This window comes from Zonotrichia leucophrys, chromosome 3 (genome assembly GCF_028769735.1).
Source record: "Zonotrichia leucophrys gambelii isolate GWCS_2022_RI chromosome 3, RI_Zleu_2.0, whole genome shotgun sequence".
Taxonomy (NCBI): domain Eukaryota; kingdom Metazoa; phylum Chordata; class Aves; order Passeriformes; family Passerellidae; genus Zonotrichia; species Zonotrichia leucophrys.
Window position 1 is genome coordinate 54,729,460 of NC_088172.1, and position 144,179 is coordinate 54,873,638.

Consider the following 144,179-nt stretch of genomic DNA (forward strand, 5'->3'; position numbering starts at 1 on the left):
TCACATCATCATGATGTCTCAAGTTCTGCAATATCTTTTTCAAAACTAACACCTCCAGGTATTTTGGAAGATGGAGCATTACTCGGGGTTTAGCAAAAGCCAGAAAAACCTTCCCAGAAGCCCTTGACAAATCAAAATTTTAACTCTAGAATCATTTCAGTCTTGCAATCCAATCCACAAATTTATCAAAATGTCTTAAAATAAATGCTTCATCATTAACACCTTAAGAAAGCCATTCTGTACCCATGGTTAGTATTTTTTCAATAAATAAGATTTGCATCATCTCAGTAGCCCTTCTTTGCATCTCGTACTGGTAATGGTCAGAATCAAACTAGGAAGTGACAATGTACTTTTTGTACCGATACAACCCCATCCAATGCATACTAAACGCACATTATGAACAACATTTTTTCTGCTTCCAGTATCCTAATTTTTATTAAAAAACACCGTCTTGTTAGAATCTAAGTGAATTGTGTTTGCAGTTTCAGTGAATGTTGTGTTTTCAGTTTCACTCCATTCTAATCCCTCAGTTAAAATCACAGGATTTTCCCAGTTCTCTACAGGTCTTGTAACCCTTCCCAACTTCATCTCATCCACAAATTACATCTGACTTAGATGGTGACCTCAACCTAAGTCACTGATACAGGATGAAACAGGATGTGTCCCTAAGCTGATCTTCCTCCATTTCCATTCTGAAAATAATATAGAATTTATGCAATCTCTTTTTCCACCAGCTTTAATCTGGCTTTCAACTCCCATCTTAATCTATTTTCTATTCAAGTATTTTTAGAGTCTTATGTCAAGCATGATTTCATTTTAAGTAAATTAAATTAATTGCATTCATTTTCTAAAAACTCCAAGTCCCAAACCACTTGGGATGAGGGGAAGAATGAAGGGGCAAGGAGGAAATATACTATATGCTACCATACCCATATTTGTACTTCCAAGGCTTTTGTTCACCCTCTGAAGTAATCTCTTGCTTAGTTTTGTGGTTAGAATAGCAGGTCTAAAGTCGATCACAGCTTTTTTTTTTTTTTTTTTAATACAATTGTCTAATTCTATTCAAGATTCTTATTTTTACTGCATTTATACTTATTTCAGTATTGTAGAAGGAGGTTAATTTGGACCTCTGACAAATTCAGTATTTTAAGATTTGCATTAGATGCTACTACTTTATTTATTCCTGTCATTTACAACTACAATGCTTCTATATCTCAAATCTTCTAATTTCTGCCCATTGTTCCCTAAATTATCCTAACAAGTTTTTTTCTGTTGCTTCATGTAGTGGGTTGACCTTGGCAGGACATCAGGTGTCCACCAAGCTACTTTATCACTACCCTTCCCAGTGGGACAGGGGAGAGAAAAGAAGATGGAAAACAACTAGTGGGTCAAGATAAGGCAAAAAAAACCAAAAAACCCAACACAGAACAAAACAACAGCAACAAAAAAAAAAAAAAAAAACAAACCAAAAACCAAACCAAGCAAAACAAAAAACCCAAAAACCAAACCAAACCAAACCCAAAAAAACCAACCAAAAATCACCTTCTCTGCCTCACCTACAAATTCTATTTATTTGGGGAACTTATAATGATCAGCCCTTGTCCTCTCATTACTTGTCAGAATTACAAAAATCCTGCCTATATTAATAAGTGTTAAATCTAAATAATCCCATTTTATAGATGGGCTAATTGAGGCAAAGGAAAGTTTACAATTGCATCAACTACTTAGCTGGAGATCTCCAAACTTCTACAGATTACTTTGTTGGGCACTGACTTGTGAAATAGCTCTGAGTAGTTAATTTCCATATATCCTTCTTTAGATGTTGTAGTCATACCGTGCCAAAGAGACTCTAAAGCTCTTCAAAGAATGGAAGTACAATGACTACCTCTTTCTTTACAGCACATACCAGCTAAAACCCAGACCAGATAATCTTTGCAAATTACCCAAGAATGCCTAAACATGCAGGCTATCACTCAGACTTAGCATTGTATTAAACTACAGCAAACTCAGCATTGTATTAAACTACAGCAACCTCCTCCCAGCTATGGGAACACCACAGATTGAACACAGACACTGAAAATGGGGAGGCAAATCAAAACAGGAAGGAAAGCACAAAATCAGTAGATAGCATTTTAAGGCAAACAGACCTCTGTAGTTTTTTGCAGATACTAGGCAATAACTTATGCAATCTCCCAAGTTCTCCAAAAGGGCAAAAAAGTCAATTTTAATTACTTAATAAATATGCTATATTTAATAAGCCTAGATTCTTAGGATGAGAGGATCTACTCTACATTTTCAGAATGCTGTCAACTTGCATTTTTGTGGCTTCCCTTTTATAGCTTAACATTCTGCTATTTTGTCAACTAGGTTAACTTCCTCCTATGCTGTAACTCACATTTGCTCCAGACTGCATTAAAAAAAAGTTATGTTTTTTTTCCCCTGTCATTCTAGTGCTCCTTTCCACCTCTTCTATCCCCCTGTAATCTTCTGCCTTGAGAGACAGCATTTTTTCTCCTCACTTTCAAGGTTCTAAAGAAATCAGACAACTTCATTTCAGTCATTGTCCTGTTCCCATTTCATGTGGGATTTTAAGTATCTCTTCTGCAATCACTTCTGTGCCTGCTCTCATTCTGGAGAATGCGATTCCTTTTTCTCCACTGGCCTATGCCTTCCGTCTTTCAAGTTTGTTTTCAATGCTCTTACAAATAAGTTTCCTATTCTGAGATCATTTAGGGCATTACAGCAGTGTCTATAATCAGACTGTTCCAATACTCTTGTAAGCCAAGGAGAGCTCTGCTGGCAGCACTAAATACTCTTTTCTTGATTGATAGTGAAATATCTAATGGAAATTCATGTTTTGTCCAGTTCTCTTGTTACCACAGCTGTGCACTGAAAGGTGATGATGCAGTAAGAAAAAAGTATTGCTCCTTTTCCCAACAAACTTGGTTAAAATTCTAATGTTTAAAATTAGATACTGAGGTGATTGTGAAAAACGGTTGCTGTCAGTACCAGGATGCTTTGGTGGTTTAGAAACTTGGCATAAAAATCTAGGTTTTCCTAGCCCAGATATCCTGGCTCAGGCTCTAATTCCATAAACCGCACGACAAAGGATATTGTAAAAGTACGCAAGAATTACACTTTATATAAGCATGGGCACTTTCCAATCTCAACCAAAACATTAGCACAAAGACTTTACAATAACAGAAATGACATTTGATCGTTTGTAAATTTAACTTCCTCTGAATTTGTGTTCTCATTCTTTTTGTATTGGGCTTGTATTTTACAGTTGACACGAAAAAGAAGAAAACTGAAGATCATTCATTGGGAATACCACATAATTAAATGCTAACTTTTGGCCCTATGCTAGTACATCTAAAACCTCACATTAAGAACAAAATTTGTCAGCAGTATCTACATATTTGTATCTGACATTTTCCCAATACTTAAAAACATGGTAATGATTGTTTTTTTGAAAGACATTCCTGTAGCTCACCATTGAATTTACATGGATTATATTGTACATGCACTGATATGTCTGCACACAAACCACCTCCAACCCCCAATTCTGCTTCAGGCAAGAAGTTTCTCTGCTGTTAGTTTCTCATAGGTCAGTATTATACAGTCTCAAATATTACTGTTACAATCACATTCTGGAATGTGATCATACTTAAGCTTGTGCTTCCTAAACTTCACTTACAAAGGACATTGCTGAATATTCCACCTGAAATTACTTCAAAAATTTGAGAACACTGCTTCCAGTATTAGCAAATCCGACTAATTTGAAAAAATCTTCACTGTTTCATAAAGGATGACCTCCTCTGCAATGCACTTTTTAAATACTTCTGTAGGAATCCTGAAGTATAATATGGAACTTTCCCTGGAGAGAAATGAAAATACAAAGAACTGCAAAAACATAAAGCCTTTTAAGTAACAAACACTGAACAGAGGTTGACTAAAATTCTAGCTTACATAAGTAGCAAAACTGAACATGGTATACCTGATAAAAATCTGACAGAGGCCTCCTCCTCCCTGAGAACTCACAATACAAAGAATGGCCAACAAGTATGTAGGTGGCAGTCAGACTGAAAAGGAGAGCTGTTAACTGCAGCATGGAACAAAATCAGTACTCTATTCAATGCTGTACTTGTGTGGGGAAGCAGTTGAGAGAAGCTGTGTTGATACTTTATCACTCAGAATGCCTGTAAAATGAATCGGTCAACACTTAAAAACTCACACAACATTTAACAATGGGGCCATAAATTTCAGTGCCTGACACAAATTCCAATATGGAATAGTTATAGCCTATGTACCTACATTCTCCTGACATTTTCAAATATGTACACTGTTTGAACTGTTCTGCAACAGTGGTTTGTATTTTTGGGCTATCTCCTGTATTTAAAGCAGTCCCAGAGGCTATACTTAATGGAATGGAAATGCTTTGCTATAATTTACTTTAGGCATCAGTTTAGATGATAAATATTCAGTCTGTTACACCAAAAATTAGCAGCTTAAAGATGGGGTTTAAAACATGGTTTTATGAGCTGTTACAAAACTTCTCAATTAAGAATAAATTATTACAGCAAAATCATTTTATGGAAAATAAATTCAATAGGTCATGTCAGGTATTGTGGTCTGAAGGTTGGTATTAGGATATGTTCCATTTTACATGAAATTTTATATAGTAAATCTTTTAACACTAATTTATTTTCAGAAAGAAAGTCTTGCTAGCTTTTCTAAGAAATTCTTAAACTTTGTACTACTATTTTCATCTCCATTCCCCTCAGAAACATTTACTTTAATTTCTTTCTAGGTGGAAGAAAGATAGCAAATGTGCAAAGGATTATTCAAACAAATTGCTCGATTCAAACTAATTGTTTGATTATTCAAACAAATTGCTTTTACATTGCTTATCACTTTTTTACTGATGATTCCCTGGTTTCATAGAGGAACCAAAACGTACAATATAATCATGGCCAACAGAAAATATTTTATACACTTTAAGAAATGCTTAATTTTTCACTTTCAAGCATAGTTACATATTCCATTTCAGATCACTCAGTTACAAAAAACCCCAATAACTTTAATTCAAAAGCCTCAAATCAATACATTGTATCATAGCTTATGCAACTTATTTTTGCATGTAATACAAAAGCCCCAAAGTTCTTTTTATTATTTTATAAATAGAAATAGGAAAACTGATTTTTTTTTTCCTACAACTTCTGGGGACTGAAGCCAGTTTTAAAAACTAGTAGTATGATCCTGAAATGAAAGAAACTACTGACTATTTTATAGCAATGCTACAGTGTAAACCAACAACTATATATGCAGAAGACTTGGCAGTAATTCAGTTTGATACTGAAGTGAGAGATCTATCTTGCATGAAACACTGTACAAAATAGTCTTACTGCTCAGATCTGTACAGCATTATTGTCAAAAGTTTCAGATAGTTTCATTCTAAATTTCCCCAAATGATTAAAATCTAACCCAAGTCACTGTCCAGATTAGCATGCTATACCATATCAGAAAGCAACACAAAATACACCACACTTTATCTTTTAAGTCTCAGTCAACTAAAGTGCTTAAGCATACATTTTTAAGTTTCATATTACCCATGTGAAATCTGCTGTCAAAGACACTACACACTTTAAGGAATTCCACCAGCTAAATTTTAATGCATGCTTATGTTTAATTTTCCTTTCTTTTTGCTTTGAATATAAGACTCATTTTAGTCACTCCAAAGCAGTGCAGCTATAAATAACATGGATTTGATTCAGCAGCTTGGAAACACAGAGAGATCAGATAAAATGTCATTAAAATTATTACATATATCAGACATGCTTTACGGTGTACTCAATTATTATGTCATGTCAGTTAAAAGACTGTGTATTCTTTCCTTTAAACAGCATGAGGGATTTTTAACAATCAAGAGCTCTAAAATTGCAGTGGCAGACCTCATAAAGACTCAAAATTCAGTTTCCAAGATATTTTAATTAAATCCCAAGTCCAAAAGTCTTCACAACAAAGCAGACAGGAAAAATATTAGTTGGAAATACAAAGCTGTATGACACTAATACAAGAGACAAACCTATGAGCTTTTTCCCAGCCTCTTAAAAAGATGAACAGTTTTGTTCTTTCAGTAAGTCTTCCTGAAAGTTCAAACTATTTAGAATCTCTGCCTCCAGTGTTGGGATCCTTGTTGATAAACGTTAGTATTTTTGCTTAATTACCCATACAGATATATGAAATTTTAAGTGTTCACACCGAAGGAGCAAGAACCAATAATCAAGAATACATGTAGTAGTCCATACACCTGTGGGGGATTAAATTGGAACACCATCAAAATTACTCCCTCTGAAGTATTGAGAGATGTTTTTTCCAGAACATTTTCAAATGAAATACAAATGTCCTCAAGACTCCCTCAACTTAGACTTAAGTCTCAGATAATACAAATAGTGAAATAATTTACGTATCAAAAAGTCCTTCCCAGTGTGGACCTGTCAGCCTTCTCACATTCAGCCTCTCATTTCAGGAGGAAAGCACTAATCTTAGTTATCATTTTAAAGCTATTATACCCATTAAATAATTGTTTGCAATAATAAAACAGGTGTAAGAATTTTAACAAAACATCCTAATTCTCAAGTTTTTTACAGTGAGCATTTTCCAATTCTGATAATCCAAATATTGCAAAAGGAATTCTAACTCGAGTGCTGTTCATAGTACTTTCGTTAATATTTTGCATACATCAAGCCACTGCATTCATGTTTCAAGCTCCACTGTCTTTAAACTGAAAACAGAGATTCCTACTGTACCACTAATTGCTAATCTGACACTGAAACAGTGGTTTCATAGTCATGAGTGATGGGATTGAGAATTTCTGTGTAACTCCACTTCCCTATAGGTACAGTAATAAACTGTTAGTTCTTTAGGCGAAAGACATGAATCTGTTGGATTAAAGCTTCATTCTCTGCCTGTAATGAGTAACTTGAGGGCCTTCTGTAGATTTTGCACAGCAGTGCTCACATCTTCATACTGCAATGCACTGCCGGCATATTTGCAATATTTTTGAGCTCTGGCAAAGTCCTCTGGAGTCAAGCGGACTTCTCCTGCAAAGACATAAGTATTACAAAGTTACTACAAAGGAAATGTGACTTAAACTTCCTTTCTTATAATTTTTGTGTTTTACTGGTGTTTGTGGTAATATTATGAAAACCAGGCTAATATTTGTGATAGTATTATAAAGACCAAGCTACAATACAATATTTCTTCTGTTCTGTTCTCTTTTCTTTCCATTCATATAAAGGTTGACTTCTTTGCTATTGAAAAATGCGAGGACCTTTCTAAACACTGGTATTTGCATGACCCAGTGCCTTTCAAAAGTAAGCCAATACCTTTGAGAAAGAGCTGCTCTTCATTTAAGACAGCAAAGGAGAGCTTTTATATGACATTAAGTTAGCTGTAATCATGTTACAACCTGCAAGAAACAAGGACAGTGCTTTTTGTGTTTACAGCATAATTACTCTGCTTTCTTCAGAAATAATACATAGTTAGAAACTGTTCCTTCTCAACTGGAATAACTTTTCAGAATGTAGAAGCATTTCTCACTGGCATGCTTTCACATATTCTATGTTTCTGTTTTTCCAAATAATTTTTGTTTCCAATTTTATGTAAGATGACTGAAAACAAGATTGATGTCATGAAATGTGCCCATTTTTGTAACATTGGAGAACACTAGCAAAAAATATTCCCATAATATAGTATAAACCATAGTATGTTAGTTATTAATCAGAGTTCTCTTGAAGTAAGTTAAAACTTCAGGAATTCTGTTGTGCTCAAACACATGCATTCAGTCTTGGAGAATACACAGCAGGGACTTAAGCCCTAAATGGCAGAAGATTTTATATGTGAGTAGTATCACTGATGTGGGTGTAAAACAAAGCATAACTGTGTTACTGTACCTCCTTCCACCCACAAATTCACTGTGAGTTTTAAGGCTAATCCCATGCCACTACAATAATGGGCACATTTACATATATCCAAATACGGACAAATTATAAAATCTTTACTCAGGTTCTTTCAAAACAAATTGTAAATAATAGATTTTTATGGGCACAGATAAATAATAATATAAACCACTAAATATTATGCATATATTTAAAACCTTTCCACACAGTATGGTATAAGCACTGAATAGATTTCACAGATTAAGAGAGAATGTGCTTTTAAATGCATCATACATTTTACATAAAGTTTAGTTAAACAAAGATTTAGCCCTCCAAGTACATTTTTCACTTAAGCAACTACATGAACATACTTTAAAGCCATTTTTATGGCGCAACTTCCATTAGCTGAATCCTCTCCTTCAAAATAGAACTGTTGTTAGCAATACTGTGAGAATGTTTACTAAAGAATCTCTGTTCTTATCAAAAAATGTCTATTATATTTGCTTTTCCTCCCCCCAATCTTACTATTTAAGTACAGCTTTTGAACAAATAAAACAGAAAACCTGAGAACATTAAAAATTAGACTGGTCTGCTGATTTTTAAACAACCCTACCCAAATAAAATCTGAAAGGTAAGCACACTGAAGATTAATTTTATCAATTTTTAAAATACACTCTAGAACTCCGCTTATTTCCCTTTCAATAAATAAATATAACCATTGAGGGACATAAAAATGTGGTGGGCTCATTATGATTGCAATGTATATTAATTTCACGCTTAGTAAGGGAAGTCACATTAAATCTCTTAAAATACATACACATGGGAGTAAATCTTTGCGAGGGAGTGCATAAACACAGGCACACATCTCAGGTATTCTGTAACCTCAGGAAAGTCACAGACTAAAAAGCAGCTGGGGTCAATCTGCAACCACATTTCTGAAGATCTTTAAGAAATTAAAAAGACCAAGTTTCCCTCAAAGTAGCTTTATGCTATGATGCCAAAAGAAACTACAAATCATTTTTTAAAAACTGGCCAGGGCATCAGTCCAGTATTCAAATAATTTATTGGAAGCAAGCCTAAATTCACCCGTCTAATCTTATTTTTACAGTATGAGCTCTATTAATGTTTTGCTGGCATAAAGCCTTATTTATTATGAAATCTACCTCAGATGCTATTATGACACAACTTGAGGAAAAAAAATTAATAGTTTTAAATTTATAAACCAAAGTTTATAGAGTAAGAGGGTTGGTCTTTTGATGTGCTCAGTAGCTTGAGCTCCTATTGAAGTCGACACCTCACAATGGAAAAGCAAAATAGAAACAAACCACTCTGTGTTCTGAAGTTTTACAAATAATGTAAAACTTAACTGCAATGACTGTACTTACATCAAAGGTATAACCACAAAAGTTAGTAACCTACTTCAATTTACATATTCCAGCAGTTTTGGAGGAAATGCCCTGGGTGTCGTGGTGGACACAGATCTGCCCATGAGCCAATGATCCACCCTTGTGCTGGAGAGTGACAATGGCATCCTGTCCTGCATTAGGAAGAGCACTGCAAGTAGGTGAATGGAAGTGATCCTGCCCCTTTCATCCACATCCTGAGTGCCGTGTCCAGTTCTGGGCTCCTCAGCACAAGAGAGACTGACATCCTGGAGACAGTCCAGCAAAGGGCAATAAAGATGACTAAGGGAATGGAGCATGAGAAGTGCCCAAGAAAGCTGGGATTGTTCAGCCTAGAGAAGAGAGAGCTCAGGAGGATCTTATATCAAGTACATAAACACCTGAAGGGAGAATATTAAAAGCATAGAGACAGGCTTTTTTAGTGATGCCCAGTGACAAGACCAGAGGCTGAAACACAGGAGGGTCCTATCTGAACATCAGGAAACAGTTTTTACTCTGAGGGTGACCAAGGTCTGGGACAGGCTGCCCAGAGAGGTTGTGCTGTCTGTCTCTGGAGAGATTCAAAACCTATTTTTAGAACTAGCAGTGACATTTTTTCTCAAACTTCTTCAGTGCAGGAAATTAAACCAGAGGGAGGGTGCATGAGCAGGGGGAGACAAAAAGGACATGGTCCTGAGTGACTGGTTTTACATGACCTGTGGGAACCCAGGGCACCGGGAATATCTCCCTGTCTGCTCTGGGGTGCCCTGACCCCCAGGAGAACACTGACTTTGACCCTCATTCATGGAGAAAGTTCCTATTCTCCAGAATAGACCAGAATCCACTAGAGCGTGAAATACATTATAGAGAGTAGTGTAGATGTATCATTTAGGTGGGAATTTAGGTTTTGGGATTTTTAGTATGTAGTGGATGTAAGCAATATGGAGGGCACAGAGTGTCATCCTGGGCTTCTTCTTCATGCTTCTTCCTCCTTCTTCATGGGTTTGGGTGGCATTTTGTAATTGGGTGGAAAAGTTTGCATTGCGGGCTTTTGGGGATCAGTTATTGGGTTAAAAGAGAAATAATCTAGGTGTTCTTAATTGGATAGTTTAGTTTTAAAAGACCTTGTCACGATAGATTGTAGCCATTTTTGCAGTGCTTGTCCAGTGCACTGAGCCTTGTACGGACAGCGTGCAAAACTCTAGATAAGATGACAATAAACAAGAACCTGAAGATAAATAAGATAAACTCAAGACTGAAAAGATCCAGTGTGCCTCTCTTTCCTGACACAAGATGACTCCAGGAGGGTCTCCCCTGACAGGGGAATCCCCTGGGAGGGCCCAGCCAGAGTCCCAGAGGTTGGGGAATCGGTAACAGGTACCCCGACAATGACCCTTCCTTGAGCAGAAGGGCTGGACCAAACCACCTCCTGAAGTCCTTTCCAACTTCACGTATCCAGTGATTTTTGGCTCTAAAAAAGCCCAACAACACTGAGATACAAAAGGTATACTGCATTTATTCTGAAACAAACTTGCTTCCTGTGTTAATCTGAAATGATTAGGACTGTAGTTATATTACTGAAACATGACAGGAATATGGAATCTGTAACAACAAGCATGATTCTCTTAGTTTAAGAGAAACACAAAGTGAAACTGATTTGACTAGAGCTGCTGAAATCATTTTGGGAAAAAAAGTTTTAGAATGAAAGTAATGTGCATTTTACATAAATACATCTGTTTCTCCCTGGTATCCTTTTCTATGCTTCAGATGTTTTTCCTTTTTATGACGCCCAAATATAAGGCAGATGATTTAAGAACATTTCAATCATACAAACTGGTACATAAAAACAGTGATGGAAAAGGTAACAAGTGGTTTTTGAAACAAGATACTCTTTTTTCCCATTAAATCACTTGAAATATTTGAAATATAAGTACTCAAGGATTTCTTTTTAAGATCATGAAAACACATTCAATGTCAAATTATTATTTCTACTTTGTGTGTAGAATATCAAACATTATACACCCAACTACAATGGACAAATGCCTTCTTTATACTATGCCACCTGTGGAAGGGACCATATGGCAACATAAGAAGATCTTACAAAATCTGTGTAGCACAACTATGAATGCCTTTAGTGTTAGTAAAATCTAGGGGTAATAAATTTTTCAAGACAACTACACCAAAGAAGTGCACACACACATACACAAAGTTGCTGCATAATTCTAAATTCTGACGTCAGACACCTTAACCCAGGCTTAAATGAAAACGCTTTGACACTTTCAAAAGTCAGTGTTAAACTCTGAAACTTCTTCCCACAGGACAGGACAACAACTGAAAGATTTATGCTAAGTAAAAATCAAAGAACACTATGCCTTTAACTTAATCTTTCTTTGATAAAATATTCTACTCCGCTCCACCAAAAGTTTTTCTCCCGTAACAGCTTTAATCAAATGACTTCTCCCATGTTACAGAAAGCAAAGAAAATATATAATTCATCTTTAAAATATACATTTGATCTTATTACAAGAAAGAGTCTTGCAGGAATATGTGGAATATCCTGTTTGGCTATGCCTGTACTACCACATTCAACACTGCCAAGGAAGGTGTCTCAGCACTCAAACTTGACTGTCTGCAGCATCAAACTGCTGGAACAGATTCCAGTATGGTTTTGGCCCATGAAAACTAGCGCTTTCCCAAACAATTCCTGGGCATGACTTGTGGTCAGAGCAAGCTACAGATCATTCAATATGAGCAGTCTTAACAAGCTACCTTGTTTAGGTTTAAAAGTTTAATAATATGGATGTGAGAGGTTCTGTGCCAGCTGCTCTCCATGCCAAATATCTGCAAGCCTGTGTAATTTGTTAGCATGGACATCGTGTCAAAGTCATGGAACAAATGTACCTTGCACTGTGCTAGCTCTGTGGGTCTGTTGGATGGAGGGCAACACTGATCCCTCCTTCTCATGCAAAGGAAGCCTCAGTTCCACAGCAATGGTACACACCTCAATATGCAGCAAGGATCTAGCCCAGATATGGTATATTGCAGCTCAGGAAGTGCACTCATGGGTCCCACAGTTTTGTACATCCATTAACACATACAGGCATATCTCAATCTACTGATGGGTTAGAGAACTAGACCACTGTTGGCATAGAAAGGACTCCTCAGCAGCATGAGAAGAATGCACAAGACAATGACAGGCAAGGACAAACACTTTCCATTCCTCTCAAGCTTCTTAACTCCACATATGCAAAGAAAACTATCAGTGTACCCCTGCTGACACATCCCTTATGCTCTCTGAGACTCCTGCATATATGACAGTGTGTTTTCTCAGCTTTCAAACCAAGAACCTGTATGACCTTTATAATTTCTTTCATTTCTTGCCTGCACTTTTGTAGCACTCCCTCATAAGAATGTGAGACTTTGAGCTGTTACAAGACCCAAACTTGTAGTGACACCACAGAGATGTGCAGAGGAGGAACACAGGCATGCAAATACACAGGTTAGATCAAGTTAAGGGATTTATCATGGTGCTTAGCAGGGGTCTTAATCTTTGAATTACACAATATTACTAATTACGCATTCTCATAAACACACTTAATTCCTTCTTATTTATGTACTTATTAAACCAGGTTATCTCAGGTAGGTGGTAAAAGGGAGCAATGCAATCATACCATTCAGATATGAGTAATGGAAAGTCTTCAACTTAATTTAAAAAATTATGTTTCAATCAAAATGGACATTTTTGACAACCAGAAACAAACATTCAAACCAAGAAACAATGATGACTAAAATTTTTAGAGTAGTTACCAAAAAACCTGGTACAATGACTGTCTAGAAGATCATGATAAGTTAGTTAAACATGAAAGCTTTGCTTCCAAACATCACAAAATTTTCCTTCCAGCTAGCAGTCACTATAGCAAGCCTTAAGTAAAGCTTTGAGCCATTTCAGTTGAAGGGCTACCAAAATTCCCACAGCAGTCCCCAAAAGTCAAAAACTATCACCAAGTTTAAATGTTACAGCTACAGGTCTGAGGTGTTGTTTTCAGTGAAATGAGTTACTGCCACATGAGCTCTCAGCTGGCCAGAGCATGGTGCTAATAATGCCAAGGTTGTGGGTTTGAGCCTTGTATAGGCCATTCACTTCAGAGTTGGACTCAATCCTTCTGGGCCCCTTCCAGCTCAGACTAACCTGTGATTCTGTGATTACAGCAATATGTCAGAAAAACTGTGGCACCTACAGTACCTTTTGCTCTTCAGGAGAATACTAAAGATTAGTATGTCTCTATCAAATTTTGCTATTTTTATTTCTTCTGTAAAAATGGCTTTCTAATATATTAGAATGGAAATACCCTTAAGCACTCTTTATGCCAGCAGATTAAAAACAAGTTGAACAATGAATTCCTACTATAGCATTTGATTGAAGCAAAAATGCTTTTTCTGAACAGCTATTTTAACACAGTCTTCAATGGCATAATAAAGTAATTAAATATCTCTAAGTTATAAAATACAAGAACATACCTATCTAAACTTTGTAGTCATAACAGGCAATGTTTTACTGTGGGTAGTACTAGAACTTAACATAGCAATGACATATAATATTGTATACTAATGAGAGTATATCCTGATGAGGATAAACTGTAGGCCTCCTAGCCCTCCTCCTCATTCAACATCCACATTATCTTGCCAAAAAAATCTGATTATTACAAACAGATGCAATTTATGGAGGTTTTTTACACTCTTCTCTTTTCCATGGACAGAAAAATTCTTAGAAAAGAATTTAACACAGTTAACTCTGTGTCCATGTGTACTCATGTACCATATGTACATGAGTGTTCAACTGAAAATCTAGGATCATTCCAGCTTCATTGTCAGTTACTACCTTTCCACAAGCCATGATTTCCCCAGGGTTAGCCCTTATGTGTACACTTCAAAGCATGGGATATGCAAGCAGACATAAAATACATATGATATAGGTTATCAGTGATCACCAAAGACAAATGACATCCTGGAAGATAAAAGTCTTGATTAAATGGTACATCAAAATAACATCATTAGGAGTACCTTACAAATCAATTGTTTCATTTAGCACAAGTGCTACTTCCAGTCAGGAAGCCCACACTATTCTGCACAAAACTGCAATTTGAATGTTTTATGAATTATTTTGTGAAATTTATAAGTAACTTACATGCTGACCCTGTAGAATAAATTTCAAGTAAAGGGACTGTATATTAATTACAAAAAATACAATTTGGCAAGGCTATCAGGAATATAGGCTTTGCAAAGTATATTAGAACCTCACCTGAGAAGCAACATAAATAATAAAAAACCTTAGGCAATGCTAGCTCATTAGTTCAAAGCAGTCAGACAGCAACACTATTTTGTAGCAGCTTTCAGAAACTACTAAAATCTTAGCAACACAATGCTTAGAAGCTGTCCACTCTTTTCAAGATTCTGGAATAGCGTTCAGGTAATAGTGACAATATTTCTCAAACTTCTTCCTTCAGTGCAGGGGAGACACAGAGGACACGTACAACAATACAAATGCCACAAGCTTACCTGCAGACTGAGCACTGTAAAGGGAAGGATCAACCAGAGGAATATTCTGGGGAGCAGGCTGAATGGTGTTACTTGTCACTCCTGCAAATCAATGCAAAAAAAGAACTCTGCTTATTTTTACTTGTTGACTTTAAAAGTAAGCAAAAAATCAGAACAGATGAAGCGCTCTTGTACCTGCGTTCCCATTTTAGGTACACTCATTTGTTTTGATCGAAAACTGTATTTTTGCAATATGTCCAGAACATACCAGACTAGCATAAAGTTATTTCTGCAACATCTGCCGTCTAGGAACATACATATATTCTGTAAAAGTGCTCCAAACTATGATATACATATTTCAAGAAAACATTAAAAAATATTTCCAATGGCATTTTTACGATTTTAGCTTATGAAGATGCTTTTGCCACACAATAATGTGTTATTTTACTTTCTATGTAATGGACTAGAATTTGGGAAAAAATTCATCTCCCACTGAAGGCATGGATTTCTCAGGTGTGATTTGGAGATACCTGTGTTATGCGGTACTTCAGCTGGAGTGTTGGCAGGTGCATGGGCACCTGGTGGTATATGTATGCCAGTGTAATTACTAGTTGGTATGTTGTTAGCTTCATATGTAGATGATGATGATGACGGAGCTGTTCCACTATGGACAGAAGACGACCCCGCTTCTTCCCTTTCAGCATCTGCTAAAACGATACAAAATAGGAATTACTGCAACTACTATATATACTATATACTTGAAAACTTTGGCTTTCCTCAACACCTTCTTTCAAATTTTTATTGCTAAAACGTTGCCACCACAGTGTGACATAAAATATCAACCCAAACCACAGAGGGTTCATCTGAAAAGGTAAAAAGTGACATACCATACAAAAAAGATCTAAACACTCACATACTTTCAAAGATCTCTTCTGTTCAACTTAAAGAATCATTTCCTTACTTGTCTGAATATAAGCTATCTGTCTCATTAGAACAATTTGTTATACCTTTGTGTCCTGCATCCAGAAGTGGAACAAGTTATTACGCATAGGCAGTAATCTACATTTTAACATATACATGAACCAGAATATGGAAAAATGTATTTGCCTTACAAACTCTTCATAAAAGGCTAGACAGTGCCAATTCTTTTACCCAAATCAAACCACAAATAAATAAGAACTAAGAGAAACTTTGGGAAAGTAATACCAAACAAGAAACTAAATGCAGCTTAGCCAAGTCATAATTGCATCTAGAACAGTTAGAATACATAACGATCTCTAAGAATAAGGTTCAATATATCCCACAGCATGTACAAAGAACATATATATTTTTCAATATAATCATGTTCTTAAGGTTCTCATTTACATTATTTAATACTGCTTTAAAGGCTAAGGATCCAGTCAATTCAGAATAAATGGTTGATTCCTGCTCCTTCATTTGAATTAAGTTCAATTTAAAAAAACTGATTTTCATTTACTGTGTATGCATTCACCTGTATCAATAAGGTCAAATGGAACAGGCAGTTTTGGGAATTGCTTATTTAACAGCCAGTGCTTGAAAGGAAACAAAGAAATAAGGGAGGACAAAACTTGTATGTGTGTAGAGCTAGCAAAAGAGATCCACTTCAGCTACACAAGACTATGAGTTATGCAAACACTTCTGCTGCTTAATAATTAAATGGTCTGCTATTAAAAACATTACTATTATAAATATCTGAATTGTTTCCTATGTAAGTCCTTCTACCTCCCAGAAAAAAATTCACATGCTATCTTTAGGAAAAATGTTTAAATACCTTCTAATTTACAATACAATTTACTAATAAAAAGGCTATAGAGCAGAGTAAAATCAAGTATTGTTATTAGAGCATTTTTAGTGGACTTCAATAAATATACTCTGGTTTATGGCACAATTTCTAACACATGCAAATGAACACCTGACAAGTTTCTGGAAGACAAAAAATATCTTAAGGTGCCAGATTTTTTTTTTGTTGTATTTTTTGTTAGTAACTCATAGTGCAATACTGTGTGCCTAACGAGTGGAAATAAAATTAAATGTCTGAAACTAGCAAAAAGAAGAGGAGATTGAAGAGTAAACATTGCATATGCTATCTTTTAAATAACAATGTAATGACAGGAAACTATTGTTTGAATGCTGTATTTTTCACTGGTTTTGGTGTCAACTAAAAAAAATACAAAACAGTTTCACCAAAAATAATGAACAAAACCAGAGGCTTACTTTACATAAAATGAATGAAATAGTTACACACAACACTCACCAGGCCGTCTGAAGGTGAGGCTGCCAAACATTACTTGCAACACTGTTACCAATTATTTACAGCTTGGGCAAATTGTACCCATAAAGTTGGAGTTTCCAAGCTGAGTGTCCGCTTGAAGCTGTGATTTTGGGAAAGCTGTTGTAAAAACTACTAAGCAACTGCTGAGCATGAGGCAGTGAGAGAAAACGTGTTTCCACTGTGCTTACTATCTCAGCCATGAGAAATTACTTGTAAATTCATGCCCATATTTAAGCTGCAAATGCATTTATTCCTTTATTCTGCCCCTTGCAGCTTCCTGTTGCCCTAATCTGGTTCTCAAGGCACATTCTGATTTCCTGCTCTGTACTAGGATTACATAGCCCATATCTGCAACCCTTTGTGACATACTTGTGTCCCTCTTGCAGTGCCCCAATTTTCTCTCCAAGCCATTCCCAGTTTCAGCTTCCAACTTCCTCACTGCACAGTTCAGGGTCTCTACTCACTCCTGAAACAGTGCAATGCTGTGGCCAACACTGGCCACAGCGGACATGAACTCAAAGGGTTAAAGTCTGGCAATGTTAAAAACCAAAAAAAGTGTTAGAAGTGCTAACCACCAGTAATAACAGTGCCTTCAAGAGGCAAATTCACAAATGAGCAACCCACTTTTTAACCAGGTTTATGCATCAAAAGATTAAGCTCAACTGTTTGATTTACTCATTGTGCAACTGGATAATGTTAAAACTGTATTAAACATAAAAGTAGTTTTGTTTAAGTTAACTCTCCTTAGTCTTTAAAGTGCCCAAATATCATAAAAGCATTTCAGCAAAGCAAATATTTAAAATATTCTTCATCAAAGGCTAAACTATTAGAAACATTTTAAGATATCCACTCTCTGTATTTGTGGATCGTTTTTAACAGTAGTGCCAGATAGAAGTATTTCAGGTTGCTATAAAAGAACATTTAAGTCAACAGAGGTTTTAAATTGTATGGTTAGAATGTTCAAAACATAATTGAAAAAAAAAACTTTTCCAGGGAATGAGAAAGAATGCTGCAAAATTAGAAAATTCTTTCCTCATGCAGCAGTAATAACCTAGAATTCAAAGTTCCTTACAATTAAAAAAATTCCTTAAAAATGCTGAAACTAGGCTGTTAAACAGTGACACAATTGTTTTACATTTCATTTCAGCTCCAGGTGAGTTTTTTGTCTTGGAACCTCATCAGCTTTTGTGCTAGAATCCCAGCATAAAGAATTCACAAGCTCTTTAAATTTTCTGCAGAGCTACAGTATACCCAGACCACCTGTCTGTGTTTTTTAAAATTATTTATTTACTGAAGGCAAGATTTTGTGAAATCATCAGTGCAGCCCCACAACAGCCATATAAAGATACTTTTCCATAAACAGAGGATTCTCAAGGCTTAATGGCATTCCCTTTTCTAGTGTAAGCAAGCATCAAGCATGACTTAATTTCAGCAGCTCAGTGCACTAAATATAAAATTAGCAAAATTTTTTTTAAGGAGTCCAAATTCCTCCAGTTCTCTGGACTCCTGTTTTTCATGAGTTCAGAGAATTATAATAAATATAAATTTTTTTCTTTGTCTCATTCTGCTGAGTTGTTTCTCTTTTGCTTGAGATGTTGCCAAAAGATTCACAATGTAAGGTTCTATTTGAACTGCTTTTAAAAAACGAACCAATCATGTATTTTTTTCCACAACATTGAGAAAATAACTCAAAAATCCATCAACTTTTCCCACACTGCTCTTTTTACTAGCTGGAACTATTGCAGTTTTCTGAAATTCTGAAATGGAAATGTAGCCTACATATTATATTGCAATAAAGGTGATTAAATGGAATGTATTTACTATGGCTATAGTATGGCTCTTTAGGAACTTTTTTCTATTTCCATTTTTTTTTCCATTAGTGTAAAACCTTGCTCGATGACCTAGGGGTAATGCTAAGTAACCTTTATGTGTATTCTAGGACTTGTATTCCAACTGCATTAATAAATTAAGCATGTCTTTTAAGGTTTCCATGGTTGCATCCTGACAAAAGCATCTGCAAATCCAACAGCAGAACTGCATAAAGCATGCCTATGTACTGTAAAAACATCTCCAAGAGTTACAGTATGGTTTTCAAGAATCACAAAAAAAAAAAAAAAAACACTTTGGAAAAAAATGGTAATTTGTCAAGCTACAGAGACCTAGTTTCACTCTGTTTAAACAGACTTTTTCCACATGCAAGGGGAGGAAGAAAATGAGCAAGCAGAAAGGAATGGGGAAGGTCCAGTCATACACTCAAACAATACTGCTTTTCTTCTTATAATGCACAAAGAGGAACTGAAACTCTTTTGTACTGATTCTTCTCATAAAAATTAATTTGCATAACATTTTTGTCTTGATTATGTGAGACATTATGGACACCTACATCATGGAGCTAACCATAAAAAATAAACACTAATATGTATTTTTCATTTAATTTCTTAGAAAATTAGGAATGGGAGAAATAATCTCTCTACATGAAATACAATTCAACAACAAAATAAACAAACAAAAACCATATTGTCAAGTTACAGATCTTGCAGGCTCCCTGTCAAAAAGGATGTTAAAATTTTGATTTGCTCAGCATTTGTGTCCATTTAACATGCATGTAGACATAACCTAGCAATGAAAGCAAAAGTCTTCACCAATTCCCATCACCACCTGTAATGAACTGCAACATATACCAAGGATTTGAGGAAAACCTGAATTCTGCTTTCCTTCCTACAAAAGTTTCTTTTGTAGCCTTGAGCAAGTCAGTTACTTCTGTGCATTAATAAAAATTAAGAAAGAGCCTATTTGTTACTCTATTGAGAAATAATTAGCTTCTACAAGTTGCACACATGGATTTTCAGCAAAAGGTTTGTAATGTTTACTTAGAAATTCTATTTTTGCACTTGTTTAAAATTCATAGTTCACTTCACATACTCAGGTCAGCTCTACCACACTACGAGCCAGACCACTAAAAGAGCACTTATTTAAAGCTGAAAATATTTAACTGAACTATTCATTACATTTAATATAACAAGAGATTTTTCTCTCACATGTTGCATTCTCCAGTAAGTCATTACTCTGCTGTAATTTGACAAAGATGAAGTGATGTTTGCAGTTGAAGTTGCATCATAAGTATCTCTGGCTACAGATGCATGGACAGCTAAGGAAACTGCCTTGGAAAAGATTGTATGTTGAAGAAGAAATGAGTTTGCTAATGCTTCACTTCAAATACAGCTGTGCCTACACTGGAGCACATTTCAGTGGGTAAGATACCCATGCCAGTGTTTAAGTCTGTAGGGTGCCTTTAGGTTAGGAAAACATAGTAACCAGAACAAACAAGTAGCTTGGATATAAAATGATCATACTCAGTATTTGTTCACAAATATTTGAGTTTACTTATGTTGCAGTGTTCCTGGAGCACTAATATATAAATAGTATTTTATCCAGGAAATTGCAAATAAATTATATTTGGCACCCCAGCTCTTAGACATTATAAAGATAATAACAAACTGAAATAGATGTTTGGTACACATTCTCCTTAAAAAAAATAATCATGATCATATCCTTTTTTTTTTTTTTTTTAATGCAACACTGTCTGGGACATATAAATGACAATGGGGAGATGCATCAAAATGTGAGATTATATGATGAAAAGATTGAGAACCAGAGAAGAAACTAGTTTTCTAATGTTTTGACATGTTTAAAACAAAGTACTAAGTAGAAAATTACAAGCTTACTCATAACTTATTAAAAGCAATATTTATATTACTTTATATTAATTTATATTTCATATGTGTGCACAAGTATAAGTACACTGGTCATCTATATTTATATACACAATCAGAAAGCTTTATGTAGCCACCCCTATAAGGTGGCTCTACAGGTCAGATAGATACTCTACAAGGTAGATCTTTCCCTTTCACACTGTAGATTTGTTTATTGACTCATTTAATTTGGAAAAATTTGTATTACTAAATCTAAGCTTAAGAGACAAATTAGCATCAACTTAATTGACAAGCCATAAAGTCTCACGTGCTAGCTCAGAAGAAAATTACAAACTATTTGATGGTCTCAGTTGCTCCACTAGATATGTGAAGAATGATATACAGAGGTTGTCATTGTGCAGAATTAGTCTGTTTTAATTTGCATAGTGAAAATATCCATTCCAATTCATCTTATCTCATAAAAGATCACCCTCTGAGATTTGTATTCAATCTGCATTGAGGAGAAAAGTAAAGAAACTGATCACTATCTAAAGCAAAACAACTTGTTCTGACACACATTCAGTTTGGTTAAGTGGATGTCCTTGGAAATCATCTTCTTAACTGTTAGATAAAGTGGGAACCTCAAGGAATCCTGTACAGGGAGCTCAGGTAGCCAGGGGAAGCAAGGAAAAGGAGGATGAGTGAGAAAGAGGCAGAAATCCAAGTCAGTAAGAGTAGACCATAAACCTGTTTTGAAACTGACATTATTACACAGGGAGGAAGGAGTTATCTCACAAGCAGGTCTTTGCTTTGAAGTTGAATTCACTTGCCATCAGTCCACTTTTAACTTCTACTTAACTTCTGAGAGGGGATAAACTGGCAAAGGGATCACAACTTTACAGAACAGATTTAAAAGAGGAACTGTGGTTAATGTTAAAGAAATGTATGGTTCTGGCCCGAAGCTGACAATACCTTCTTAGAGAGTAGCTGTATTCAAAATAATAATCTCCACAACAAGGAAAAGAATATTTTATTAAATAAGTCAATCACACAGTAAGGTCCAATAAAAATAACAGCAGGAGAAGCTGAAAAGAAGGCAGCTCACTGTGAATGGAACATCAAGCTGGGAAGCTGTGCTTCCTGAGGGGTGCTCCCTGAAGAACTGTGCATACCACCACTTCACCTGAGCACAGCTTTCCTCTCTCTTAAAAAGAAAAGGGAAACACGTACCAAAACTCTCTCCCTCCATTCCAATGGGGCCAGGCTGAGGAGTCTCTCCATTCTTTAAGCAGTTATGAATGTAGGCTGCCTTCCACCTGGCGTACTTCCTGTGCTGGGCGTTCTGGGGGAGGGAAAAGGCCAGCCATTTTAACCACTCACTTCTGTAAATTAATGCATTCAAAACAGAAATACAAACATCTTTTCCACTTTCTCTGCTGTCATTTGATACCCTTTTAAAGATAAACGTGTAAAATTAATAGGTGAATTACAAAAAATAATTAAAATAACAGCTCTAACAAGATCTCAGCATGAAAGGAAAATGTGGAGAACTTCAATTAGCACAGCATATCAGGAAAAGGAAATAAATGATACCAAGAAAAACTAGTATGAAAGACATAGCACTGTGTAGTAATTACTAACATGAAATAATGAAGAAAGTTTCCTATCTCCATAAACTTTGATGATTATTTACTTTAGATTTAAATACTTGAAACTTTAAATGCTACCACTGAGTATCAGAAATATGGACTTTCTTCTAATTATATTATTTAAAAATTTAAAATTTAATGTAAAAGCATGAACACAAAAAGGCTGATGTAACTGCAGATTAATGTGATTTGTTTGCAATATTCTCTGACATTAAGATTTTCCATTTTGTTTTTTAAAATATACTTCACTGTTCCTAAGTACAACTTTAAGCATGTCAAAACATGAAAGGAAGGTTGGCCACTTTGTATCTCCTGGGCAGTTATAATAGTGTTTAATCCAGGAAGAGCTGTCAATTGATGCAAGAAATATTAAACTGATTATGCAAATCAACTGTTTTGCCAACAGTTGCATGGGAAACAACCAGTTCTGACAGTTATGAGGTAACATAAATCAAGGATCAAGGCTGAATATAAACATTAGAAATGTGAAAGGATGAGTGGAATAATTTGCCCAAATGAACAATGCAGGCTGGGAAACCACAGTTCACACCAACCCCAAAAATTTAAAAATTAAATTTTATTTTAAAAAATTAAAAATTGATTTGAAAATTAAATCCAAAGTTTCTAAGAAATCAATAAACTGAAATTCAATACTGTACTTCACAAAGCCTACTGCACTGTCATCTAGAACAGGGTAGAGAGACACAATACAAAAGGTATCTCCAGCAAGCTCCCTTGCTCATATTTAATACAATGTATCACCCAGCGTGCTCACACAATCCAAGAGAAAGATCTGGTCTTCATTTTTGAAAACAACATGTTCTCCAGCAAAAAGGCCTATTCTGATGACATATTTATTAAAATGCATTCAGGCTACCTCAAAAAGGTAAACTGGAATTGGAAAACATGGCTTTCTGTTAAACTTTGTTTTAATAATAATTTCTGGTCAGTCAGTGTTACAGATTAAATTCCTTCATTTTTAACAAACACTCTAGAAGCCTCAAAATGCAGAAAACACATACCCAGAGTATGCTACTTTTAGGAAAGATTAGTATGCAATATGTAAGAGCCTGTACATCTCCCCCCTATTCTAATATGGTGATTATTTATTGACAAAGTGTGAAGATGCAGCTGTACCGGGTGTCCATCCCAGGCGCTGGCAACTCAGCACGGCAGGCGGGGTGTCTGTGAGGACAGGCCAGGGCTGCCCCATGCTGGATAAAAAGCCCCAGTGAAGCCACCTTGGGGCACAGCGGAGGCCCTGGTGGTGCCCTTGGGAGAGCATACTGAAGGACAGCCCAAGCACCCCCAACCCTGGCACCAAGATGATGGATGGAGAGAGGAGAATGGAACAAAGTGTTTGATGTCTGTCCTGCATCCCGACTGCAAAGCTTATTGTTCCAGAACTGAGAAGTGAAATGCTGTTGGTTTGGTCTGTTTTTAACATGCACTGCTGTCCCCTTCCAGAAGCCTGCCCCATTGAATGAATGCTACTCCTGAGGTAAATGAAAAGAATGCTGCTATTGCAGAGCTTCCTACCACTCTTATCTAAGCTGTGTCTTGTAAAACCAAGCCTTCCAGAAAATCCTTCTGCCTAGTTCTAACATGGAGATACAGAACAACCACTCTTCATCTGTGACACAATCCATTCATATTACCCAATAATCAATCACTTTCCATTTAAAAACATACATATTATGCTCAACACCCATTTTCTGATTCTAGGTGTTGAATATCTGCTTTCTGTGCCTTATGCTATTGCTTTAAAAGCCTTTTAATAGTTGACAGTCCACATATGAAGGCAATTTCAGCTATCCATTGAAAAGACAGGCCGGCGGTCTGAATATACATGTCATTCTCTATAAGCAGGTGTCAGGCTGAATTTTACTTAGGCTGAAAAAAACTTCTGCAATAGTCTAAGACAGTCAAGCCATACTTCTCCCATCATCCCATTACATGAGAATGGATAAATAAACTGTTGAAATGTAATGATACTATACAGAGGAGCATATATTTTCTATATTTCTTGTACACTCTCTTTTACCATCGGTATTTACCAATTAAACAAAATGAGAGAATTCTGCTTCTTTCCAATTACAAAGCATTTCTGTCCTTTCAGCATCAACAACAAAAAACCCCAAGACACAACAGAAAATGTACCACTGCTAGCATTCTGCACTGACATTTGTAACAATTTCTTCCATCTTCAAAGCAGGATTGCTTCAGGTACTCTGAGGAGTCAACTGATCAGTGCACTGTCCTGTGCACTGGATTCCTACAGACTAAGATGCTTTTTTTCAGTCCAATTCAATGTGCAAATATGCATTCACTCTCTGGCTCTAGGAAATGTTATTACTGGATCTAGTAAAGGATGTCAGGGTGCAGAGCAGACAGTTTTAAGAGAACACATCAAAAAAACAAACTTATTTGTGCCTTTCAATAAGATGAAAATTTTGGATTGGTCTCAGGCTATGGAAGATGGAAAATCTTGCAAAACCCTTCACCAAACACTTCTCTTGGGTAAGACCTATCTTTAGTATCTATACTTACATCCTACAGTATTCCAGAGGTGCAACACTATTAAGACAATGCTTTACCTTCTTTCCAATATTTACAAACGCAAGTAGCCACAACAACTGCATTTTAAACTGAGCAAGTACAACTGCACTTTAGGCACACTTACCAGATTGGGGATTTACATGCAGGATGCAAAGCCTGTGAATTTCAAGCAGGACATGGAAAAAAGTGAAGGTGGACAAAGCTAGGAGCCTTGCACCATTTTTCTCCCATAAGCATTCCCACTTGCTCAATGTAAAAATCAGACTTTGAGTTTCTAATTGATACTTGTCATGAAGCATCTTCTAACAGATGTCTAGTATTTCTATGTAAATCTACAATTTATTTGAAATACTTTGCATGATTCTTTATGGCTTTCTAACAAGTATTTGGCTGCACTGTTCTTTGAAATTCATATTCACGACATATAAAAGCAAAGTCTGTGCTTGGAAAAGCAATCAGATAATACACTCATACGCCTGACACTTACCTCTTCAGAGAGCTCCCCAAATACTGTTAGAACATCTATCAGGAGACTTGCAGTATAAAAGGACTTTATCATGTTTCTGCAAAAAAGAAAGCATTTTGCTAACTTGGCAATGTCACTCTCTCAGAATCACATTTTACACGTTGTAATCTTAGATCACACTGGCTTATTTCAAGCCAAACATTGTTTTTTTTTCTCTTTTAATCTGATGTTACAGAAGCTGCTTCACAGCATTTAAATCTACCAATACTGATTAGTCTCCTAACTACTATGCAGAAAATATTCAGCATTTTTTTAAAACTGGTTACATGTTCTGAACTTAGTTTCTAGCTTGGAATTTGTAGGACACCAGAAATCCTGTATTAGCTTAGAAAAATACATGAACATGCCATAGTAATTGCTGTAAACCAAAACACATAATGGATCATCACAACTATTCTACTATCACTGGTCAATAGAAACTATAACATGCTTGATAAAATAAAGCACAATATTAGCCTGTGGTTTTGGAAGGCATGCCAGTAGGTAAGCAACTCCTAAAGGAGCTTAAGGAGGAGGATACCAGTTAATGTGTGATGCTAGAGACCTATAAGTAGTAACAAAGTGAGTTTTCCAGTAGAGAAAAGAATGTACTAAATCTCAATTCTTGCTTCCACTCAAATTAAAGAGTTTGGATATTGACATTCCCTGACCAGTATCTTCAGATAAGACAAAAAAAGATTTTCACCTACTTATGAAATTGCCCAGCTCTGTCTTCATTGTCTGCATACAAAAACATTTTCAAGGCATAATTCTCCACATGAGCAGAGCCAACAATTTCCTGAGTAATTGCTTCATTATCACCAAATTGCTTTTTCATCTGAAAAATGTTGGAAAAATACATTAATTACTTTATTAGAATATAGCAATTCTGCAAACACAAAAAGAACCTGCCGATTTACACAAAGTCAAGTATAATTTAAAAAGAAACAACTTACACTTTGTTTTACAAATCTGCAGCTTCTAACATAACAAATGCTAAAAGCAGCGTGTGAAAGAGAACGCACACGCTTGGGGAGAGAGAAATATTATGAATAAGTAGCTCTGAATCTTCGGTCACAAAATGCTTAGAAAAACCATCAACACCCCAACTTCTTCTCCACCAAGGTTAAAAATAAACACAGCTACAATGCTGTGAAGGAACAGCAACAGATATTTTTCCCCTCAGCATCTTAAAAACCCAGCACTGAAGCTTGTGTCAAGATTAAACACAGTTCAACTGGTAAAGTAATGCATGCTTTATAAAGGTGCTGTAGATCAGTCATCATGTATCTCTCCTCTTGTGAGGTTATTTCACTGCAGTTCATTACATCTTTCAAAGTGTCTGAGCCCTACCTTGACCTGCCTGGTGACCTATGGATTTACTGGAATTTTCAGTGTAAGCACCGTATTTCAATTGAAAGAACTCTTTTCAAAGATGTTAGAGTACCAGAATCCTCAGGTTTCCTTATAAAAATCAGTAAAGCAAACAACCCTCTAACAGTTACAACAGGTGGATTTACAGCTTCTGAATAGGCTTACTGTTTGCACATAAGGAAATCTCAGGTTATCCTTAGAGAACAAAAACAGGAACACTGCATGATACTAACCTGCAGCCTTTATTTTGCCAAAAGATTTAAAAACAATCTCTGAATGGAAGTTATTTTTCACTGTGCGTGCGAAGAAAATTTTAATCATGCAGGCAGTATTTCCATATTTTTTAGATTGCTGCCAACTTTCTAAGACATAGAATACTGCCAGAAATGTTACTTCATTTCAGTAGTTAAATATAAGCTTTCCAAACAGAATTTTAAATTTAAAGGCTTTAATCTAACTACTCTATGTAGTTTTCAAAAAGTATTTGCTTTACAAAGTGTAATTTTCTTGTGAAAGTACCAGAATTCGTGTGTTCAAATGAAACATTCAAGACACTGAAGCTAACTCAGAAGAAAACTGTTTGTATATACATATATTTCCCTAACCTATCTGTATACCTCGCCCTCAGAAAAGAACTAATTACTACACTTGATCTGATGCTCAATTACTTCAAACACACAACTGACACTTACATACACTTCTAAAAGTATTAAAATTAACCAAGCTGTTTACTGTTGAAATTATGCTTCACACAATTTACCATTCAATATAGCAGTACTGGTGTTTTAAACATAGATACAAAATTTTAACCTAAAACTCAATGCATTTAGGCTTAATCTTCAAAAAAATTAAACCGCACCCCTCTACGCCCCCTGGTGGTTATGGGCAGACTCAAAACAGCAGTTCCTAAATTACAGCAGGAGCTTTTCCATAAACTTTTCCATAAACCCCAATTTCCTAGCCCCAAAACTACTCTATTAGACTTGACCAGGAGTGCTCTCTCCATCCTTCACCCACCTGGATACATAGAAGAATATTCAATACCTTTGCATAAGTTGTCATCCAGATAATCTTACCAGTAACCAAAACTATAGATTTTTGATGCTTTTTTACTCTTTTCAATTTTGAAACAGAAGGGGTAACTGAATGCTGCAGATAAACTGCTGCAGTACCACAAGTAACCCAGGAAATGAACAGCAAAATCCTTTTGAGTGTTAATCTCACTTCTGCTATCTCTTTCTCCCTTTGAACACAAACCCCAGTCCTATTAAAGACGCCAAAATCTGATTAAATAACACACCAAGAAATCACTGTACACTGAATTTTCCATTGCCAAAAATCAGTGATAAAAAAGCAAAAAGTACAAGTTATGAAAAAAAAGACAAATGGCTCATGTTTTCATTTTTTCTGAAAAATCACAGAATGGTTTGGATTGGAAAGGACCTGAAGGGTCATCTAGTTCCAACTCCCCTGCTGTGAGCAGGGATGCCACTCACTAGAAGAGGTTGCTCAGGACCTATCCAACCTGGCCTTGAATACTTCTGTGGGCAAGCAATCCATCTTTCATAAGTGAAGGCTGTTATACTAGTTCCACACAATCTCTTCAGGCACTGCTAGACTTTGGATGGAATCACCAGTACTGAACAAAAAAAGAACTGCTGCTTCATTTTTCAACACTACTTTTTGCTTCCAAATGAACACTTAGACCTCAGAATGAACAAACTTCTTCCTTTGAGAACACTGAAAACTACAGGGTATGAACATAAACAACTCCTGGAACTTGAACTGACCATCTGTACCACAACTTTACCTTTCTTAAACTCTCTTCTACTTAAGGCTTTCAATTAGTATCAGGTCCACTTAGAAGAGCCTGGCATGGCTATCCCTTACCCACACAGAATAGACTTGTGTTTACAAGATTTAAAAAAAAAAAATCTCCAATCTCTAACATAGGATATAATCAGAAGTATCTTTATCTTTTAAATAGTATTTTTAAAAACTCCCTGGATACAGTATTTTAGGTTAGAGATTTCAAAAGCATCCCAGGACTAGGCTATAAAGTCCTACAGCAGTGAAAATAATTGTACAGACTTCAAGGAATCAAAGGTAAATGAATTTTAAAACGTCTTCTAGAACACCTGCATTACTTTCCTAATGAAGTAAGATTTGTCATGAGAATATATATAATAAATCATTTTAATTTATGCTGTCTACACAAAATCTTATGGCAAAATTTCAATTACATTTGTGCATGCATGCGCACATAGAGCTTTATCTCCTTCCAATCCTTCTGCAATTTATTACACACAACTGAAGTTCATGCAGTATGCTTGCATGCAGAACAGCTGCAGAGAAAAGACTGTATTTCCAGAAATTTAAATAAAAATTAATTAATATTATCATAATTTTTGAGGAAAGCAAGAAATTCTACTTACAGCTTCCAACTGATCCATAAGTTTGGATAAAAATTTACGGCATTCTGGCGTTTTACTGTCAATCTTCATCCCTGTCTGCATTGCATACAAACGACCTTGAAATGATACAAAACACACAAAGAAAGCTGCAAGTCATTATCTGAAGCAGAACTCTTAAGCAAACAAAGCAATGGCCCCCAACATACATGAAAGTCAAGCTCATCATTTAACCATATACTGACTCCAGTAGGAGTGAGCAGTGACAGCAAAATGTAAGGTTTGGCCTTGCAGAGATACTAGGAATAGTTTGGGGAGATTTACACTTTATTTTCCCCCAATGAATATTCCTACTCATTTTAAACTGATGTTTGTACCGCTGTTATGCAATATCAAGTGCTTTTATAAACTACCACAACCTCACTTGCAACTCACCCAAATAGGAACTTTGAAGTGATTTGAGAGAGTGTATGGATATAAATGGAATTTCATGTAGCAGGAGCCAGTTATCCTTAAAAGCCTTGAGCAAATGGTACTAAGCATCTACTAACTCCATGTATACGCATACAATACACAAACCTGATCTTTACATCAGGCAAGACAGACTTTATCAAACTTCTCCTCCAAGCAGAGTTGACAGTTTTTAGTAAGATCTTGAACATGAATCATTAATATCTTCTGATTAATAATTATCTTTTTACTACCAAAAAACTGTGAGTTTTAGATTTGCACATGGCAGAACTTTATAGGCTTCATAAAACTGTGAGCTAACACGAGTAAGCATTATTTGCTACAATTAACACACACGGAGAAGGGAAAATAGCCAGAAACATTCAGTAATCAAATGCAGAACATTTCCCACAAAAAAAAATATTTCTCTCTCACTTCTGACTCTTAAGGGAGTCCTACAAAACACTTTCAAATGCAGAGTTTAAGAATCAAAAGCTGTAACTCCACCAAATACTGTCATGAGGTAGTTATTACGGAATACCCCATGTCCCTCTTGCAAGCAATCCTAACTTGCCTCACAGCTTTAGCATCTTACTCCTCCCAAGCACCTCTTCATACAGTAGAGAGAATCTCTTCCCTTCAAATTACGTCAGTAAACATGAATATAACACAACTGCTATCACATAGCACTTATCCTGATGTTTGCTGCAGAAGACAAGCTTGTCTGCCTTTTCCATCTATTAGCAATTTATCTAATAAAATTCAATCTCTTTCTACAAAACTTAGATTCTGATGGTGAGTGCCATAATTTAACTAAGTTTTCTTAGATTTTTAAAGTAGTATTTCCTATTTTATATACAACTGAGTGTTCAAACCAGACTAAGCATATATTCCTTATTTGGGACTGCAAAGCTCATTTATTTTTCAATGATAAAGCTGTTGGGTTGCCTATTCATTTAAAGACACTCTCCCTGAATAATAAAATACTTGTGCTCCCCAGTGCCTTTCTGCTTTTACATTACAATGTATAGAAGGATCTACCATCTTTGTATTCAAATTTTCAGTAAAGAAAAACCAAGCGAAAATCTTGAACAAAACTAAAGAAATTACTGAAAACTTAAGAACTGCAATACTTGAACATAACAAATGGAAGAATTTCTATGTGGGTTTCATCAAGTGGCAACATTACTATTAAGCTAATTACTGATAAGGGTACTCTTAAGCCCACCTAATTTATTTTCAGGATGCTGATGTGCTAATGTTAAACATTACAAAACTAGCACATGTAAGGTTGAAATTAGATTTCAAAGACAGTAAAACATACAGAGAGAAAGAATTGCATCTAAGGCACTAAAATTAATATTAAAAGCAGTCATCAATTAAAATACCATCATCACATGACAAGGAGCTAATTTGCAGTCTTCAATTAAATTGATTTTTAAGTACCTACTCAATTGTAAGCTCCTCTGAACCCATTTCATGGTATAATTTAACAATATAAAACTTAAAATTAATGTAAGGTTGCTAAACCTATGAACCATCTAGATCAGTTATTTCTTTTTGATGAATGCCAAGATCAGACATTTTCAGAGGCAAATAATTTTAGACTGATACGCATTAGAGTGACAAATTCAAAATACATTTGTTCATTACAGGATATAGATTTACCTTACTTGCTGAAGCATTCATCTTCAGATCTCGTCCATAATTCATTTACATAAAAAGAACTCTGTTTCCATATAAATGGATCTTGAAAATGTCTTTAGCCTTGATCAGTTTAAAAATTAAAAGATCTTCCACATTGTAACTGTTACTCTTGTGTTACCTGTATGTAGGTTTTTCCACTCTTCTTCCAAATACATCCATTTAAATTGTGAAAGCCAGATAATTTTTCCTTCACTAATATCCCAAGAGTTGTTTTTACTTGACTGAGACATCTGTATGCTCTGTATAAAGTCCTGAAAAACCAGCCTTCTCCCCTCTTAGGATTTCAACAGCTGAGAAGGACTTTAAGATTCCTTCAGGCACTCCAATGAACAAATGCAGAACAGCTCTTGAACACACTAAAATAACATGTCAGAGAACAATAATTACAGAAAAAAGAAAAACGTTTTTCTTGTCCCTATATAAGTTTACACTGTGGGTGACACCAAGCAATCTTCCCCACCAACACCTTCCTCCTAACAAGATTCTAGGACCAAGGTACCCAAGGTTCCTAGGTTGTTAAAAATCAAAGTACTATTATCCAAAGCACAGACTGTCAAGAAAGAGTGAAGGTGCTCCTGCAGCAGCAGCTCTAAGATGACAGGAACAGAGACATCCTAGAGACAGACTATTGATGTCACCTGAGATAAGATTAAATGTGTTCACCTGTCACAGCAATTACACTTCTGTGCCACACAACTGACCACAGTAGAAAGTTACCACATGCAGCCATCAAGTCCCAATTTGTACCATTGCCTATAGAAATTAAGATTTCCTGAAAGATCTCATGAACTAGCAAAAGGTCAAAGCACACTTAAGTTACCCTAACAAGAGAGTATACTGTGATCTTTAAAAGCTTTTGAAGTCTGGAATTTTTGCATACTCACTTTTTCACATAGATTTATATGTTTGAAAGAAGGACTAACCTGTCCACAGACAGGCCTCTGATGAGGCCATCATTGAGATAAAGGCAAAAGCTATTCCTTTTTTGTCAAGCAAGTAGTGAGCAGGATGTCTGTGAAAACAACTATTGACAGAGCATCACTACCTAGTAGCATGCAGAGCCAGAAGGAATTCTTGGCTTGATGCTATTAATAAAACACTGACAAAACCTGATTGCAATGAAAGATGACACAACCTTCACATCACGAAATGCAAAACAGATACAACCAGTGAAAATCTCCACAAATATCAGTTTCAGTTGATGAACTGAAGAAACAGAAGTAAAGTACACTCTACCAGTTTGAATCTCATCAGTGACACACAGAATGTTGATAAGCATGTTTAGGGACACTTACTGCTTTACTCAGTGCTGCTCTAGTCAAAAATAAAACTTTGGGATTGAAAACCTCTACCATTAAACTTACCAAACAAACAGACGGTGAAATAGTTGAAAAACTGAATGAACTAGAAATTTCTAGGAAAAAAAAACCAAAATAGGAAGAGGAGGAAATAAATTTGTATTTATCTTGAAAGACAATACTGAAATAAATATAATAACCTTTCAATGTTTAAAATTTTAGTTTTGAAATTATCTGTATGAAAAGCAATATGGGAGTCAATCTGAAAGCAGTAAGCAATCCTTCGCCTTACTGCTGACAACAGGAAAAAGCATCTACTAGTTATACTTTTTCCATTTTTGAGTATTACTATATCATATTCATAAGGAAAAGATATTAATTTATTTCCAAATGCAAGTTTTTCCACATCTGTGTCTTCTGTTGTCCTCTCTGCTCCAATTTTGAAATGTCCCATGTATTTTACAGGAAGGCTATCTGTAAGACTGTGCTGGCTTAGACACTACTACCTTTGCCAGTTAAGGTGCTCTCTTGCATATCTTTTGTGTGTGCTTGATCACACAAGTATTACTTATTGTAAAAACACATGTTTTTACAACTGAAAAATATGTTTTCACCTAGTGAAGTAAATCTATTAATGTCGTTTTCCTGCCTAACTTGCAGTAAACAGACAAATGCATCTCATTACTAAATTTTCAGCAGCAAGAGCAAAACATACCTTTCCTTTGTTAATATAATCAGACAAATTTTAAACTAGCAATTAATGGTCAAAGAACTCTCCTCCATATTTACACTGACAAGTAATCTCAGTAGCAAGTAACTCATGAGTGAGAGGTCAAAAGTTTACCACCTCCAGGATCTCCACTAAGAAAAGTCAACAGTGACATGAGTTCAGCTGCCCCTTTCCCCACATCCAAAAGAAAACAAATTATTTACATTCCATTAAATACAGCTGTTCTGATTTCTGTAACATTGCAAAAGCAATGGACAGTATTATTACTATGTTTGCTAAGTCACAAAACTTTTGCTTCAATGGAAGTGGTTCAATTTCTATTATGTGGAAAGTAATCTCCTGAACAGTATAATGCCACAAAAGAAATCCTCACCGTGTTATGTAGTACAAATGCATTGTTTTACCTTATAGAATACGACACTTGAAAGGCCATTTTACATCAAAATCATTTTGGTTTTCTCTTCAGAACTTCTCTAAAATTGAACAAAATGTTTAAAGTTCATGTCCCTAATGACCAGTGACACACTCTTAAAACTAAAGAACTTGACTTAGAGGAGGCATTTGTTTAGGAACTTCTAATAAAAGAAAATCCTCTGTGAACAGCAAAGCTTCTAAAAATGTTGATATAAATGAAAACTAAAACCATACAATGTAGCTGCAAAAATTTTAAAGTTTCAAAGCCTAAATGTATATGAAGAATGTAGACAATCTTGGAATTAAGTGACCTGCATGTTTTATTTCTCTTCACTATTTATGATTAAGATCTGGAATATCTGGGATCAAACAGATGAATGAACTTATTCCTCCTCTTTGTTTTATGCACTCGGTTTTATAACAGATACAACTGTTTTCTGCCACTCTCTATTCAAACTAAGTAGCAAAAAAGACTTTTTGTGGCCAACAAAGTAGTACTGTATGTGCAGAAATTAAAGTACTAAGGAGGTAAAGGAGGCTAGAGAGAACTAATGTTTAAATATTAAATAACATCAGAAGTAGAGCTAAAGTCACTTGTAATTTCACACACAAAGACACAACTGTTTTGCCAATTATTAACTAAGAGAGTTTGCTCAGAGTTTGCAGACAGGACATTTATCTTCAAATTCATAAAGACTTGGCAAGTAATCATTCTCACAAAAATGTTTTGCCAAGACAACTACAAAATATACATCTTGATTTGCTGCCCTTAATCTTTGTTCAGTAAATACTAAGTGTGGGTGTGCTGGCAGGAATTATACAGTGAGCTTTACAGAAACTTCTCTGCCTTTATTTATGTCACGTAATACCATGTTATTTTTCCTTTACTAATACACAGCACAATTTCAGAGCAAGTATTTTGTCTCTAGTATGTGCCAGACATTCATTCCTCATACACAGTAAATTACTCCAGATTTATGTTTGGATAACAACTGAAACTCCCCTCACTCCCATTTTAAACTAAATTTGTGCCAAGTAAAAAATACTGGAGAACAAAAGTTCCAGCCAGCCAGCAAGCACAATAGGTTTATTCTCTATCTTCTAAATTCTGTCCTACTACCCATCTTTCTTCTTCCTGGCCTAACAGGATCAAAAGATTATACTTCTTTTTTCCTGTGTGTATTTAATTCTCTAGCACAGAAAATAAATTATTAGCAACTGAAGTAGTTTTGACATTTGATAGTAAGAAACGGACATAAAATAGTAACAAATAACACTGCAATAAATTTTAGTGATATTTTGATTCTGATTAAGGGATGAAAGCTTTACCAGGCCGTAATTTATTTCTCATTCATATTCTACATCCCTTAGTCAAACCACTGACAAAAAAATGTTTGTTAAATGCTTGGTACAGGAATCCAACAGCTGGAATACAAATGTGGGAAGCCAAGGGCACAAAGACATTAAATCGGATTCTACTCAAATCCAAAACTACTGGAAACATTTTCATATAAAAATGCTCTTGTTCTCATAAACATTAGTGTGTCATATTTCAATCATGCAATTTCTGCATGCAGGTAATAAATATATTTCTACATGGCTAAGTCCAAGCTGTCTGCATTCAAGGACTTTTAGAAATAGATTTAACATAGTGACAAACAAACTTGGAAGGTCTTGCACTGTCTCTTCATTACATGATGCCAAAGGAAACTTGGAAAAGACATTAGGCGAGCAGCATCAACTGAAAATCTAAAACATTCCAGAGAAACCAAGTTACTTTCAGATACTTATTTTCAAGTAAAATTAACTTAGGAAAACCTGTAAGAAAAAAAAAAATATATAATGCAAAAGTGGAGGAAATGAAGACTAAAAAAAATATAATTAAGAAACTCAAAAGAAGATAGTATCATGACCCTCTTGCCTCCCAGATTCTTTTACAATATTCTAAATCTTACTGAAGAAAATGAGTGGGTAACAGTATAGTATGTTACATGCCAGACAAATTTTATTAAGTCAAAATGATCTCAAATGCCTCTTAAAACTCCTGAAATTAAGGACTCAAGTAAGTCTCCTTATAATTAATTTTAATAATAATAGAATATTATAGACAAGCTAAATAGGCAAAACAAAATTTCCAATGACAAACGTGACTGGTAACTATTAAGGTTAGATGACAAAACAAATAACATAGCAATACCTACTATGAATCTCAGGAAATAATTGTATTCCACATTACCACACTTCTGTCTGGTTTAAGGACTTATTTTGGTCTTGTAAAATTTGAGTAAGAGTTATATGTACAATTCATAAGCTTCTTAGCTTTCCTACAATATTTAAACTACGCATATTTTTAAAAGCTGGTCTCTACAGTTAAATAAAGAAAATAAAGCAATTCCAAATAAAACAGAAAAGCTACATTAAACATAGGCTTTATAGCAATGGAGACCTCTAGAATGCAAAAAGAGTAGGAGGCAGCTACTCTGGATTAGTTGTGGTCAAGTCACGAGGATAAAACAGCTTTTAGTGATTAGAGCACAAATCTGAAACACCATTTTGTTGAGTTTAAACTGGAAGAAGCCAATGTCATGTGTTTAAACTACTCCGTGAGGTGAACCAAAGCACCCTAGATGACCAGGAGATAAGCTTCCAAAGCGCACTCCTCACCTTATTGGCCACCAGCACCCACAGCTGAATCAGGAGAAGTGCTGCCAGCAGGCTGAGACGAGTGATCTTTCCATTCTACTCAGCACTGGTGTGCCACACCTGCAGCCCTGGGCTCCCAGTAGGAGACATGGGAAGGCTGCAAGGCTGATGAAAGGCTAGGGATGTGTCACACCAGGAGAGGCAGAGCTCACATTGTGTAACTCTTGAAAAGCAAAGAGGGTCTTATCACTGTGTCTAAATACCTGACGAGAGAGGAGGGGATCAGTGGGGAGTGAAGACAAAGCCAGACACTTCTCAGTGGTATGAGAGGCAATGGGCTCAAAATGAAATACAAGAAATCCCATTTAAACATAAGAAAAATCTTCTACTGTCTGGGTTATCATACACTGGAACAGGTTGCTCCCAACAGTAGAGTCACCATCCCTGGGGATGCTCAAAAACTGCCCACAGAGAGTCCTGACCAACCTGCCCCAGTGCTTATGCTCTGAGCAGGGCATTGCACAAAGCGATGTACAAAGGCCTCCAACCCCAACAGTTTTGTGATTCTGCAAATCAGAATGTTGATGTTGATGCATCCCTCCTTCAAAGGCAGCAGCATACCTCAGGCAGGAAAAGACAGTTGTTAATTCTACTTCCAGAGAAGTAAAAAAAGGTATATATATGTAAAAAAAATTGAATTATATGACGGAAAAATGCAGCTTAGTATATTTACACTATACAAGTGAAGTTTAGGAGTTTAACACAAATACATGTAGCTCAGAAAAGGTTTCAATCTCTGAAGCACACTTGTTCTATACGTTCTCATTCTCTGTTAGAACAGATTGTTTAAACATATTACCTACGTAATCAAAGCAAAGCCCAGAATACTACACAACAGTTAATATCATCCTAATTTTTGCCACTACCCACAGTCAGCTTTAAGGATTGTGGAGTTTATACAATTATCTTTGTTATTGCCACCACTTTTTTAGTTTTTCTGTCTCCGCAGACAAAGCAGTTTTAAAAGCACAGTCTTCCCCAGTTACAGATCTTTGAAATAATCAGAGCAAACAAACAGACTGAAAACAGAAAAAAAATAGAAAGCAAAGGGAAAAGTTTAAATTGAGAAAAATTTTTAGCTTCTACTCCTAGCAGAATCAAGACTCACAGTACACTACGAAACTGGTATTTACTTAAATATCTGACTTACACATACTAGCTTACCCTGAGTAACGAACAGATTAAATCTACTTTTCTGTATGCCAGCTCTAATAAAAGACTTTAAAACATTTGTTGCATTAGTAGCCCACAAAACAGTTCTTTGCCACCAGCAATATGAGAATATGGAAAATGTACTTTTACAAATGGACTAAATCTGAATATTTAAACTGGAAAGCTCAGGGATTTGATCATATTAGATACAGAATTCTACAAGCACATTTTTTTATGCATTTGAATTCCACAATGTCCCAGTAGAAATGAGGTTACTAAGCATATGCTGAATCTCTCCAAATACAGCAAATACCACTTACTTTTAATTTTATTAAGACTTCCTAATTACATGCATCTTCTAAATTAATCATTCAGAATGCACCAAGATACAATAAAAAGTTGAATAATTTAAAAGCTCAATTAAAATATTTGACCATTATTAGTAATTCCTATTAAGAAGGACTAATTGGATAGGTAAAGGATAAGAATTGGTAAAAAAATAATGGTATTTCAGTTGCAAAATTGCCCAGTAACTATATTTCCCAAATTCTTAGTCTGGCCATGAACTTCACAGTCCTTTTTTTGTAATAGTAATACTAAAAATCTCTTATAATTTGTATGCAGAGAGAAGCTTGTTTAACAGGTGTCTGACTACACTTGAAAGTGACAAGTCAGTCACATTTAACAGATGGACATTTCTGTTAAAAGCTGAATGACTTTTGGTTCAAGAGGTTGGCAACTAGTTGTGGAATAAAAGTTGTCTCTTGCTTTTCTCTCTTGCTTGATCTCACAAAATCACAATTATTAATACAAGAGTCTGGAAGCATTTCTCTGATGCTTTTCCATCTCAAGAATTAAAAACTGAAGATTTTTCATGCCTCTTTTATATAGATCATATCTACTGATCTTACATTATTTTCTTCTGATGTTTAGTAGACTGTAAAGCAAAAATCACCACACTTTGCTTTTTGCAAGTTACTAGAAACATAATTTCTCACATGAATTCATTGATTATCCAAAAACTGTTCATGAAACATCAGTCCTTTTCTGGCAACTCACTGGCATTCTCTCAAGACTTTAGAATTAGAACATTAATGTTCAGTAAATACAGACTACCACATATTTCTGCAAAGAGATTAACAATGGAAGGCTGAAACAACAGCCATTAATGAAAATCTTGCTTTTAACTCCAAACTTTAAGTTTTTGAAAGATACAGTTACCTCTAAAACCTTGCAATTGCAAAAAAACCTGACAAAACAACTCATCAGTCCAACTGCTTATGCCACAGTTGGAGACAAGATTTTTTCAGTTATTACAGGCCAGAAATTTTTTTATCAGAGCCTGCCTCCTTGTGTCTGCAAAATAACATCTCAAAGTAGTCAAATAGTTACACTCAAGTAAGTTTTTAACATAAAAAGTTATTTTATTGACTACCAATTACATATGTGCCCTTTGCTAGGCAACCAGTGTAGCATACTTTTCAGGTATTCCACTATACCTGCTTAATAAACTGACCTTTACTGAACCTGAAATAGCTACATACTTAATGACAATGATTAACAAATAACACAAAAATGAAAAAAGTATCATATGTGGAGGAAACCATTTTAAAAAAAGGTGGTAGATTACCAGAGTGCTGGACACTTACGTTAACCATTAAGTGTCTAATCTCTTTAAAAGGAGAATTATTTTGTGAGATCATGTCCTACTAAAAATTTCTAAAGAACAAAACTGGTTTCTTTATTTCCCTACAGCCTGTGTTCAAGGTAGAAGAAATGTTACAACCATGTAAATTTATGGTGCACACTGGCAGGAAAAAAAATTAATTACTTCAATCAATTACATCCATCTACTAATAACAGATAGGGCTAAAAAGGTAATGGTATACACACCGCATATAAAGCTACAGATCATATTCTGCTTTGAATCTGAATATCTAAAAAAAGAAGATTAAGAATGAGGGTTTTGTAAGGATTACACAGGATTACCAGCAACAAACCAGTTTTTAAATTTTTGCAACGTGGAAGTACCACAACAAGAAGTGTTGTGTTAGAGTGTACAAGAACATCAATGTTCATTTTACTTTTCATGTGGAAAATTATGTGATAGTTGAGAAAGACAAATAATCCCTGCTGTAGCTATTTATATTGTGTAAAACAGATTAATGTTAATTAAATTACAGTTTCTATAAATCAACATATGTCAGCAATACCAAAAAAGCAGGAGTCCTGCCTTTGCCCCCAGCCAGTGTGTCTTGTTCTTTTTCTTTGTCTATGTGGGAACACAGCTGTTTAGGCAGCAGTGAATTGGCCTGGCTGAAAAATAGCTTATTATTGTCTTTCATAATACAATTACACCAACATTTGCTTCTAAAGCAGTCCAGGGTTGGGAATGAGAAGCTAAAGAAAGACTACAGCATTTTCTTTAGTTGGCATTCTGATTTATGCTAGCTTAATGCTCAAAATGCACTACAACACAAGAGAAAAAAAAAGTCAAATAAATTATGTAATTGTCACATAAATTTTCAGCTTTAAGAGTGCACCTACAGCACCTATGATGAGAGACAAAAACATTAACAAGAGCAGCAAGTAGTTTCTCGGAAACATTTCCTGCTAAGCTATAGAAAGCAATATTTTATGTTGCAGACACATCTTGCTAGAGTCCACTTGCATCCTATCCTCAAATTAATTTGCATTATTATTGTTAATAACACATTATACAGCATATAAAAATGCAATTTAACTAAAATTAACATAAATTAAAATCTAGCATACATATGCCCATACTTCAAACTACTGTGCCATGGCAACATCAATAATATTGTGACTGAAGCTTTTTTCTGGGTATAACCCACTTATGGCAACATTCCAAAGCTACAAACACATCACTGTTCAGACTGATGGTTACATCCACTAGCTAACCAATGATCCCGCTCACAGAGCGGCTGCGTAAGCAGCTCTGTGATGGAACACGGCCTTTCAACAACACAGGGAGCGCTCTGCTGTGCCTCACCAGCCCCCGCTCCTGGGGCACACAGGGTGCCAGGCACAGGCCACAGCAGCTCCTGGGACACACAGGGTGCCAGGCACAGGCCACAGCAGCTCCTGGGACATGCAGGGTGCCAGGCACAGGCCACAGCAGCTCCTGGGACACACAGGGTGCCAGGCATGGGACACAGCACTCCTGGGACACGCAGGGTGCCAGGCACAGGCCACAGCAGCTCCTGGGACACACAGGGTGCCAGGCATGGGACACAGCGGCTCCTGGGGGACACAGGGTGCCAGGCATGGGACACAGCAGCTCCTGGGACACACAGGGTGTGCCAGGCACAGGCCACAGCAGCTCCTGGGACACACAGGGTGTGCCAGGCACAGGCCACAGCAGCTCCTGGGACACACAGGGTGTGCCAGGCACAGGCCACAGCAGCTCCTGGGACACACAGGGTGCCAGGCACAGGCCACAGCAGCTCCTGGGACATGCAGGGTGCCACGCATGTGCCTGCAGATGAGGCTGGTGTAGCGAGAACACCACACACATCTAGCACACACAGAGTTTTCCTCACTCTATTCCTTGCACACAATACGTTACATAAAATGTAGAGAGCTCCTCTGAAACCCATTTCAAAGGCTCCACAATGAGATGCTAACTTTTTCCAGTGAAGTATCTAACGAGAAGTCTTACTTTAACCCCACATAAATCTGCATGCCTTTCAAAACATTATTTGAAAGGAATCCTGAAATCTTTCTGTATCCCCTGCTCTACACTTCTAAAAATCTATCTTTTTAGCAAGGCTTTTACCAGTCATAGTATGCTAGGAGTATATACAGTACATTTTTTTGACAGTAGCAATATTAATAATTAATACTTTGGGATTCCATGTAATTATGCCAAGCCCCTGATGTTAAAAATTAATGTTTCATAAATCTTACTTTTGCTTCAAAGCCAGAACTAAATGAAGAAAAAAAACCCACAACTATGGGGCACGAGTACTGCCTTTTCTGCAATCCAGACAAACTCATCTACCATGGGAGGAAGTGTCATCAGTGGAACACTGGTGAAAACACATTCTTCTCCTTCGTGTATTTAAAAAAACAAAGGATCTGAGCGAGACCTAACTTGAAAAAGAGGTCTCAGTGCTTTTTACTTTACGTAATACTGCAATGAAACAGATACCTCTAGAATACAGTCTTTGCTACATTCAGTAATGAACCAGATGTGTTGAAGTACTCATATGAAAAAAATAAAATTTTCAGACTACTTAGGACAGACAAGGCAAATGATTTACAGAAAATGCTAATTATCCAACACAGGCTTTTTTCCCCTCTACATTAAGATGTAAGTTTCAGAATGCAAAACACAAAGAAAAGTAGAGATTGTATACTAAAACATTTCTGGTTTAAAATAGACTTTTATTTTATCACCTACACTAATGCACGTCTTTTTCTTGTACAGCCAGACAGTGTGCTACATTTTTCTGGCAGAAAAATCCAAAGAAATAAAGAAAAACAAACAAAAAAGCTCCTCAGTGCAACTTGACGTAGCTGCTGCTTCCTGCCACACACAGTGTCACTTGTCCTGTGCCTTTCCAGCAAGAGTGAATACTAGTGAGAACATCCAGTGTTCTAGTATGTGGCCACTTCACCTTCCTGGTTGCACACTATTCCTGTGTAACACAGAAAAGGCAAAATTATTCTTCTGTCACTCAGACGATAGTTTTTTCAGAGCTATCTGAAACGTGAATTTCACTACCTCTTCTTCTAAATTAAGATCACCTTACAAAGAAAAACTACCAGTCCTACATCTATTTTTTATTTAATTTTTCTTGAAGACAGGCCAAGTAAACCCCTCGAATGACCTCCTATCTCAATAAACTCCTATAAACGTCCTAAACGACCTCCTATCTCAATAACACTGTGATGACCTATCTTCCTTCCCTTTAAGGGTGGCTTGTCAACAACATAAACATATATTTCTGGTGATCTGCTAGTGTTTACCAGTGTGGCTTAACTGTAACAGGAATTTAAGACTAACAGCATGCTTGTATTTCCTAATTCACTATACAAAGTCTTTTAGGAAGACTCACAGTTCATGCTGACAACCACTAGCTTAGAAGCCATATCAGCTTGAAAAATCTACATATTAACTTGCAAGTTTTACAGTAAGGTTTTGCTGTGCTCATTTCAGCGAAAGAAGCAGAAAAAGAGCAAACCTCCCTTTCAGAACTCCGAGAAGCGACAAAGCCTCACAGAAGAGAAAATGAAAACTTCTATCAGCACTAAAGATTCTCAAACTCAAAATACTTATTCAGAGTTACACAGGACCGAAGGGAAGTTTTTTCAGAAGAACAAAAACTCTGAAAACTTCTTGAACATCAGTTTTTGGTTTCTACCGTCCTTATTAGGACTGTCCCATCAGGACCGCTTTACACGGTGTCGCACAAGCCTGCGGCGGGGCTGCCGGGACGCGCTCCGGCCGCCGAGGGGCTGGAGCTCCGCAAGCACGGAGCGGGGCAGAGGCGGGCGCGGCTGCCGCGACCACCCCGCACCGCCCAGAGGTGGGGCTTCCCCCCGGCCCCGCGTCTCCGCGCATCCCGCGGGCCTCCCGCCCGCCCGGGCAGGGGAGGAGCGCTCCGCCCGGTGCAGCGGCGGCCGGGCCGGGCCGGGCCCGGCGGGACGGTGCCGCGGTCGCCTCCTCACTCACAGTAGTACGCCACCACGGGCTCGCGCTTGTCCAGCTCCTGCGCGGTCCGCAGATGGTGCTGGATGCTCTTGAGCTGCGGCGGCAGCGGGGGCAGCGCCGGGGCCGCCATGGCGCGGGGGGCGGCGGCGGCGGCGGCGCTCGGCTCTCGCTCCCGGGGCTGGCGCGCGCCGCTTCCGCTTCCGGCTCGGGCGCCGTGGGCGGGCGGGCGGCGGCGCGCGGGGAGCGCCCCCTGCGGGCCAGGAGGGGGTGGGCGGGGCTGTCCGTCCGTCTGTCCGTCCGTCCACCACTCCACTCATTCATCCACTACTCCACCCGTTCATTCGTCCGTCCTTCCGCCTGTGGGGCCCTACAGCGTCAAACGCCCCCTGCGTGGCCCGGAGACCTGGGGGCGGTCGGGGCTGCTCCCTGGCGCAGCCGGCCTGGCTCCGGCTGCCCAGGGCTGAGCAGTGACGCCCTCCCCGTCCCTTCTGCCTCCCTCCCTTTGGCAGGCCAGCTCAGAGAGCTGTGCCCACCTGGCCTGTGCAGGTGCACCTGCAAGTAAAATCCTTTCTCAGACTGAAACTTCTCCTCCTTGGGCTGTCCCAAGGCTTGCTAAGGTCCGTGAGGCCCTTGGGGGCTGAGGCGTGCCTGTTCTTCTGGGCCTCTCCCCTTCATCCCCAAAAACTGTTGTCTGCAAAAATCGGATTAGTTACTCGGTATGCAACAAGCCAATAAATACACATTCGAGAGAGATATTGATTATTCATTTCAGAGTTGGGCGAGCCTGGGTGTTTGGGGGTATTCCAGAAATCAAGCACCCCAACTATCAGCACTTTACTATTTATACATACTAGCAAACAAAGGCTGCTTTGTTTTTCAATAAGAGAACAATAGTTCTCTTATTAGTTTTCTGTATTCTGTTAGTTAATTATTCTCTTGTTTCTTCTGCTAATTGATGACCATGTTTAGTCTTTCTTGTTTGAGTCGCTGAGTTTCTTGGGTCACTTGTCCATGAGCTGGTGGTGAGGATTTCCCCCTGCCAGAATTGCCTTTTACCCAGTTGGAGCTGATTGCAGCACAGTAACTGAGTGGCCTTATTAGTTTCTTCCTTATTTTGTGGGTTCTGCCAAATGGCCCTGTGGCCTGTAAATTCTACATTCTTGTGTTCTTCTTTCCAAGCTTTGTTAACCTGCCCCAGGGTCTGAGATGGATGAAGGATGTCAAGCTCTAAACCTGGCAAACAATGTAAACCTGGTAAACAAGGCATTTCTACTACCAAGTGATTTGTTTTTCTAACACTTGGAGATCAGTTAGAGCTTGCTTGTTAGCTGCTGTCTGTTTTCACAGATTAAATCTCCCTTTTTGATTAAGCTTGAAAGTATTCAAAGATTAAACATCAAAGAAAATCCTTCCTTAAGAAAATTTAACATGTTCCCCATTTTGTAATACTACCATGGCCTGGCTAATAGGACTGGGCTGCTTCTTGGTGGCTATCAGAAAGTCTGTCAGCTCTGGAGCATGAATCTCAGGGGATCATCACTTCCCAGATAACTTTTTCTCAGAAGAACTGCCAGGGATTTCTAGTTTTGCAGAGAGGGGGTAAGAACAGGATGAGAAATGTGAACTGTTGAAGCAAAATGGTTTTAAATGAATCTCACAAGTTATTGCAATATAAATTTAGTGTCTATATACCTCATTCTGATGGCATAGTTAAAACTATTTTTACATTTCTTTTAGGTAGCCCTTTTGCCAACCCTCGATCTCAAAGTGTCTGTTTGCAAAGGAAGGGAATGTCAGTGCTCCAGGGCATGAAGAAGGGTGCTTGCTGGAGGGAGGCACAGGGTAGGAGAGGTGGTTGTGTTGTCTCATTGCTGGCATGGGAGTGTGCCAGAAAGGGAACAGAAGGGAAATGATGTCTGAACAGAAGAGAGGAATCCATGAAAGCAGAGAACAAGGAGTGGTTACAGGACTGGGATGCTGTGGTGTTATACTAGAGGCTGGCTGGCCCAGAGCAGCTATATATATATAGCTATGTAAATGCAATCACGTCACAATTACGGTTCTTTGTTAAGTGAGAACTGAAATGGTCATGATGTCTGACTAGAGACAAAACTGATTGCAAACACATGAGCTGGGGATTGCTTTGAGTGCTATCTGTGAAAATTAGGTGGCTAGAGTATGGTGGAAAACAATGAAAAAGTCAAAGAAGCACTTACAGTGTGAACCTGATGTAAGCAACAAAAATGCTTCCTCAGTGTTCTGGGAGACAGGACTTCATGTTCACTGTGTAAAGAAATAGAATTGAATCAAAGAATCCCCAGCTGTATTATAAATTCCTTTCTTAATGGCAAAAGCGGAAAAAAAGCCTTCATGATTGTCTCAAATACTTGCTAAGCCTTTGAGCAAAAATCAGCTCAATACTGAGAAATGCATGAAGGCATATCAATCTCAGAGGGAGTAAGGGTGGAAGGAAGCTGATAGAAAACATTGTAAATGAGAATGAAAGTGGTGGGAGTTTGGAAGACTAAGCAAAAGAAAAGTTTATAGACACTTGAGAATACAATGAGTGCCAGGAAAACAAATGGCAAATATAGGAAAGAGAAGTGTTGATATCCATGGGGAAATGATTTCTTTACATGAATATAATATCTCCATCAATGTGTTCCAGAAACTAATGGCAGAATGAGGCACAGAAAAACATTTACACTAAAAGGCAATAATGCACTTTTTTTTTTAAATTAAGGACTGAGGAATTTGACAATTTTAATTCCACAGGAAATGCAGAAAAAAAAAATCGGTGTATCTGATTTGGAAGAAGGGAAATTTTTAATATGTTCCAGAATGTGACCAGAAAGAAAAGGCCATGGTGGTCAGTAACACAGCTCCTAAATCACTCTAGGCATCCTCAGACAGTCCCATGCTAGTACTTGTTCTTCAAGGCTCTTGATGGTAACAAGGACTTAAAAAACTCCTGAGGGCTTGGGGGTTTTGGCACTCTTCTGACCCTTCTGAAGTGTTTGGAAATTTACAGAAGAACAACAAGCAATGACATATTGAACACCAGGGAAAATACTGACGAGGTTGTGATTAAGTTATTTTATTATTATACAAATAACTGATGAAGTGGGATTCCAAGTGTACCGTTGGTAACAACTGTTCCTAGCACATGAAAGTACATTCTTTTTCTTAGTAGTTCTATATACTGTATGTTTTTCTAAATATTTTTTTTTACTTGAGATTACAATTTTCAATTGGAAAGAATAATTCCAGATGGATATTGACATATACAGTGAAAAATTAGACATGTATCAACCAAAGAACATGGCATATTATGTAAACAAGAAGTTACCACAGTGATTTTTATTTCACTTGCAATGCTTGCAAATATCAAATAACTAATTTAATATTGCATAAATCTGATAGCTTTGACTGGACATTTCTTTAAGACAACATAAAACTTATTTCCATAGGGAAAAATAATATTAATGCTTTAATATAGCACATGTATTGAGATATGTAGTTTTGTTCTTGATCAGCATATTTAAAAAACTACACATCTAATTGTAGCCCACTTTGTTTCAGACGACTCAGATTCAATCAAATCCAAGACACCTAAAACTTGCTATTCCATTTATTTAGCAGGTTTACTTTTGTGGGTGAGAATTACAAGGCTATGATAATTCAGCTGTGCTGAATCATATTTGGACTAATTAACTAACAATTGGTGGTAAAACAATTGGTAAGATTTTTTCCAGAATTTTCTAAATATTTCTGAAATTACCCAGATTCTCTTATCAGGATCTCAGTTTTTTTATGTTTGAAAAACAGATGGAAAATTGTTGATTGTTGTAATAGCTATTTGTAGATATTTTATACAGGAAACTACCTCCTCCTTTCTTTCTGATTCTGAAATCTGTTTTCTTTCCTTTATCTCACTTCAGCACAAGGAAATCACTTCTAAATTTATTATGTTTATTAAAACTTAAGAAGAAGCTGTTGCACACAAAAACAACTGATGCCTATAAAAAGTTTAAGACCTAACCTAACCCAATACACTTACTGCATAGAATAATTTTAATATGCAGAGTTCTTTTTCACTGTTATTCTAGCAGCCTTAGTCAGAGCAAGAAAAAGTTAGATCTGACACAAACATCAGAAAATTCTGTGGGCCCAATTCTGCAGTCACACACAAGCAAAACACATTGAAATCAAATCATGATTGGGCCTAGGAAAGGCTTTTCTCTAAGATTTTATTTTGACACTTTGAAGCCGCTTATGCAAAATTGTTAAAAAGCCCTTTTCCTCCTTCAAAATGTGATCATACTATATTGGTAAAAAATCTTCTTTATGGTAGGCTAAAACGTAATGAGGCATTGCAGTCAGCACAAAGAATACCATGCTACTCTTTCACTTTTAAAAGGAGATTCTGAGCCAGCAGGTGACAGTAGCTGAGCCTCTGCAAAGTAAGCTGGTATCCATGGATATGTTGTCACCACAGTCTAACCAGGAGCCTCTGCCCCTGGGGGCTGAGTTGCAGGTTACATCTCAGTGGCACTTCTTGGGAAGATGTTGGAGTTCTTTCTGGTACACGGAGAACATCCACTATTATTGTTCAATTCTCAAGCCATAAGAACATGTAAAAAGTTTGCAATAATTTTTCCTAGAAGGGCAATGGCCTTATTAACTCAGATAGCATGTGTTCAGAAAAGCTGTGAATAGAAGTGTGTTTATAAATAACCATCTCCTCACACACAAGCACTCCTCTGGGGGCAGAACTATCATAGGTAGCAGGTCATGAAAATACATTGCTCTTGGAGATCTTAGTGCCTTTGACCTTGACTTGGAAACAAAGATTGTTCTCATAGTGTGCAAGTTTTTAGAAGAGAATTTTATGTCAAGTGACCATTCTGCCTCAGTAATCATGAGAGTGGTTCTCTTCTGCAGCACTGCATAGAGGACAGGAGATGTTTTTCTGCTGTGGTTTGAAACCATTGTTACAAAACTGCAGGTGGACTGAGCAGTAAATGAATGCAAGTTGACATCACTGAGTTTTTAAGATACCTAGCCTTCTACATGAGATTTCAAAAATTTCAGCAACACACAAGATCACTGTAATCACAGTAAATGTGTACATTGCAATAAGAAAGATTGTCTTTTCAAAGTGCTCTGGCACCATGCACCGGGTAATGTTAAACTTTTTATCAAGTGCTCCCACATCACACATGTAGATTGCGTTCACTTTGAAACCAAAGAGCTGAATCTGAAGCCAAAAAGCCACAACTTCAAGGACAATCCTTAAGAAAACAGAGAAGATATAAAAACCAGTGTATGATGACTTTTGGAGAATATCTTCCTGTTTGATGCTCTTACAAGCAGCATAAAGGTGAAAAAAGGCTCCAGGTACCAGTACAATCACCAGCTGTAATGCCCAGAATACCTAAAATGCAGCAGAAATGTACCTGTCAGATCACTTACAACTGCTTTGGAACAGCTAAAACACATGCATATTGGAACATTTTGCAAGTCTGTTTTTAATATATATATCGAATGTAGAAAAGCTTAGATGACAATAAAGGTAAAAAGCAGTTATGTTTTGGTTTGAAAAGTTTAGTTGGGTTCTGAAACATTAGTATTATTTTGAAGGACAGGAAACACAGCTCCATATTTAGTTACAGCTAAAGGGATAGTAAGAGGAAAATATTAATGAAAAAAGCTAGTGATAATTAGCCTAGTCAGTTAGTACTTATATGGAAAAATCATGCTTTAATTTTTGCAGCTAATTTGCTTTACATTGGATTTTTACCATGAAAAAAAAATAACAGAAAAAGATAATTACCTGAGGAGTTATAGGTCTGAACTGGTTGTAACAGAAAAGATTAACCTCTCTCTTGTCTGGGTCACAGCTGAAATGCAAGGCCTCATTTCCATAAACAGCAAAGCCCAAAACACCAAGGAAAAACATTCGAATTGAGCCAAAAAAAAGAGTGTGGAATTGTCCAATTACTGTTGGCGGCCTGAGCTGCAAATCAGAGGGTTCATTGAACATAAAAAACAAAAATGAACAGTGTTATTGTTGGAAGTCTAGTTGCTCTTTTTCATTATCCAGAATATTTATTTTATTCTACTTGTTTTAAAGGAGACAGTTTGCCTATGAAGGGTGCAGTAGCTCTCTAACAGAATAATGTTCTTACAACACTTTATTGTTCCTTCTAACTTTATATAAACGTTAATTTGTCTAGCACTTGCCAGTTCATTTGTTTCACTGCCTTTATCTGTATTCCGCTGCTGCAGAAGGCGCCAGACGGAGCTGAGCGCTTCGACCCAAAGGCTATTCGTTTTGCTGTTGTACTGATTCATTCACATGATGTCAGGTGATGGCAAAGCACGGACCGCCGTGCCACCATCAAACCTAACCATGCTTGGAACCATCCTTATTCCCGCAAATTAAAGTTCACTCTCCCCAAAGGGGCGATTGTCAGCCCGCTCCGGCCGCCTGCCCCGCCGAGCCCGGGCCGGGAGCGCAGGCGGGCGGGCGGCCCCTCTGGCCCGTGCGCGCTTTGGGGCCGGACCCCGGCTCCGGTGGGGCCAGGGGCGCGCCCCGCGTACTCACACATCCCTCCGAGAAGCTCCGGATGTAGTTGGGGGACATGGCTGGGGAAGGTGCCCTGTGTGGGCGGTGGCGGCCGGAGCCGGAGCCCGCCCTGCCCCTGGCCGCGACCCCTGCCCCGGCCCCGGCTCGCTCCGCCCTTTGTCCCCGGTCGGGCCCCCGCGTTCGGGCCGGCAGCGGGCGCAGCAAAAGCGGGGCCGGCCGGCGCCCGCCGATAATCCCCGGGCAGCACCGTCAGCAGCGCCGGCCGCCACCGCCGCCCGCCGCGCACCTGCCCCTGCCCCTGCCCCTGCCGCTGCTCCTGTCCCTGCCCCTGCCCCTGCCGCTGCTCCTGCTCCTGTCGCTGCTCCTGCCCCTGCCGCTGCTCCTGCCCCTGCCCCTGCCGCTGCTCCTGCTCCTGTCGCTGCCCCTGCCGCTGCTCCTGCTCCTGTCGCTGCTCCTGCCCCTGCCGCTGCTCCTGCCCCTGCCGCTGCTCCTGCCCCTGCCCCTGCCGCTGCTCCTGCTCCTGTCGCTGCTCCTGCCCCTGCCGCTGCTCCTGCCCCTGCCCCTGCTCCTGCTCCTGTCGCTGCTTCTGCCCCTGCCCCTGCCGCTGCTCCTGCCCCTGTCCCTTTCCCTGTCCCTGCCCCTGCCCCTGCTCCTGCCCCTGCCGCTGCTCCTGCCCCTGCCCCTGCCGCTGCTCCTGCCCCTGTCCCTGTCCCCATCCCTGCCCCTGCCCTGCCGGCTTTTCACCGCCGCGCCGGGGTACCCGCTGTAGCGACCATCACCTCCGCCCGGCCCCGGAGCCGCTCCCTGCCCCGGCCTCCATCCTCGTTCCGGCTGCCGCCGGCGGGAAGAGCCGGGACTCTGCTAGCCGGAGCATCTAGAGCTTATCAACTTTATGACTAAATCCAACAGAAAAGGATGCCTCAGGACTTGGAAGGTGCCGATCCACGATTCTGAATTCAAAGAACCAGAAATTGAATGAAAACAAATAGTATTACCCACTTCAAAGTTGCTACAAACAACTTAATGGCAATAATTGCTACTAATAGTTTGCCAGCGTACTCAGTATGTGGAGTTGGAGCAGCTCCAGAAGAGCTGTGCACGCGAGTCCGTGCATGAGCCAGACACTCCTGCTGGTAATCTGCCGCAAGGAAGTACTTCAACTCAGTAGTTTGAACCCAGTGGGAGTTCTGTGGGAAGATGGAGAGCGGAAGGATGGAGATGGGAAACCAGTAAAGGGGAAATGCTAATTTGTCATTCACTCAGTGGTATGCAGTAGTTTATTTGGCGTGCGTAGGAAAGTGAAATCAGGTCACCAAATCCAGAGAGAGGCAGTTGCTCTTTTGCCTCTAAACTCAAAAGAGAGCTTCCCTTGTAACTGGCTGCAGCATGACTTCCAGATGATGTATCAAAAAGCATTGTTGCCTCCGTCATGTATGCTCATAGGCATGGAAACATAGGCGGAAGAGGGGAAGTGATGGAAATTGGTGTTTATTGTATTTATGGACTGAGCTCTTGCGTCTCTAAGAGGTGCCTCAATGACTGTGTTAACGATATGGTGTCAATAACTGTTGTAAGACATCAGAACGCCTTTTGTAAAGGGAACCCGCCCTGCATCTACTGAAAGAAGGTGAAAAGTGCTCCAATAAGTACATGTTATTTCTGTCTCACGGAGTACTGTAGAGGTACTGTATCGGTAGCACCCAGACTGGGTTTCCAAACGTTTTTAATGCAATCTGCTGCTCTGCTGCATAGAGAGAAGGCTGAGGTTTGTGTATGTCAAATGAACTAAAAGCAATAATGTCTCTCAGTGGTGTGTGATCTGCAGTAAAGTACTGTGATTCTCAGCGTGGTGACTGACCTTGACCAAAATGCAGTGATTTTGGTTACAGTGAATAGTTTTTCAATACATATGGAACTTAATTATCGTCCAAATGCAATTCTAGTGCTCCCACAATACTATGAAATGACTAAATTAGTTCAGCATGTTTAATGTTAGTAATATTTCAGTAATTTAATTATTTTAAAATGTGAAATGCCTATTGAAAATCTGCTGTTGAATGTACCTCAAAAAGTAGTTGTGTTTGTGTTTAGTAGGATTTCTTAAAATAGAAATGTTGAAAAACACCATCGAAAAACTTAACAACTCCTAGTTTCTAAATGGAGATAGATCTTTCAAAGCTTTTTGTCATGCTTGGTAGAGTAGTGATTATTTGCACATTAATTGATTAATGTGAACCCATAAAGTTTGGCCAGCATTTTATTCCACTATAAATAGAAACCATATTTCAGAACACCATTTAGGTAAAAATCAGCACAATACAAATGTTACTTTGTATCTTTTTTATTTTTAGGTGAGAATCATATGATTACTTACCTGACTGGATTGTCTAATACAAGACAATCAACAATCAACCTCAGTAACAATATAGAAACTTGAATCTCTGTCATGTGATAAAGCTGCTGAAAGAAGGCTTAGCTGGCCATGCTCTGATTTTTTTTTATAGGAACACATAAGGAATGCAGCTGCACTGAAATATAAAAAACAAATTAATTCTGGAGAGGTTGTCAGATAAACCCAATACAAACCCCATGGGTGTCTGCAGTAAAACCCCGCTGAGTGTGATGAATGGGCCCCCCATAAAATTGTCACTTTCTTTGAAGTGTCTCCAGTGTCATGTGAGCTCAAGCACAGGAATCCCATTATCTTCGCACTAGGAGGAACTAATAGCAATGTTTTTCTTTTGTCATGTGTGTTCAATAACGTGCTTCTTAACACCACATTAGGAAGATAACTAGAGATGAAAGTAGAGTAAGCTGGCATTGTGCAGTCCTTTTGAGTGCAGAGGGAACTCAAGCCATTCCTTGATACTTCCTTGACAGAAAATCATTATTTGTTTTGAACGTGTAGGAGCAGCTGTCTGTTAGTTGTCTATCATGGACAAATGGGATGGAAGATATTGATATCACATTTGTTTCTGAGCGAGTCTGAAGCCTGGATCTTGACTCCAGTTGGGAGCTCAGCGATGTGCTCTTTAACCTTTTAATGAATTGAAGTTCTACTGAATGAATACAGTAAAATAAATGGAATGTAAATACATGCATAAAGCTACAGTTGTGCTTAGAGGGATGACCTGTGTGTTTAACATGAAGCACCCAATTTATTCCTTTATTAATGTGGTTAAAGGTAATGGCACCTGTTACCCTCATGCCATAAATAAAACCAGCACCATGAAAATGGTACAAAAAATTGAATTGATATCAACGAGATAAGGTTTTGTTTCCCAAAAGAGAACTTGCATGACTATTGGAGAAAGCCACTTCTGCTAGCTTTCCAGCTTTGTCTAGCGCTGCAAGCACCTGAATTTCTATTTTGGTTTGCAGAGTTCCCCCCATCAAAATAAGAAAGCTTCTATTGAAATAATAAGAAAAAAACCTGTGAGTTACTTTAGGTTATTGTACTTTTGACTGCCTGGAAGAAGTTGCTGTCTGCTACAATGCATGCCCACTTCCCAGCTGTATCTACTGTTGTAATGAGTGATATTACAAAATTTATTGAAGGTTTAGTTCCTAATGCTCATTATTTAAATTCAGGTAGTATTTGTTCCTTGGTTGTTGCTTTGTTTCTTTTTAAAATTTGACTGACAATCAGGCCTTCAAACATGATCACTTCCAGGGCTCCATTTGAACCCGGTTTTCATTTAATGTGCAAGTACACATACTTATTTAAGGGCTACTTACTGCAGGTAGTTTTGGTGGCAGATATGCTTGGCTCTTCATGGGACTACACATGTTGTGATGTGCAAATCTGGAATTATCCCTGGAATTATCAAGTACCTTGAGCTGCATAAACGTGTGAAAAGAGTGTTTTTTCCTGTCAGACCCACTTCTCGGTAGAGGGCGTTTGTGAGATGTGTGGAGCTCCTCATTCCTACATGAACTGATTATGAATTCCTACACTTGGGAATTACTGATGAAGTTTTCCCTCTCACATTTCCAAGTTGTTGTGGTTTCTCCCCTGTGGTGTTGCACTCCATCTGTGGTGATGTGATTCTGATTGTGCCTGTGCAGTTTCTTTCCCACTGGGGAGATTCACCTGTGGCACTCTCTCCCTCACTCTTGTGCCAAGTACTGTGTCAGAGCTCCACAATTAAATTGTCTCTAGGCTGTAATCTGAAATGGCATCTAGGCATGGGTGGACTCTTGTTTGAAAAGAGAATGATGAACAGTTTGTATATGGAGATCTGAATTCTGACTGGTTTATGTCAGGGTCTGTGGATCTTCCCCACCCACGCCTTTTTGCCTCTGCAGGAAATCATATTCATACTGGTTGAATATGATAGGTGGTTGAATTGTATTTATACTGCATGGGCAGTAGATGCAGTAGATGCATTATCTGACTGTCTGTCTTCCCTGAGCTGGAGCCACTCACTTTCTTCAAAGCTTATTTCCTGGCTGTTAGAGTTCCAAAAAACATGGAGTAGATAAAATCAAGTACTGATAAAAATCAGGAATATGTTTCCACTGAAAATGTTTCTGATTCTTCAACCTTAGGAATTCTATCCTGTGGACTAAAGGACAGGTAAAATTAACTAGGATAGAAGAAATTCTCCTGAAAGGCAGCAGTAGGAGTGGTAGTGTTGTGAAACAAAAAGCAAGGAGTCTTACCTCTCTCCATGCAAACTGCACCAAGTTTATATCAATAGAAGTTTCTAAAGGGTTCTTTTGTTGATATTCATGCAAAAAGACTCAGCTACCTCTTGTCCCAAGAAAATCAATATTAAAGACAAGTTGAATTTAAACAATTCTCCCAGTGGGAATCATATTGTCTGTTGATATATAAACCCATTTTCAAACAAATTAGCAAAAAAACCATACTCCCAGTGTTAAACTCACAGAGTTAAAGACCTATATTGGATCCAGCCAATGGGAACCAAAAAGAGGGATTTGGACTGTTTAACAGAAACATGGCTACAGTTGATCTTAGAAAATTTCATGTATGCTCAACAAAATAGAGGGTCACAGTGATTTATATAAATATGTAAGCCATCAGTAAGGCCGCCTCAGAGGGAACATAGCTGAATTTAAAGCTGTGTGGAAGGAACTTGATCAGTAACAAGAATCACCTCCAGAGGAGCTCTGTGATGTTTCTGATGAGCTGCTTGGTGGTAAAGGTGAAGCATCTAGCCTGATCCTTTCTGAGGCCTAGCACTGGTTGGGTTCAAACAAATTACTCAGCATTATATGAATCAGTAATTTATGCAACTTTAACACATTTATGTGTTCAGGGATGTGAGAAGAGTCACAACGATCAATGAATAGATACAGAGAAGTGTAACTTGAAAGAAACATTGCTTAATTCTTTAATTATTTTTTTAATATAATCTTAGTAAAACATTATTTAAGAAGAAATCACTGATTTAATTCCTACACTAGACAGCATGCCATGGACAGGCCATGCACATGTGTCATGCTTTGCTTCTGATATATCAGTGCTCAGATTCTCCATAGACCTGTCATAAACTCACAGAGCTTCAAGAGAACTGCTGTAGTAGTATGAACAAGCTAGTTCTCTACAAGCTCATGAATCCTCTCTTTTGAGAAAAAGAAATACAGGAATCGGTCTGCGGAGCATGTTACTGGATAATGCTCGTATTCTTCTACTTAAACATTTTATCTTGGAAAATTCAGTCCAACGGGTCTGCCTGTCTTCCAGCATATTTGCACGACTACCTACATTCATGGCTTCTGCTGGAAACAGATGGAGCTGTTTGGAAAGCCTATACACGTGCAGACACTCGGAAGTAAAAGGCATTATCTCACTGAAAATCAAGAAGCATTAGAAACAAATTCTACTCTTCAAGGAGGCAAACAAAATTCATTCTCCACTGTGTTATACCATTTGCAGAGTAAGTAATAGATAAAATACATCACCTATCCCCCTTTCCATAGTCAAGACCACTGTGAAATGCAGCTTCACAAATCAAACCTTAAAACTTTAAACACAGCTGATGTCTTTGAGTAAGATCTATGCACACCCCACAGCTGCACATCAGGAATAAATTCTCTTCATTCTCACGCCCCTCGCTCCCTGCGTTTCAAAGCACTGTGGTTTCACCTGAGTAAGACGCTGGAAGACGAGTTTCCGGAGGCGATCCTGCGTTCTGTCCGACGTGTCGGACAGCTCTCCGGTTTGCCGGGCAGAGCCTGGCGGGGGCTGCTTCGCGGTGGGCAGCGGCGGGGAGAGCGGTTTCCCTCTCCGCTCCCGCTCACCACGTCGTGCCCATCGCGCTCAGGGCTGGAACCCGCGGGACGGAGGCGGCTCCGGGATCCGCCTCTGCCTCCCCCGCAAGATCCCCCTCGGCGGCGCGGGGCGCTCGCCGGAGGAGGGCGGGGCGGGGCGGCCCCTCGCCCTACCAGGTATAAGCCGGGGCTGCCGAGTGAGTGGGGAGCGGGTTTGTTCTGCTCCTCTCCCCCGGCAGCACGGGCGGCGCTGGACAGCGCTGGCGGCTCCGCGGGGGCGGCGCGGCGGCCGGAGCGCGCATTGGCAGCGGCGGCGCACCGAAGGCGCTCCCGGGGGCGCGGGCTGGAGCGGCTGTCCCGACGGCGTGCTCTGCCCCCAGGCTCAGGATCTCCTGCCCACCGGGAGAGGCTCGTCCGAAGAGCCGAGGGACAGCGCACGGGAGTTTTTATTTCCCGCTCCGGCAGACATTCTTCTGCATTTCTTAAGGGAGAAAACTCGCCAGAGAAGGGGGATAGGAGGAAAGGCAGTAGAGGAGGGGGAGAAAGTTGATTGACTTGCAGAGAGGTGAAGCTTTGCTGTGGCTCCCGCTGCACTTTGCACTGGAGACCTTCAGTCCGCGAGAAGCTGTAGGATGGAGCCAGAGCCCCCGCCCGAGCTCACAGCAATGCCCCTCGGGGAGAATGGGAGTGTGCGCCTGGTGCCCGACACAGCCCTGCTGTCCCCGGGGAGAGGCACGGCCGTGTTCATCATCCGCTGCGTGATCCCTTCGCTTTACCTGCTCATCATCACTGTCGGCTTGCTGGGCAACATCACCCTCATGAAGATCTTCATTTCCAACAGCGCCATGAGAAGTGTGCCCAACATCTTCATCTCCAGCCTTGCTGCTGGTGATCTACTCCTGCTAGTGACCTGTGTGCCCGTGGATGCCTCCCGGTATTTCTCTGAAGAGTGGCTCTTTGGAGAAGTGGGCTGCAAGCTCATCCCTGTCATCCAGCTGACCTCTGTTGGTGTCTCTGTCTTCACCCTCACTGCCCTCAGTGCTGACAGGTAGGAAAGCTGGGCTGCCCCTTCAGCTCTCTGCAACTTGGGCTAAGGCTGATGAAAGGTAAAGCACCTCTCTAGATAAGGCATCCCTGGTTTGCAATCCCCTCATTCCAACCTGTGAGGTGCTTCTTCTTCTCTAGGTGGTACTAATTGAAGTTAAAGAAATGGCTGTGCCTGGCCCCCAGCATCCAGGATGTCAGCTGCAAGAATTGAGTTTAGCCCTGTCTTCTGCACCTCTGGGATGGTCCTGCAACAGCCCATATATTGGAATTTTATTCATTAGAGTAAGGTTTGAGATGCCAGGTATTACGCTTGCCCAGTCAGTGTTGTGTCTACGGGCAGTGAGTGATTTAAACTAAGTCAGGCACAAATGTATTTTTAATCAATTTGTTTCTTTCTGCTGAGAAGCTGTACTCATGTGTGCCTGTATGTCTGTCTGTGCCTTAGTAGAAGAGCAGGTTACCAGAGATGACTGCCAGAACTAGCTTAGCTTCTGGAAATTCAGGGACACCAAATTGCTCTGTTTTAAATGTCAGTCTTAAACCTTTGTTCAAACCATTCTTATTATCTTCTGAACTTTTAGAAAAGAAGAAAAAAAATTAAAAGGAAATACCACCAAACAAACTAGAAAGTGACACTTTTATCTCGAGTGCTTGTCAAATTAGGAAAAAGCTGGATCCCCAGTTTTTCCTCCCAATTACTGTGAATGAGTACTTAAGGAATTTAGAGCAAATGAGTGGCTGTAGAACTATGCTTCAGGCTCTGAAAGTGTAATTGCTAACTTAAATTATATGAAATGATCTTTATTTTTTATCTGAGCAATTTTTTTGGGCCAGAAATGAAAATGTTTAATTCCTTCTCCATAAATATTCATCAATTTTCTTTTGTTGGGTTTTGAACTGAGCCACTGCATTATACTGGTGCATGATGTGAAGAGTTGAGTTTAGAAATACATCTTCACAATTAATGTTTAGGATGTTAATGTTTAAAAATTTTAATCCTTTATTTTCTGTTGATTTTTTTTTTTTTTTGTTAGCTAATTCAGTCCATTGTTTGATTTCACTTGAGGATAGTTTTCAGTGAACATTCATTTCACCTATGTTTGAATCAGGACCTAACATATTTGTCTATAAAGACTGTAACTTGTGAAAATGGATTATGGTTTTGAAGAAGAGATTGCAAAACATATCTTGAAGTGAACACCTGTAGCTCTGTGATTATCTCAGTTAAATAGTATTTCAAAAATCTCTCCTTACACATCCAAGGAAACCCTGCAGTTCTCTTTCTGCTCTATTTCCACTCCTTAATATCTTGTTGTGTACATCTTGTTTGAAAAGGGAAGAAGTTAGTGGAGATCATTTCTCTAGAGAAATGTAACATGAGGGAATGCTGATGATTTAATGTTTAAGGATTCATTAATTTGCTTTTTATATAGCTTTGGAACATTCACTGTTTGATTTTTTCCAGATAATTTTGTATCCCTTTTTATATCAGGAAAGAGTCAAGAATTTATAATACTGACTCTGTTTATGCTTAATGCATCTAGAATTGCACATACTAAAAAACAGTTACAGTTTGAGAGCTGAGACCGAATAAGCTCATAATAAATACATTTCTCCGGCATTTTGGATCCCACAGTATATGTCAATGTCAGAAATGGTTATACTAGGAATTTACAACATTTCTTTAACTTTTCCAGTTTTATTTTAGGTCACTGAGAACAAAAAACTTTTATTTTCCAGTCAAAAGATCTTCCACTGACTTCAGAGACCAGTCTCCTGGGGCCCAGGAAACTGCTGAGTGAAGCTGGCTGAGCTTTCAGCTGTGTCTGAGTTGGAGTCAAATCTACACTTTGTACAACACTTGGTACAACACTTGTGTTGGACTGGTGTGGAGGGGTTTCTGTGACACTCATCTATAGCCAGATTCTAATGTGTGTTGTAACTAGATCAGTTGTGGGTGGTTATGCTGGCAGATCAGAAGTGTTGGCAGCATCCTGCACACAAGAGGTGCCGAGGAGGTGAGGCCTGGCTGTGGGCAGTGTTTTCTCCAGATAAGTGAATCTAGGGTAGGATGTTAGCAGTTTGTAAGCAGTGATGCCACCAAGAGGGCTCCATTATAATCCAGTATTTGGTCCGGAGCACAATGTCTTCTTAGTGGCCTCTTCTTTCACAGATAATGTTCAAAGCACATTTTAATTAAAGCCCTTCGTGCTTTTTGCTCCTTGTAACCATGAGACTGTATAGAATGCCAGACACTGACTACACTACAGAACAGATTTAGGAATACTTAGGATTCTTTGGAGCATGCTTGTGTAAATTAGGATGAGGGAGGTTGTCTTGGTTTCCACAGTCAAATTAATACTTATTGCTTATGTGGAAAGTCTGCATAATGATTTCCTTGTGTGTGACACATTTAACAGACGTAGCTACAGAAGCTACAAACTCTGAATGATTGTTGCCAACAAATGGAAGGAAGAAAAATTACATACTACTACTGTTACTTTAGTAAAAGTAGTAGTATATAGTTGCATATGTATATATTTTGTAAAGTTGCGTGATTTCATACAAATTGTTTTTGTCACGGAAGTCCTTCTCAGCATCAGTAATGCTTTCAGTGTGACAAACATGCACCTTTTATTTGGAAGCTTCATTATCTTGTGTTGAGGTTATTTGAGTTTTAATTTGGGGGTTTTTATGTGTGTGTACAAATGTAATATGTGATTTTTAACAATACTTTCCAGACTTCCCTTCCATGCAGATGGGATTTAGCAGTATATCTGCCTGAGGTTGCCCATCCCCATCGCAGGAATAGCAGCTGGTTCTTCCCAGCACTGAGCTCCTGGAGGTGTGGCTGCCAGCTGTGGGGAGAGGTGCCCTGCTGCAGCCCCACACTGTTGGGGCAGAGAGGGATGCAGGTCAGTGGTGCAGGTGGGAATGGTGGCAGCAGAGATGATGCAGTGGTGGCACTGGTGCTGCAGGGTTTGGTGTCAGAGCAGGATGCAGTCTCCCTCTCCAACGGGATGGAGAAGGCAGCACAGGAGATGTGCTGCTGAGCCAGCTGTCCCTTCTCACTGCCATGCAGGGTATGTAGGGACAGCAACCCTGCCCCTCATGGCCACTGAGTTTTCTCTGTTGTGCAGAAACCAGACCACCTCTACAGACCTTAATATTTCTCTTGTTTATAAAACCAAAGGAAAAAGAGAGGGTGGGCAACAGAAACAGAAAACTTAATAGACTGGATGGCAAATGAGGAAGAGGAAGAGGGCTGAAAGACAAAAATGTACCAAAAAAAAAGAGGGGAGCTAAGGGGAGTGTAAGACAGAACACTCCTAATGGCATTCAGCACATCCTAAAAGTGCTCAGAGCTGGTGCACAGTAACCAGGAATGCACTTCCTAAAGATGTGGTGGGACAAGAATTGACAAATGGGGCCTTGATGAGCTTGTTTCTCCAGGGCCCATGGACAGCAGTTTTGGCAAGGGCTAATGGGTGTTGATGAGAACGTCTCAGGACTTGGTGTGGTCTTTGATAAGGAGGATAAAAGTAAAGAAGTGAGAAATGTTTGCTAGTGGGACTGCAGCGTGGCACACATAAAGAAAATAGGTGCCAGCATCTCCTCACTGCCAAAAGGACAGAAGCCAGGGATGAGCCTGACTTGAACCATCCAATGAACTTGCTTACTGCTGCACAAAATGTTTTTCAAATTTGTGTCCGTGATGGACCATACATTTAGTTCAGAAGGCAAACCGGGCCCCTAGGGATCCTTATCTTATTCTCAGGGAGAGGAATCTTGATGTTTTGTGCATAGGAAGGAATCTAGGCATTAAGCAGAATGGTATGGAAAGGTGTTTCCAGGATGCTTTTCAGAGCTGGAGGTCTGGATGGCATTTTAACCTTGGTGTGGACAGCTTTGGGTGCAGTGAATTAAGACTGGGTGCTACAATGTGCACCTCTGGCATTACTGCATTATTGTGTGGTGCCCACAAAATGCCAAGGCATCTGCAATGAATAGCCTTTGGAGGAATAAACAGCAGCCCCTGCAACCAGCTTTAATTTGTCCCTCACAGTCTTTTCTTTTCTCTTTAGCTGTCATTTATGCCTCATTTTTAAGTGATCTGTAAAAATAAGATTAAATTTAATTCTCTTTCTTTTCCTACACTGAATTTTATTTCTAATGAAAAATTTAAATATATTAGATCTAATGCAGTTCTGCTGCACTCTAATGGAGACAGCAAAGCTGAACTCACCCTACTACAATTGAAATAGCATTGCATTTGCTTTCTTCTTAAGTAATGCGACATGGACACCTTTGATGAGACAAATAAGTGATTAACATGTAACAGTTTGAAAATTTAAATTCATACTTAAGTAGCTAAATATAGTGCTTGAGATGCTTAAAATGTATTCTATAGATTTTCATAGCTAAACTATTTGTTCCATTCCATCTATTTTTTTCTTTATATTTGTTTTGTTTTAGATTTGGGAGACTGCACTCTGTATCTAAAAAAAATAAAAAACGTTTTTTGCAAATTTGCACTCTGTGCTGACTTCCGATGACATCTGATAACAAAATCTGGTTTGGTTCAGTTTGCTAGTCTATAATCTCATTTTTTTTGGGAACTTTGGAAATATTCCGAAGTGTGAAAAGCTGCCCTACTACCTTCTGCCAAACACCTTCTTTAGTTTTTTCATTAGTAATATCACTTAAATGAAAACTTCTTTTTACTTTTCTCACACTTTATTTTTAGTTTCTTCTTTTATTATGGCAGATGCTGATTCAGGCTGAAATACAGTGATTGAAAAATATAAAATCCTCATTTCTTATTGCATGTAGTGGAGCAGGTGAAGCAGGACAGTGGACGTGATTTCCTTTTGAGCTCTAATAGCTGATAGTCAGGAACTAAGGACTCCTTATGAATAAAATAGTATTGAATGACATATTGAAAATTACTTATAATTAATCAAATAATAAATTTAAAAATAATTAAGGTAAAATGGAAGGTTATAAGTGAAAAACCATGCCTTAGCACTATACAGAAGATGGGAAAACAAAAATATATGGACCAAGTCGAACTATGATATTCTATAAATATTTATTTTAGATACTGTAACACTTGAGGTAAATGTATTGAATGAATGAATTAGCGAAGTATATTAAAATAAATGATGGTCCAGATGTTTCTCTCACTGTAGGCTATAGCAGTATGGTTATAATTATGCAATAACAGGCAATGCAAAAGAAATTTAAGACAGGTTTGTCAAGCTTTGTCTGTCACATTATTTCAACTTGCCTTTTAGTTCATATATACAAATTGACTCTCAAAATAAAGCTTCCCAGAAAACCTTTATCAAATGAGACAATGAGGCCTGTCCCCACCTGTGGGATCTCAGCACCTCAGGACTGAGGTGCCGAGTCACCGAGACCACCCTTGGGGGGCTCGGGAGTCCTGGAATGTTGCCAGAAGTGTCTGGTGGCTGGACTTTGATCCTACACAGGAGACGACACCTGTATGAGGATAGGAGGACTTCACCGGGGTGAATGGTGAAGGGATTAGTTAATTAGAGGGTGAGACACAGGGTTTAAGATTGCTGTACAGGGGGGTTTAGAGAAGTAAGATGGAGGAATTGGGGCGTGTCCTCTTCTTCTTCTTCTTCTTCTTCTTCTCCTCCATCTTCTGTTGTGATGGTGGCACTTTGGGATTGGTCATTACTGAAAGTACACCGGACTATAAGAATAAAAAGGATTGGGGAAAAATGATAAATATTGTACATGTAACAATGGGTATAAAGATAGGTGACTGTCTGGAGGGCAGTACAGTGTGCTCATGGCTGACTGCTGAGCAGACCTCTGTCGGGCCGAAAGAAAATCTTTTAGATAAACAATTAATAAACATAAAGACCGAAAGAAGAACTGAAGCCTCTTCTCGTCCTTTGATACGCGGGCTGCCCCAAGGCCACTCTGGGCCTTTCCAGGCCCTTCAAACAGCCGAAAACCGGACACCCACCCAATAATTTTCCAATTAATTTATATCTATCTTATGCAGATAAAAGGAGTACGATGTAAAATATTCCAGAAAAAAAGAGAGGTAGCAGAACCACCCCCTCCCCAACATGTTTAGATCTAGAGATTGCAGAAATAATTTTATGTCTGGAGTAGATTAAGGAGTTAACTGTTATAGGGTAATGTCCAAGCCAGGCAATTCAAATCAGCTGTTGGAGAAGTTCCTCTTGTGATGGTCTTTGCACAACTGACAATGATTTCTCAGCAAATAACATTTTCCTGCCAAGTTAGGCACAGCTGTTTCTCAAACTTCATATGGACACATGCATCTGTTAAACTCCTGCCTTTGTGCATGTCCTGTGTGTACTCTCCAACCCATAGAGAAAGAGCTGAGGTTGAGGATGGTGAAGTGAGGAATGGCTGTGGTGTTTATCCCAGTCAGTGATCAATGCAGTGCCTGTGTTGAGCTGGCAGAAGCCATTTTGTTTTAACTATTGCAAATGCTGGTGTTTGGATTGCCTTTTGTAGGCTGCAACCTAAACAGGGAGAAACAGCTCCAAAACCATCCCTCCTGTTTTCTGCTTCTTTGAGCTATTCAGAAAAGCCTGTATCTGTGACACACAAAATAGCTGCTAAACAGCAGATCCAGCTCCATGCTTAACAAGCATGGATATCACCATTAATTTATTTTATTTGTTTGCCCCTCAGCATAATGTGGTACACTATTCCCTTATCTATTACACTGCAATGGGTTAATATGCATTGGAATGCTGTAATTCTCAAGTCAGCATTTAGCAGATCCTCAGAAATGATGTCAAAGATCAAGTATGCTCTACCAATGCTTTGTCTAGGGAAAAGATTTCACATGATAAGTTTGTTAGAGAATAAATAATACATCTCTGCAGTGTGATGGAACTCTTCAGTATCTTAAATTATCAAGAAATAATTTAATTGAATCTTCATTTTAAATTGTTCAATTACAGAAAAACTTGTGTATTTATGATATGAATTCTGCTGCAGAACCAGACTATATATTTCTGGTGCTAAATTATTTTATGGGTTTTTATCTGTATTAATGAAACAAGGTATATGTAGTCACAATCCCTAGGTCTAAACATGCAACTTCTAAACCATGCTGAGATTCAGTGTAGTTTGACAGTGTAATTACAAACAGAAAGTAAGTTCTTCATTAAATTTGTAGAAATAAGAGGAAACCTACTTTGGTGTCCATTGAAGAGAAGCATATTTTGAAACTAAGTTGACACAACTTTTCAGGTGTCAGAGAAGATAACCACAAGATAAACAGCCCACAAAATCTTTTCATAATTGCATTTGCTGCATGTAGATTTGTGTATTTCCAAGTTTGCATGAGCATATATCAAAATAAAATTGTGGTGTGTGTGTGAACATGAGAGAATGGGTTATTCTGATATGATGTAATTATATCTCATATAACTTTATCTTTTCCTTCACATGATTATTCCAAATATTGTTTCATTTTTTTCCTACTGCTTTTCATAGTGTTTTTTAAGAATAGTTTCATGCTTGTGTTTTGGCTCCAAATTTGTTTGATTAAATGTATTTTAAGGATTGCTACATTAACTTTTCCCTCTATAATGTTTTTATATTCCTTTTCTTTTTACCATGGTGTGTATTTCTGTATTTTCCATCTACATTCATTTCAGAAAAGCCCAAGATCAGAAGTTGCAAATAAAATTGCACTGGAAATGTGTTTAAAAGGGAGAGAGTAGAGCTTTTAGATGATATTACTGGAGTAAATAGATGAATTTGATGATTTTTGAATTTAGAAATTAGAGATTTAGGGTCTATATTCTCAAATGGGAAAATCTAAGTCTGTTCTAGGTATATTAATAAAGATTTGGTTATTTAATTCTTCCTGGCTTGTAACATTTCTAAAAATCATCTGACCATGTTATATTCTCCACAACAATGTGTTATCTGCTGTGGCCTGGATTATAACCGAATTAATCACTGAAATGGGAGAAATTGTTTTGTAACAACAAAAAATTTATAAAGGTAAAATGGCACTAAGCATATTTTACACGTGACATTTCTTCTTTCAGACACTCTAGTTTCTGTAGTTGATATTTTTCTTGACCTTCTGATCCGGCAATGATGATTTTATGAGATCTTATTCAAGTATGTATAGATATTTTTGCTGAGAGACATGCAGGAATTATGTAGCAAATATGCAGACAAGCATGCAACTCTCTCTCATCAGTCTAAAGGTTGGGGTGTCGATGGGGTTTGGATCAAACTCATTTGGAGAAATGGGTTCCTCTTTTCTCCAAGTTCTTTGACCCTTCAGGAATGAGACTATAAACTCTGAAAAAATTAAACAAGGTTAGTTTTGGTTTCCTAAGCTTTTTTAACAGGAGAAAAGAGAACTAGGGGACAAAGCCAAAAAAGTACATAAGCTTGTCCAGGCTGCACATTGCAAAGCCTAATATCTAGCCTGGGTATTGACTTTCCTCATCCCATCCACCCCTCCTGAGCAGAATCCAAATCCAGAATTCCAAATTAGTGTTGGAATGAGATAAAGAGTCAAGAAAGGTGATAGAAGCCAAGAAAATACACATGCTAAACTTCCTTCTACTTCCCCCTGGGAAATAGTATATAGAGTTGTTCGTGTGATGCAGCAGGCTAAGAATAAAGTTCTCTCCTCACAGGTGAAATGTTAATTTTGAGCCACTGTCTAGCAGCCGGGGCAATGGCTCCCAGACAGCCTGACTGCATGAATGGCCCCATTTTGTTCCTGGAGAGGCACATGCCAGAGTTGCCTTTGCCGTGGCAGTTTTGTGAAGGGTGATGAATCTGGTGTGCCCTAGCCATTATTTAAACATAACTTTTGAGATCAGGCCCCTCAGCTTGCCTGTGCTTAGTTTCAGGATTGTAAATGAAGCTTAGGTGCAAACAGAGTAGGTGCAATCTGGGGAGCTCCTGGCATGCACAGCAGGGGAAATACAACTACTTGCTTATTTTAAAAGTTAAGAAAGAAGGGGCACAGTGGGTTGGGATGGGCCAGCCATTGTGTAAGGCTGCTGGATGATGTTTTCAGGTGCCTGAAAGTATGTGTTTTGTTTTTTAATGCACATACATATGACTGTGTATATCTATCTACATATGCACAAACCCATATTCAACAGTGCCAGGGCATGGGACTGAGGACTGGCAGTCAGACACTTGTCAAACTGGTTTTGTAGAGGTCCATGATGTGGTTTTGACCTGGGTGGATAGGACAGGTAATACACTTCATGCAGAAAAGAACCCTCCCACCATCCTGGGAAACTTCTGGTTTGATTCTTTTCAGGGTGGAGAAAACATCAACAAGATTTGAACCATTATTGACAGTTTTTGGCTCAACGGAGTGTATTTTTACAGAGTGGAAAACTTTTTCCATTTAGGAAAATCTTAAGATTTTCCCCCTGAGAAACACAGAACACATGTCATTGACATTGACTTTAAGTGTGTTTGCACATTGTCTTCTAGTCTGCATTTCAAATACTGTTTATTGTATTCACTATCAGACCTCATAGATGCTCATTCCTGAGTAAATGCAATTCTTTGCTCTCAAGAGATAAGCACAGAATAAAAGTATTGATATTACCTATTACAGCGACCTGATAAAGGTCTTCAGGGTGAGAAAGAGACGGAATATTGTTTCATGATCAGAAGGCTGGATTTATTGATATATGATATGTAATACATTATAACTATACTAAAAGGAATAAGGAGAGAGGTTGCAGAGGCTGCTAAACTAAGAACAGCATAGAAAAGAATGCATCACAAAATTCTGTGTCCAGGGAATCTGTCCCTGAGCTTACTCCTATGATTGGCCCTTAATTGTAAACACGGGACATGATCCAAATCACAGGGGCACCTGCTACATTTCACAGCAGCCGATAACAATTGTTTACATTCTTCTTCTGGGGCCTCATCTTCTCAGAAGATGAACTAATCCCAAAGAAAGAATTTCTATGAAAAAATGTCTGCGACAATTACCTGGGAAAAAAAAAGAGAAATGTGTCTTACATTGCAAGAATTTATAAGAATGAAATAGAACAATGCACATCTCAATTCAAATGATAAAATGATACCACAATGTTTTCAGCTAGATAAATTGTTGTGCTCTTAATGATTCAGCTGGAGTTGGGCCAATAGGGGCCCATACAAGGAAAAGGGCTTTGGAACATCCAAAATTTCATTTTACTGTAGAGTGGACTGCAACTGGACATGATATGAGTATTTTTAACAAATACTGATTTCACAACCAGGTTTCCTTTTTGGATATATTTATAAGCTTTTATGTTGTTAAAATTTTTGTGTTTGAAAGCACCATGCAGGGACACAATAAAAGACTAACATATGAATGGTTTTGATAAATTACTCTAGTTTGCAGGAAATGCAGTACAATGACACAACAACATCACTTTAGAAAGCTTATTTATAATGAGGCTAATAGCCCCCAGCTCCAGGATTAAAATGAAAATCAAAGTAATGTGAAACTTCCCTGCCTGGCCTCTGACACTTCATTATATTTATTTTCATTGTGATGTCATGTAGGAAATTAGGTGATAATTTAGGGTCCTATTTGTGGTAGGTACTATATAAACAGCAAGAAGAAGAAAGTCCTTGACCTGAAGGACTTTTAAAAAAGGACAAGAGACCATGCAGAATCAAAAGGGCAAGGAGATATTGAGGCTAATTGAGTTAGAATGGTAGGCTATTTTCCAGTGGCTGCCTGGGTATTGACTAGTTATTTTGGGGTTTTCTTTTTAGTTTTTTTAAGGTCATCACAAAAAGGTACTCTAGAAGAAGAGGTAGGAAAGCAAAGGAAGGACAGCATAGGTCTATTAAAGGAGCACCTTCTGTTGAAACCAGCTGTGTGGGAGGGAAACAGCATTGTAGATGCAGCAGAAACAGGAGTAGAGCTTTCCATTCTAATTTGGAGCTGAGAAATACCTTTAGAAAGTCTTTGAAAACAAAGGTCAGGAGAAGTAGATAAAATAGATTGGAGTTTAGAAGGTAGCAAAATGTTAAATCTCTGGAGAAAGAGGATATTCTTTTCATGAATTTATTTTGGGATTGTGTAGAAGGAAGGAGATTGGGTTTTTTGTATAGTTTTTTCCCATTTTAAAGCAATCTGTTGAAGGAGAGTGGGCAAGTTTGTGCTTGTATCTGTTGGCAGAAATCACAGCTTCAAAGGCAGGAAGAGTTTCCTGAGTTGGGGTCCCTTTGTCAGCAGTGATAATGATAGAGGATATAGGGAGACAGAATTTACTTGATGGCTTTAAATTAAAACCAAATACATATTTATAATTATTTCCTGGACTTCATGGCAGCCTATAATTTGCTCTTATTCATCAGTGAAGTAAAAGAAAAGATGAATTTACTTACTAATTTGACTAATTTGCACTGTTAGTCCAATTTACTGACATTTTTTTTATTGATGAAAAATATGGTCTTTGTAATTTGAATGGTTGGTGGTATATTTTTGCTTTACACTGGTTTTATACAAAGGAAGAGGTTGGGTTTTCACTTTGGGAACACTTCTCATTCCACTCAGTTTGCATTTCATTTTATCTGTAACCTGTTTCTTTTCACTCTATAGCTTTTTAGAGATATAAACAAGATGACAAGTGAAGCACAGTGCATTTTCTTGACACTGAGTATGGTGAAGGGCTGAGTCCTAGGAAGAGTGCCACCTTGTAGCCACTAAAGTAGCAAGTTGAATGAAAGGAGGGATTTGTTTTGCACTAAACTCATCTGTTTTGTGAAAAAGGGCACTCTGCTTCAATGCCTTTCCACTTGAAGTTATGGCTCAGGGAAAAGCATACTATTTGCTGAAACAGCAATATATACCAAAGTACAGATATATGTCACATCTTCTGCTAATGTAAAGACTTCTGAAAAATTCTTCCATTTAGAGATTAACTAGGCCCATTTGCTGCTAAAAGAATTATTTGTGATGTGGTCATTTACTTGGGTCATAGGACTGTGGTCAAAATATTTTGAAGCAATGAAATGGAAAAGGAGAGGAAATAAAATCTGTACAACAAAACATTATTTTTATTCAGTGTCCTCTCCCTACCCCAAAATCCCCAACTGGCTCTTCCCTAAGAACACAAACTTTTTAAAAAATGAGCAGATGTAAGGACTTGACATCATCTCAGAAATAGAGGGTCTGTCTTTATGTAATGAAATAAAGGCAGACAGCAATAGGAAGCAATTATTGAATAATAAGGTCACAGTTTGTGCTGGGGAGTATTCATGCTTTGGGCAGAAGCTTCTGTCCTTCCTATGGCAATATAAAGGCTTTCTTTACACCTTGGTGTCCAGGGAGTTTCTCACTGCGTGTTAGCAGAAATGGTAACTATAAATTAACAGAGACAGTTTGCTGAATTTTGTTTTCTACTCCATGATAGGGGTGAAAATACAGTAAAAATTCTCTCTGAATTTAGAGAGGATATGAACATTAATAGCCATTATTTTCAATTATTTAATGATTATATGATTTATCACAAACCTGAGAAGGAGAACCCCAAGGCACATTTTGACTGACATATTCTGTGAAGGAAAGGTTTCCTTGGGTACTGTTGCAGGGCTTTACTCTAGATGTTTTCATGGCATAGCCAGTTGCAAACATCAGCTTAAGGTGTTGAACAGCTATGAACTACCTGTCAGGACCTGCAAATTGGCCCTGAGGGGTGTTTGGGATCACAGCTCCATTTATCAGCATTCCCTTCGGCAACCAAGTCATATTTGGGTATAAACTAATCCTTGGTAAGTATTTAGTCACTTGCTCATCCCTGTATGTATTAATACACCTATACACATGTGCATCTACCTACACATGTGGATATGGAATTTTATCACAAAGTAGAGGCATCTAGCTTACTGTTCTCCTTAATCTAAGTTCATTATGCAGCTAGCAGAGAAAAAACCCTAACACCCTAGAGGGTGATTTAATATACCTAAAATCTGAATCACTCTTTGAAAGTGATTCATACTTCTTTACAGACTAAAACACTCGAGGATGAGCAAAGTTATGTACCTGGAGTATGAACCTGTACTGACTCTCCTTATCCTGTTAAACTTTTCCTTGAATATTAAAGAAGAATAATTTTTTCCATTTCTCAACACTTTTGCGATGGCTGTGATTCCTTCTCAAAGAGCAAATCAAATTGAAAGTAGAAACAAGAAAATTAATGCAGTTAAGAAAAATCCCCTGAGCTTCCATATTGTCACAGTTTAGATGAAATGTTTTGTTTAGCCTTTAAGATTTAGTTTTTAATACAATTATTGAAGCATAATTTACTTACATTAAAAAAAAGAAAATAAGTTAAAATGTAAGTGGAGTTTTAAGATATCCTTGAAATATTTTTCTCAAATTCTATTTATCCTTATAGCAATTACATTTTCTTGTGGAAAGTTTGACTTTGTATCATCTCCTGGAATGATTTTTTTAAATAAAAAAATTCCTGACCAAAGTCTACTTCTACTAATTTATTTTATTTTGCTCTAGAGTGATATTTCCATTCTCTGCAGTTATTCCTGTTTCCATTGCAGAGGCTATGAAATTATCAGTTCCACAAAGGTTTATATGCAATCATACGTAATGAGACAGTTTTCCAAAATGCAGTGTAGAGCAGCAGCTTCCAGCTATTGATGTGGAAATGTTTACTTTATGTAGGAGTTTATACTTTCTGCACAGCCATTGGGAGTCATAAATGCCTGACTTTATGAAGATGCATATATTCCTCTGAGGGGGGCTGGGAGTATCCTAGAGTAGGAAAGTTGTGGTGGCAGCAAGAGAGCCCTGGGCTTCAGGAGCCAAGGAAAGAAGGAAGGAAACACTAAGTGTGCATATGCTGGTACACGTGGAATATTGAAGTAGGATGCACTTGTGGATATTTGGGTATTTGAAGAAGGAAAGGGTAGAGCCATGGCTGATTCTTCACTTCCACCATACTGGCACAGAATGGACACCCACAGACACAGGTTGTATCCAGGTCTCCTTCTGCCTCCTCTGATGAGTGTATACAAAAAAAAAAGGTGGAGATTTAGAGAATGCGAGTTAAAGAAAGATTAAAAGTCCCTTGACATTTCAAATTAGAAAAAAATATGACATTGTTTTAATCAAAGATATGAAGTAAGCTTGTAGATTGCATGTTGAATTTGAATACCTTTTAATTTGTGTCTGCATTTTGGTCAATTTCAGGTACAAAGCAATTGTAAATCCCATGGACATCCAGACCTCCAGTGCAGTGCTGTGGACTTGTCTCAAAGCCACTGCCATCTGGATAATCTCCATGCTCCTGGCAGTTCCTGAAGCAGTGTTCTCCGAACTGGCTCACATCAATGACACCGATAATGCCACCTTCACAGCATGCATACCATACCCCATGACGGACGACATGCACCCAAAGATCCATTCTGTGCTGCTTTTCCTTGTGTATTTCCTTGTCCCTCTTGTAATTATCAGTATCTACTACTATCATATTGCAAAGAGTTTAATAAAAAGTGCTCACAACATTCCTGGGGAACACAGTGAGCATTCCAAAAGACAGGTAAGCAATTTGCTTTTTACATCCTGGTGAAAGATTTGTGTGCTGTATACACTTATGAATGAAAGTGAACACATTATAACATCCAAGTTGTTGGATTTTGCAGAGCATTAGTTCAGTTTCCACATGAAATAAGGCAAGGATTTTCTCAAGATTTTCCTTGTTTTCACGACTACTCAATATTAAGCCCAGTATGTAAATGAATATGAACAAGGAAAATTATAAATTCAGTGCCATGAATGCTCATTCCTAACAGCAAATGAGATTGGTATATATGTTTGTATGTGCTGTTACTGTAACCATTACTTGTATTCTTACTGAGGAATGATGTTTTTGTAGTTAATGATGGTGGCTTCACCCGCCTCCATAGGCAGTCATTTTAGGAAAGAAATCTTACATAAATGTTTTGAGAATTTTCCCTTTTTATTTGTGCTTGGAAATGACAAAACTGACATAGGCAGGGAAAACTTAGGGGATCTAAGATCCTTTTCAGATTAAGGAGTGCTGGAAACATGAACATAGAGCATTAAATGTTTTTTTTTACTTGGATACAATACTGAACTTGCACTTTTCTAATATCTTTTCTGTTAGAGATGCTATAAAACTCCTGGTATAGATTCTGTATATCTTTGAGACAAACCATTTTAAAATGCTAGGCAAAGCCAATCTTCCCCGTGAGGCACAGGAAGCAACAAGATAGTAACATTAGCAGGAACACACATATGTACAAACAACAGCTTTTGCAGTGAAAGTGCCTCAGCTGCTTTGCAAAAGCATTAGTATTAATAGAGAAAAATAATTATGCCAATTTAAACAGTTTTGAATTGTTTTCTCTGCCAGTAACTTAGAAAACTACTTTCATACTCTCAGAAATTTCTTTGCATGCACACATTCTTTTTAAAAGACTACATTCCTTTACGTCCATTTTGAGCAACATTTCATTTCTACTCTAGTCTGTTTCTTGTCAAAAGTGCATATATATTAGCACTTCATGTATTATTTTATTTGCCTGTGAAATATAGAGAGCCTTTTGGCTGAACCCTCTGGATGGAAACTATATTTAATTTATACCACATTTCTGAATTCACGTGTATTTTCAAAGTAAGAACACATTTTTTCATTCTACTTAGTTTTTTTTTTTTTCTCTTTGTTAATCTATGAGGCTCTGAAGAATAGAAAATTCTGGTGGACTTACATATCTCCCAGAAAGAGGAAATAAATTCAGGCCATTGCTATCAGCTCATGTTTCTTTAAGCCAAGTGTGATATTCACACTATACTTCTGCACCTTTTAGTGTGCTCTAGCAATCTGTCTGAGTGCAAATGCTACCAAATTTGAATGTTGGAGTTTTCCCATCTATTTTGATTTCCCCAGTTTTTTGTTTTGATAGACCCAAGAAAACAATTTAAAGATTAATTTCACAGATTTTGAAAAAATGTTAGAATAAATTCACTTGTTTGGATTTTTTCCCCCAGAAAACTGAGCAGAGTAGAAAACTTTCCTTCCTCTGCAAAACTTTCATACCTGATATACACAACAAATCTTTTAGGAGGAATATGGGGAAACTTTCTGTTTCTCTTTGGGGCCTTCTACCCAGCCAGTTTATCTCCCCCTCTCAGTTTGGAACCTCTGTGCAGGCTCTTATTGTGCCATCTTTTCAGCCATTCTCAGTATCTACAATGTAATCTGCTATGCCTTAGCACTGCAATTAAGGTACATTTTGTGATGTTATTGCAATTAATGGAACCTTCCATCTTACTCTGGAATTAAGATGCTTTAGATGGCGTAATACAATTTTGGTGGTTTCCCCAGGAGAGAGGTGCAAGCTGGGATCCTCAGTGAAAAACAAAGGGATATAAGTATCACTGTGTAGCTAACACCCTAGTCATGTCGATCGAAGGATACCTCTAGATTTTGAAGCCAGAACCTATTTCTAAATAGCTTCCTAACTAAAACTTAAGTTTCAAGCCAAGCACTGAGATTTCATCAGAAAAGGTTATGTTTCATAACACCCTTTGGTGCATGCTTACAGGCTAAAAGCCAGTGCTTCCTGGGGTCATGAATCACCCTTGCTGTGTGTATCATATAGAAAGAGCAACCTTCTGTAACTGCAAACAGCTAAGAAAGTTCACTGAATGTTAACTGAAAGAGGAAAAGGAAATGAGATAGCAAAAGTAATTCAGGCCCTGAAGGAAGCGTTTTTGCTGGCCTTACTCATGACAATTGCCGAAGCTGATACAGGAAAATGCTCCATATTTTAATGAAACCTGTTATGTGGGATGGCTCTGTGTGTTGTTGTTCATTTGGGTTCTCTTCATCTTTTTAGATGGAAACTCGGAAGCGTCTGGCAAAAATTGTTTTAGTTTTTGTTGGCTTCTTTGCTATCTGCTGGTTTCCTAACCACGTGCTATACATGTACAGATCCTTTAATTACAATAAGATTGATCCATCGATGGGACATATGGTTGTTACCTTAGTGGCCCGAGTTCTAAGCTTCTGCAACTCTTGTGTCAACCCATTTGCACTGTATTTCCTCAGTGAGAGTTTTAGAAGACATTTCAACAACCAGCTCTGCTGCAGGAAGAAAGCTCAGAAAGAGAGATCTGCCAGCTACTTGTGCAACTCTTCTGCCATTCAAATGACTTCCCTGAAAAGCAATACCAGGAACACAGTGACTACCATGACACAACTGAATGGGCACAACTTGAAACAAGAAATGTCGTTATGATCTAATGAGTGTGATTTTTGACTGTGAAGCAAATCTGAACTTTTCCTTTGCAGCTTGTAAGTCACTTTTGGCTCTTGTTCTTAGACAGTCCTCAGAAGAGAGGCTCTGTTAAATTCTGGCCAATATGAGGTTATTTCACACCATCTGACTCTTAGAAGTGAATAGTATGTTTTATTGAGAAAACAAAACTGACTGACATAATATTGTACATTAAAAGAGATGCTGATATATGTTTTACATAAAGGAAAGCAGTGTATCTGATAAAACATTGCTTTAAAAAGTATAGATTTTCTGATATCAAAATATGTATTTTTAACTGAGTATTGATCCAGGCTCATGTATTGCTTTAATAGAGTTTGCATGACTTTAGCTCTGTTATGTGTGTGCTAGCTTTGATGATTAAGACTGTTGGGCATTTTGGATTCCATTAAACTTTTATTTTTAATTTATTTTTTCTTTAATCAGCTCACATGTCAGCACAGGTAGTCAAATTGACACAATGACTGAAGCTTATTGCCACTACTTGTACAAGGCTGTTCATATAAAAGTTTGAAGAAGGGTGTCAGAGCTGAATCCCCCCTTATAGAGTGGGATAGAAACTGACAAATAATCATTCCCAAGCCAGGTGAGAGGTTAGCTTTCATGTCTGAGCTCCAGAGAGAAGGTGCTCACAGTGTCTTTCTTAGAAGGGGCAGTAATTTGCAGACAAAGGCACCTTGTGGAAGTAATTTTTTCTGGTCAGTTCGTGAGCCAAATGTAATTTTAAGTATGTTTTTCTTTACAGTTGGGTGGAACTGCTGCAGCACAGATCTGTCTCTGTCACAACACTGTATCCTGTTCTTCTGCAGTGACTTCTCTAAGGTGAATACTAGAGAGTACACTAGAAATTTAGATTGGACTTTGGAATTAGTTGCTAGTCTTATAATTTCAAAAGCTGAAGTGCTAATGCAGTGTATCTGTTCATTGTTCCCTTTGTCCTTAATAATACACTTGCACTTATTTAGTTCTGTTTGTAACTCAGTGCATCACCTGAAGTTCAAAATTTCTTTTGCAATTCCTCTTTTTTCAAGACTAGTTATATCCCTACCCAAATTTCTAAAGCAATGAGAACTTATATTGATGTAAACTGTAAGTGTTCTAGCTAATTATCTAGGAAAAAAATCCCCAGTTGTAACCACTCAACAGGGAAAGGAACAGATTGAAGTTCTTAATGTCAACCAGCAAGGTCTAGCTGGTGAGACCTATAGGAGGATGTAATGCACTTAAAGTTGTGTGCTGCATTTAAATGAGAAAACTTGCTAAGTTCAGTTTAGACTGGCTCCATATGACCTACCCGAGCTGGTTGCAGTTGCCCTGTGGCTTCAGTGGCTCCTTAGAAGTCTTTATACAAAGGAGATGACTAACATGAATTCTAAATCTATGTTGAATGGCTAAGAAAGTGGTTGTTTTGTCATAGTTTAGGAATGGAATTCCCCAGTTTAGTGTTCCCACTGAAACACTCCAAACCATGTGCTGCTGTCTCACTCCACACTTCCCTCTCCCCTGCAGTGGTGTGGAGAGGAGAAATTGGAGGCACAAAAGGTACATATCAAGGGTTAAGATGATAACAATTTATTAGAAACAGCAATGAAATAAGCAACAAACAGTAGCAACAATAATATTAATAACAGAGTATTATTAAAATTAATAACAAGGAGTGAAGGATTCATATGCAATCACTTACCACAGGCAACCTGGCACTTCCTGGACCACTTAATTCACCATTGGCCTGATTGGAAGGAGCCCATCCCTCCCCTGCCCCTTGCTTTGGCATGAGGGGGTATAGAGTAACCCCAAGGTCCTGGTCCTGTCCCTCCTGGCAACTGCAGAAATGAACCCTATTCTGGCTGGAACCAGGACACATCCATAACTGCCTAACACTGCCTCATCCTTCTTTTTCTTCATTTTGCCTCTTCTCTTTCTTCTTGCCTTACTTCTGAGAACATGCCCACCTGTTCTCAGAAGTACTTTTAGTTTTATATCACTAGTTCTTCCTGGATGCCAGACAAAGTTTTGGATCCTGCTCTTCTGATCAGTCTCAAGTGGTTTTCACTCACAAATATTTTACACCTGCAAAGCACTAATGCTTAAAGTCTTCCTTTGTCAATTCTTGGTGTTTATCATTGACTGTGATCGAGTTTTCTGTTATTTCTGCAGGGGTTTTTGTGGTTCCCTGCTCCTCATTTTGTTTGACAATCTTTCTACACTGCATAGCCTTTCACAGTACTTCTAAATCCATTGTAGTTGTTATTTCCAAAATGAATTTTTCTGATGTGAACCTTACCAGATGATACAGGTGCCCTACTGGAAAAATAGTAATTAATTTGTAGTAGATTTGATGTTTCTGTTTGATTCATGCTCTCCCCCTGCAATGTCTTAAATTGCTGTGTGTGGTATGGACAGCATGAACCAGCTTTCTGGCACAATGGAAAGCTACAGTCTGTTCCTTTTTGTTGAGAGGGGAAGGTGTTCAGAGGTAGACTATAACTCCTTGTTGTCAGGAAATCAGCACGGTTTTGCTTCATTATATCCCAGACCTAATATGCAAAGTCTGTTTCAAGTAAGTAAACTAAATTTTATATAGCTCCTTTCAAATTCTTGTAGCATGGCATGGGGGAATGAGTTAATCTCTCTGGAGATTTACTGGGAGTGTTGCTAACCCACTGTGCACATTTTGGAAGTGTCTGTTATTGTGTTTTTGTACATGTTGTATATAAGCTGTATGTATAAAGCTATTTTCAGACAACTCTGCTTGCTAACAATTAAAATGATAGTAGAATGCATTTTATGAAGTATTTTCTTCTAACTGTAGTCAAAGGAACAAAGAAAATCTGCAAATAAGATCATGTCAGCTTTTCGTATACTGCATTGAGATCTATGCCAAAATAGTTGTTAAAATGCCATCTGATTTTTTTTTTCCTGTTATAAAAATATTCTTATTTCAGGAACATCAGTTCTTTTCTACCTTCCTCTCCTGAGTTTTGAGATGGCTTCTTTCAAAAATATTTTTGCAATGATTGAGAAAACTATCATTCTTTCTTAGTCTTTGAAAAATGAGAGAATAGAGTTAATTACTGTTTCATCAGTGTAAGACATTTATTTTTTGTAGACTAGAGCTAGTACAATGTAAGTCTGATAGCATCTTCTCACTTCACCCTATCAATACTAGAAGTATAACATACACTGCTGAATCCTGAAATGTCAATATGGTTAAATTCTCAACCAACCTGAGAGATCTCATTTAGCATTACACTGTGATGTGATAATTATCTTCAACAAAAGCACTTCACTTTGAATACAGGACAGATTTTTGCAACATACCTGCCCCATAGATATTTTTCTCAACTTAGTCAAGGCAGACTCACAGAAACTATGGCCCAGGAATTAGCAGGGCTGATTGAAAGATATTGAACCATGCTCAGAGGAGGAAAGGGATAAGACCAGGCTACTAGAGATCAGTCTGGGGGTAGCAGGCTTGTGACGAGGGCAAAACCATTACCCCAGCTGAAGTGCATCTCCACCAATGCATGCAGTATGAGCAGCAAGCACAAGAAGCTGGGAGCCATTGTACAACAGGAAAGTTATGTATTTGCTGTCATGGAAATATAGTGGGATGACTCTCATGACTGGAGCGCTGCGATGGATACCTCTAAGCCCTTTAGAAGACACAGGGAAAGCAGGAGGGGTGGTGGGATGTGCCTGTGGGTAAAGATAAGGAGGAAGGAAGCAGGGCGGACAGCAGGATGGTGGGAGTCTGGAGTTTATTCCACCCAGCCAGGATGAACAGATAGAGGGGTCATTCTACAAGCAGCTGGCTGAAGTCTCATGATTGCTGACCCTTGTACTCATGGGTGACTTCAACTTGCCAGATGTCTTCTGGAAACACAACACAGCAAAGAGAAAACAATCTAGGAAGTTCCTGGAGTGTATGGAAGACAACTTCCTAACACAACTGGTAAATAAACCTACCAGAGAAGGTGTCCTGCTAGACCTCTTGTTTGTGAACACAGAAGGACTGGTGGGGGATTTTGTAGTCAGTGGTTATCTTGGACACAGTGGCCAGGAGATTGTAGAGTTTCAATGGGTCAAATAAGGAGAGGTACTAACAGGACTTCCACCTTGGAAGAGAGCTTGGAAGAGCAGACTTTGGCCTGCTTATAGCATTGATTTACAGAGTCCCTTTAGTGGTCAGTTCAGTAGTCAGTTCTGCAGTGTAAAGAAGTTTAGAAAGGCTGGATGTGATTTAGAAAGGAATTGTTAAATATTTAGGACCAGACTGCCCCCAGCTATAGAAAGACAAGTCATCAGGGAAAAATACCAGCCTGAATAAACAGAGAACTTGGGCTGGAATTTTGGGGAAAAAAAGAGAATCTAACATCTCTCAAAGGAGGGTCAGGTAATTTGTGAGGACTATAACGATATTGCAAGGTTATATAGGGAGAAGATTAGAAAAGCCAGACTAGAATTTGTATTTTATGAGATGTGAAAGTCTAGAGTTACACTCAGAGCAAAGGGCAGATGACCTCAATATAAGCAATATGATCTAAAACCACTGCCAATTATAAAAATTGCAAAGTACTTTTACTTTTGAGCATCCCAATGTCCACAACTAAACGTTGCTGAGCCCCCATCAGCTTTATCTGTCTGAGAGCAGATTTAGTTAACCTCTGTAACAGTGCACACATTTCAGAAAAGCACAGCATAGCTTTGGGTGGGCTTGTGAGTCTTCAGCAGCTTTCTCAATCTGATTCTGTGACTGTGGAGAATGGAACTGTCAGTAGAAGAGGAGTATCTACCTGTAGAAGAGAATGCCAGCAATGGCAAATATTATAGCTTTCACTGTGCATCAGCCTCTGTTAAATGCTTTTCCTATGTCTACATACGGTTTGCTTTTTTTTCCTCTGATGGCAAAAGCTGATGTGTTTAACATATTTCATTATTACCTCTTTCACACAGATACAGATCAAATAAAACACATGGACTATAGTAGATTTCCATACAGTGAAGGAAAGATTGTGTTCTGACAGTGTTCTAAACCATCTTTGTTGCCCCAGGAGTGATATGAACACCATTATAACTCTTGATCCAGGTAATAGTCCTACCAGAGGGGATGTTACTGAATCTGCTGGTAACCAATGCCAGTGAGATAGCTCGGGATATCAAGATTGGAGGCAGTCTGGGCCACATATTCTCTTTAGGAATATGGGTGAAATAAGGAGTAAGGTTAGACTCCTGAACTTTAGGAAAGCAAAATTTCAGCTTTTCAAGGCGATAGTCAGCAGGATACCTGGGATACTGCCCTCAGGGACAATGGGCTAAGTGGAACAGAGCTGGTATATTTTTAAGGGTGTCTTCTACAGAGTGCAATTAGTTAGCAATCCCCAGGAGTAAGAAATAGGGCAAGGGAGGCAAGGGATCAGCATGGCTGAGTTGAGAAGTGCTTGTCAAACTACAGGGAAAGAAGCACATACATAGATGGTATAAATAACAACAGGTAACCTTTGAAGAGTGTAGAGATGAAGTTTGGTTGTGTAGGGAGAAGATGAGAAAGGCTAAGGTGAAGCTGTAACTGAACTTGGCAAGGAACACAAAAATGACAGGAAGATCTGCTACAGGTATATTAACCAGAAAAAAGAAGTCAAAGAAGGTGTACTGCCCCTGATAAACTCGTAGCAACAGATGAGGAGGCTGAGGTACCCAACAACTTGTTTGCCTGAGTCTTCAATGGCGCCTCTCTTCCTACACATCTCAAGGTGACAGAGAGCAAGATGAGGATGGGGGGAGTGAAGTGAAGATCACTGTAAGTAAAGATCAGTTCATGACCACCTGAGGAGCTTGAATGTAGGTCAATGGGATCTAATGAGACACATCCCAGAGTCCTGAGGGAATTGACTGATGTAGTCCCTTTCCTACGTTTGTTTGAAAATATGTTTCCTTTTCAAAGATCTTGTTTCCTAAGATGTTTGAAAAATTATGGTGGTTATGTAAAGTCCCAGGAGTAAAAGGGAAAAAACCTGCAAGAAAGTTGGAGAGACACTATATACCAGATCATATGGTGACAAAGGAGAATGGGATCAAACTGAAAGAAAATGGTGAGACACCAGAAAAGATTTCCCAGAGAGGTTGTGGATATCCCATGCCTGGAATTGTTCATGACCAGGTTGGATAGAGCTTTGAGCAACTTGGTTTAGTGAAAGGTGTCCCTGTCCATGGCAGGGTGATTGGAACTAGACCATCTTTAAGGTCCCTTCCATGGTTTTATGATATTTGGTTGCTCTAGCAGTCTGGCTCAGCTGTATATCAGAGCACAGACAAAGAAGAAAAGGCTAAAATCAGTGGTGTGTCTATTTTAAGTGAGACATTATTGATATCATTACTTCTAGGACCACAAACTCTTCCACTCCACAGGACTTCTCTTTATGCACTGCACAGGGAAGGACATAAACATAGTAAGGATCACTGTAAATCCAGTATTTACTTCTTTTGGAGATCTTCGCTTTGCCACTTGAAAATTGACCTTTTACTATGTTTTTTTTGAATGCTTTGTGTGCTGCTTACAGAAAAGAGCAGTTTTATGGGTTTAGCCTTTATTGAAAAAGAGTATCTGCATCACCCTGGCAGTTCATATCACAAGAAGTCAGGCTGCATTTTCCAGTGTACTGACCAGTACTAGCAACAGGCTCAAAAATACATTTCAATTAAACATCAAAGCTTCAAATCAGCTTATACCTGGAAAGGATTTAGCAGCAGCTGACCAGAAAATCAGCTAATTAAGATGTATTTCGGAATAATATTATTAAAACCTGAGCAGATGCAAACTCCCAGTTTGAGTCTTTTGCCCGCAAGTGCAATAGAGAACAGAGACTACGTGCAGAGAGGAGGAAATGATCCTTTTACACAGTATGCATGAGAAAACCAGCATGATGATGATCACACCCTGTGAGACTCCCAAATAGGCAAGCACGTGCTAGAAATTTAACCAATTTCTGAACTGGTCTTCAAAGATGTTTTATGATTATTTTATAATGAGAGTAGCAGCCTAATTGGGCTAAAAAAAATGGACCACAGTTTTTGGTAGTTTTTAATAGTACATAATCAAGCACTGAATTGAAGACATTTAGATAATGGAACGAGGTCCAGAGAAGAGCAACAGAGCTAGTGAAGGGCCTGGAGCACAAATCTTATGAGAAGTGGCTGAAGAAGCTGGGGGTGTTTAGCCTGGAGAAAAGGACACTCAAGGAGGACCTTATCATTCTCCACAGGTATCTGAAAGGAGATTACAGCCAGGTGAGTGTTGGTCTCTTCTCCCTGGTAACCTGTGACAGGATGAGAAGAAATGGCCTCAAGTTAGGTGTACCAGGGAGGCTTTACATTGGATATTAGGAAAAAATTTACAGAAAGGGTAAGGGTTTGTAAAGGGTTTGAAACAGACTTCTCAGAGAACTGGTGGAGTCACCAGACCTGGAAGTGTTCTGAAAACAAGTGGCTACAGCAGTTCAGGACATGGTTTAGGGGTGAACATGGTGGCGCTGCTGGGTTGACGGATGGACTTGGTGATCTTAGAGGTCTTTTCTAACCTTAACAATTCTATGGGTGTATGAATGCTGCAGATCAATTATGGTTTACATGGTGGGTTGTAGAGTCTTTCCTTCTCTTTAGGAACACTCATCAGCTTTCTGTGGCAGTGCTTGGTTTGTAGACGCAGGTCTGATCTGAGAAGTTATGTGGTGATGTACAGTATCAGCATTCAGTGACGTTCAGCTGCCAACAAGCAGAACTGTTGGCAATTCCCTTAACATATTAGATCTGCAATCAGATGTGTAACTGGAGAAAATAGATCAAATAAATATATTTTTAAGTTTCTTATATCTAAGAGAATGACAGGAACTCAGAAGAGCTTTCCATTATGGAGTAGAAGGCAAGACTTTGAGGTCATAACACAACATTTAGTACTTGTTACCTTACTGCCGTTTAGCTAACCTGCCAAACCTTGTCATCATACTGATCATCCAGAAAATTGTTCTTAAAATATAAATTATTATCCTACCGAAACCATTTTGAAAACAAAAAAATTATTTTTTGAGAAAAAAGCCTGAGCTTAACAAACTAACCTAAGACAACATCAAATTATTTTATGGGAAATGCTAATCAGGTAGGTAAATAATTTCCATTTAACTGTTTACATTTCCCGATTGTTCACACCATGGGAAACATCTGGACAATTTAATATGCTACAGTTTGTGCTCTAGCAGTTAAGAGAACTATTCTAGTCATGTAACTAATTAAAAATTTCAGATAAAACCCCTTAAAGGCATCAGAAATTCCCTCAAAGAAAAATGGTGGAGGTAAGAAAATAGTCTGGATCTCTGTATTATTTTGTTATTGTTGGGGATTTTTTAATAAACTTTATTTTAATGGATTCACATATAGCTTAGAGATATTTGTTAAAACCTAATTTTAAGTCTTGAATAACTGGAAATCATGAGTTTAGAAACATTATTTTGGGCTTACATTGGTGTGAGTACAAAATAGGAAACCTTGTTTTGTATTTTCTAGGAAGGTCTTTTTGTACAAAGGAATGAAGGTGATACTGGTCTTCCTGGAAGATTTTTATACTTTCCTCTTTATCTTTTCAACAGAAGCTCTCAGGCCCTGAAATATAACATCAATTTATGCATGTTTATTCTTAGTAGTGTAAAGCCATAGTAAATATATAGTAAAATAAACATTCTTATATAACTTTATTTTTAATTTTTTTTCTCAAATACATGCAAAGTAGCCATGCAATTCTAATGTATGTTAATAGGAAATGCATATAAATATAGAGAAAACAATAAGGTAGTTCTTCAAAGTTCTTGTGGATTATAAATCAGACCATATAGGACTGAGTATCCATTGCACTTCCTCAGCAGCTACCTCAATTTCAGTATAATTTGGTTCTGATTAAATTTTACTTTTGGAGAAAGGCAGCTAAAAATTAAATCTTAAGAGCTTTATGTTTCAAGCTGAGAACATGTTGGCAAGTGTTCATTGTAATAAGCCTGTTAAAAATCCATTTATTCATCTCATTTAGCTTCTATAATTCTCACAGAAGCACAAAACCAACAAAGAACAACTAGAAACCAAACTGTCCTGTGTGATGCTTTCCACTAGGATTGTCTTAAAAATGGCAATTGCTTCCAAGAAAAGAAATTATGCAAAAGATATTGACATTTTTTCCTTGAAAATATCACATTTTATGTGACAAAACAAAATTATAAACCTTCTAAGAAAAAATACATTATTTGTTATATTTAAGCAAAAAAAAAAGCAGAGAAAAATCAGATATTTTACTTAATGGCAGAAATTTTCGGGTTTTGAGGAGAACATTTCCATTTGGCTCAGTTGGTCAGAGCATCGTGCTAACTATGTGATGGTTGTGGGTTTGATCCCCAGATGGGCCATTCACCTAAGAGCTGGACTTATGATCTTTGTGAGTCCAGCTTAGACTGTTCTGTGATTCTGTAAACCCAAACTGCCCAGTTCAAGCTCCCTGGCATAAATCTTAAACCTAGGGAACTGTTTGGCAGTCCCCATGCAGAAGTGATATGTGTAAAAGTGATATGTGTTAAAGTGTGTATATCCAAAAGTGATATGTGTCAAGTCATGTATACTGTGAATTTTTACTAGAGAATTGCCTTTATATTTAGCAACATTATGTATGGCTTTTATTTAATGTGAAAGATATTGATACGAAGAAGCACAGCACAGTAATTTGACTAAAAGGCAGAAAGCAAAAGTGCTTATTCCATCCGTCTGTCAGGTGAAAATAAAGATATTTTCTGACTCAGTCTAATATCAGACACTGAGCAAATGAAGCCATGGTACATCAGAACACTTCAGTGTTTTCCCACAGTTTGCATGGTGGCAGAACTAAGAGAATGTTTCAATGCAAAAGTGGTTTCTCTTCTTACTGAAGCAAGACTATACACAGCAGTATAGTCCTTGGGTACACCCTTCAGGCATGTCAGATAGATTAAAACTTTCCTTTTTTGTAGCTGTCTTTCATGTAATCCTGCTGGATCAATGGCTGCCTGCAGTACTCATAAAGAATAAGAGAAAATGTCAAGTCTGTGACTTCTACATTCTCTTGTGCTTTTGAAAATGCAGTAAACAGTGTCTGCTAAGTGAGCAGAAAATACCTCAGGGGGTGTAATCAATGGGAAAAAACTCATTTTGCAATGCGTGTGTTTTGCACATTTTTTCTAACTGACAAATAGGTTTGAAATGATACAAAATTGTCACAATCCATAATTTCAGGGAACCAGAATAAATCTCATACCTGATACTGCTGAGTACACACTCCCATAGGCCTACTGTGGACTTCTGTACCCTTCAGAGAGTGTTGCCTTACGGCACAGATGAGAAGCAGGAATGGATAACAGCACCAGACTCACCTTGAAAATGCACTTGACAAAACCACACTAAATCAGATCACTATCAGTCTTCTGATGAGTCAATTAAGATCTTAAATGTTAAACATGTCAATTTAATGTAACAAAGTTAATGTAAAAATTAAAAAGGTGCTTCATCTGACTGTAATTATTCATCCAAAAGTAGTCTAGATATGTCTTCCAGGATTGGTGTTCATTTTACTTGCAACCCACTCCACCTGGCATAGATGTGTAATTCACCTTCTATGGAGTGTATTGCTCTGATATACAGAGTCTGTGCCCTCATTCAGAGTTATGCACAGCCTGAATGCCTGGATATTTATAAAGTCCTTTAAAAGAAATGTGTTTGCTGGGCAGTCATAAATGAGACAACTTTGTTTTCCATACACAGTCCTTTCTCAGTATAATCAGAAGTTTTGCAGAAAAGAAGGTGGAAAATCCTTCTTACTTTTGAAGGATTAATTAATAGAAGAATCCCATAATCTGCAAATCATACTGCTCTGCCAGGACAGAAAGGCATAATCTCTGTAAGACCAGTGCTGAAAGCAGAAGTGGTTGAGTATCTCAGAGAACACTGTATCACTACCATGGTGCATGCTTCACTGAACACCCCAAAAAAGCTCCCTTCCGTGTCTGTGTAAGAGTTTGATCAGCCAGTCCTGCAGCCTTTCCTGTGCAGTTCAAGAGCTGCTCAGCATGCCTAACAAGTTGAGCATTACATGTGCTCTTATGAGGGTGCTACAGTGGCATGCTCACCCAGAAGGAGGAATTCCTCTGTATGGGATGAGGAAATAATGAAAGATGACAATAGGTAGGTACCAGAGAAGAAGCCCCTAAGGTTCCTCAAAATAGGAGACATTGCTCTGAAAACCTGACTTGGTTTCATTCTGGACTTAGAATCCAAGTGGAACCATACTTCAAGGATCTCACTGTATTTTCTTAGGTTATGGGGAACTAAAACAAGTTGATGCTATACATCCATAAGAAGCTGATTGAGTTAAGGGTGTCATGAAGAAACAGGAAGAATAGTGATACATCATCGGGGATTTTGGACAGAGATGGAGCCTCCTCTGCTTCCCTTCAGCTGGCATTTATAACTGTGTATTCCAATGGAATGCACGCACAGACTTTCCATTCTGTCAGGCATTCTGGTTGTTCACACCATGAGAAACATCTGGACAATTTAATATGCTGCAGTTTGTGCTGTAGCAGTTAAGAGAATATTTTTTATCTTCCTATTTAAATTCAGTAAGTTTTTGAAGTCCACAAGAGAAAGAAAAACCCCAAGCTAGAAATTAATCTTTTATACGGTAATATCATGATTGAAATGCTTTAAAAGAAAAAAAGAAGGAATATGATAGTCTCAGTCTGTTTTTACACCCCCAGGCTATGGGGATAAATAATATTTGGCTTTTCCTTTCCTTCCCCATTCCATTGGCAAAGTTAGTGTTGTTCTTCCTGGAAAAATTCCATGGTGCAAATAAGAGGACAAACTTACTGTCACAATGGCGGGAACTGAAGACAGAACATTAATTTGAAAAATCAATGGTCCTCATAAGATTATAACTTTATGGATGGAGGAAGGAGGCATCTAAGGCCAGCCTTTAAGTCTTAAGAGGTAATATATGAAACTTCACAGGCTATGCAGAACTAACTATACCTCCAAGATGTTTATGGTGTTTAGGAAGGAAAATTTCTGAAACTGTCTACAGCCTTCTGTCTGTGACGTGCTGGAGGATGTAGCAAGTACCAGAGTCTTGTGCTGATATGAAGCTGAGACATAAGTAGGACTTTCACTCAGATCTGAAAGTTGGAAAACGCCTAAAAATACAAGACATTCTTACTGCACTGGTATGCCTTCCAGGAAGAAAAAACATACAAAAACGTTAAGGCTGGTCTCAAAAACTTACCACAGAAGGAGTTTTAGTAAAAAGGGAACTTCTCCTTTTAGCCATTTTTATTAAAAAAAAAAAAAGAAGGGTAGGTCTTTGTGGTAGGACCCTTACTGTGATCTAGATGAGCGCTTTATTAGAAGTATGACAGAGAGAGAGAGAAAAGTACTGAGAAGGCAGGCAAAAGGACCTTAAAACACTATTATGTACTTTTAAAAGTAGATCCCAGCACCCTCTATTGACTGAAGAGGTCCTATATTTGTTTTAAAAGCCTTACTGAAATAGGACACTGTTACTTTACTGAGACCAGATAAAGGAAATTTCAAGGGCAGATCATGCTTGGAAAAATTCTCAAGAAGCATCAGGCTCCCAGTGCATGAATGTGACTTTGTGCTGACTGAGCCAGCCTGACCCTGCTGCAAAAAAACAGCCTGAGGAGAACTGGCAACCACAGTACATGTCCCATTGTGGACACCAGCTGAGCAGCCTGACGTAAGGACAGCTTGTACTCAGGGCTCTCAGGCATGCAAGATATGAGGGCAGCAATGTGCTGGTGCTCTGGTCTCTCCTGGGGCTGTGTGGTTTGGCTGAGTAGACCTTACACTCCTTAAACTTCTTCTATAGCTTGTCTTATACACAGATTGGAAACTGCTGATGGATACACTACACCTCCACTAAATCCTTTATACGTACACCTGACAGTCACAGGCTCTGCCTTGGCACAGTTCAGCAGAACAGAATCATGGCCCACGCACACACACACACACACACACACACACACACACACACACACAAAGTACTGTTAACAATTAATGCTAAATGGATTACCTTTGTAAAAAAGATCATCAGCACTAAATCTAACCAGAACTGTTAATTTAAAATATTTATGTGTTAGCTCTGAGTGCTTTTGTACCTTCACTCTCCTAGTCACCCATCTAGTCTTGGGTGGTTTTAGATGTGTGACAGTGCAGGTCACTGCTAAGAAGTTCCACTAGTGCAGTGTGAGGAACAGACACAATAATTACACAGAATTGTAGAATGGGTTGGAAGAAACCTTAAAGGCCATCGAGTTCTAACCCCTGCTAAGGGCAAGGAACCTCTCAGTAGACCAGGTTGCTCAAAACTCTGTTCAACCTGGTCTTGAACACCTCCACATAGGGGGAGTATGCAACCTCTCTGAGCAACCTTTCCCAGTGCCTCATCACTTTCACAGGAAAGAATTTCTCCCGAATAGCTAATCTAAACCAACCCTCCTTCCATTAAAGGCTATTCCCCCCTTGTCCCATCACTACATGCCCTTGTGAAAAGTCCCTCTCCAGCTCTCTTGTAGAACCCCTTCAATACTGGAAAACTGCTATAATTTTTCTCAAGAGTTATATCTTCTCCAGATTGAATAACTCCGACTCTCTCAATTTTTCTTTGTAGGAGAGCTGCTCCAGCCTGCTGGTCAACTTTGTGGCTCTCCTCTAGACTCAGTACAGGAGGTTTAAATTATTCTTTAGCTGGGCCTCCAGAGCTGGACACAGTACTCCTCGTGGTGGGCTCCCTCAAGAGCAGAGTAGAGGGCAAGATCACCTCCCTCGACTTGCTGGCCTTGCTGCTTTTGTTGCAGCCCAGGATCTGGGTGACCTCCTGGGCTGCAAGTGCACACAGCTCATGTCCAGTATCTTGTCCACCAGCACCCTCACATCCTTCTCAGCAGAGCTGCTCTGGACCAGTCCATCCTCAACTCTGTACTGATATCAGGGTTGCTGTGACTCAGGTGCAGGACCTCACACTTGCCCTTGTTTAACTTCAGGAGGTTTACACAGGTCCATCTCACAAGCCTCTCAAGGTCCCTCTGGATTGCATCCTTTCCCTCCAACCTGTGGACTACATCATGTAGCTTGGTGTTGCTGAACTTGCTAGGGGTGCACTCAATCCCACTGTCCATGTTCCTTACAAAGATGTTAAACAGTACTGGAAGGGTGCAGCCTTTTCCTGGCATGATGTGTTTTAAGATAAGTGTCATCCATTTTATTTCCTTTTCTTTCACCAGCTTCTCTATTTTTCCTGTAAATCTGTGCACATGCAGGACCTTTGAAGGCTCTCACTCTTTCTTGGTGTTTTAAGCATTAGCAGAATGAAAGTAGTGCTAATAAAAATAATGTCAGGTTATCTATTTCTTAAGATAGAGTGAAATGTTAGAAAAATATTTTCATTACATCCTACTAAAAATACTTGCTAAATAACTCTTATTAATTTCTATAAATGCTGGTAAATAAATTGGTTACTTTTTGTGTGCTCTATGACTCTCAGTGATTTACCATTCAGGAAATAACACTGAGGTTTGAGAGCCTGAATTTTACCCGTCTTGTGGTTTATTTCTATATGAACATTTTATAAACTTAGACTTACTGTCTCCTGCACTGAGCAAACAAGTAGATGTACCATTAAACCATATAAACATTAATTTATGAAATATTTTCCTTCCCCAACCCCCTTTCTTGGCATGATAAATGAAATCTTAGAACAAAAAAATGTTGCTATTAACAATGCCTCAGCTTTCACTAGAAAAATATCTTTGATAAATTGACAAAAAATGTGTTACTTGATTTGTCATTCCCTATCTATAAAACTATTCTATTCAGCTGTTAAAAAGAGAAAGAATAATATGCAGAAAGTTGGTTATTATGTAAAAAAGAAGGGGGAAAATCAGAAGCCTAGTCCCTAGTTTGCATATATTAACCTTAGTCCTCTCAAAGTACAATATTCATTACCTAGAACATATAACAATTTTTTTTCCCTCAGATGAACCTTGCATTTCCAAAAACTGCCAAGCAATTTCCTTGTTTCCAGACTTTATGTTCATTCAGCTGTTGCCATATCTGTAATGACTCTCAGAAAGAGGGTTGATTAGTACGTACTGTGGTAGCTTTTCAAATTAAGGCTTTTCCCCCCAGAGTGAGAATTTCACATTTTGGTAGGAATCCACAAAGGATTAAACTTTTAGTTGACACAGCTGAATAGAATTTGAAGTTACTTAATCCCTAAAAACTGGCCTCTCAATCTTTTTGCCAGTTCACTTCCCCAGAATAGCATTTCTTAATCAACCTCAAACTCAATGTTTTTGTTTTCAGAATTTTTTGATGTAGTACTTTTAAGCATAATTGTTGCTTTTACCAGTTTTTGGCAGACATTCTGGCTCTGCAGAAAAATATTCTTTTTCGATGCAGGATTTCCAAAGTATTCACATACTCAAAACTGACCAAAAAGGTGTCCAAACATATGTTTCTCTCAAGTAATTAATCCTCTAGCAAGTAATTAATCCTCTATCTGTTTGCCTAACTCTGTTAGGCCAACTCTTTGTTATGCTGATGGTTTTTCATCAATATAAGCAATGAGAAGACTTTTCTTGGGAGGAGGAAATGAAGAGTCAACCCTGTAAAAAGAGTAATATTCTCTTCTCTGTAGGGTAAAGGGGTGTTCTTTTGGTGTGTCAATAGCAATGTGGTGGATCAAAAAGTAGCTGTGGTTTAGTCCATCACTCATGACTGAAGTGACTGCAACTAAGGTACACGCAAAGACAATGGTCACCTTTGAGAGGAAGTATTCCCTGAATACCCTGTTAGGGATTTTAAAAATGAGAAAAGCATAACAATGGGCACTAAGATAATAAGTAGACTGTATAGTAAGTAACCTACACAGTGAAATTAAACACTGAATGTTTTTCAGTAGTGTACTGTTCCAACCACCAGCTCCTCTGGGGATTCCCAATGAAGTTAAGTCTGATAATTCTTCAATTAGTTTTCTGATTAACATGCACATGATATGCTCTCATCTTTCACCCTTTGCTTTAGCATGTGTTCCACTAAGCCTGTCAGGGAGGCCAATAATCCTAGCAGAGTATGGACCACGAGCAGTTTCCACATATTGCACTGAATTGTAGATCCTAAATCTGAAGCAAGAGTTGCCAGCTCGAAAAAAGGCAGAAATCTGCTTGTGACCATCTTGGCTTGAGTAAATGACAAAAGTAAGTGGGAGAGGAAGGAAAGAATGATTAAGTGTCTTAAGTTTCCAGCCTTACTTTGAGTGAAGTAGGTGTTAAAAATAGATCAGCTGTGAAGAGTAGGGAGATGCCAAGAGGCTGTCACACACTTATGGGAATGTGAGAGGACACGCAGAAAAGGCTGGGATAGACAGGGTCAGCCTGAAGGTAAGGAACAGGCAGCAGTGATATCTTGGAGACAGGAACCTGGGTTAGGGGAAGCTGGAGCTACCTGGTGTGTCAGTAGGCTGCTGTCACATAAGCCTTTTGGCCATGAAGAAGCTCTCACAGCTTCAAGGAGGACAGCTGCACTAAGAGATAATGACTCTGTGATAAAACCGTGCAGCACCTGTGCTACTTCTTGCAGCTGCTGGATCAGCTTGATTTGTTTTCAATTTACTGTATACTGTTTTCTGGGAAAAAGATCTAGCTGGGAAGCAAGGAGGAAGGTTGCTTATTTCTGGGTCATGCTGACACATGCAGCACTCTCTGGAGTCTCCATCCCCTGGAAGAAACTAGGAAGGGAGTTTCTGATATCTTAATTTTCTAAAAGTGATTAAATATGTTGATTCTAGCAGTGGATACTGTCATCCCTCAGTACATGGTGAATGAAAATCAGTCAGCCCAAATCCTCCAGCACCCATGCTCCAGGGAACATCCAGGTATTTTCTGCAACAGCTTCCATGACATAGGCAGAGAAAGAACTCCTGAGACTATCTTTTGAAGAGTCAGGCTCAAACAATGGATAGGACAGAAGCCTTGTGTGCCTTTGCTGGAAGCTCCAGATGCTGGTTCATTGGCAGCTGCTCACTGTCGCTCTAAATTTTTTGTTATTTGCAGAACAAATTGGTTGTCCTTCAACATGTCTGCCTAAAGAACACCTGCCAGAAAATTAGCAAATTGGTAGCCAATAATTTTTGGGCCATGTGTTGCAGGGTCTCTAATATTTCAGCTCATTTTCTGAGGCAGTACAAAGGAAGAGAAGGCTGCTTCAGACAAAGAACTACTTTAAAGCTGTTCTAGGTAATGTCCCTGTCACTGCCAGTTGCAGTGCAGGAAGGTGTCTGGCACTGAAGGGCAGTGTAGACTCACCCTAGAGCTGTATTAATGATTTTGCAAGGAGAACTTTCTGCCTTCATGGGTGATGGACTTCATCTCTCGGTCATGGCCACTGAATAGCATGGACAAGCAGAGATGAAATGTCAGTAGTTCTTACCAGGTAGGGTACATGCTTGGTTTCCTACTATTCTTTACCACAGCCTGCTAACTCATATGAGAGCTATAAGAATGCTCTTCCATCACTGGGATTAGTTGCTCTATTTCAGCTGCAATACCATGGAAATGCCTTTTTCAAGCACCAAGGAACGTGAAATTGAAAAGACAGTTTAGGTATTCTTTTCTCATTGAATTGCTTGCAAATGACAATAGAAACATGAGGAAACTCATCTTCAGTAATGTGATAAGAGCTAAATTAAGGGATGTGCAGTTATAAAAAAGAGGGGATGGCTATAATTGAAGTATCTTTAATTTAGATCTGAATATGTAGATCCACTTTGATGAGTTAACAAAATCTATTGCCTTTTCAACACAGTATTAGTTCTTAATAATATTAAAGGCATTTGATTTCTTTGGCTGGGAAGAAAGCCAAACTTAGTCACAGGCATTGTAAATACTGGTCTAATCCCTTTGTCTGATTTATTTTCTAGATATTAATACACCATATTTTTTTCTATGCATTTCTATTTCTTTCTATGCATTGCCAACACATGACAGAACAGTTCTCCAGGAGGTAGATTATTTTATGTTCAAAAAAAGGTTGCTGCAACTACTCTCCTAATTCATTAAAGGGACACCATGTGGGTTTTTAGAGCATGGGTTACTATTATTGTAATTATTGTAGCCAAGAGTGAACAGAAAAAAAAAAGAAAGCAGGGAAAGAATAGTAGAAAGAGGACAGAGAAAAAATATAGAATCATTATAGTGAAAAGAAAATAAAATCAATTTTAAAAATCTGTTTTATCTAGTCATCATAGCTCCTTCACAGATAATAGACTTGTATAATTTTATGGGAATTCAAGCACAAGATTAAATCACAGGGAAGAATGTCTTGCTAAAACACATTTAAAGAACTTTGTTAGCTTCCAAAATTTTTGTTATGGTTAATAAGCGATCTAATTAATAGCTCTAGGGGATGATTTGGACAAGTTAAAGGAAAAGCAAAAAGAAGGAGAATTGAGCTCAGCTATTTGTTCAGGTCACCAGCACACAAAGTAGAAATCACAGCCCTAATATAAGCATCTTGTGCAGATACATTCTTTAATGCAACACATGGCGAAACAAAAAAAGAGAGGGTTAATCCCATCTGTCTCACCCATCCTTCTTGCTCTCAGTATTCCCTTCTAGTGTCACAATTTCATTTTAAAGCAACCTATTTCCAAATATTTTTTGCTTTCCCGGGAATTTGTTACATGTTTTGTTGTTTTGTATGGTATATCAACCAACTACTAATATTTATCATCTACTAATGCAAAATCATGTTCTAATGTTGAGTAACAGAATTCCTTGACACCATCTTCAATGTACTGATTTATTACTCTATATTAACATATGTTTTTAACTTTAATCTTCATAGTTCTTCTTTTAAATAATCTTTTTACTTAATTTAATGTTATTGGTATTAGAATTCTGCACCAGCATTTGTTAAAACTTTGGCTGTGCAAGCTAACAAAACATGAAAAATATAGTTTGTAAGGACTATGTTGAAAAGACCTATATGCTTATATACATGTATAATTGCCATTTCAGTATGTGCTGAATGTATTTAAAAAATCATAATTTATTTTAGAAAATATTATTTTTTCAGTTGTTTTATGCTGTCTGGGAGTACACACATTTGATTTCTTCTAATAATGGATGTGAAAAAAAATTAGACCTATTTCAGTTGGAATTTCCAAGGAGAACACAGGATTTTTAATATTACACATCTGTGGTCTTATTACATGTTCATAGGAACTTATTTCCCTTTCAGACACAGTTTGATCCAAAATGCTTAAACCCAAGCAGTTCCCACTATCACATTTACTGTCCACAGTGCTTACATGAACACTCAGAGGGTGCATCTACTGAAGCTGCAATAAGTGATCTGCTTCCCAAAAATCACTGTATTTGGGGACTGTTTTATACTGGTTCCAAAGAGTCAAGCACTGAGCCTAAAAATAGTGTTACAGTCAAGTCACAACTTAAGGACTCTACAATCATTAGGACACCTTTTATTGCAGATGTTGGTAGCATGTTGTACCATGACTTATCAGCATTCATGCTTAAGGACATCTGTCATGATCAGTTACTTTTATCTTAGATAATTTAAACCTATTTTTCTGTACAGAAGAAGAATAAATGATGTTAAAAAAATTCACTTTAGGAAGATATAATTTACAAATTTCACAGACTTGCCTGCATTAACAGTATTAGCTTTACATGCAGTGAGTATGTATGAAGTTACCTGTAATTCAAGAATGAAGTGAACCAGAGTTTAACTTAGGGAAATCAGAAATAATTACTCTACAAAAGCTGAGGTTCAAAGACCTAACTTGAATATTTCAGGCCTGGGAAGAGAGGAGTCATCAATTTTGCATGGCCAAATGGTGCTAAATGAATCTGTTTGACTTCATTATCATCCACAGAAATGTATCAGCTTAGTGTAAAAGACGTGCCTTCACCTATAATTTCACCTGTACTGCATTTTTCTGTAAGAGTGTCACACAAAGAGAAACATGAGGATCTGAAAATTAACAAAAAAGATAAAACCAAACTGAATTTATAAGGTTAGTATGGGGTGTGAGGAAAGCCTAGGTGATCACTAAGACAGAAAAAAAAATTTTATACAAATATATTCTGTCACATGCCACTCATAAAATATTGTCTAATTAATGGAAAATAAAGTTTTCATAGTTGCTGCCACTGTCTAAGTTTTCATGACACTTTTTTTTTTCAAGTTACAATACTCAGTTGTTGAGTGACAGGGATTTATTTCTCATATTAAAAATGGAAAACCAAATGTTTCTTGGGATGTGAGAAGAACAGTACCTCTCCTTGATATTGTCCTAGTAAAATAAATAAAACAGGAAGAAACAGGTCATACTTTCTTATATTTTTATCTGTACAGTACATTTCCACTTCTAATGTTGGATGACCAACTCCATCAAGAAGTGATTTTTTTCCCAACTAATTTGCATTTTTACTGGAGCTTTTGAACATTTATACAAGTAGTCAGCCTTAAATGAACAAGAAAGAACATTAAAAGTCAATTTCCGGACAAAGAGGTTATTATTCCGTGAAATATACTTCAATCAAATCCACCACTGAACAAATCCATTATGGGTCTCTTCCAACTCAGCATATTCTATGATTTATATGTTGCAGCAAGCTTTGAGCCCTATGAGATTGGAAACCAAGCCTTCTGGTAGGCAGAGTTCTCTGTCATCTTTCACCATGGTCTGCAATGGGCCTGATGAAGTATCATAATCCGATATATTTGGGTCTCTGTTCATAGTTAATAAACATCAAGGTTGGTTTAGAAAAAAGATTAAGCTGCTAGCTGAGGTTTACTATATACCTCCTTCCTAGTTCCATTATTTCATCTGGAATAATCAGTCATCAAATCATGATTTACCAAATGGGAAAACTAGGAAACACTAAGAGCTACAAAGAAGGTGTTACCCGTGCTAGTCCCTTCCACTATTGATGGCAAAACATTTGGAGATGGGAAACAGTATAAGACGGAATGAAGTATTTCAATCCCACAGCCTCTCTCTCATCAAAGAACATACTAGAAATATTTTTTTTAATAAGCAGCTTACTATTTAATATTGGCAATTCCCATATTGACACTAATCAAGGTTTCATAGGATTACTGTCAACAATATTTTGTTGAGTGGGAATAGATAAAATTGGTCTGATTCTCAGCCCTTCCAGTGAGGCCCATTTCAGGTGTTAAAATCAGATTACGGAGAGATGCCCCTGCCTGAATTAAGGTGCAAAGGCATCCATATGATGACAAGATACAGATTTTATTTAAGGTAGTTTTTATTTAACAAGAAATGTGAGGGAGAGAGATAGAAATAGGAAATAATAATAATAGTAATAATAGTAATAATAATAATAATAATAATAATAATAATAATAATAATAATATCAATATCAATATCAATATCAATATTAATTACTACTATTTCTCCTTCATCTTAGTATTTTATTCTTTTTATTCTTTTACTTCTTCTTCTAATTTTTTATTTCCTGCTATTACTGCTATTTTTTCTTATCTTATTCTTCTTATTTATGTTTTTATTATAATTATTCACATTTTTGTTCTTATCCTTTTTCTTATTATTCTTCTTCTTATTTACTACTACTATTTTTCTTACATCAAGTGATTCTGATTCAGATTCTGATTATTTTTCTTTCTTCTTCTTCTTCTTCTTCTTCTTCCTCTTCTTCTTCTTCTTCTTCTTCTTCTTCTTCTTCTTTCTATTCTTTGTCCTTTTCTTTTTCTGTGTTTTTTTTTTGGGGGGGGGGGTGGAGGGGTTGTTTTGTTTGTTTGGATGTCTTTTTTTTTTTTACTGCTACTATTTCTTAAAACCAGCTTCTATTTGGTTTGGATGAATTGTGTGTGTTGCAGTCCTGCAGTGTGCAGTGGGGTGCTGGCAGCAGTACCTCCTGTCTGTGGCCATTCTTCATGGATAAAATCCCAAAGGATCATAAGTAATCCTTTCAGGATGGGAGGGAATGGCTTTAGATTCCACTGGGAGAGGTTCTGATTAAATATCAGAAACAATTTATCCCTGTCAGTGGTCAGGCATTGGAAGAAGTCACTCAGGGAGGTGGTAGAGTCACTGTCTCTGGAAGTGTTCAAGATGTGGATGTGGCAGTTGGGGACATGGCTTAGGGGTGATGCTGGTGGTGCCAGGGTCATGTTGGGACTGGATGACTTTCAGGGTCTCTTCCCTCCCTGGTGACCCTCTGTGATTCATTGCTGAGCCACCTGGCACCAACCTATGGGCGCTGGTTTGGGGCTGGCCACATGGGTAACACTTGGTCTGGGGGAGGCCTGCTTGGGGTGATCCAAAGAGCAGGGGATTGCTCAGCCTGCAGGGACATGTCCAGGCAGAGGCAGCCTGTGTGGCTCCCTCAGGATGCTGGGCAGGCTGCATGCCAGCCACCATCTGTGGGGCCCAGCCTGGCAGTGGGCACTGATTTTCTGGCTGTGCCGCCAGGCAGGGGCAGCAGAGGAGGCTGTGTGCTGCCTGCAGCGCTGGCCAGAGGTGGGAGGGACATTTCTGAGGGGAAGCCGGCTGCTGGCTGAGGGCCTGGGCTCCCAGGTGGGAAGCCCAGGGGCTGGGGCAGCTGTGTGGGCTTTGCCTTTGGATACCTCCTGGTAGATACCAGCATCTCCAGGGGCCAGCTCTGGCACACTGCAGGCTTCCCTTTCTCGTAGCTTCCAGACCAGAATTTCCCTGTGACGGCTCTGGCTCACTGTAGGATTCCAGCTGGGAATATTCCCAGTATATACCAGCGTCTCCTGGGGTTAGCTCTGGCTCATTGTAGATTTCCCCTTGGGACACTTGGTGGTAGCTACGAGACTCTCCTGGGGACAACACTTGCTCACTGCAGGCTTCCCCTTGGAATTCTTCCTGGGAGCTACTGGCATCTCCAGGGTCCTGCTTTGCCTCACTGCATGCTTTCCCTTTACAGCACTTCCTGATGGACACTGTCATCCCCTGGGGCCAACTCTGGCTCACTACAGGCTTCCCCTTGTGTGAGAGTCTTTCTGAATTTTCCCTCATCTGCCTCACGATCATCATTTGGGGACCACTGAAGAGAAGACCCCCCTGTCTAGAATCTCTGGCTCTGCAGGAGAAAGTCACAGGCCAACAAGGCCCTGAGATGTGAGAGCATTGCTAAGTTATTGTTTTCACAGGTGTTGTTTGCTGTATGCTAAGAAGGGGGCACTGTGCCCTTTTTGCAACAATAGCTTTTGGAAGCTGTCCCACCTCTCGGCCTGACTGGAGTTCTCCTGAGTTTTGGGTGGTCTCCCACAGAAGACCGTCACCTGTTTTATAACCACCACGACAGACAGACTGAAATGTAAGAAGCCTCTCCATCAAGGACTGAGACATGAAACCCCCATGTGAAAGGGCCCCTCTCCTCCTTCCAAGGACTGGGACTAAAACCCCCAGCCCAGGGGAGGTGTGTGGGGGGAGGCAAGCTGACCATAGCGAGATGTTTGCCTGCAGGATGTGACCACTCGACCACGAAAACAATGGCTTTCGTTTACTGCTGAGAACATGCACTACCTGTTACATCTATTCCTTATTGTATCTGTTTCCCCCCCTTCCCCCAATTTTCAATAGAGTTATCATAATAAAAACCTCTGAGTTAGCTAGAGATTTTGAGATCTCCCCAATGTAACAGGCGGATCCTCGACTGGGCTGGACCAAAGGACTTCTCCTCTACGTTTGGTAGCTATATCCCCCCTCTTTCTCTCTCCCTCTTTTCTCTCTCTTTCTCTATCTTTTTCTCTCCCTTAATCCCTCTATCACATTTTGCTGTGGTTATTCAATAAAGGTGCATTTGTTTTGATTATTTCTGCAAATCCCCTGTGCCGTGTCTGTTTTTTGCACAGATCAAATCCATGAGCCATCATGAAACCCATTCATAAGGACGGATCGTGACACCTTGGTATACTTACAGGCAGCTACCAGCATCTCCTTCAAGCCAGCTGTGGCTTACTGCAGGCTTTCCTTTGGGATATGTTCTAGTAGCTACCAGCATCTCCTAGGGACAGCACTCGCTCACTGCAGGCTTCCCATTAGGAAACCTCCCAGCAGATACCAGCATCTCCTGGGGACAGCTCTGGCTCAGTACAGGCTTCCCATTGGGACACTTCTGGTATCTACCACCATCTCCCTGGGTAGCTCTGGCTCATTACAGGCTTCCCCTTATGACACATCCAGCTATCTACCACCATTCCCGGGAGATGGCTCTGGTTAACTGCAGGCTTTTACTTAGGATACATTCTGGTAGTTACGAGATTCCCCTGGGCTCAGCTTCCGTTTAATGCAGGCTTCCCCTTGGGAAGCTTCCTAATAGCTACCAGCAGCTCCCTGGGACAGCTCTGGCTCACTTCAGGCTTCTCATTGGGACATTTCCTGGTAGTGACCAACATTTCCCTGGGACATTTCCAGCTCACTGCAAGATTCCCCTTTGGATTCTTCCAGGTAGCTAGCAGCATCTCTCTGGGGAGTGCTCTTGCTCACTGCAGATTTCCCCTTGGAAAACTTCTGAATAGACACTGTTCTCCCTTGGGGACAGCTCTGTCTCACAGCAAGTTTCCCCTTGGGATACATTCTGGTACTTCTGAACATATACCTTCTGATACCAAGTGATATGCTCAACATTTCCCTGGGGTCAGCTTCTGCTCCATGCAGGCTCCCCATTGGAAATTTCCTTGTAACAGCCAGCATCTCCTGGAGTCAGCTCTGTCTCTGTGCAGGCCTTTCCTTGTGTCACTTCCTGGTATTTGTTCCTTTCTCCTTTAGATAGCTCTTGGTCTTCTGCCTCATCCAACTGGAAATGCTCAAGCTCGCCAGCCAAGGCGGCTCCTTGCTGTCTTCCTGTGGCACTACTGTGCGGTCCCATTCCTGCCTCCTCCTGCTGCTCACTGAGGGCACGTGCTCCCAGGGGGCTGGGGGGGCAGCAAGGTTGTGTGGGATGGAAATCTGGGTCTCTTCCCTTCATCCTTGAGCTGCTGTTTCTAGCTGTGCAGCCATGCTCTGCTCCAGGTCCCTGTGTTCTGCTGGCTGGTTGCCAGATGCCTGAATCTCCAGCACAGCCTTGCTCATGCTAATGTTCCACGCTAAGACCAGCAGAGGCTGGCTGCAGCCTGGGGTGCTGTGTGGGGCAGGAACTGGCTCTCTGTCCCTGCTGACGGCCCCTCGTCACTGAGGGCAGGAGAATTTATAATATTTACTTCTACTATACCTTCTTCTGCATAATTTTATTTTCATTGTCGTTCTGATTCTGATATTCTTTTATTCATTTCAAGACACCCCACTCTCCCAACCACACATACACTCTTTTGCAAGAATAGTTCACTTGTTTCCTTTAAAGGGGAATGGAGAGGTAGAGACTGTTTTTTGAAGGGAATTAGATGTGTTCAAAGGAGAGACAAGGTCTTAGACACAAACTTGCCTTTTGGGAAGCCTGTTGGTGAGTGAACAAACAGCTAAATACAATCCTACTTACAACATGCCTAAGGGAACATCTGAAAGGGAAAGCATGCATAACCCACATGGGAGCACAGAGATACAAAATCACATGTTTATCTGATTGTTCTAAGAGTATTCATTTTGTTCTTGTTCTTTTCTCTTACATCCAAGCACTCTCTATGCTATTCTTTTCTCCTGAATCCTATTTCATGTTCTTGTATTAATTGTGCAAATAGCCAGCAGCACATTTGTAGAAGGGGACACAATGTTTAAATATTTTTATTGCTAAGGAATCTCCAATGAAGACTTTTCCAAGGCTTAAATAATATTTTGTGTCTCTTGGGGTGAAACAAGAGATGTAGCAGAGAAGCCTGAAATCACATTAATTGAGAAGAACTTTAAAAGCTGACTTTTAGTTTTTGAAGTCAGCTTTCTATAATAGAAACTTTAACCACTCATATTTTGTCTCTGATAAAAGAGATATAAATTATCACTTTAAATAATGGGTAATTACAGTCATTGTGGCTCCACAGTCTGCCTTACCAATGAATACTATTGACCAGATGTTTGCTACACTGGCATTACTGAGCCTTCCTTCTGCTGTTTAAAATTATGCTGGATTATACCTAATTACATTAATCAGTGTAGTTCTGCTAACATCTCCCTTAATGACAAAATCTTGACTTCTCTGCTTGAAAAATAACTGGCTGTGATCTGGCACCTGACAGCTTTTGAAGAAGAATGACCTTTAACATAAAGCCAAAGAGGATGTTTGCTCTTATTTATGCGTGGCTGAAGTTCAGCTCATGTGCTCTCAGATTTCTTTCTGAGAAGGAAATTTGTGTTAGACAGAAACACTCTAGCAATGTTTTCTGAAACTGTAGGGCTTGCAGGTGTTATGAGTCTAAGTCTAGCATTAGGAAATAATTCTGATACCGCACGTGGCTGTTTTAGTCATGAGCTTTTCTCATTTTGAGTTGGAGACGTCACCATCTTCTGATGGCTACACCTAGAATTCTAAGCAGCTTCAAGCTACTTAACACATACTACAAAGAATAACTTAAAACATTTTGAAAATTTTGGAATGTAATATTAGATGTCAAATTATGTTTGGATTAGGTTCATTTCTCCCTATTGTTAAAATAGGGAGAAATAGTGGACTGTCACTTGCATTAATACGGCCTTTCCTTTCCCAGAGATCCTTGGAGCATGCTGTCTACTTTCTTCTGCATGGTGGCCTGTAATAAATAACTTTTCTCAGCCTTTCTGACAAAAATTGCAGCGCCACATGCTAGCATTATCACCTGTTAACACCAGGAAGAGTACTTTACCACTTTACCTTGTGAATACCCAGTTCTTGCTTTCCTAGCCCCAGGGGAGGAAGGATGAGGGAAAGGGAGTGTCATGAATGTGGGCTCCTGTCACTTCAAAGTCCATGTTTCATTAAGGCAGGGAATTTGAGCTCTTCCTTTCTTCTTAGAAAGCATTTAATTTGCCATAACTAGCAACAGCACTCCAGTGTGTGTGTGCCTATATGGGCAGAAAACCTAGAGTGTCCTGAGGACTCCAGTTCCAGATTTTGTCAGCTGTTTGCCTGCTAGGAAGAGGACCAAGCCTCCTCAAGACATGCAGCTGCCTTTGCATGCTCACATAGTTCCTGGCAGTAAGCATCACTTAGACTTTTGGGGTGCAGCCTTTTCATTCTAGACTGATGCAGTAACAAAATCACACCCCTTTATTTTCAGTAACCTGGCAAACAACCACATCATTTTGCAGTTACAGTATCTTTTTTTTTAAAAAAATTAAATCAGCTCAGGAGATGTAGATATTTTGTGAGTTTTATTCCCTAACCCAAGATTTCAGCACTTTAGTTAGATTATATCAGTATTAAGTATATCAGACAGTAGCACAAAATGTTGGTTTACAAAATGTATATGGAAGCAATAGCCTATTTCTATTTTTTTCCTGAATTTTGTGGTTAAAACTTAAAATATTAGAAGGTTTTTTTTGATATATGACTGACCTTTTTCTAGTAGTTCTATTATCTGGAAAATAAAAACAATTTCAATTTTTTCTTTATATTCTTGCACCTTTTTCAACACCATAGTTATTTTCTTTCTGTTTTTAATTGTAAAGAAAAAAAAAAAAGAGAACAAAGTTTGAAGTGTCCTTTAATATTAAGTACAGTGTCCTCTTGTTTTATCTTGATGAAATAATCTTTGTTACATTTCAACACAGCATTTTGATAAAAAATGGTATTTGCTTTAAGAATAACCACATATAGTTTTTGTTATTATCACCTCATAAAAAGCCTAATTCTCTGCAATTTTAGGACAATGTTCTCAGCAAGAGTCTGAAATATCACAAAGAATGATCTCCTGGGGAGAAGAAGCAAAAAGACAGATTTCTCTCAGCAAAATGTAAATTAATTTCACAGGGTTTTGCTCAGCACAGTAAAGGGAACCATAGCAACACAGGCAAGCATATACATTCAAAAGCTGTTGTTGACTGATACAACTGAGACAAAAATTAAAGGGCAAAATCAATAGTGTTCAAAGTTTGCAAGCATAGATGTGATCATCATTCAAATTTTGCATTTGGATTCAGAGCTCACACAAAAGCAGGTGTAAAGGTCACAGATAAGTAAATTTGAAACCTGTGGGTTGCATTTCTACTGATATAACAAATTTTAGTAACTGGAAGGGTGCCTAGTGAAATGCAAGTCTTTGTGCAGTGTGTAGGGTGTTTGGTAGTAATTTCCCCAGTTCCTGGAGATTCAGTGAATTAGAAAGACAATGTACTGTGCTCGTTGCTACTGCATTTATTACACTGATTAAAAATTCTGATCTTTTTCTGTAGATGCCCTGTCATGACACCAGCACTAAATGCTGTTTTACTTCTCCTGCATTGATTTGCTTGGAGAGTTGTGACAGTGGTCACAGGGGTCTTTGGATGAGGGAAGAGACGAGGATTTGACTCCATATTTCAGAAGGCTTGATTTATTATTTTATGATATATATATTACATTATAACTATACTAAAAAGAATAGAAGGAAAGGTTTCATCTCAGAAGGCTAACTAAGCTAAGAATAGAATAGAAAAGAATGATAACAAGAGCAGAAGGCTCAGACAGAGAGAGAGAGCCAGCTCTGCCATGACTGGTCGCTAAATCCAAACATCCACACAAGACCAATCATGGATCCACCTGTTGCATTCCACAGCAGCAGATAACCATTGTTTGCATTTTGTTCTTGAAGCCTCTCAGCTTCCCAGGGAGAAAAAATCCTAAGAAAAGATTTTCATAAAAAGATGTCTGCGACAGAGAGTCACAGTCTTCTTGGGAATAATAGAAAATTTAGACTGAATTCAATTCATAAAGAAGTGATGGGAGACAAGATTATTAATGGCAACCACTTCGCTTCCTTTGCAGGAAAAGAGAAAAAACTCTCCAGAAGCTAAAAAATCACCCCCAGAGTATATCTGTTTTACAATATATAACATCAATTTAATTGAGATAATGACTTTGGCTGATAAAGGCTCTGTAAAACACAAAGCCTTTGAGTAAGCAGTTTGATTTGTGCTTTATGACCTTCAGATTGAAATCTGGCATTTATGCTCAAGATAATTAGATGAGAGCTCACCTGAAGCTCTCAAACCTTGTCATTGATAAGAAATAAGGATGAATGGAGTACCTAGTGCAGGAACTTCCATTGAAGATTTTCAAGGAGTAGTTTTCAGTGCAGTATGACTCAATATACTCATCAGTAACCAAGAACCAGATTAAGAAAAAAATACCACTGTACACATTAGACAAAGCGTCTAGTATTATCCTTATTTATAGAGGGAGGGAACTAAAAAATACATGGCTTTACCTCTGTAAATGACTTTTTTTTTTTTCCTATGGAAGGAACACACTGAATCCCACGGCATTCCACATTTTTACAAGGACTGTGAAAATTTGCACATAGGGAGGATATAAGACTAGAAATGATGAATGATCTGTGAAACATGGCTTTCTTCCAAAGAATTGAAGGCTTCACTTTTTTTTTAGTATGTTTAAGGGAAGTAAGAGAGGCAGTGTGATTCAGTTGTAAAAGTATCTTCAGGAAGAGAAAATAGTAGGTATTTTAGGATTTCTCCAGCTCACTTAAAAAAAAAAGTAATGAAAGTAAATGTTCTGGACTTAAAGCTGTATAATTTAGATGAGGGAAAATTAGCACATTTTTTAAAAAGCCATAATTACTCAATTATCCAAACCACCAACATAAGCTCTAAATATTAACAAGAACAGTAATTTTACTATCACACTTATTCTTGAGATCTTCAAATGAAGTTTGAGTTATTCTGGGAATACATGTTGGCTGAATTCAAATTACTGAGGTTAATATGAAAATAATGGAGAGAAATTCAAGATACACTAGAAGTCAAATAATTGGCTAGTTCTTCCTAGCTTTCAGGTTTTTCATCAGCATTTCCAAATCCACATTTTTAAGCCAATATACTGTGTATTCAGTAGCAATACATGGAACAGACATAAGTGTGTGTGTGTGTGTGTGTGGAAATTAGTAGTGGTGAAAAGGGGAAATAGGTTTCTGTACATCTCCTGCAATACTTTTCTCTTGCCTTTCCTTTCTGCCTCCAAAAAAGCTTACACTGAGAAGGATTTATCTTAGAAAGATAAAGAAGGTTGATGGAGGTAATACTTAGCAATATGGTTTTATGTTTGAATTACCAATAGCACTTGCCAGTCCAACTGATCAGTTCATAAAGCTTATTGAAGGAGATAGGCAAAGGCTGCTTCCATATACAAATATGTATGTAAATATCCTCCAGCTATATAATCTGGAGAGTTGTAACACACCCCACTAATTTCTGCTGCAAAGTGCAAAGCCTGAGCAGATGGACAGTCAGAACAGCACTGTAGCTGACATCAGGCCTTTGCTTATAACACTAGAATTGTGACTGTGTCTTGCTGAGTAAAATATTTGTAATGCAGATTGAGCTTGTATTCCCTCATGCTTTTAAATCAGCCATGGGCAGTCTTTCAAAATTTTTTAAAAGCACAGTTGCAGCATTTTAAGGCTCTGATTTTCAAAAAACCAGCCTAGGATTAGAAAACCATCCTAGTCAAGCAAATACTTCTTCATGCAGAACGTTACCTCATTTTTTTAGTAACTGAAGACTTTGTACAAATAGAAGGGAACTCATTTTGCAATGGACAAATCTGAGCAGACTGGGAGCAGCCAGGGATACCTGGAACATTTGTGAAGTTGTGATGAAACCTTCTGATTAATTTAATATCTTCAGCAGCAGCAGCAGATACCATGAATTATTCATGCTCTTGAAAGCATGCTTGTGGTACAAATGGAGACCAAGGGAGGGAGTCCCTAAGTTATGGTTGGACACAAGCTCACAGGGTGCAGGAGCAGTGCCTGGCAGGTGTGGGAGGTCACATCCAGCAGGAGGTGATGTCTGGAGGCAGGGTGTGTTGGTTCAGAGGCAGTCTTGGGCACACAGAGCTTCCAGACTGTCAGCCTCGATGGCTCAAGCAATGGTAGCAATAGTCTGAGGGGTCTGCTGGCACAGAACTCGTCGGGGAAATGTTACCTCATCAGTGAGCTATACTGAAACATGGACTTAAGCAATGTACCACTTGCAATCTGGATAATTTTGCTGAAACTTCCCTCCTAAATGCCTGTGCATGTAAAATTGATTGTTTATGATGCAACTATTACATGAGAATGCTTCATCGCATGCTGTGTCATGTATATGTTTTCTTTCTAGATCAGTACCAACAGTATTTTTTTCAAGCTAATTTTCCTTGCTCACCATATTTTTCTTCCCTGTTTACCTATAACAGCTATTTCCAAGCTATTTGAAGTCAGCAGAAACATTACTAGAGACTTCAAAGGAACCTGAATGTGTTTTCAAGAACAGATCAGAATGTGCCTCCTGTGCTGGAGGATCAATTAACCCAGAGAATGTGAAGTGCAAGCAGAGACAGAACCAGGCTGGTCATTTCCCACAGAAAAGCATAATTCTTCTGAGCAGAGAAGATCATTTGTGCAAATTACCTGTCATGTTTGGGGAGGGGTGTTTAGGGTGGCATTGATCAGTGTAAGAAGGCAGAAACCATTTTATTTTGTGACTGGTGATGGATTTATAGAATTAAAAGCTTGCTGGTGGAAATAGCTATACATCTTGTTTCTAACACATCTTTGCACTGAAAATGTATCCTGAATTAAATCTGATTTGGTCTGATTTCAGTGAATCTGCTAGTTAATGTTTCTATTCCACAGTCCCATGCTTCCCCCCACAGAGCCTGATTGATTTTAAAGCAGACATATTGCATTTCTCTTTACCACTGACTCACTTCCTAAGCCAACTTGACTTAGTTGTGATGTCTTAAACAATGTGACATTTTTACTAAGCTGAGGTTCTAATTGCCTCATCTGGAATGCATGAAATTATTGCCAAACCAGGTTTCTTTTTGGTTTTATTAAAATTACTGTTCCAAGAATGATGGCCACTTATTTCCATCCGCTTTATGATTTCTTAGTGTATCCAGATATATCAGCTGTATTTTTCTTGTGCAAGGGAAAATGCTCTCAGGCTGCTTTGCAAAACACATCTGCATTAATCCTCCCTGCAAGGCTAAAATTCATGAACTTGGTGGCATTGGTTGATTGTCAACAAAATCAACTAAATGTATCTGCAGTTTTCTATGTTTATTGTTCTATTAATTATAACTCATATAATTGGCTTTGTGGTTTTTGCATTGCAACTGGCTTATCACTCACCATTTAGCTTGTCTTTTCCAATAGAATACATTTGCTGCTTAGATTTACAATTGGTTTATAAAGGAAGATCCCATTCAATCCTTGTGCATACTGGTTTCTACTTTAATTCTTATCATGCCTCCACTTCATGATAAACAAGCACAGCCACTGCTCAGGAAGTGACTTTGCAATTGCAGATACCTGAAGAGAAAAAATGATTAAACTTACTTGGGAGAAACTTTCCACTTTTAAGCATAAATAGGAACTTATACAGAAAGGATAATTTAGGCCAAGTTAGTGATTATTTATGTTGTGAACAGAATTATGGTCTAAATTGTATGTACAGAAGCCCAGCAATTTACTTGAGCAATTAGCCTGAGGCTAATGTGCTTCCTTGACTGGTGATGTGACTTCGTGAGCTCTGTGTTTTAAATAATATTATCCATATAATTAATATAGATTGAGGAGATGTTCAGAATTATAATGAATATGGTAACTCTTCAGCTAAACAGATAATCATATCAGGAGGAAAGAATTAGCCAAATTGTGCTGGGTTTTGGCAGACGCTAACATTGGATTGCTATATTCGGCTTCATTTGTCCCCAGCCGATGCAGCCGACCCAGTCTCCAGAGAGGAACATATGCACATGGTTCACTCTGTCACCTGCTTCACTATCTTCTTGTCTCTGCTGTTCTTATGGCAACATGCTGCTGCTGGTAGAAATTTGGCACAGAAACTCATGGACAAAGCATATAGGCATTTATCTGAGCACACAGCAAAGATCTGGAATACTGAAATATTTTTTCAAGTTCCTTCACGCTCTTTATTTTGTGTGAGTTCTAATTAATCAAAGCTCTCTGAAGCCGAAGCCAAAACACTAAAGCTCAGAGGAAAGTTGTTATTTTGGATTCAGCTACTAGAGTTTTAGCCTCTTGGAAACAGTTAAAATTACTCTAAGTATTCTTAATTTTGAAACATTTTGATGCCAATGATCTGCCTACAGTGTCTTACTTTGGTCTTGGCTATTTTAAATTTCACTGCACACTCATTGAGTACTTGCTTATGTGCCAAGTTACTGATAACTGGTGATAATGTTGATAAAAATTACCTAAAAGTAGGCCAAAAATGTTCCTCATTTGTCAAAGAAAACATGCATACATGTTATGAAATGATAAAGGTTTTCCCAACACTATGAAATCCCCAGAAGTAGGGAGTTTTTACAGATGGAAGTCTTTCTAAAGAAGAGTCTTTGCTTGGAATTTCAAAGGTGCTCAAATCAAAAGAAAGGTCAAGATTTCAAATGTCATAGATGCAGAACATATGTATGTAAATATATATGAGTGTGTCTCTTTTGGTATGTTATGTATCACACAATAAAATCAAATTATATGCATATGTGTGTACAGACATGTATGTTTTATATGTGTAATCTTTAGGTATAAAATATAATATACACATAATATATAAACACATGCATATAACCACATATAATATTATGAGCAAAGCATGAGGCCCTGAATATTTTTGTATTGCCTGTTTATTGACTGCTTTCTTCTTAATTCTGGCCTTTCCTGACTTTACTCAGAATTACCTAAGAAAATGCTGTTTCTACAAAACTTATAGAATCTATTATACTGTCACAGCCACTAACACGACCTCTTCAAATTCTTGTGTATCAAAACATGTATTTATTGAGGGGTGCAAATATAATATGCTTGGAAAAAAAGTTGTGTCCCTTTTACCCAAGTTTTCTCCTGTTTCTACTTTCACAGCCTGTTTGGTAAATTAAAGGATAACTTCCATGGTGCTGATTTTCCTGTAAGTATTTTCTTGTAAGCCCTAGTGAGGACTAACATCTTTCCTTGTGGGGGGAGATAAAATGTCTTACAACTTCCTCACCCCAGGGAATTGGGTTTTTTGGTGCATTCATAGCACTCATTTTCTGCAGTGCCTAACCAAAAAGTATAGAGACAGTAAGAGTGAAAACAAAACCAAAATTAAATTAATTTTGTGTTTGATGTGTGCAAAGAGTCATTCACCCTTGGCAATTGTAATAACAACTATAAAGTCTATAATATAGGCTTTAATCATAGGCCCCTTTTATGGCATCCTCTGTTTTTATCAGGTTTCTATCAGAGTGGTGTGCTTTCACTTTTTGTAGGCAAAAAATGTGAACTCCAATTTTTCTTGAAGAGTCTTCATATAACTAAAATTATTCAGTGAAAAAAGAGCTTTATTTTTTTCCATTCTCAAGGAATATTAGGCAGGAACATAATTCAGAACTATAAATACAGTTCTATTAAGTTTTTTCAATTAAAATGAAGTTATAAAACCCTTCTGTATTTATCAAAGAATCATAGAGGAAATTACTGATTAAGGTTGGAAAAGACCTCCAAGATCACTGAGTGCAACCTTTGAACAAGCACCACCACACCAACTGAAATCAGCACTGAGTGCCCTGTCTAGCTGTTTCTTGAACATTTCTGGGGATGGTGACTCCACATCCTTCCTGGGCAGCTTGCTCCAATTCTTAACCACCCTTTCAGTGAAGAAATCCTTCCTGATGCCCGACCTGAACTTCCCCTGGTGCAATTTGAGGCTGTGTTCTCTTGTTCTGTAGCTGGTTCCCTGGAAGAAGAGGCTGATCCCTGCCTGGCTACAGCCTCCTTTCAGGGAGTTGTACTGAGTGATGAGGTCTCCCCTGGGCCTTCTTTTCTCCAGGCTTGACACCCCCAGCCCCTTCAGCCACTTCTCATTGGTCTGATTCTCTAGACCCTTCGCCAGTTCTGTTGTCATTCTCTGGCGTTGCTTCCCCTCCTCAGTGTCTTTCTTTTGGGGATGGGCATAGAGCTAAACACTTGACTCTAGTTGTGGCCTCACCAGTGCTGAGTTCAGGGGGGAAATCCCTGCCCTGGCCCTGCTGGCCACACTGGTTTTCTTATAGGTCAGGGCGCCACTGACCTTCTTGGCCACTTGGGCACCCTGTTTAGCGTTGTGTTTAACTTCTGACCTGCACCCTCAGGTCCTTTTCTGCTGTGCAGCTTTTCAGACACTGCCTCAAGAGCTGCATGGTGTAGTTGTGACTCAAGGCTGATGACCAGCACTCTGTCTTGTTGAACCTCATACTGTTGGCCTTGCCCTACTGATCCAGCCTGTCCAGATCCCTCTGCAGAGCCTTCCTGCCCTCCAGGAGATCAACACTCCTGCCCAACTTGGTGTCACCCGCACTACTGTTGTAATATCTTAAACTGTGACATTCATTAAAACTTTCTACTGATTTTAATGACCTTTGAATCAAACCCCCATGTTTTACTTGCTTTTAATTTTGTTTGATTTCCACTGTTTCAGAGCATTTTCAGCAAACAAAAACAGACAGCCAAACACACAGCTGAATTCCAGTAAATTCTCTAATAGGAGATGAAATTTATATGTAGTCTACCGGTTAGACTACTCCATGACTCATGGAATGACATGCATGGTGAGTTTATAAAATCAAGCTTGTAACAAAGAGGCCAAATGGGAGGTATAATTAGTAAGACAAATAATTGTAATCCCTGCACATTGTTCTGTTTGTGCAAAGTATGTGTGTCATCTTTCCACTACGTAATTTAGCTAAACAGGATTTTTACCTTAAAGAACCCCCAAAGTATCTCACTGACTTCCAATGACTTCCAACAATGATGCTGTCCAAACACTCACAGAGCTGAATATTAAATAAATAATGCAAAAATAGATATTTTTTTTTGCAGCTGCATCAGTAAAAACCTTCAGTGGCTGAAGTATTCTACAGGCTTGAACTCCTTTCTTTATGAAGTAAACTCAGACAGCTGCTGGGACTGACCAGTGGGCTAGCTAAAAATCCACAAAATTCTTTGGGACAGATTGTTTTGTCCTATTATCAACTTCTAATATTGCATTTTGTTAAGAATAAAGGACTCCTGACAGGATGAGTTTAGGGCCAAAACATCCTTTGAAGATGAGAGCTCATCAGTGTAATTGCAATGTAGTCAGTATAAGTGATAGACAAAATCCCTTACAATCTAAAGCAAACAGAAAATTGCCTATATATTCTTTATTTCTATGGGTTTTATTCCTTTTAAGCAGAAATTATTTTCAATTTTTTTAAAATAAAATTCAAACTAGAAAAAACTCAGTATTATATAAGCCTATGATTTGTAATTAAGTGGGAAAATTTCAGTGCCTCCTTTCTTTTTCTCACATGTGCATTGCAATCACATCACATCCTCCCCTCATTTCAATGTCAAAATAGTCAGGGAAATGGAGCAAAAGAAACTCATCATGTCTTCCTTGTCAAGCGTGACAAGTAGGAGGCTCTACAGGCTATATAAATTATCTGCCATTTTCCAGTAGCCAGGAAATTAATTTGCAACTGTTTTAAAAACTTTTAGTGATGATCAAAATAAGTTAACATCCAGAAATACTAAAGTACAACAACATAGAAAAAGAAACGCTATACTTCTTATCTTATGCCTTTGCAGTAGTTGCAGTCTTAGTCCTAGCTAGAAGGAAAAATAGAGATTTTAGCTGATTATGAGTGAATACTTAGTTCTCAAATAACAAGCTTGAAGCTACTTTTGTCAGTTTTCCAGTGGTGCATGGGAATTAAGATTGGAAGTCTGAACAAATTTTCTGCTTTAAGTCTTGTCTCACTGACCTGAATCTCTGTCCATTGCACAGTGCTGGCCATTTGCCCTAAAATCCAATGCAGATCCAATGAGACATAAGTTCCTCATGAGGTCTGCAGCATGTGCTTGGAGATTCCTTTGGACATCACAGCAGCCACTGCTACCAGACTCATCAGCCTGTGCTTGGCTCAGCTGCTCCCAAAGCTGGGAATCTGAACTGCTTGGCAACCTTTAGACATCAAAAACACAATGCTATTTGTGTGACTTTGCCTGGGAGTTGGAGCTGTTCTGGAGTGGCTCACAAACTGCAGGAGATTTAAGGGCCAAAGATCAGCTTTCTTACACCACATCACTTGGTGTCCCTTAATCTGCTTTACTTGGTGACTGTCAATGGGAAAGGGGAGTGTTTCATTCCAAATCCTCACTTGATGCAAAACAGCGTCACCCATGTGAGCAGAGGGATAGCACTGTATGCTGGCCCATGCTGTGCTTTGCTCCTTTTCCTCTCCATTAAATGTAAGGGACCCTCACAGTCCAAAAGTATTACTTTACATTATCAAAAGCATGTTTTATTCATGTGTTAATAATGTCCCAGATAATTTAACATAATGTATCCTTTACTTGCTATTTAATGCAAATAACACCGCTATCATAAAGAAGCACACACAATTTTATGCAAAGAGCATTCTAGCTGTCTATTCCTGATATCCACATGAAAAGCTGTTACTCTAATATATCCTCTGGGCTAAATATTTTTATACATTTCAGATCTACGTGATTGAATTAAAAAAAACCCCAAGAAAATATATTAGCTAAATTTAGCCCAATCACAAATCTTTTTCTTGAAAATGTTTCTTTCAGAACATACATAGAAATTGGGCTGTTTAGCATTTCAAAAAGAAAGAATGCTCTCTAGAAACTTTTTTCTCCTTTTGTTTTCATTTGTAAGCCTATAGTTTATCTTGAAAACATTGTTCTGTTGTACAGGAAATTATTAATTTCCTCTGTCTGTTTCCATTTTTCATATGCTTGTTCTGTGATTTTCAGGCTCTGTTGCTTCCTTTTAGTTGCTCTACCATTTGCAGGGGAGAGGGGGAAAACGCTGCCCATTTTTATTTTATACTTCTCTTCCATTTTCCCTCCCCTGTTACATTTGTGCAAGTCCTGTCTTACCTTCGTCATGCTATTTTCTCTCAGAATTCCATTGACATGAATTTTAAGATTATTTAAAATGTTTTTTTTCTTGACACAGCGTTATTGCATTTTTCTAATTTCACTAGTGAAGAAACAGTTTTAACCAATAGGATATGATCATCAGACACATTTTGTAAGGAAAGGATTATACTGAGGGCAGCACCCTTTGGGCAAAGCTGTAGCATTGACTTACACTTGCATTTTACTAACAATGCTATTTGTAAAGGGGAAAGGGGAGATGATTTAATATATTTCCACTTACACATACCCAGTTTCTGCTATAGATGTGCCAAGGATCTGATTTTCAGAAAAGGGATGGGGATAAATTTAGTCAGGAATCCTAAATGGAGTGCACCAATGTGCAGAGCATTGGATGACACTGAGCAGACATGGAAAGGTTTTTTACCAGGGTTCTGGTTGGATTTTAAATGACTACACATGGGAAAATGTGTCAAGCCCTCAAGGATGAGGTCAGTGTGTCTGTTTTCAGTTCAATCATGTCACCAGCCTTTGATAATGCTGACAATCCTATGTGACTGTATTTTGTGTATTGCTCTGTATTGCAGTTATGTGAATTTCAACTCTTTATTTACCATAAAACCTTTTCAAAAAGCTAAAGGAAATTGCCCTTCACATTGTATCAGTTAGCAGAGAAAAAATAATGAATACTCATGGGAAGTTTTGCTTTGCAGGCTACTGCAAGACAGGAGGCATATTAGAGATATGGGCTCAAAGGAGCCATCCATGCAAGATCCATATGCCAAGGAAAACATAATCTGTTCCAGAGGAATTCAATAGAACATGTAAATATAGATAATTAGGGAAAGTATGATAACACTGGCTTTGTGTAGAAGAGGAAAGAGGGAACAAATGAGTAACATTTTCAAAAGTTACACTCTAAAACTCGAGGAAACCCCTTCAAAATCTGCTCCAACTTCACTTTCAAAGTTCGGAAATCACAAAAGAAATGTAATTTCTGTAAATTTTCTTAATGTCATTGACTGTTATTTCACTGTCAGACATGGGGAATGTCAGAGGTGTTGCTCTTAATTTGGGTATGTGGGGGTGACCCCTCCCAAAGAGCTTTATACTCCTTGGTGACATCCTTCTGAAGATTTCCCTCCTGGTCCTGCAAGGTCTCAACCAGTGCTCTGTATTTTAAAAGAAGTTCCAGTACTAAGATCTTTTTCTATCATGCCTGGAACCTCTGGACACTGAAATTTATATTCACCAAAGGCATCATAAAGTGCAGTGGGAATGATGAAAATTTGGTAGATACAGGAAAGAGTCAGTAAATTAAATCTTATCATAAAATCATAAGATAGCACAGAAGACCCAGGCTAACCAAATTGTAATCCTTCAGAAAAGGCTGGTATTTAGTTCATGTAATGCCTCTTATGAAAAATTTCTTAGCTTGTGTGTGTGTCTTTTAAACTTTTCTACTGCTTACCACTTTTTTTTTTTTTAATGAAATAATGAGCCTGAGGGAATGTCAGCATGCTATTGATCTGCCCTTTTTTTGCTGTAGGACATAGTGTTCTGTTATGGTGATATACAAATATTCTCATCTGTAGTGATTTCAGCTTACCTTGTAAGGCTGTAAGTTCAGGTTCAAGGCTGCTTTGTAATTAAGGGTGGTTTAAGTTATTGTGGTTACCCAGCTGTGTCTCTTGCCCTTAGAAAAGTGGCCCGGGGGAAAAGTGTCTGAGCTTGGAGAGAAGTGTGATGGCAAGATGAAAAACAAACAAACAAACAAACAAACAAACAAACAAACCAACAAAACCAAAACAAAAACCTGAAAAGTTTCCATTTACAACTTATAAAAAACCAAATTTAGTGCTCAACCTCAAGAAGGACAGAGCTATTTCTGAATGCTCTGCTTACAGAATTAACTGAATTTACTTCAGCAAGCAGTGCTACTCCATATCAAAGTCACACTCAATGCAGCGCTTTGCCACAAAACTGTCAGAACCCCAATATATGGAAATATTGAATCATCTTGTACTTCCTAACACATTTTAGAACTGTCATGTTACCAGGTTGGTCAGACCTGTGGGTTTTATTGGCCCCTGTCAGTTCTTGTCACACTTGTGCTTGCATGGCACCAGGCAAAAGTGACCATCAGAAGCAAGATACTTCCATCTTCTATACCAAGGATGGCATTTGCTTATCCTGTCCTGTATATATGGAGAAGGAACATGCAGTAACACTACAGATCTCCCTGTCTTCTCATCAAAACACACTCTTCTCTTATACAAATGTTTGACTATTGTATAAATGTTTGACTATTAGGAACAGTCAAGTTTTGTAATATGTGTAAGCTGTCATTAAGCACACTGTGCATTTTAAATCCGTTTGTAACTTGCACATTTATCTTGTCTTCTTTGTAATTGCTATGAAATAGAGTTTCAGATTGTTATTTACCTGCTGTGTTACAATTAGTGTGTTCCTAATAGCTTCGAAATGGGAAACTAAAGCTGAACATCTGAGTCTAATTAACAGTTCATATCACACTTTACAGGAACTGATATTTGTTGCTTTTGGCAGAGTTAAGAGCTAATAAAATTACATTCATAGTGGTCATATTAGGGTGCCAAACTTTAAAATGTAATTAGTAAAAAATGAATGTAATTTGACTTCTGGAGAGACTTCTGTCTGAGGAAGACGGTGATATTACACTATGTTCAGGAGAGAAAATAAAACTGCATTCTTCACAGTGCAAATTTGCATCTAGTAGAAGCTGGATTCATTTTCATTTGCATTATAATGTATAAAGATTACATACAACGGAAAGGTAGTTTAGCTGTCTCTGGCCCACAGTAGTTTGAGAACAGCAAGTGGCATCCAGTGAACGTTGTCAGGAAGGCATGAAAATCCTCATTTGTACTTCTCTCAGAACTTCCTTGAAGGGTTAATCTAATGGTATCACTGAAGAGCCTCTGAATTCTGCCTGGGAATTGTCAGCCTTGTTCTAATTAAATAGCAGCCTTGGAAGAGAATTATTCTTGAAATTTATTACAGAGTGAATTCTTCATTGCTTTTCAGAAATAGGTGTTCTTGTCCCTGGCAGAAATACTTCCTTCCTGTCCTTCCTCCGGTAAAAGGTCTACGGTTCCTTACATAAATCTGCCTGATTGTGACGCTGGTATTAACCTCCAGTCCTGCTCTTTATGTTCTTCCTCTTGTATTCATATTTAAAATGTTTTCTTCTATTTCCTACTTGCCACATGATATCCTTGAATACTGGTCCCTGCTTCACTGACTTTTTTTTTTTTTTTTGGGAGGGGTGTGCAGGCCTGGGGTCTAATTAGTATCTTCTTTTTAATCTTACCATCACTTTTTTTCCCCTAGCCTTCTTACTATAAATGTTTCAAGGTTCCTATTTAATTAGATACTAGCTAGCTATTCTCAGAGATTTAGGTGAGATTCAGTGATGTAACTAAACAAACAGCGAAAGTGCTGAAGAATCATTGGATGGTTTAGGTACCAGGAATACGAAGGAGAGTTTGGTCTTTGTAACTGAAATATGTTCACAGTAAGAACTATTCTAGGGACATGGAGACTGTGTGAGTACTGGAACAATAGATTTTTCGTTCTGTCATGATTATAGGGGAGGTCTATTAAGGAAAGAGTTTGAGAAGTTACGTTGGTACATAAGAAGAGGAAAGTCAGTTATACAAGAAACTTAAATGTATGAAAGACTAACAAACAGCAGGAAATCAATCCAGGAAAAGTGCAAATTTTCATGAGAATAATAGAAAAGTACAAAAAAGTAAAGACAAGACTTTTTCCATGGGGAGTATAAAAGGGATAACAATCAATAAAATACAGCTGCAATGCTTCTAAAGCTGCTTTAAAAAACAAGACATTTAATTTTATTTATAAATAATGCTGCAAAATATGGTAACAGAATATAGTGAGACTTGCAAACTCACCAATCTTCACGCCACTGAAGAAAACAGAAGATTTGTCCTAATATTGTATTGTATTGCAAGAAGACTTGTGTATTAGTCCAAGAGTTTACATTATATAACACCAGGAGGCATTTAATTTCCAAAGAAGTCCACCTTCATTTTGGACAGTGAGGCAAAATCTTCAAATGTTTTTAGATGGAACTCAGTCCATTCACCAGAAAGATTATTGCCACAGCTGCTTCTGGGAACTATCTGGGACGTGTTCTATTTTCGTTGTTGTCGTTTCCCACAAATGTACACCAAATCCACAGTCATTAAAGCTAGATGTTGGAAACCCATCAGATTTTTCAATTATGTGCCCAGGAAACTCCAGGTTTATCACTTAGCACATATTTCATCTTGATCTCAAGTCTAGACTCTCCAGTCATTCACACATTAGCACATACAACTGGCACAAACTTCAGTAGAGATTTTTTCCTGGCTTGGCTTGCCACAGAACAGCTATCTGGCACCTACCTCCTTAACATTTTAATCCTGACGTATGACAGGTCATCAGCGTGAAACATGGGACACTTGAGGAAGGAGATTCTGACCTGGCAGCTCTAGACAGACTCATTTCCTCTAGAATTTTTCTGACCTTCAACTGCTGTTTCAGACTTTCTGTCTCCATCTCATCCATTTGCCCCTTTGTTCACTCGATCTGGCCTTCCACTTTTGCAACTTGGCACATCCATAAACGTACATGGCTAACCTCTGACATACCATGCAGACTCACTGCAGAGATCTGCCCATTCATCTTCCTTATTATTTTAAGGAGCACTAACTGCTCCATCTCCTGAGTGAAAAGCAAAGTTCTGATGTGTTCATTGTGTTCCATCTCTAATCCTCATAGATACAGATGATTCTTGGATCTCAGTCATTAGCAGCTTTCATTATAGTACTATTTGTATGAACTTTTTTTCTCCCACTTTTTTCCTCTTCAAGAGGACAACACTTGCTGATTTCTATGAAAAAAGTCAAATCAGACTAAAACAGTCCTGAAAACAGTTTAAACATTCATTGTATCTTAATGTGTGAGCTTACTTAGATTGGCAAAATGGATTAAAAGAGCACATTGTACTTCAAATAGCTCCTAGAGAAAAGTGGAGCTATAGTAAGCCTCCTGGCTTTCCTGACACATATGGCACTCCTGCCTGACAACTTCTACTAACTTGTTTTTAATTGTAGCACAACAGTTATTACAAATTGTAAAGACTGAATTTCTTCTGGGTTCCACTCGCACAAATTTTTAGCATAATTGCTTTGTCAAAAAATAGGGATTTAACATCTGCAGCAATTTGTCTCTGTAGCAAGAGGCTCTATCCTGTACCAAAACAACAATGGCAACCTTCTGCGGAATGACAATTAATGGTAACATCAACCAAAGGTCAATTGTTTGGACACGTGCTTTGGTTCAGGCCATGAAGTGCGTGGAGGCAATGGAGAAAATGCAGTGCCTCATGGTTCAGTTATAAACAGCACAGAGCTGGGATTTTGGCCCAGTTGCTGCAGAGGTGTACAAGTAGCTGACCACTGGAGGGTTGCACCACCGACAATCATTAAATGGAGAACTACACATTGAGACTGTGGAGTCTGGTGTCTCCTCCCTGCACAGACTCAGACTGGCACGGACTGGTGGCTGCTACAGACCTCTCTGGGTGAAAGAAAGGCGGCTTTGTAACACTGTCAGAGAACAGCCGGGGTAGAGCCAGAGCAGCCCAGCACTGTGCCAAGGTGTGCCAGATTTCTTGTCACACTTCTCCAGATTTAAAGGCTCCCTTGCACCGTGGGAGAGAAGCAGATGCATTCTGCTTATATGAAGCAAAAAAAAGGCTTTTATTTCCCCCCAGTGTCTTTTATTGCTATATTACCAAATCTCCCCTATGAGTTCTTTCTCTGAGGGACCATTTTCAACTCCAAGGGCCTTTAATGTCATACATTTTCCTGCTATTCAGACATAAGAATATAATGTTTAATTCTTCTCAACCTTTAGGATTTAAAAGCAGCTGAGACACCACTGTAAAACTCATTCTTTACCTTTCAGTATACAGAATATCAGTCTCTCTTTTTCCACAATGGAATCCACTGAGGATTCATTTTCTTTTAAAAGATGGCTGCTTATGCTGGCAGATCTGTTTGTATCCTGATACCTTTCTGGAGATGGAGGTATTATTTTTCTGATAATCTTTCAAAAGTTCTTTGGCAATTCAGTATGCCTGACTTAGTTCAATAACTTGGAACTATATATATTCTGTCTTTGCAGGTAGAAATGCCTTTTAGAAAAATTGATCCTAGTACAATGAGCAGCAGACCTGTTAACTTTACTAAGATCCCCCTTACACATATGAATGTAAGATGATTCTATTTTAAATGGAAGTAAAAATGGAAATTTAAATGGAAAATTTAGTTCCATTAAAAGTAGATACAAGTAAGATTTTTTTATTTCCATTAACATTAAGTTTAAGGTAGTAAGATATTTCTGCTTGGTCTGACTTTGCTTCTGTAAAGAACCCAAATTTTCTGTTGTCATTTCTAATTCTGAATGGCAATAGTGCCTATAGTACAGGGACCCTGTTCTAACTGAGTGAATACAATTTTAAGAATTATTTTTATAGATGGCAAAGATCATACCCAACATATTTTCTTCTGTCACAGTTCCTTTCCAGATTTTATAATACTAAAAAAGGTTTTACTGATTCCAAATTTTTTAAGGAAAGAGCCAAGCCTCCCAAGGAAAAAAAATGAAGTGAGTGAAAACTGTGCTCTAATACACACAAGGAAAAAATTAAGATTGCATAGATCATCTTGAAGTTTTGTAAGATATTGTTAGGTAAGATTCAATTTCTGTGCTAATTCTAGCAAAATTAATTTAAAACTTTCCTTGGAATGTGACTTTAGAGACAGCTGAAGTTGTTCCACAACACTAGAAATCCAGCCATCCAGTCTTTCCATACATATGATTCCATTATTTGGATCTACATAATTGTCTAAGAATGAGAACTCTTGATTCCAGGTTCTCCACCGAGACTAACTTCAGTTTTGAGTGGCTGTGTACCTCTTGCCCCTCTCTTGCTTCCTGTACAACTTACTTGTGGGACAGAAGTACATGGCTCCTCCTTAGGTCATAAAGCAGTTCTACACCTCATGCTGGAGCAAGAAATAAGATGTGTAAATGCACAGGGCTGTCCAGACCAGCTCAAGTTCTTGGAAAAGCAAAAAGGTCCTTTTGGAAGAGAGAACAGTAATTATGAACAAGGCTGTGGCCTGAAGTGTCATGATGAAGAGCTATATCTCTTAGGTAGAAACCAGCTCAGGAGATAAATTTGCCTCTCTCTTCTTGTGTAGCATGGAACAGCACTATGAAAAGTTATATCCTTCAGGCTACAGGCTACGTACTTGCAAATTCATAATCATAGTATACTGCACAAATATATTTATACTGTATTCAGACCATGGATAGTTTAGGTGTTACTGAAGTGGATATCTGCACCAGCATCTCCATTTACTGGGTGTATGAAAAGTCAAACCTGTTGTATATGTCTGTGTGATTCCAAGCAGAGCCAATTTGTATGTTGCTTTTCTTGATCATTTATTTAAATCTCTGAAGGAATCTGTGGTATTTTCCGGGGTCCCCCGTGGCAGGAAGGAATGAATCTGACTCCATGTTCTTAGAAGGCTAAATTTATTATTTTATGTTACTATATTATATTAAAGAATACTATACTAAACTATACTAAAGAATAGAGAAGGCTTAATAAGATACTAATGAAAGACCCATGACTCTCTCCAGAGTCCTGACACAGCTAGACTGTGATTGGTCATTAAGTAAAAACAATTCACATGTTGGATAAACAACCTCTAGCTACATTCCAAAGCAGCAAAACACAGGAGAAGCAAATGAGATAATATTATTTTTCTTTTTCTTTGAGGTTTCTCAGCTTCTTAGGAGAAGAAATCTCCTAAAGGTTTTGTCAGAAAATATGACAGTGACAGGAATCACAACAAAATCCATGAAAATTATCAACTCCTTTCATTTGTATTTTGAATAACTTCCATTAAAGGGACTTGTCTAGATTTTAGGCAGATAGAATGACTTTGTTGTGCATGTCAGAACAATTACACAATCTTTCTCTAACATTTTAATTAACACCAATACAATTGCTGATAGTGGACTTATTTTCATTTTATTAAAAATGAGGCTAAGGATTTCCAGATAATTTAATGAAACAGCTAACTTTTGTAGTTTTGATCGGGTTTTTCTGCATCCAGCTATCTCAGTTTATTTTAAATAGATTTAAAGCAAATTTTACATTCATGTAACAATTTACTTCAGAAATGAACTGCAAATAAATACATGGTCCAACATCTCATTCCCAACAGATTTTCTATTTGGTCAACATCTGATTAAGAAGTTCCACTTCTGTTTAGCAATTGTTAACTGCCTCTGATGAGTGTCTGCCTGGGAATACACTGAAAATATAATCCTTGACCCTGGTACAACAAGCAACATCTGCTTAGTTTTTGGCTAAAACAAACACAGCCAGAATTTTTGATGTCAAGATGATGACTTTGGAACTTTAAAAGTAAGGCAAACCTTGCAGCAGTTTTCCACATTAGCTTTCAATTCTCTGAGTTCACAGGTATATATAGAAATCTATCTAAACTATGGGCAGAAAAGGGAAGGAGATATTTCATTGCAGAAAATCAATATTTGAAGTCTTTGCAGATTGCAATGGCTGCATAAAATACTGCTCCAATAAACCTAGGACATTGTAAACATGACATAGTAAATAATATATGGTGAGGACACCATTAGCTTTCAGCACATTCTATGTACATTTATTCTAATAAATGCCTTATTTTTTTCTTGAGTAACAACATTGCTGATTATTGAATAGCTAATTGATTGAACTATAATGAATCAGAAATTTCTTAAGATTTATTCTTGTTTTATATAAATTCAGCTTTAAAAATTGTTAGTTTGAATTAGCTAGTACAGGAAATCTGTCCATATTTGCTAATTTAAAATATAAATCAATGAAAACATTTAAATGAAAAAAAGAAAAAATTAAAACCACACTGAAATAAAAGTGTCTATTTTACTTTCATAAAAGAACAAGACAATTTTGAAGTGGTTCATGTAGATACAGGAAGCAAAAAGCTTTAATGCAAAAGCACTAAAGTAAATAATTTTAATAGAGCTGAAGAGGAATTTTATGATGAAAAGTAAGGCTAAATAAATATCCTTGATTATTTGAGCTGGTTAGTAAAATTTTAAAAAGCCAATTTGTGTCATACTAATCTTTGTTCCTCTGAATGCCCAAAAAATACCCTTATATTTCTATATTTTATATTTCACATTATTTCTCTTCACCTTGGTTCACAAGACAGGCAAAGAACATAAATGTAAATAAAGATATCTGACAAGTTAAACTGTGCCCTTTGGAATATGCATAAAACACTACAGCTGGATTTCTCTGCTGTATTTTATAGTATATCCATTTAATGGCAGTTTTTCAGTGAGGTTGTAAAATCAAATACCGTTCACAAAATTCCAGCAGAAGCACACAGTCCACACATGTAGTATTACAAAATGTGCACACTGAAATATTAATACTGCACAGTGAATTGCCAGAATTACTAGAGCTGTTCCCACTCTACTGCTCAGTGCATTGAGATGCAGGGACCCCCAGACACCAGCTTCAGTACCCTATCAACCCCAAATTCTAAGTTGTTCAGCCATAGCAGAAAGCTAAAATGTGTGACCTCCTCCTCTTCAATATGGGAAGTTTTTAAGGCACAGTTCAAGACCAATGGAGATTTACGGTTTCCTAGATTCATGTCCATGTTTTCTGTGCTCCTCTCCCAATTGCACTGGGTTGGTTGCATGATGTCAGCAAGCTTGCAGCTTGGGTGACACTTCTGTCATTGTGGAGGGGGTGCTTCACAGCTCCTACAACCACATGGAAATCATGGAATCATAGAATCTCCTGAGCTGGAAGGGACTCACAAGGATCACTGAATTCCAGGCCCTGGCCCTGCACAGAGCAGCCCTGAGAATCACCCAAGGATCACCATGTGCCTGAGAGCACTGTTCAGTCTCTTCTTGAGATCCATGAGGCTTGGCTCTGTGACCACTTCCCTAGGGACCTTGTTCCAGTGACAAACTACCTTCTGAGAGACAAATCTTTGCCTTATAACTAGCCTAAATCTCCCCTGACACAGCTTCATTCCATTCCCTTGTGTCCTGTCACTGTCACTAGAGACAAGAAATCAGTACCTGCCCCTCCACCTTCTCTCACAAGGAAGATGATTTAAGATGGAAATTATCTCATTTGGGAAGCTTTAGAAAGATTAAAATAAAATAAAATAAAATAAAATAAAATAAAATAAAATTAATTTAAATTAAAATAAAATACTTATATAGCTACCTGAAAGACTTGTAGGCTATTTGCTGTTTGCACATCTTTTGATAACCATAAGAAATTATTCTGCTTGCACCTATATGCAAGAAGGCAAGAAATCTATTTAAGGAGAAAAAAATCAACACTGCAGGGTGATGGGAAAATGCAGTGTGTATGAGGCTTCTGGCACCTTCTTCACTCTCAGGCATTAGAAGGAAGCAGCTCAACATCACGACCTACTTGCATGATTTTTGGGGAGAGATCTCCCAGACCTACAGGCAGCATGCAGAATGAACAGTGGCAGGATAACAGGTAACATTTAACCTACTAGAACAGATTAAAACAGGTTATAGCAGGAGGTTATAACAATGGGTTGCTAGTATTATAATGGTCAGGCTAAAGAATTCAACTCATAAGAAAAGGAGAAATGCATGTGTAGTTTTTATGATGTGTCCACCAACATTTAACACAGAGTAACAAAAGATTACCAGATTGTCCTGGAAAGGACAAATGTTTCAGTGCAGATGTTTTCAAGGATCAGTTCTTGTTTCAATTGAAAACAAAATGGATTATTTGATGGAGGCTTCAACATCAGACCAGGCATTAAAACCTAAGCTAAACTAAATCAAACAAGGGGAAGGCTCTGCTGTATGGCATGTGTAGTGGACAGAAGCAAAGCTGAGGTCTACCACAAAAAGGGTAAAATTACACACTGGAAGGCAAAAAAAAAGAAACCATGTTGTGTTAAGATGCTCATAATTTATTGCAGAAGGTACAACTGAACTGCTGTTTTTGAATAAGACTGAGTCATTCTAAGTTACTCCCATGGTGAATGCACCCCACTATACTTAGCTAAGTATAACAAGAGTCAGAAGCAGCTGTATAACCCTTGGTAAATGATTTTCCTTGCTTAAACACTGTAATGGAAAATTATGCCTAATCTTTTACTTTGAATGGCTTTTCTTCAACTATTGGTTTTATTATGTTTTTCTTCACAAGATTAAAGAGCTGTTTGATGACTGGTAGTTTCTTCCTTTAAAGAAACATATACTTTGTAAGTAGATAATTTCATCATCCTTTTGAATTTTAAAGATGCAATACCTCATTAATTCTTTTATTCTGTTCTCAGCATTCTCATTTCTTCTACACTTCTAAACTTATGAAAATTAGAAGTAGATGTATTACTCTACTGAAATCTCATTAAAGTTTGGATTTTTCAGAAGCTGTGCTACATTCTAACAGTATGCTGCTGTTTAGCACACAGAATATTGTTATTCCCATAGATCTATTACTTTGCATTTGCTATACTGAAACATTGTACTTAAGCAAATTTCATTTGACAAACAATTCACAGCAGCCTCTCTGATCACTCTCCCCTTATCAGTATTTACCAGTTTGTCAGCTCAGTGCCATCTGCAAATATTGGATTGCTTTTATTTGCTTCTCATAACTGAGGTACTGAGAGCTTTCAGCCTATTATAGTACTGTAAATGCTAGAAGTACATCCGTTTTATGATGATTCCCCTTTAAAAATGGAATTTTGTCATCATTGCTTCTATATATTGAAATCTATTAAACTTATGCTTTTCATGGATGCTTTTTTCATGGATGCTGTGTCTACTAATTTTTTAATCAGACTGTTAAGCAGCAGAAGAATGCTTTGGTTTTGCTTGTGTCTGTCTCTATTATGTCCTTACATGCTGTAAGTGAAATCCCCTCCAAGGATATCACATTTGTTTGAAAAGATCTTTTTTTCCATAAGAATGTGTTGACTGATATTCATTATTTACTTTCTCTTTAGTTCTCTAAATAATCTTAAATAATCTTAATTCTCCATATTTTTACAGGTGTACTGGCCAGGCCACAGGCCTGCAGACTGACTGCCTGATGCATAAAGACAGCTAAGAAATATCGGCTGTTCCAGGTTCAGCTGCCACAAGAGCTGGATCTGGGATTTCTCAGTAGAGTCCCATACAGCAGTTGTCACCTCCCAGACCAAGTCCACTTTTGATGGCAGCAGTCGTAGTTTGTACTGCTGGGGAATCCAGAAACTTGAACACTCCTCTAGATTTTACTGAAAAAAAGCATCAGCAAAATAATAATCTCCTTGGGCAACACTTTGTTACTCTGGGCAAACTGTCTGGGCTTTCCTTAGCTTACATTATTTCACCATCATCTACACCGTTGATCAAAGCCTTCCTTAAGTACTCATATAATGAAAAGCACTTTGACATTCATATCTAATAAAATATTTCCTTGCTTCTTTTCAAGTAAAAATCAGAAACATTAGTTACACAGTTCACACCATTATATATTTAATGGAGTTTTGGTATTCATTACCTATTCAGGTATAGTCTGTTTTCTCCTTTGCAGCAGTAAATCTGCAGTGTACTATAGGTTTATGAAAAGTCAGAGCTTGTATATTCATGATATTTGCCTGAAACAGCTTATAATATTTTTGTTTGGTGGTGTACACTAAAGGCATCTTCTTGAGCAGGTTGTCCTGTTGTTATACATGCCTGGTTTTTAATTGCTGTTTTATTTTCCAAGGCTGTAATAAAAAATATAACAGATAAAATTTATTGTTTTAATTCTCCCTGGATGGAGAGTGAACACTTTCATGCTGAAACATTAGGGATATCAATTTCTTCCTGAAAGCATACAAGCCTGATTTTCTGCTGGCTCACACTGAGAAAGGAAGAGTCAGGTGTGTTATCCCTGCTTAGTGTCTTCGCTTTGCAGCATGTATCCCTGTTTGTGTGGGCACATGGTAAACTGCATTGCCTACAAGTTTTGCACCTTTCTCTCTCAGGTGGGAGGGTACATGCACACTTTTTGGATTTCATTAGTAACCTGGATCTGAAAGCGTGCACAGGGACCAGTGCCAGTGCCAGACTGGTGTCTCATCTGAGCAAATCTTTTTGAGGCAATCTCAAATTGGACCCAAAGCACACCATGCAAGAGCAGAATTCTTTTGTGTATCTTCATAGCTACAGTGATGTTTCTGCATAATATATTAGTCTTGACTTAGAATAAAGGACATGATTTTAGTCTCTTTTTCTTTTAATTTTTTTGCATTCTTTTAGATACAACTGTCTGTTAGAAATGAGGGAAGTGTCCTTAGTAGGGAGGAGAGGATGGAGCTTGGTGTGTCTCAGGTTGGATCAATGGGACCATATAAGTCTGATCACAAGAATGTAATTTTGATAGTTTTTGCAGCATTGAGAGCACTGGTACTGCAAAAGAATATTACATTTTTTTTGGTTATATTAGATGTATTACTGCTGGAGAAGTTGGCTAAAAGTTTTAAAAGTAATGAAACTGTGAGAATTTCCATAGAAATCAGGATCTTGCAGCATATCCTTCCATGTTCTAAATTCTCAGGAAACTCATTCCACAGCTGTAGCTGGTTTATTTCCAGCACTTTCCATTTTCTGGGCTTTGTAAGGTGTATTGCCAAAAGCATTAAAATCTAATCTGAAATAAAATGCAATAAGTGAGTGTTAGAACAAAGAACAAAAAATGTGAAAAGGGACTTAACACAAATGGCTTTCTTGAGCTGTGATTAAACTGAGATATTTCAGTCGGTCTCCTTGAAAGCCTGTTCTTCAGATTTAGAACTATGCAGAGGAGAAGAGCAATAATTTAAAAGTGCTTAATGTTTTATGCAGAAGTTTTTGTGTCTGAAAAGAAAAGGAAAAGTGTATTATCTAGAAATAACTGAAATGGTTGTTTACACTGCATTGCTTATATTACTCTGGTAATGCATTTCTGTATTCTGCACTTGGATAATTTCTATATAATTTCAAAATGAACAGAGACAAAGAGATTAAATAGCTTAAAAGAAATATTCTTCAAAGTTTGTGATGGTAATGAACATACCAGTGCAAGAGTTCTGAATAAATTCAGTGTGAAGCAAATCCTTTTTTCTTATTCATAAGATTCTGAATACCTGGAAGTGAGCTAGTGTTCCCAATGCTTATTTTGAGAGTGGACATTGCATATTGTATTCTACTTTTAAATAACCTTCTGAAGCACTGAGGGGCTGTTGATTTTGCTAAGAGTATCAGTAAAAATGTTTTGGTCTGTCCCTTGGATGAATTTTTGGGGGATACTTGCATGCATTTCTCAGTTTTTACTCATAGAACATAATAAATGGATGTTGGATAATCAGTGCTCCAGAGCACAGAGTAATTGTTGTGTGATTTCAAGTTTGCGCAAATGCCTGCACTGTAGCTTAACTGAGACTGATGGTAACTTGTTTTCCTGAAGTCAATTTCACAGCACGATGGAATCAGCACTAATATCTAGGTGGTGTTTTGTCCTGTTTAAAGATATCCTTGATGCAAACTGCCCCCTGTAAATACATCTGCAGGGGTATTTTGCCCATGTATTTCTACTGTTCAAGTTGTGGCAGTGCAAATGTGAAAGTGCTGCAGTTTCCATATTCCATGTGTTTCTAGAATACCTATAACCAAAGCCTGACAAGTCTCACAAGACCTTGCCTGCATTTATGAGGCTGCAAAAAGCTACTCTGTGCCAGACCAGAAACAAGTGAAAGGGAAGTGCAAGTACTAAAAGTTGTCATCACATTAAAGCTGTGGAAACAAGTAAAAGAAATTAGGGAGTTTGGCACTCACATCCTGTTGCAGTTTAATGGGACTTAAGTTCTTCATACGCAGACAGACGTCTGAAGTTTGGGACCAGATTTCAAAAAGATTTTACATATTGAATGAAGTCATGTCCTCAGGAGCATCCTGACCGCTCAGCACTGTGACATCCCTGTGTTACAGCTGGAGCCAATTAACGCCAAAAGTAGGTAAAGTGTTTGAAACTCTCTCCCACAATTTTCTTACGTGGTGTTTGCTGTCAATGACTCTTAATTATCTGAACACTTAAGAGTACTTAATATGTATATTTATTCTTAGCCAGGAGGTAAAAATAGCTTATAGTATACTGCTGTCCTATATTAATCATGAACAATCTTATCCCACTTCTGAAAAATGTATCATGGGAATTGTGTGAAGTTCTTCCTTCACAACAGTTGCAGAGATTTAATTGACTCTTTGTTTATCAATGATAAAGAGAGAAGTATATTTCTAATACTTTACTGATTATTAAAAATACTTTTAAAAGAGCTTTTAGGATGTTTGTTTTTGAAATCTTCACACAAATATTTTCAGAGGAAATTGATAACAGATTTGTTTTTCTATGAAATAGTTCCTATGGAGGTTAAAATAAAGGACTCCATGATTTTTATAATCCAGCTGGTGTAGCTATGTTTGAAAACAGGACTTGAAATAAAGCAGTAAAAATAGTTGTGGGTTGTATATATATACAAAATCTATTTAACCATATGGGTTATATTAAGACCTTAACAGAGAAAGTAACTACAACCCTGCCACATTGTGAAAGAACTTGATGTAATAAAGAGGTTAATTTACCAACTTCTTATGTTCCCAGAGGAGACAAGTAGAATGAATTAATAACATAATAGTATAATATAATAGTATAATGTAATATTAAATTATACAATATAATATAACATAATTGTATAATGAATTATAAAATTTTATCAATTAGTAGTCCAAAGGAAGAGTTGCAAACCTGTAGTAATCCCAGTGTGAAGACTCTCAGTTAAATCTATTCAAACAAACTACTTTCCAGACCCAACACTTTCCCCAAAATAGTATAACCCTCTTGAATAGCAAATTCCTTGAGTTCTTTTCTTTATTAATCAAACATTTCTTCACTCTCTTCCCAATAGATGCAGTAAAGACACAATGATCATGGTAAAAAAAATGGCTTAATAACATTTTTGCCTCTTCCCAAAGACTGTCAAATGTCTCCTTACAAGATGATCCCACTGTGTTAGTAGCTCTCTAATTAAAATTCCATACAGCTCTGAAAGCAGAGCATGTTTATCACAAGATGATAAGCACTGTACTTTATTGTGCTGCCTCATTCCTACTAAATAAATGTCGCATTTGTTTGAGAACTACAGTGCAATATATAATTGCTAACAGTCTCATGATGCCTAATATATTCAGTTACTCCTGATGTATAATATTTTTCTTGTAAAATGCTTCACTGCTGTAGCTAGATCTAGCAGTTGCGCTCTGCTGTAGGACTTTTCATTCGGAGAAAGCAGTGAGAAGGCTGTCTTGTCAGATGGGATTTTGCGCAAAGTATCCTGGGCAATTGCTCAGACATGAGGGAAAATGACATGATGCTTCTATCACAGGAGTTTCTTGCTGCCAAATAAATGAATCAAGCGTGGCAAACTGATCTGTGCTCCCCTGTTAGCATTAATGGAAAACATCTGAAAAGCTTCTGCTGGGATTTTCCCATAAGTGTGAACAGGGATCTGTGAGGAATTGTGCCTCTACTTCAAATATAATACCTTCTAATGTCAGAAATATTGATCATCATCTCTGCCCTTGTGCTCAGCTGTCCTGTCATGAATAAAGCATCTGGGAGTGGAACTTCAACCATTTATTGATTTGAGTCTAATTTCCACAGAATAAGATCACTGACATCTCTCATGTGTCAATCAAGATGTCTAAGACAGGGATCTTCAATCATTTTCCCCCATCTCTGAAATTTCAGCATTCCACAGAGCTTTTTCTTACAAAATACATATTTAAACAGAATGTGCTTCATTGCTTCTCTACATAACATATAGCGTAGGGTTAAAACGTCTTTAAAACAGCTATTTAATTTCATAGATAAATCTTACTTATTTTTTCACTATTCCTTTTTCTCAGCCATTGCACCATTAGTTATGACCATAAAATAGTCAATTAATGAAGATTGAAAGATTTGGTTATAGCTCAGACTTCTGGCAGCACAATTTCACTCACTTTATCTCTCTATAATCTTTTTTAAAGCTAAAGCCACAGCTGAATATGAAGTAAAACATCACTGTAACTAAGTTGAAAAGAACTTTAGAGAAGGGATAAAAACAGAGGTCTTGAATCTGATAGCTTGAAGACTTAGTAAATGCTTTATAGATACTGCCTACTAAATTGGGAAAAAAATAAGGAAAACATTAATTGAAAAAAAAAAAGAAGAAACAACATCTGTTTGTGACAGATCTAAATGAACAGCAGCTAATCTCTTCCAGTAGGTATCTAGCAGACATTATGCTCTGACATTTAAAACTTGTATGAAAAGAGAATGAGAGTATTCTACAGAAGCTAGTCTCAGTCTTTGCTGGGGGAGGATATCTACTTGCAATGTAAAGGATGAACTTCACAGCAAATTTTGGCATGTTGAATTTGGTAATTTTTAAATCCCATTCTTATATTCAGGGGGAACTAAATATAACTTGCAATTAATGTGCCTGACTACATCTATATCTGATCTGATAGAGATGAAACACAATATAGAGATGGGCACTCCCTTTTAGATAGTCACCCTGACGTAAATTGTTTTTGTGACAGTCAGGGTTCATGGTGTTGGTGGTGTGCAAGTCTGACTTCACTGGCTAACTCTGCTTAATAGGTAGTTTGAACATAATGGTAATTAATGGCCTTCAGAACAGGTCCTTAGCAGGAACACAGCAATACAAATCATGTCAATATAGACAAGGCTGTGTTTCCAATAAATATTTTCAGCTTCTGATGAGAGAATATGGCACTTGCTAGGTTCACAGGGTGGTGTGAAGGATTGGAAGGGACCACCAGAGGCCATGTAGTCCATCCTTCAGCTCAACACAGGTCCAATTACAGCAGTCTGTACAGTCCCTTATGTGAAAGATAGCCACAGTTTCTCCTATAAATCTCTCTTTCAATTCATGCAGATAATGAGTGAAAAAATTCAAACATATATTTTCCATGCAGACTTTTTTCTCAAGAGAAGTTCAGCACTGTGTTCTGAACCAATCCAGTCTGAACAGCAGGCATTGAGCTTGATCTCTCAGTTCTATAACAGGCTCTAAATGCTGGAACTTAACCTTTCAGTGTTGTTTTCCTTCCTCCATTTTCATTGTGTCACCAACAGGTTTCTCTTAACACTGTGAGATATTTGGTGAAAGGTTTGTATTCTTCTGTGCTAGTAGAATGAGACTAGCATGTCAGGGTCCTCCTCATCTTGGCTTCATGGATCCTGGTTTGGCATAATGAGACTGCAAGGAATTCACAGAGGCACAGTGAGAGGCTCAGTCTAATGAGGCATCAGATCACTGCATGGAACAAAGCACAGGATTCTTTTTAAATACTGCATCCCTGTTCACATCAATTTAAGAGACAGGCAGATATGTTTTTAATGAAATATTTTTACACTAATTAGTTTCATGTCAAAAAGATAAGCAATATGAAATACATGAGAAAAATGAACAATTTCTTTGAAGAATGAAATTACTACAATATAGATTAAAGCAGGACAAATGCTCTTGTGTAATATATGTTGTGAGATAACTTCATTGTTAGGTACAGGCTGCAACTATTGGTCTTTGATATGGCTGAGAGATCATCTTACATTTGCAAATTTCTTCTGAGACCAGAGAAGGAAAACTGGAGACAGAAGGAGAGTTGGGAAATAAGATGGGTGATCTTAGAATTTCCTTAGAAAGAGAATGGAGAAAAAGTGGACAGGGAGAGTAATCTAACTGACAAAGAAAGAGAAAATATATATTAAAATGTTGCTTTCTTAATCAAATGGGTAAGTAATGAAAATCCAAGAACTTCCCTGCTGGCATAAATAAGACCTTCATAATTCTTTTCTAAAGACACAGCACTCAGGAGCAAAACAATGTGTTTTCAGCTTCACCTCCCCTCAGAGTTCTGATGTTGTTCTTGTCCTGAAGAAGGGGAATAAAATTTAAAAAAATAACATATGGCAAGAATTTTAGTACAGAGTAGAGGGAACATAAGGAGTAAGAGAAATATGAACAAAAAAAGCATGAGAACATAAAACAAAATATGGTGGGAATGGAGAGGAGGGAGGATTTGGACAACGGGGGAAGAGAATAGTAAATGTGAATCCACTGAATGCCCCAAGAAGGAATAAAAAAAGTAGAGAGCATTGAATCACCAATCCATCACAAGAGACTCTAACCCCATTTAATAGATAAATTTGCATGAATATTCCTGTAGTTAGTTAAGATGATGCACTTTGAAGAAGAGAGGAATTACATAAATACACTAATGATTTTAGACTGTGCTGTGTTGACCCTGGTTGGAGGCAGCTGCCCACCAAAGCTGTGCTATCACTCTCCTCCTCAGCTGCATGGGGGAGAGGAAACACAACAACTCATTGGTCAGATAAGAGCAGGATGAGATCACTCCCCAGTTACCACCACGGGCATGACAGACTGGACTTGAGGAAAACTTGATTTAATTTATTGCAAAACAAATTAGAGTAGGATAATGAGAAATAACCCCAAATCTAAAAAACTCCTTTTATACACACCTCCCTTCTTGCTAACCTTTGCTTCACTCCCTATTTTCTCTTCCTCCTCTTCCCCCACAGTGCAGGGCAATGGGGAATGGGAGATGCAAACAATGTCACATATGGACATTCCCTCCTCTTCTGGGGTAGGACTCCTCACATTGCCCCTGCTCCAGTGTGGGCTCCTTCTATGGGATGCAGTCCTTCAGGCACAGCCTTCTCCAGGATGGGTCCCCCATGGGGTCCCAGGTCCTGCCAGCCAAACTGCTCCTGTGTGGATTTCTCTCTCCATGGTCCACAGATTCTGCCAGGACCTGCTCCAGTGTATTCTTCCCATGGGGCCACAGACACCTTCAGGCACCCACCTGCTCCAGTGAGGGGCCCTCCATGGGCTACAGGTGCATCCCTGCTCCATAGTGGACTTCCATGAGCTGCAGGGTGTTGTTATCATGTCTAGAGTCCCAGCTCTCAGCTGGCCTATCTTCTATCACATCGGGGTCACCAATTGTTGTATTCATATTTCTAGAGTCCCATACCTTCTGGGTAGCTTGCTCACACACAGCTCTTCACAACAGTGGTGTTCCTACTTCTTCATCAAGATTCCTCCAAGGCTCTCCCTGACTGGCTAACCCACCCCCCCTTTTATCCCAGTTCTCTTCATTAGCCACAGCTGCCACCCAATGAAGGACATCACAGCTGCAGCCCATTTAGAACAACTAGGATTGGAGCAAGGCCACTTATACAATACATATATTTTGCTAGGACTCCTACTATAGTAGGGGATTACCTGTCTCACCATGGTCTGCAGAATCTGTCCTGGTTCTGGGACATCTCCTCCCCCTCCTTTGACACTGACCTTGGTGTCTGTCTGCAGGGCTCTTTCTCTCTCCTCTCCTGCTGATGCTACTGTTGTGCAGTTTTTTTCCCCCTTTCTTAACTATGGTACCACCATTGCTGATGGGTCTTGGCCAGTGGGGGGCCAGCTGGTATTGGCTCCAGTGGACATAAGGAAAACTTCTCGTAGCTTTGCACAGCAACCAGACCTGAAGCTAAAACCTTTCCACAGAGATCCAATACATAAGCAATTGACTGCTTGTTGTAACCCTGACTGTGATCAGTGGAAATTTTGTCATGGTTTCTCTGTAGTTTATTAATGTTAAGGTGAAAAATGAAGGATAAAAATGATCCGTGGTGCAAGCAATGATGTCATGTGGGTGGCAGATTACCCTGGAAGATTTAGGGTTGAGGATATATTTTTGAAAAAATTGACCTAAAAGTCATATATTGTATAGCTTGATAATAGCTAGTGATATTGAGCTGAGAATAACTGAGAAGAAGGATTTTTTTTTTCTATAAATAAGTGGAAATAGATATTGGGATGAAACAAAAGGTTCTCCTCTTGCTTTAAAAGACAAAAACAGTGAGGCAGTAAAAAAGTCCCTAAGAGATGAGCTTGGCACTGCTATGATAATGTATAGTCAGTGCTGTAGAACATGTACTGTAAAAAAAAAGTCTTCTCGTGTGGTACAGCTTCACAACCAAAGCAAGATTCATACCCAGGAAGTTCTGTGGGTTGGGAGCCTCACAGCTAAGGTGCCTTTCCTCATGTGAAAAAGTGGGCCAACATCACGTTTCACAAGCATTATTATCCCATTGGCTAAGGAGGATGCTCCTCTCTCAAGTTTTGTACAGTTGGTAAGCTACCTGTTCAGAAAAATTCTGTAGATCTTCTCTTAGAAGTAAAATTACTGAGTATTGTTAAAAAAATCTACTAAATTTATCAACAGTTAAGCCATGCTAATTTACAAATGATACATAATAATAATTCACTTTTGAAGCCCCGAGTTATTTTCTTTTAATTTTTTTTTTCAAATTAATGATCTGTACATATTCATTAGTTCCCTTCCTATTCATAACATATGGCTGTGTTATTTATTTGGTTGCTTTCTATTCAGAGCAGGTAGTTTTAGTGAGAACACACATTTCTTAAAATGTGTTAAATTCTGTAATTTTATGTGACAAACTTTTACCCACTTGTGATACCGTTTCATAAAGGCATTTTCCCTTTTAGATTAATTGCAAATTAGAAAATATTAATGTTATTTATAGTTTGAACAGTGACGCAATCACAAGCATGAAGGTTAGAGATTCAAATTTTGTGTGTGATCAGAGGTATATATCTTGCATTAGGGGAAGGAAAATGCTTTATAGATTTTCAGAGGCATCTCCAATGTAACAAATACTTGAGCTTAGGTGTCTGTTTCTTAACTCCCATTGAGAGGATTACCTCTTGGCAGACTTCTGAAAGCTTTTCAACGAGCTACTGTGAGTTGCATATGAAAAAAATAAGCAACTGGAGATCCATTTAAATGGAACATTGTCAAAAACATATTCTCATGAAATTGGTTTTATGTATAAAGCCATGAAATCTGTTTTTCCCCTTCTCTGGATCTGAAAAAACTTCCTGCTGTGTCTAGACTCAACAAATATAGCTTTTTTTTCCTTCATAAATTATTGAAGTTACTTGAAGCATCTCATCTCTGTTCATTTCTGCTATCCTTTTTCTTCTCATAGCTCCATGAGAATATAGATCAAAAGTATTTCTTTAGACACTGTTCATATCTAAAAAACAGATGTCAAGCAATAAAGAGAAAAATACCTGGCCTTGTCACTCAGGAGGTCAGACACGCTGAAAGTAAACATAGACATGAAAATTTATCAGGAGGAATGCCTACTGGGCCCCAAAATTTCTGTAAAGGACACATGCAGGTGAACTATTGAGTAAAGAATCTGGTTGACTCCCTCCTTACTATGGCACAAAAATGTTCTCTCGCCTACAGTGTGTTGTGAAAGACCTACAATAAACTGCAGTCTTTGTGACTTAATAACAAATGTCAGTGAAAACTACTGTTAAAAAGACCCTAAGCCAATCAAAATCCACAAAGATTCTAAGATGTTTTGAATATGCTTTCCAGCAATTTTATTTCTGAATATGCAAGTTGTTATATCTACAAGAAATAGCCGGTTACAATAAGGAAGAATGTGCTCTCTGCTTTTGTAGAATTTTCCCTTTGTAAATGCACTTTAAAAGAAAAATAACAATTAAAATTTAAAGTTTCTTGTTTTTTGATTCCTGAAATCAAACATTAAAATATTTAGTGAGTGCAGTTCATTATTGAAAAAGCATGTAATTATTTTGCTCTTTAATAAAACATGCACTAAAATATGGTGGAATTGAATAAATAAAACAAAGCATCCAGAGATTCCTAGCATAATTACAAAGTAAGAAGATATTTTATTATATTGCTTTAGAAGTGAAGGGAATTGCAATTGATGATATTTCTCAATAATTACAAGTCCTGAAGATATTTTGTTCTCCCTAAAAAGGAGGACTAAACAAATCCTGTGAGTCAGTACATTTGCATAATGACTTTCAAAGTTTGGCTTTTGGAAACTCTCAGGAAAAACTGTTGGTTAAATAAGAATCAGTGGCCAAATGACCTTAATTGTTAAAGACAATCCATTCTAGAATGTAATCTGAAAACTCTTTTGATAATTTGAAAAATAATTTGACATTATTTCTTAATATGACTTTTTTATTTTTTGATTCTAAGTACACAAAATTCCAACTACTTAGATTTGTATTTTTTCAGTCCATATCAGGTTGAATGAAGATCCCTGACTCAATAGTGCTTTGGTTATACTCTACATAGTTGCTATAGCAGAGAGTTAAGGACATTGAAATTTTGCGAACTGCTACACTAGGTAACAGTGCTAGGTTTTAACACAGACAATAATTTTCAAGGAAGAAATAGTAAAATACCATGGGTGAAAATGGAATTAATTTTCAGCCTTAAGAAATTCTTTATAAGGAGTCCATTTACAATTAGTCAATTTATAAATAAAATTAAAGTAGTAATGTAAAACATAGTTTATACTAAAAATTTAGTAATACTCATAATATGTATTATTAAAAATTTTGGATTCAGTTTTCACCTGTTATTTGGATAACTATTTAATTAATCTAATTAAGTTTACTTAATTTAATATTAGATTAAATTTACTTCTAATTTATCTTAAGAATAATTGATCACTTTAAGCCTCTAATAAGCAAAACTTAGGGAGCACCAAAGAGCTGTGACAAAATTTTTAAAGGTGTTGGAACAAAAAGTATATTTTATACACCTGAATAACCTGGAATTTCTGCAAGTAAAGGAAATGTTACAGCAAACTTTTGTTACTGTTTTCAGTTATTGGATTTTCTCTACTATATTTTTCCAACTTGTGGTCAAAAGCACATTTCCAAGATTTAAAAAGCATACAATGTAATTTAAATTGCAGAATAGGCAGCTGGAAAGATTCAAATACTGAACCCACAGGTAGAAGGATTGCAAAATTTATCAGACTTTTTCAGGATGTGCAAGATAACATATAATAGCCAAAGAAGAAATATATAAACCATAGGATCATATTATAGAATAAAGATTCTCTCTTTGAGCTGGAGCAGAACTTGCTAACAGCTACCTGTCATAGGGAGCAAAGTGACTCACTCCTCATTTCTGACCCTTCCATTTTGGATGAACTGACATCAAAAGTCAACAACTTCACAGTAGAATATTAAAAGGCAACTGAAAGTAACTTCCAAGTAAAACAATAAGCAAAACTCATTTACATATACTATCAAAGTTAGATTCTTTGTCACCAGAAATGAACTTTGTAACAATTTCCTAAAATATCACCAATTTTTATTGCATATATCCTCTATGTACACTGTGCGTGTATGCACCCACAAAAACATTCTCACATATATGTAAATGTTTACAGATGTATGGAATGTAATTGGGCACACATTTCTATGTACCCAGTGTACATTTACTTGTGTTTACATGTATGCAAACATGCAAAGCAATATTTTTTCCATTAGTAGTATCCTGGACCATATGGGGTGTGTATACAGTTGCACATATGTGTATATGCTTACATATATACATGTATGCATAGACACACACATAGATATATAACCTCTAGGCTATTACTGATAGCTATATACTTTATTAATACTTTATTACTGCTTTTCTACAGCTAAAGCTAACTTTATTACTGCTAAATCTGACTACTTCTGATCTTAAATTACTCTGGTTATTAACATACCCTAATATAGAGAGTGTACTCTACAAGAATATTTGTTGATTAGATATTTATGAGAAAAAATAGCTGACCTTGCAACTTGATTTCTAGAGGATGTCAGTGGACATGGCAGTTTCAATTAAATTTTTTGCATTTGGCCAAGCTAACTAATTTCCCAGACTTTCATAGTCATTTGTGAAAACATTCCCCTGTGTGCACAGGAATCAATCACTTATAGAGAGGTTCAGGAAACACAGGGAATAATCAAAATATCCAGTAGTGAATGGCAGAGTTATCCATTTGCACCATGGGCAGTAGCTCATGTGCACCTGCCCATGCTCGGCCCATCCAAACCTTGGGAAGGTGTTATGCTGACCATGTCCATGCTAACAGCAGCAGCCTGGAAGGATTTCCCAGGGATTTCTTAAATGTAAAGGTAGTGTGTTGGCTGTAGATGGCGACTTGCTAAATCAATTGACCTAAGCATTACAGCAAAAGTGTTTTGCTTTATGGGCTGTTTTATTTTTCGTAAGGAAAACTGGAGGGTAAAGGAGAAGTGAAGAGTTGATGGAGAAAGCAATGGAAACCACTTTTTGGAAAAGGAAGGTTTGAAGCAATATTTTCCAGTAATTTATGATCTCAATATCCCATAAACCAAACTTCATGAGATATTACCCCAGGAAAATATTTATACTTATTTCAAAACTTTCTCTGTGAATGACACACACAAACACCAGGTGTTCTATTTTCCTTCTTTCTTGTTTTCTACCTATAACCCTTGTTGCTTTAGCTGAACTGTTTAAAAGACCTCTTATCAAGCTCTGGAAATTTTCTTATTCTAATTTAAAGGCGGTCACAAGGATTTGGGGTTTTTCCTCTCAAATTCAACTTTCATTAGGTTTGCATGTATTATTTTGATGTTTGGAAAAATATGCAGTGATTTCTACACTGTTTTTAGTCACAGGAATATTTTTCATGTCCCTCCTGAAGAAACACACAGACAACAAAATAATTGGCACTCACTGAGCCAAAAATTCATTAAAATCTCCCTGAATATTATAAATTTTTCTTGAAAGTGTTGATTAAGTGGTATTAAAACTATTTTAGAACAGCTAAATCTTTACCGGGGAGCACAAATCATAGGTACAGACTAACCTAACCTATGTTATGCAGTAGGATTAGCAGCAAAGAAAAATACAAGTATATTTTATTTCCTAGGGATTACCCACTGAATCATACAGCGTGACAAAACCAGAAATCTTTTTCCCAGTATAAATCAATAATTTTTTAATGTCCTGTGGGTGTCAGAATAAGAGTGCAACCTGATGAAAAATTGTAGCTTGAGAAAGTATCCCAGCAGCCATCACATCAATTTCTTTTCCAAGACACAGTGATTCTTTTGATTTTTGAAGTGAAGACTGAAATAAAGAGTAGGACTTCTAGCTGTGCACTTTCTGCTTCTTTTGAGATACAAGAAAGAGCTCAGTATGCCTTCATCTATGTTTCAGAACCAGGCCCATTTCTGATTTTTGCACAGCACATAAATTATTTTTGTAATTCATCGCCAACATACATTCCTGAGATCAGCTCCTTAGTCTGCATAAGAATGACTCTAACAGTTCTACACAACTAGGCACGCAGTCTTGTGTAAAGAATGTGGACCTATAAAGTGATGATACCCATTTAGTATGAGGCATAAGATTATTGGAGAGATTATTGAGAGAGAAAAATAAATTTTCCCTTTGGACAGGCTATTCCATGATGAGGTTTCCTGTATCTTTCTTTCACTTAAACATCTGCTGTACCAGAATAATTTTTATGGCTCCCAGTGAGAATCTTTCATTACTCACTGTGGTGGACATAATTTATAAAACACAGCCCATAATACATTTTTCACATCATTCCTTTAAGGTCATACATACTTACATGTCAGGCACAGTGCTAGTAAATGAAAACCTTAAATGTAATTTCTCAGCTGCCACATCTAACTTCTTGTCAGTACCCTGGCTGTTTAAAACCCCCTGAGTCGCACTTGTCAATGATATATCTCTGCCAGAAAAGTCACAAGGCCTTTATGCTCCAATTTCACTTTTTTACAGGAAGTGGAGAGATGCTTTCTTCATTAGAATGTGATGTGGCCACCAGCTTTCAGCTCATGAATCGAAGGTGTGGTGGCAGCACACATTTCTACCAATCCTTCCAGCTTTATAGTATTGTTTATAGAGTGCGCAATAGGTAACCAAGGTTTCCTGAAGGAGTTTCTCCTCTGCTATCCATTTATGAGAAAGTAATTGGGCACAGAGGGAACAGATCAGTATATCAAAGCAGTCAGTGTTTGTGCCCTTATACCAAAGCAGAATCTTTTTTGACAAGTTTGTCTTCTGAGTAAGTTTATTGTGGTCCTCTGGTCTAAACATTCCCGGCAGGTGTGTGATTTGAAGTCAGTCATACCACCACCCCTAAGAGCTGGAGGAAAAGCTTCTGATACCTCAAAATGTGTTTGGGCCATAAGCTGATATTGTTCTTAGTTGGAGTTTTTGAATACATTTTGGATATATTTTTTGGATAGTTTTTGGTATCTCAGATATTTTTCAATGCATACTTGACTTCACTTCTGAATCTAAGCTAAGAAAGACTCTGGTAACCACAGGTAAATCAGAAACTAAGCAGAAACAAGGTTGCCACCCACTTTTAAGCTAAAGGTTACCTGTGTTACTTGACTCTGATGCACAGAAGTAATTGATGTTGTCTACATGTGTGAGTGCTGGTGTAACTGTTTTCTCAGGAGGCACTTATCAGGCTCTTTAGTGGGAATGAAATCAGGATACACAAGCAATCCCAGGTCTGTGACTTCTGAGACTGCAAACATCATTCATTTAGAAACAAAAAATATTTCCCAAGTTATTGTATTCCAAACTTGGATTATCTTTTAGATCATAAAGTGTCGAACAAAACTATGTTAACACAAGTGCAGAGACCAGACGATTGTTTTTATGCATTTTATCATCCAGCAACTGTAAAAGTGAAGGGACTGTTAAATCTCACAAGCCTTTTCTCTGGCACACTGCAGCTGGGGCTGCTGGACCCACTCACATAAGTATTTGGGAGATGTAAGCTATGAAACTTGACATCATCTTCATTGAGAAGCCAACTGGTAAAATTCATAACATGGTTAGTGTGAAAATCTTATCCTTTCCCTACTTTTACTTAAATTGATGGCACTGCCCTGAGTTCTGGCTGGTTAAGGGCATCCTTGGTGAAGGAAGTCTGGAGGCAAACACAAACCTTTTGCAAAGGAGCCTCATAAGTTGAAATTTTTAGATATACTGAGGACAAGTCCATCAGTTTTGTTTTATCTCAGGCATTATTCTGGATCAGCTCATCTAGATCTCTTGATCTCTGATTGCAGCCAACCTGTGTGAATTATATGTTGCCCAGAGAGATTTTGGAGTCTTCCTTGAAGATATTCAGGAACTGTCTGGATACAGTCCTGTGAAATGCGCTTTTTAATGACCCTGCTTGAAAAAGGGGGTTGGGTCAATGACTCCATGGTGGTTCTGTTTGACCTTACGCATCAGCCTTCATTTGAACTATGCATGACATACTGGACTGTATCAAGAGAGGGTATTCATTATAATTTCCATTACACGTTTATTGTTATTATTATTATATATTCTATTATTTCTGTTGAAGTCAGAACTTTGCAGTCATCTGTATTTTGAAAACAATGCAGCCCAATATCCTCAGATTTGCCCCATAATCTTTATTCCTGCATGATATAGGGGCTCCAATTCCCACTAGAAACAGGAGTGGGAAAGAAAGTAGATGTCTTCACACTAAATCTCTACAAAACTGAAAGAACCTGTGAGGGAAGGACTCTGACCATCAGTTGCAAGGCTCATGAACATCAATGTTTTCTTCATTGTCATCTCTGTGAGATGCTTTCAAATAAAAGAAAATGTCTGCTGAGTTCTGAAAAGTACCTGAAATAATACCTGTGAGAAATCTGACTGACTCCATTCATGGCAGTGTACTTCTACTGTGGTTTCAGTGCCTGTGTAACAGACCAACAACAACTGACTCATTTCTGGTGCATCACACATATTTTGTCCTGGGTATTAGTGCTTCCTTATGTGACTTCAGGACCTCATTGATGTATACTCTCATCCTGACTTCTCAAAATGTGCTTTTCAATGTGAAAACTTGAATGTCATGCCAGCTTGAAGCTAGGTTTCCTGTCCTGAAAACAAAACAGTCAACTAAAAACCCCCAATAGCCTATCTATTAGTCAATTTATTCTTTTTTTAGTAATCAAATTATTTTTATGAATTAAAAATGTTCTTACAAATATTATAGCTATATGTTTACAATATTTATCAGAAGCTTACATTCTCATACTCTCTATGTGTATACACATATTTTTACATGTATTGGTACAGGAAATAGATTTTGTTTAAATCACTTGTAGATCATGTTTGAAAATTGGAATACCCTGCAGATTGTTTTGTTTAAGTATGTCTGAAAAGACTCTGTTGATGTCATCATAATAAGTGCTCTTGATATCTTTTGTGGTACAGAGTCTGAACTTCACAAGATCTGTCTTATTATCATCCATCACCACTCCAGTCAAATCACACTGGAGGCAAGAGAACACAAGATGCATTTTAAGTGTGATTACACTGAAAAAAAATGAGGCTGTGGATTTCTCTGCAGCATTTGTCAACAGTTTGTATGAAATACTTATTTTCCAGGCAGAAATATGATTATTTTTTCAGTCATCTTCCTTTTTACTATTAATGGAGTGGAACAGTGAAAATGAATCACCGTATAAATTATTTGAGAGTAAAACTGAAACACAAGCAAATATTGGTTATGATTTTGCTTGCAAATAATCCTTTATGCAGCTGTAACAATAATGCATTTTTTAGCAATTAAAACTCTCTCATTAGACAATAGTGCCTATATCATATCACTTAAAGACTAATAAGTAATTTGTCCCAAATACTTTTTACCAAAATAAAATCCAATAATCAAGCACCTAATTTACTATCTCTATTTACATACGCATTTTACATGAAATTTCATCTCCAAATTCTACCTGCATTCTTTTTCAAATGCACTATGTTTTTCAAACAGTTTGCTTTATTGGTCATTTTCAAAACTGATTGAGACTCATATAAAAGTACTTGGTTGTAAATTTTATTATGCATCTCTCAGAGATGAGACCATTTGTGTGTTAGGATTTTGATACAGGGTATTGTGAGAAGGCTTTTGCAAGCAAAAAGTGGGCTGCAACTTCTCCCTTTGGGTGTGTGATATCACTTTAGAACAGCCTCAATTTAGGTGGCAGGACATTCAACTGAACATGGTGTTTCAGGCAGTGCCAGGCTGCCGTAGAGAGTTGTGAGCTTTGGGTGGAGGTTTGAGGACTAGACAGAATGTGAGGGGAGTGGAATGGTGAAAGTGTCCTCAGGCCTCATGCTGGGACCTAGTCACAGTCATTGGCCACTGTGGGAGCTAAGAAGGCATGCTTTGGGGAGTTTGGATTGTAGATGAATTACTGAGTCTGAGACATACCCATGATTTCAAGCCGTACAAATATCTCTGGACATCTCTGAATTTCAGGAGACCTGAGGCATGGAACCTGGATTTCCTTTTATAGAGAGCCTGGTCATGTAGGAAGGACTCAAAGCATCTTATCTAACTTGTACCGGTCATGCGATGTTACCATGATAATAAATTCAATAGATGAAGGCTATACTGCTGAGGCCTACCTGTGCACTGGGTAAATAATTTTTAACCTTTAAAACTCATAAGATTTTTGGAGTTTCCTGATTTCAATAGAATTAAGGCAGCAGCATCACAAATATCCACAAGTGCCTGTAAACAGCCAGTTCAGTCATTAATTAGACTGGCATCAAGAGCACTTCCAGCACCCACCATGACAATGCTTGACAATCTGCACCTCCCTGTCTGGGAGGGCAAGATCATTTCTGTCACCACATCTGTTTGCAGCAGTAATGCTAAAATCACTGCGCCCAAACCAGCCACCTATCATGCTGGGTGTTGTAAGTGAATGACAATAGAAGAGAATCCTTACTCTAAAAAATATGTGCTCTGAAGAGAAGAACTGGACAGAAAAGGAGGAGAAAAGGCAGGATCTAAGTGTCATCATTCCCATTTTACAAAACCAAATTTGCAATGGACAAGGTTAGGTAAACAAAAAGCTGTTGTAGATCTGGGATGGAGATGGATGGGATAAATCTTCTATTAAATCTTATTCTTTTTGATCCTTGCATCCCACGAACTCCACTTTAAGTTACCTTCTCTAGAATTCTGTGAGAATTGCAAAACAA

At 38.1% G+C, this 144,179-nt stretch overlaps 3 protein-coding genes across 5 annotated transcripts; 1 reads left to right on the forward strand and 2 right to left on the reverse strand.

The window, feature by feature from the left end:
• Positions 1-5,968: 5,968 nt before the first annotated feature.
• VTA1 (vesicle trafficking 1) lies at positions 5,969-43,654 on the reverse strand. 2 transcript variants are annotated; one of them, XM_064708292.1, is made up of 8 exons: positions 43,496-43,654; positions 29,365-29,459; positions 26,266-26,393; positions 25,538-25,613; positions 22,073-22,184; positions 15,388-15,561; positions 14,879-14,959; positions 5,969-7,103 (listed from the first exon to the last, which is right to left on the reverse strand). In XM_064708292.1, exons 1-8 carry the CDS (start codon positions 43,602-43,604, stop codon positions 6,958-6,960), a joined length of 921 nt encoding a protein of 306 aa, XP_064564362.1. In that variant the 5' UTR covers positions 43,605-43,654; the 3' UTR covers positions 5,969-6,957. The 2 variants fall into 2 exon arrangements, with proteins under 2 accessions (XP_064564362.1, XP_064564361.1); XM_064708291.1 differs by having other exon boundaries at positions 6,811-7,103; positions 15,388-15,564.
• Positions 43,655-46,983: 3,329 nt separating this feature from the next.
• GJE1 (gap junction protein epsilon 1) lies at positions 46,984-50,160 on the reverse strand. The gene is made up of 3 exons (XM_064706954.1): positions 50,085-50,160; positions 49,311-49,493; positions 46,984-48,911 (listed from the first exon to the last, which is right to left on the reverse strand). Exons 1-3 carry the CDS (start codon positions 50,121-50,123, stop codon positions 48,516-48,518), a joined length of 618 nt encoding a protein of 205 aa, XP_064563024.1. The 5' UTR covers positions 50,124-50,160; the 3' UTR covers positions 46,984-48,515.
• A 6,521-nt stretch (positions 50,161-56,681) lies between these two features.
• On the forward strand, positions 56,682-75,831 carry NMBR (neuromedin B receptor). 2 transcript variants are annotated; one of them, XM_064706955.1, is made up of 4 exons: positions 56,682-57,354; positions 71,596-71,944; positions 74,268-74,725; positions 75,454-75,831. In XM_064706955.1, the coding sequence occupies exons 1-3, from the start codon at positions 56,939-56,941 to the stop codon at positions 74,667-74,669; spliced, it is 1,167 nt and encodes a 388-aa protein (XP_064563025.1). In that variant the 5' UTR covers positions 56,682-56,938; the 3' UTR covers positions 74,670-74,725; positions 75,454-75,831. The 2 variants fall into 2 exon arrangements, with proteins under 2 accessions (XP_064563025.1, XP_064563026.1); XM_064706956.1 differs by lacking the exon at positions 56,682-57,354 and adding an exon at positions 60,194-60,268.
• The last annotated feature ends 68,348 nt before the right edge of the window (positions 75,832-144,179 follow it).

Coding starts and splice junctions, on each gene's coding strand:
- VTA1 (XM_064708291.1), bottom strand. CDS start 43,604: ATGGCGGCCCCGGCGCTGCCCCCGCTGCCGCCGCAGCTCAAGAGCATC. Junction 26,394..29,364: donor TTATGGATCAGTTGGAAGCT/GTAAGTAGAATT, acceptor AACATTTTTCAG/ATGAAAAAGCAATTTGGTGA. Junction 15,565..22,072: donor AATGGAGGGAGAGAGTTTTG/GTACGTGTTTCC, acceptor GTATCGTTTTAG/CAGATGCTGAAAGGGAAGAA.
- GJE1 (XM_064706954.1), bottom strand. CDS start 50,123: ATGTCCCCCAACTACATCCGGAGCTTCTCGGAGGGATGT. Junction 49,494..50,084: donor GGAGCTTCTCGGAGGGATGT/GTGAGTACGCGG, acceptor TCTGATTTGCAG/CTCAGGCCGCCAACAGTAAT. Junction 48,912..49,310: donor TCAGACCTATAACTCCTCAG/GTAATTATCTTT, acceptor GCTGCATTTTAG/GTATTCTGGGCATTACAGCT.
- NMBR (XM_064706955.1), top strand. CDS start 56,939: ATGGAGCCAGAGCCCCCGCCCGAGCTCACAGCAATGCCCCTCGGGGAG. Junction 57,355..71,595: donor ACTGCCCTCAGTGCTGACAG/GTAGGAAAGCTG, acceptor GGTCAATTTCAG/GTACAAAGCAATTGTAAATC. Junction 71,945..74,267: donor GTGAGCATTCCAAAAGACAG/GTAAGCAATTTG, acceptor TCATCTTTTTAG/ATGGAAACTCGGAAGCGTCT.